This window comes from Dama dama, chromosome 22 (assembly GCF_033118175.1).
Source record: "Dama dama isolate Ldn47 chromosome 22, ASM3311817v1, whole genome shotgun sequence".
Classification (NCBI taxonomy): domain Eukaryota; kingdom Metazoa; phylum Chordata; class Mammalia; order Artiodactyla; family Cervidae; genus Dama; species Dama dama.
The window spans coordinates 24,847,859-24,992,037 of record NC_083702.1 but is presented as its reverse complement, the minus strand read 5'-3'; the positions used below and the strand labels follow the sequence as shown (position 1 = coordinate 24,992,037).

The window sequence follows — 144,179 nt, the reverse complement described above, 5'->3', positions numbered from 1 at the left end:
AAAATACATTCAAATGACCATCGTAACCATTTCCAAGTGTTTGGTTCCTCCATGGTAACTGTTTTCACTTTGTTGTACCACAGATATATAAAACACTTTGATCTTGCAAATTTGAAATTCTAGAGCAGTTAAACAACTCTCTATTTCTCCCTCCCCCAGCCACCAGCAACTAACAGAATTATACTCTCTGTTTCTATGAGTTTGGCTACTTCAAATGCTTCATATAAGTGTTTGTCATTTTGTAATGAGGTCCGTTGCCCTCCAGGGCTTCCTGGTAGCTCAGTCAGTAAAGAATCTGCCTACAATGCGGGAGACCCAAGGACAATCCCTGGTTCAGGAAGATCCCCTGGAGAAGGAAATAGCCACCCACTCTAGTATTCTCACCTGGGAAAACCCATGGACAAGGGAGCCTGGCAGGTGACAGTCCAAGCAGTCGCAAGAGTCGGACACCACTTGGCGACTAAACCACCACAGTGTTGCCCTCCAGCATCATACATGTTGTACCACACACCGTGGACCTGCTCTTTAAACATGGCTTCAGCGCCTCTCTCCCGAAAGTTTTAATAAGCCGACACCATGTATAAATCATGCAATTTCAAGTTAAGTGGGAAACATGAGGGTCTGTCTATCTGCTTTCTGTGTTTCTGTAACAGGGAAATAAATCATTCTTCTCATCAGAAATCACTCAGTGACAGGGAACCCACAAACTTTGAGGGTGCCTACCCCACTTTTTAATGAACCTCACCATTGAAATTTAACACTACTCTCTATACTGTCCTGGAGATGCATTTACTGAAACCCCAGGATTTGACAGGAATAAAGCAGCTACCCAATGCCAATTTAAAGCAAGGATTTTCCTCAAAATCTTATAACATCTTTCAAGTCACCTTTGCCTTTTTGGCAACTAGCCATTCTATTCATTATATCATTAAACTGGGGGTTACTGATTAATTATACCCTAGGAGATGACTGCAATAACAGTGTTTTGCAAATAGGATAAGCTTTCTGGTTTGGGGAAATGAAATGTGAGACAGGTATAAAAGGGGAAAGTTAGAATCTATCTACAAAGACCAGACAGAAACAAAAAGCAGTCTGCTATCTCAGCAGCTAATGGCTACCTCCTACACTATCAGATTTTACTATAATTAAGCTCTCCAGATCTAATTTAGCACAACTGCAACTTGCAACAGTATTTCAGAGGCAGACACCCAAAAACATTTCCCACACAGTTTTTATCTGTAGTTTGTTGCTGTGGCTGCTCCTGCTTAGTTGCTCAGTCAGGTTCAACTCTCTATGACCCCATGAACTATAGCCCACCAGGTCCTCTGTCCATAGGATTCTCCTGGCAAGAATACTGGAGTGGGTTGCCATTTCCTCCTCCAGGGGATCTTCCCAACCCAGGGATCAAACCTGTGTCTCTTGCAGATGGCAGGCAGATTCTTTAACACTGGCAGCACCTGGGAAACCTCATTTGTAGTTTGGGCAACAGAAAGTTTGAAAATGAGAAAAGGTGAAGTCCAACTCCTTACATAAATAGAAAGTAAGGACAATCCAGTTCTTGTGCTTAAACCTACACTTCTAAATTCTACCACACATATGTTCCAGAAAGAACTGGGTTAATCTTACCTAACATGGTTCTTCCTTTTGGCCAGGTACAATAGTCTAGATTCCCGAGGGCAAACATGTTTTAGTAATTTTTACTAGAGTTAAACAAATAAGCACTGAATCTTTCTTTTAAACTAGAGCTGATCTTCCACATAATATTTTAGGAAGTTCCAAAAGGTTTTGATGTCTTAAGTTTTCAGTCTGGTGTTTGCACTTGCTTCCCTGTTGTTCCCTGTTGCCCACTAGCCAATTCTCATCTTAAAAAATCAGCTCTCCATATAAAATATGAGGAAAAAATCCATGATTACTCTGAATACAGTTCAGTCAGTTCAGTTCAGTCACTCAGTCATGTCTGCCTCTGCAACCCCATGAACTGCAACATGCCAAGTTTTCCTGTCCATTACCAACCCCCAGAGCTTGCTCAAACTCATGTCTATTGAGTCGGTGATGCCATCCAACCATCTCATCCTCTGTCCTCCCCTTCTCCTTCTGCTTTCAATCTTTCCCAGCATCAGAATCTTTTCCAATGAGTCAGTTCTTTGAATCAGGTGGCTAAAGTATTGGAGCTTCAGCATCAGTCCTTCCAATGAATATTCAGGACTGATTTCCTTTAGGATAGACTGGTTGGTTCTCCTTGCTGTCCAAGGGACTCTCAAGAGTCTTCTCCAACACAACAATTCAAAAGCATCAATTCTTCGGCACTCAACTTTCTTTAGAGTCCAACTCTCACATTCATACATGACTACTGGAAAAACCATAGCTTTGACTAGACAGACTTTTGTGGGCAAAATAATGTCTTTGCTTTTTAATATGCTGTCTAGGTTGGTCATACCTTTTCTTCCAAGGAGCAAGTGTCTTTTGATTTCATGGCTGCAGTCACCATCTGCACTGATTTTGGAGCCCAAGAGAATAAAGTCTGTCACTGTTTCCATTGTTTCTCCATCTATTCGCCATGGAGTGATGGGACCAGATGCCATGATCTTCATTTTTTTAATGTTGAGTTTTAAGCCAGCTTTTTCACTTTCCTCTTTCACTTTCATCAAGAGTCTCTTTAGTTCCACTGTGTATGGTGTCATCTGTGTACCTGAGGTTACTGATATTTCTCCTGGCAATCTTGATTCCAGCTTGTGCTTCATCCAGCCCAGCATTTCACATGATGTACTCTGCATATAAGTTAAATAAGCAGGGTGACAATATACAGCTTTGATGTACTCCTTTCCCAATTTGGAACCAGTCTGTTGTTTCATGTCCAGTTCTAACTGTTGCTTCCTGACCTATATACAGATTTCTCAAGAGGCAGGTCAGGTGTTCTGGTATCCCCATCTCTTGAAGAATTTTCCACAGTTTGTTGTGATCCACACAGTCAAAGGCTTTGGTGTAATCAATAAAGAAGGAGTAGATGTTTTTCTGGAACTCTCTTGCTTTTTTGGTAATCCAACGGATGTTGGCAGTTTGATCTCTGGTTCCTTTGCCTTTTCTAAATCCAGTTTGAACACCTGGAAGTTCATGGTTCATGTACTATTGAAGCATGGCTTGGAGAATTTTGAGCATTACTTTGCTAGTGTGTGAGATGAGAGCAATTGTGCAGTAGTTTGAGCATTCTTTGGCATTGCCTTTCTTTGGGATTGGAATGAAAACTGCCTTTTTCCAGTCCTGTGGCCACTGCTGAGTCTTCCAAATTTGCTGGCATATTGCATGCAGCACTTTCACAGCATCATCTTTTAGGACTTGAAATAGTTCAATTGAAGTTCCATCACCTCCACTAGCTTTGTTCATAATGATGCTTCCTAAGGCGACTTGACTTCGCATTCCAGAATGTCTGGCTCTAGGTGAGTGATCATACCATCGTGTTTATCCGGGTCATGAAGATCTTTTTTGTATATTTCTGTGTTTTCTTGCCCTCTTCTTAATATCTTCTGCTTCTGTCCCGTCTATTTTGTGGTGAGAAGATAGTGTTTCACCGTGTTGTTTATTGACCCTACTAAGCGGGGCAGAGAAGGAGACATTTATTACACTACTGTTTCTCACGGGAAAGAACATCTGGTTTCATGGCGCATGGCTGCAAGGTGTTTCCCAGGTTTCAGTGGTCCTGGTAGATAAAAGAAAATTAGCAAGGTCAGAAGAGAGAAGAGATTTATCATGCAATAGAAATGATAACTGTATACAGTTAGCTAAAATTTTTTTAAGTTTTTGCCAGGAAAGTATCTTCTTTCTACTACAGAACACAAGCAATATGAACAGTATCATGGGCTTATTACTCATGTTTACCAAGGTTTTCCCTTTGACAAGATGCTTAAGTATACATTGAGACTAATAGAAATTCCTTTATATGGGAGATATTAGCAGTTAAATTTTACTATGCTATATACTCAGATATATACATTCTTTTTTAAACTAAAAAAAAAGAGTTGGCCATACCACACAGCATACAGGATCTCAGCTCCCTGACCAGCGATCAAATCTGCACCCCCTGCAGTAATAAAGCAGAGCCTTAACCACTGGATGGCCAGGGATGTCCCAGATATACACACTCTTAAATGCCCCTTATAACTGTTCCAGATGCCCAAGAATCCAGGGCTAGGTTATGAAGTATGACCTGGGTTTTCACCAAACTACATGATTCTGCTCTAGGATGAACCTGACTCACTCCAGCCCCAGGCCCTCTACGGATCTGAGAAATATCCTCTCAGCCTTCTGACTTATATGTGAGGCACAGCTGTACAAAAACAGTAATTCTTGGCACTTTCATAGAGAACATAGTTACAAAACATGTTCTCATGAATTACCTTAACACAACAATCTGAGATAACCAGGTCTGGAAACACTGCTACAATTTATAGATCAGGAAACCAAGGATAAACCCATAGTCTAAAGACCAAGAGGTGAGCAGAGTGGAGACCAGATCCTTGGTTTTTGACTATTCACTGTGGTTTTCCTTCTGGAAAGAACCCACCTGCCAATGCAGGAGATGTTAGAGACGTGATTTCAATCCTGAGTAGGGAAGATCCCCGGGAAGAGGGCATGGCTACCCATTCCAATATTCTTACCTGGAGAATCCCATGGACAGAGGAGCCTGGCGGGCTAAGGTCCATAGGTCACAAAGAGTTGGACACGACTGAAGTGGCTTAGCATGGAAACACACATGTGTAAGTCATAGAGTGAAAGCAACATTGTTCTTAATACTTCTCTTTCTATTCAGTTGTCTTGTGCCCTTATCTCTGTCTTCCCCTCATCAGTCTTCTATTAGTGGTTCTGGAAGTTACCTCTGCCCCATAAGAGCCAGTGTGTATTTATCCTTCGTAGCCACATCCTGAGGCTTCCTGAGCTAATGATTTCCCTGAGCTCCAGAAACCTCTCACTTTTCTCAGTGCCCTGCTAGACTCTTAGGACTGATTCATAAGTAACTCATGGGAGATAGAGGTTTGACGCAGTGCTTCTCAATCACTGCAGGGTGATTGAGTTGGTGATTTTATCTCCACAGTGTCCTTTGGCGATGTCTAGGGACATTTTGTGCTACCAGCATCTACTGGGTAGAGACCAACTGTTGTTGTTATTCATTTGCTAAGTCATGTCTTACTCTCTGGGACCCCATGGACTGCAGCACACCAGTTTCCTCTGCACACACTATCTGGAGTTTGCTCAGATTCATGCCCATTGAGTCAATGATATGAACTAACCTTCTCATTCTCTGCTGGCCCCTCTTCTTCTGCCTTCAGTCTTTCCCAGCATCAAGATTACTTAGCCCCAACTGTCAATAGCATCCCAGATGTAAAGATTGAAAACCTTTGACTTAGAGCTATAATCTACCCTGAAATATTTATTACAACCATTTCCCCCAAAGAATGACCAGCATCAGGACTTTCTGTCACCATGGAAATTGGAGAAAGTAATAGGATTCAATGGAGTGGGGAGTGGAGAGTGGCAAGAGGGAGTGATGTTTTCAATGAAGTCACTGAAGTAATAGCCTAGTTGGACTGTGTGACCCGGTCATTCTTGACACCATAAAACCATGTTAGCTTTACAGGACTGCTTCCTGGTGACATAGCAGACTTGCCAAGTGAGAAAAACAGAGAAGTGAATGTGACCATGAGGTTCTCCATCTCAGACACACTCAAGGTTTGTTGTGTGAGCTCCACAATGGATCTTCTGCTTCCAGGGGTGAGTTCTGGGCAAAATGAGTCCCAGGCAACTACAGGAAGTGATTATGCCTTCAGAATTAAAAGACAAAAAATAGTATCCCATGGTGAGGAGCACAGTGCAGATGTGACATCCTGAATGTGAAATCCATAGTCTGCCTTTGCTCAATCTATTGGAGCTGGAGGTCATCTAATTCCATTCCATCTAGAGAATGAAATATTTATACAAATTCATTCTGAGACCTGTGTCACCTAAATTTCTAAGCAGCAGAGCAAAATTCCATTTCATCTCAAGGACGAAACAACAATTTGCTCTGAGCTGCAAGCTTCCTTTCTTCCCTCTCTGGCATTGTCAATTCTGTTCTTAGTTCTTCCTGTCTACCCTCACGTGGTACCAGCTCAAAGGACAAAGATGTCCTTTCACACCATTGTCCCTCCATTTTTGCATTCATGACATGTATCACAGTATCTTAAATGCATTATCACTGTCAGTGGAAACTTGTTGTATGAAGCAGGGAGCTCAAATCAGCTGCTCTGGGACAACCTAGAGGGGTGGGACGTGGGAGGTTCAAGAGGGAGGGGACATACACATACCTATGGCTAATTCATGTTGATGTATGACAGAAACCAACACAATATTGTGAGCAATGATCTTCCCACTAAAAATAAATAAATTTAAATAAATAAATAATAAACATGCTATCATTACTTAAGTCTAACATTTTTTCCAAAAAACATTTTTTGTTCAAAAACAAATGAATGTTCAAAAAACATTCAAAAACATTTCCCTTAAACTTCTTTCTTTCCAATTCCAGTTCGCCCAATCCAGTGTAGTTTCTCCCTTCCCACGTAGCTTAAATCCAGGGCCCAATCTTTGTTATCTGCCCTCTGGACCCTTGTTTCACATTTGACACTTTTCCACGCTCTCTACTTGACATTTTTCCAGTTTCAACTGCAGAGGCATTTGGTTTTTAATCTTCCCTCTCTTACTGCAGCTTTCTGTTACCAGAACATGACATGTGCACACATCAGTTCTTTTCCCTTTGTACAATAGGATTGAAATTGTATGGGTATGTAAGTTCTACTTGTCACTGCTCATGGAAAACAGCATTTATTTTGAGCTTTCATCTCATCTAACAGCATTTATTTTGAGCTTTCATCTCATCTAACTACAACCCACCTGTCATAGTCTGATTCATCTACTGAGATAAGTGGGCTTGAGCTCTCCTAACATTTTTCTTTTCCACGATCAGTTTTGAGCAAAATCAACAAAATTAGCAAAATTAACACCTGTGGGGGGTGTGTGAGTGACTGTATGTGTGTGAGAGAGAGAGAGCAAAGGAGACCATCATAAAAAAGAGAGAGAGAAGGATATTATTTTCAGATATTTAAAGGTCATAGAATGGGGCTTCCCTGGTGACTCAAACTATAAAGAATCTGCCTGCAATGCAGGAGACCCAGGTTGGACCCCTGGGTTGGGAAGATCCCTTGGGGATGGGAAAAGCAACCCACTCCAGTATTCTTGCCTGGAGAATTCCATGGACAGAGGAGCCTGGGGTCTTACAGTCCAGGGGGTCACAAAGAGTAGGACACAACTGATCAACTATCACTTTCACTTTCACACAAAGGGCACAGAAATTATTTCTCTTAAATAAGTTTCTACCTGTGTCCCTGGCTGCTATAGTACATCCAACATAACACAATGACCCTTTGCTCTTCCATGTCAAGGTTCCAAGCTTAAGGCTCATGCTAAGAAGAGGGATTTAGGACTGCATTAGTTCCCATTCACTATTGGAGTCTCTCCCAATGCTTGACTGTTTTTTATCCTTTGGCAAAGACAAGTTTTTGCTTTGTTTAGAAAGTTCTTTGCTGTTGGCAGTAGCACATATTTCAAAAAAAGATAGAATGAAGGAAGTGGAGAGAACTATGTGACAACATTTTTCTTGATTTTTTCCCCTCAAAGTGGAATGATAGGGGTCATTTAGGATAAGAAAAATAAGGTGTCCACTGACCTTTGCAAAGTAAACCCTGAATCTATTTTCCTTGCTGTTGTTTAGTAGCTCATTCGTGTCTGAGTCTTTGCAGCCCCATGGTCTGCCGCACGCCAGGCTTCCCTGTCCTTCACCATTTCCTGGAAGTTGCTCAAACTCAGGTCCATTGAGTCGGTGATGCCATCCAATCATCTCATCTTCTGTCATCCCCTTCTCCTCCTGCCCTCAATCTTTCCCAGCATCAGGGCCTATTTTACCATCCCACAAAATCTAGTTTCTCTAACAAGTCAGTGTCCGGTCAGTATTATCACCAGTTGGTTTTTGTTCTGAAAGTCTAATTTTAAAATAGTCAATTAAGAACTTCTTGTGAAAGCATACATTTTACCTTTATAAAAAAAATACTGTGTAGAAGGTTAAACGGATCCACCCAGTGGAAGCATACACAAAGACTTTACAGCTTTCAATGTGCTGCTCCCTTGTGAGCACTTTCTAGAAAGACATCTCTGCCTGAATGTTTTATTCCACGAGCCAGAGGAGGAGCCACAGACTGTGGGGCCAGGTTGGTGCTGGTGGTATTACTGATACAGGGGGCAGATCAGGAGAGGCAGGAAGGCCACCAAAGAGCCTGAGACAGAAATACAGAGACCAAAACTGCTGTGGAATGACTCCTGAAGTTTCTCTGATGCATTAAAAGACTGTGTGGACTAAGCCAGCCAGGTTTAAGCAAGTTCCAGTGATTAGCCAGCACTCTATTTTGGAAACCAGGGACTAATGTGAGGGGTCGAGAGGCGGTGAGCAAGAAGCTGATCTATCAGGTGGTGGTAAAAAACCAAACTAACCAATCTAAAATTCACAGGTAGTCAGAATCCTGAAAGATGCTATCTGAAAGAAATGGCCAGCTCTTCAGAAATTGTCCAACTTCCACACATTACCTTCTTTGCACAGCAAAATTGTTGTGGGCAAGGGAGGGTCACAGAGTGGAATTTTTGCCACATTGTGAAGAGCGGGTCTGGGCCTGGGAGTTCACAGGTCCAACACAGCTACTCTGCTGGAGGTAAGACATAGGTGAGCTGAACACAGCTTACATAGAATGAGGAGTTTGGAGGTCTGACCCCGCCAATAAATACTGAATCTTTTGTTTCAGCATTCTAAGATGGCCTACTCTTCCCTTCTTGGGTATGGAATATAGGATTAACTTCTTCAAAATTGTGAAAAGATGAAATGCATTTTAGATGCCAATCCTATCTCTTTGGGGTAGCTTTATTATTATTGTATTATTATTGATTATCATTACTACCACTAGTGTAGGAAACCTACTAGCCATTATTTATTAATATTTACTGTGTCTTTCTTTAATCCTGAAAATAACCAAACCTGGATGTAAATTTAATTTCCCAGAGATTGCTGCCAAGAGAGTTTCTCATGATTTAGCACACGGCAGTACTAAAACACAAACTGTTAGTCCAACACTAAAAATTCAAGTCTTTCCACCATACTCAAGTGGCTATCTCTTCTTTTTAACAATCATTTCTTTTCAAGACATTCAAAATTCTATTTGCTCTTCAGAAAAGTAATGAGCAAAGCTGATGAATTAATCTGAACAAAGTAACCCTCCCTCTTCTCCTGAGTCATAAGGACATTTGTCACCACGACTTTTTGAGATGGTGTCGGACTAAAGGAGATCATTGGATATTTCCAATCAGACATAAAAGGAGACTAAAATTATGACAAAACAGTACAGTAAGCCCCCGACATACAAATGAGTTCTACTCCATTCCAAGAGTGCTTTCGTAAGTCAAATTTTTTTGTAGGTCTGAAGAAGTTAGCCTGGGTACCATATGTAATACTCCAATCAGTTATATAGTACTGCACTATAATAGGTTTTTGGGCTTCCCATGTGGTGCTAGTGGTAAAGAATCCGCCTGCCAATGTGGGAGACAGAAGAGAGGTGTGTTTGATCCCAGGGTTAGGAAGATACACTAGAGAAGGAAGTGGCAACCCACTCCAGTATTCTTGCCGGGAGAATCCCATGGACAGAGGAACCTGGCAGGCTACAGTCCATCGGGTCTCAAAGAGTTGAACATGACTGAAGTGACTGAGCAGGCATGCTCGCATAGTTGGTTTACAATATATTCATTTCAGGTACACAACATAGAGATTCAAAATTTTTTGTAGATTATATTTTATTTAAAGTTATTAAAAATAACTATACTTCTTTGTACTGTACAATTTATCCTTGTTGCTCATTCATTCTATACATGGTAATTTGTGTATTTTAATCCCATACCTCTATTTCACTCCCACCCACTCGCCTGGTAATCACTAGTTTGTTCTCTGTCTCTGTAAGTCCATTTCTGTGTTGTTATACTCATTAAGTGATAACATAAAATATTTGTTTTTGTCTGACATTTCACTGAGCATAAAAATCGCTTAGAGGATATTTTTAAAATCACTGTATTTCTTTTAAGTTGTGCCTTAGATATTTTATGTAAATAAAACCAGTTTTCCCAATAAAAACATTATCTAACAAACTTTGATTCCAATATGCTGAACCAAAACATACATTTTTAGATAAACGAGAGATTTTTTTTAAAAATAAATAAACTTCAAAAACTAATATTCATATGAAGGCCTTCCTAAAGTCAACAGTAAATGTACGTTTATATTAGTTCTAGCCAGAAAACTCTTTCAAGATGGTATTTGTACAAACAGTTCTTTGCTTAAGGTTTCATAAAATCCTTAGTGAATACTTTTGGGGGCTCTTTAGAAAAACAAAGTTTGAGTTAAAGTTAATTGCTTTCTCAGAATAAGCAAGCAGGAGTTTCAGATGGAGCATGGAAATCCTTTCTAGCCCCATTCATTATTAAGGAGAAAACAAAAAGACTTCATACTTTAATAAAAGGAGCCTTGTGCAAAGAATCAGGGGGCTCCAACTGAATTATAGCTCAGACTCTGATAATGATTTAGTGTAAGAATTAAAGGCAAATATTTCATCTCTTGCTGTCTCGAGTTTCAGCTTTGCTGTGTAACATTTGACGAGTTCTGTGATAAGGCTCAAACTCAGTTTCCTCATCTATTAAGTTAAGCCAGCTTCTTGTAGGGTTGCTATGAGGATTAAATGAGTTAAGGTGTGTAAAGCATTGAGAACAAAGCCTGGCACAGAACAGCTAATGTTAGTGATTGCAATCACATGTCTTCTCTCCCCTTTGAAATTTTTTTTAAAAAATAACTGAAATTTTTAAAAAAAATAGCTATCTCATTATCTTTTTTTTTTTTTTTTTCCTGTTTTTTGGCCGTACTATATGGCATGTGGGAACTTAGATCCCTAGCCAGGAATTGAACCTGCACCCGCTGCAATGGAAGCATGGTGTCAAGCACTGGACCGCCAGGAAAGTCCCTCCCCTTTGAAATTTTAAACTTCCTGAGTACAGGGATCATATCTTGCTCCATCTTAATACTTTCAAAATACCTACAATGTATCTTGTATATAGTAGCTGCTCGATAATTATTTACTGACCTGAATTTAAACATCAAGGACAATGGCCACGTACTATGTAGGTTATTGGTGTTGCATTCATCTAATTTTTTTTCAAGATGCAGCTATCTGGGAAAATTAGAGAACTCTTTGGGGAAAACATCTGTGAACAAAGTATTCCCAAGAGAAAGTTTCTATCAGGTTGGAAAAGTACTTTAAAAATTCTTCCCTCAGTGAGGGCAAGAGACTTTTGGTCTCTCTGGGTGCCAAAGTCTGTTCTCTTAGTGGAGCCTGGAATATACCCACTGTCTGGAAAAACCAAGCTCCTCTCTTTATCCCCTTCTCTTCTTTCTACTTTCCCCATCCCAGGCCCATGAATCACCCCAGCTTCTTCTCACTCTGCTGGAGGCCTCCTCCTCCCAGGAGAACTAATTGTAAATTCTTTATTACTTTAGCTTTATTGCTTTTAGCTCTGGAAAGAGCATGCTTTAGGTGGTAATTATATTTCATTTATAAATATTATCTCAAAGAGAATAGCTTAATAGCTTTCTGGTAATGCTATCTGTAATTTTGTAGCTGCTAAATTTATGTGTCAACTAGAAACTTGAAGTAAACAGAGTTTATAAATTTATTCCTGTAGAATGATGTAAGATCTTGTTTGACTCTTAATACAGCTCAGATAAGAAAAACAGAGCCCATCAGCTAAGCCAGCAGTGAAATTAAAAATGCAAAGAACATCCTGAGCAGTCTTCAAGAATCGGGGTGAATTAACAGTTAAACTCAGCATGTGAATGTCAGTTGTTCTGTGAAGTCAGGTTACAGGTTACTTGGCCTTCAAAGGTTTATGTGTTTTTTCACAAGTTAGGTTCAAGTTAGCTTTTCCCATTAAAAAAAAAAAAAAAAAAAAGATTCTGATAGAAAATGCCTTTAACCTTCACAGCAAGGAATTTCATGGAATTGTGAAAAAGAATCTAAGTCACAGGTACCATTACTGACCCCTGTGGAAGGACAGCAGATGGAAATCCTGCTCAGTAAGAAGTTACTGTCCTCTCTGATGTCTTAGCTGTAATGACAGGGTCAGGATGAGGATAGGATGGTGATTGGATCCCATTTTTGTCCGGAGGGACTCCTAAGGAAAACTACATGCCATGGCCTTCCCAACACTAAGGAGGATTAATGTTAGCAAACATCTGCATACTTTGGTGAGGTTCACTTTCTCTTGAGAGGTAGCCTTATGGAATGATAAACTGCATAAGCTCTAAGAACAAAGCTTAACAGATTTATAATCAAAATACTATTTGAATTGGATAAGCTGTGTTGGTTTTTTCCATTTGTAAAATGGGAGTAGTTGCAAAGACTAAATGAGTCAATACAACTGAAGGGCCTCAGTTCAGTTCAGTTCAGTAGCTCAGTCGTGTCCGACTCTTTGCAACCCCATGGACTACAGCACGTCAGGCCTCCCTGTCCATCACCAACTCCCAGAGTTTACTCAAACTCATGTCCGTTGAGGTGGTGATGCCATCCAACCATATCATCCTCTGTCCTCCCCTTCTCCTCCTGCCTTCAATCTTTCCCAGCATCAGGATCTTTTCAAATGAGTCAGTTTTTCACATCAGGTGGTCAAAGTATTGGCATTTCAGCTTCAACATCAGTCCTTCCAATGCATATTCAGGACTGATTTCCTTTAGGATGGTCTGGTTGGATCTCCTTGCAGTCCAAGGGACTCTCAAGAGTCTTCTCCAACACCACAGCTCAAAAGCATCAATTCTTTGGTGCTCAGCTTTCTTTATGGTCCAACTCTCACATCCATACATGACCACTGGAAAAACCATAGCCTTGACTAGATGGACCTTTGTTGACAAAGTAATGTCTCTGCTTTTTAATATGCTGTCTAGGCTGGTCATAACTTTTCTTCCAAGGAGTAAACGTCTTTTAATTTCATGGCTGAAGTCACCATCTGCAGTGATTTTGGAGCCCAAAAATATAAAGTCTGTCACTGCTTCCTCTGTTTCCCCATCTATTTGCCATGAAGTGATGGAACCAGATGCCATCATCTTAGCTTTCTGAATGTTGAGCTTTAAGCCAACTTTTTCACTCTTCTCTTTCACTTTCATCAAGAGGCTTTTTAGTTCTTCTCTTTCTGCCATAAAGGTGGTGTCATCTGCATATCTGAGGTTATTGATATTTCCCCTGGCAATCTTGATCTCAGCTTATGCTTCATCAAGCCCAGCATTTCTTATGGTGTACTCTGCATATAAGTTAAATAAGCAGGGTGACAGTATACAGCCTTGACATACTCCTTTCCCAATTTGGAACCAGTCTGTTGTTCCAGTCCAGTTCTAACTGTTGTTTCCTGACCTGCATACTGGTTTCTCAAGAGGCAGGTCAGGTGGCCTGGTATTTCCATCTCTTGAAGAATTTTCCACAGTTTGTGGTGATCTACACAGTCAAAGGCTTTGGCATAGTCAATAAAGAAGAAGTAGATGTTTTTCTGGAACTCTCTTGCTTTTTTGGTAATCCAACAGATGTTGGCAGTTTGACCTCTGGTTCCTCTGCCTTTTCTAAAGCCAGCTTGAACATCTGGAAGTTCATGGTTCATGTACTATTGAAGCATGGCTTGGAGAATTTTGAGCATTACTTTGCTAGCATGTGAGATGAGGGCAATTGTGTGGTAGTTTAAACATTCTTTGTCATTGCCCTTCTTTGGGTTTGGAATGAAGACTGATCTTTTCCAGCCCTGTGGCCATTGCTGAGTTTCCCTAATTTGCTGGCATACTGAGTGCAGCACTTTTACAGCAACATCTTTTAGGATTTGAAATAGCTCAACTGAAATTCCATTATCTCCACTAGCTTTGTAAATAGTGATGCTTCCTAAGGCCCACTTGACTTCACATTCCAGGATGTCTGGCTCTAGGTGAGTGATCACACCATCGTGATTATCTGTGTCATGAAGATCTTTTTTGTACAGTTCTTCTGTGTATTCTTGCCACCTCTTCTTAATATCTTCTGCCTTTGTTAGGTCCACACCATTTCTGTCCTTTATTTTGTCCATCTTTGCAAGAAATGTTCCCTTGGTATCTCTACTTTTCTTAAAGAGATCTCTAGTCTTTCCCATTCTATTGTTTTCCTCTATTTCTTTGCATTGATCACTGAGGAAGGCTTTCTTATCTCTCCTTGCTATTCTTTGGAACTCTGCATTCAAATGGGTATATCTTTTCTTTTCTCCTTTGCCTTTCACTTCTCTTCTTTTCTCAGCTATTTGTAAGGCCTCCTCAGACAACCATTTTGCCTTTTTGCATTTTTTTTTCCCCTTGAGGCTGGTTTTGATCCCTCCCTCCTGTACAATGTCACAAACCTCCGTTCATAGTTCATCAGGCACTCTGTCTATCAGATCTAGTCCCTTGAATCTATTTCTCACTCCCACTGTATAATCGTAAGGGATTTGATTTAGGTCATACCTGAATGGTCTAGTGATTTTCCCTACTTTCTTCAATTTCAGTCTTAATTTGGCAATAAGGAATTCATGATCTGAGCCAAAGTCAGCTCCCAGTCTTGTTTTTGCTGACTGTATAGAGCTTCTCCATCTTTGGCTGCAAAGAATATCATCAATCTGATTTTGGTATTGACCATCTGGTGATGTCTGTGTGTAGAGTCTTCTCTTGCATTGTTGGAAGAGGGTGTTTGCTATGACCAATGCATTCTCTTGGGAAAACTCTATTAACCTTTGCCCTGCTTCTTTCTGTACCCCAAGGCCAAATTTGCTGTTACTCCAGGTGTTTCTTGACTTCCTACTTTTGCATTCCAGTCCCCTATAATGAAAAGGACATCTTTTCTGAAGTTCTAGTGTTAGTTCACTAGATCTAGTGTTAGTTCTAGAAGGTCTTGTAGGTCTTCATAGAACCATTCAACTTCAGCTTCTTCAGCATTACTGGTCGGGACATAGACTTGGATTACCATGATATTGAATGGTTTGCCTTAGAAACAAACAGAGGTTACTCTGTCATTTTTGAGATTGCATCCAAGTACTGCATTTCGGACTCTTTTGTTGACTGTGATGGCTACTCCATTTCTTCTAAGGGATTCTTGCCCACAGTAGTAGATATAATGGTCATCTGAGTTAAATTCACCCATTCCAGTCCATTTTAGTTCACTGATTCCTAAAATGTCAATGTTCACTCTTGCCATCTCGTGTTTGATTGCTTCCAACTTGCCTTGCTTCATGGACCTAACATTCCAGCTTCCTATGCAATATTGCTCTTTACAGCATCGGACCTTGCTTCTATCACCAGGCACATCCACAGCTGGGTGTTGTTTTTGCTCTGGCTCCATCTCTTCATTCTTTCTGGAGTTATTTCTCCACTGATCTCCAGTAGCATATTGGGCACCTACCGACCTGGGGAGCTCTTTCAGTGTCTTATCTTTTTGCCTTTTCATACCATTCATGGGTTTCTCAAGGCAAGAATACTGAAGTGGTTTGCCATTCCCTTCTCCAGTGGACTGCATTTTGTCAGAACTCTCCACCATGACCCGTCCATCTTGGGTGGCCCCACACGTCATGGCTCATAGTTTCATTGAGTTAGACACCAAAGGGCCTAGCACATAATAAAAGATCAATGAGTGTTTGCTATTATCATATTAGTATTATTATTATTTAGTTATTTTTATTTAGAATAACTTCTTAGGATTATTTCATTGTCAATAGTTCTATTATTTATAGTTGTTATTTAGTTCTCTCTTAGCTCTTGCCACCTTTATTTCAGCTCAGATACTGCCAAGCTGCTGACACCATCTTGACTGTCCTGAAAGTCTCTCATTTTTTTTTTTTAATTAAAAGACCAAGCAAGAACAAAAACAGTTAAATCTGAAAGGAGAGGTAATGCAGAACACAGCCTTCCAAAGTGACTTTTTACTACTGCTAAGGGAACGGAGGTCCCTAGGGAGCCTTTGTCACCCCCAGGGAGAGGGAAAGGGAGGCTCTATTTCAGGAAATACAAGGAATTTAGGCAGTTTTCCCCTCCTCTGAGCTGTGGCTTCTGTTTTCATCTACTGGGATTTCTTTTTCTTTTTTTTTAATATTTGTTTGGCTGTATTGGGTCTTAGTTGTCCAGAGGCATGTGGAATCTTAGTTCCCTGACCAGGGATTGAACTCACATACCCTGCCTTGGAAGGTGAATTCTTAAACACTGGACCAGCAGGGAAGTCCTTTTACTTGGATATCTATTCTCTCAAGACTGGTTACAGAGTGGATCACAATTCTCCCCTAACTTTCTTCCTTTGTGTTGTCTCCCCAAACAACACTTTTTGTTCCAATAATTCTATTACTATAGAGCAAAAAATAAGAAAAAAAAAAAAGGATACTTAAATATTTAAAAAATTTTAAAAAAGAATTTCTCAAAAAATAAAATTGGGAAGCTGCAGAGCTCTCAAGGTTCTTAGAAAACTTTAGGATTTTGACCCTGAATGCCTTTCTGGCATGGAACACAGACCCCAGTGTCCTCCCATTTTTCTGTCACTCTTAAAATGTGGAGCTTAACAAAGTAGAATTCATTACTAAATTTTCTCCATATCCTTTACTTTTTAAAGACTGTATAAAATAAGCATAAATATATCGTTAAGGTGAATGATGGATGGCATCATGGACTCAATGGACATGAACTTGGGCAAACTCCGGGAGATGGTGAGGAACTGGGAGGCCTGGCATGCTGCAGCCCATGAGGTCACAAAGAGTTGGACACAACTGAGTGACTGCACAACAAACAACAACAACAAGGTGAATGAATTAGGCTCTCCTCAAATGAGTGCTGTGTATTTCAGATGAATTCCAGACATACAGCTCTCATCTGGGGCCACATTAGTGTTCCTGCACTTCTGTACGTGAAAGGTCACTGAGTGAAGTCCATTCATTTCACCTAATTCTCATTCTTAATCCAGTGGTTCTCAAATTGTAGTCTGTATCGCGGTCATCTGGAGGGCTTGAAAAAGCACAGACTACTGGTCTCCACTATCAGAGTTCCACATTCAGTAGGTCTGGGAAAAGCCCCGAGAATTTGCATTTCCAGCCAGAGTCCAGATAATGCTAACTCTGCTGGGAGCACTCTGAGAACCATTGACCTATGCTCTTCCTATCCTGGCCGTTCCTTTTTGCTCAAAAAGAAAGAGCTTTTCTGCAAAATGAAGCCAGAGTGAGAAGCACAAAATCAAGAGAAAGGAAGCAGGCACAGAGACAGAAACAGAAATAAAATTGTTCAGCTCTGGGACCCACCAGGGTCTAAAGGCAACGTCAATACTCTGCTTCCTAGTTACAGGTTAAAAGTTATCAATATCCTTTTCGCTAAGCTATTGTGAATTGGGTTTATGCCACTTGCAGCAAGAGAAGCACAGCCAGTATAATCTCAGTAAAATGTACAGTTATTACCATGTCCACTCGAGGGCATTTCTCTCTGCTCCTGTAAGTAATCAGAGAAGTTATTTCTCTGCATAGTTTATCAGATTCGTCACCAACAAATATCTGTTACCAGTGTGACAACCACACATGTTTAATGATGAAGATCTGACAGTAGTCGAAGCAGTTGGAAAGTCCCCCAAGGCAGATCAAGCACTGAAGGCAAAGTTGAGCATATGTTTGGTGAGCCTGGAATCTTTCTTCCATTTATTCAATGAATATTTGTTAAATCCCAGCTACATGTTCTTCATTAGGCCAAGTGCTGGAAGGAAACAGTGAAAAAAGCCCTTCTTGTCAAGTTGGGGTGACAGAAGTAAGCAGTCCTTTACAATAGAGTTCTGATCTAACTCTAGATTAAAATGTGGAGCTTAACAAAGTAGAATTCATCAACACAGTACCATTGGCTCTGGAGTGAACAAAGGCACCAGGAGACCAGGGATGTGTTCCGTGAACCATTGCTTTCAGACAAGTTCTGGGTGATGGTGAGAGCACAGTGGATGTCAGACAGATGGATTTTTGTGTTTGGGGGACAAGGTTATGGCTTTGAATAGACTTAGGTTGGAGGCATGGCTCCGTTGTCCTCTCATCTAGCAATTACAGAAAGTCCCTTACATGTGAATAAGTGTCCATTCTGAGAGTGCATTCACAAGTCTCATTTGTCTGTAACTCCTACAAAGTTAGCCTAGGTACCCAACTAACACAATTGGCTATATAACCCTGTACTGGTATAGGTTTATAACACTATTCACACAAATAATACACAAACAAACACAAAAAAAATAAAGAAAACATTTTTAATCTTACAGTCCAGTACCTTGAAAAATACAGTAGCACCAGCTACATCGGACTTCCCAGGTGGCATAGTGGTAAATAATGCACCAATGCAGGAGACACAGGAGACAGGGGTTCAATCACTAGGTCAGAAAGATCTCCTGAAGAAGGAAATAGCAACCTGCTGCAGTGTTTTTGCCTGGGAAATCCTATGGACAGAGGAGCCTGGCAGGCTACAGTCTACAGGATCGCAAAAGAGTTGGACACAGCTTAGGGACTAAAAAGCAACAACCAGCTACATCACTGCTGTTTTCATGCTTGCTTCTGGATGTCCTGGGCTTCAAATAAAGATACTGTACTACTGTATTCTATGCCCTGTACAGTAAAGCATACAAGCACACAACCACTTTAGAGGATGAACACATACGACAGTGTACACCAGACACGTGAACTCCTAATAACTGACATGATTGGATAGATAAATGCACCTTCACATCTTTGAAAGTTTGCAACTTGAAGGTTTCTATTTAGGGCACATAATGTAACTGGAAAGTCTCAGTTTCTCTTATTTATAAACCAAGCTATTTTTACTTATTTTAGGCTAATATTGCAGTAAACCCTGCATACCAGGACTAAATATATGGGCTTTCCAGGTGGCACCAGTGGTAAATAACCTGCCTGCCAATGCAGGAAACATAAGAAACTCGGGTTCGATCCCTGGGTTGGGAAGATCTGCTGGAGGAGGGCATGGAAACCCACTCCAGTATTCTCGCCTAGAGAATCCCCATGGACAGAGGAACCTGGGTGGCTACAGTCCACAGGGTCACACAGAGTCAGTCATGACTGAAGTGGCTTAGCATGCATGCATCAAACATATAATAAATGTTCTATCAATGTTTACTAAGCAAAATACCCCCAAATTACATAATTTTAGAAAAACAGTATAGGAAGCCCTCATCTTCCAATGGAAAGCTGATTATGAAGGAAATGTGAAATCTGAAGTTCCAAAGACCGATATGACACTAAAATTAAATAGAAGAGAAATTTTGAGTGATCAATAGCTTCTAATGGGCAGTAGTGTTAGGTCCATAGGAAAAATGTTGTATTCAATCCACATCCTTTCCCTAATGTGATGAACACACAGAAAATTTTACAAAAATAACTAGTGGCTCCAGTTTAGCTGGATTGACATTTTACATTAACTTTCTCTCTACCATAAGCCATTGTTTCAACTGTCAGTGGCTCATGATAAGCAGCCCAACTGACAACATGTACCTGATAAAAGAACACCTAAGATTTGTTCCTTTCCAGGAAGAGCCTTAATACAGACACATCAACTCAAGGCCAGCTCATTGAGTTGGGTGGGCTGCCGCATACTTTCTTTGAGGATGTTTTGGTGTCCCAGACATATTCCATGGGTGTCTGAAATGGTCCGTCTCAAAGAGCTTTTCTGATGAGCTGCAGGTGCAGATTTTGTAGGAGAAACTAAAACCGAGAGAAGATGTTTCAGGGACTGATGCTTCTTTTAAAGTTTCAGTGACAAATCACCTATTTGCAGCTTACTCCAGATTCCTAGTGGCTACTGCTTATAGATGGCATCTGAAACATAACACAATCTCTGGTTCTGCTCAGTCAGCTTTACCCACTTCCGTCACCTGCTGGCCGTGGAGGTATTTGAGCTTTTCAGACTCCGTATTCTACTGAACTGCTCAGAAGAGATATTAACAATATTTAATAACCAGTAAGGCATGGGCAATAAGGTCAAATTCTAAAGGTCTTAGGCATTGTTAGGTATTAACCTCTTGGTTTCTGATTGTGAGAAGAGGCTAGGGTGTGGGGGTGCAGGGAAAACTTAGGGGACTCAGGGTGGTAGTTACTTGCCTATGTTGTGAAAATATCAATATCTGAACAACCCACATGGTCATATTGATTGAATGTTAGATCTAGGTGAGCACTTTAGGCAAAGGAGTTATGAAACTTCTTCACAAGTTTAAAGTGACTATTGAGACAAAAGAAGATATAGAAGTGAGAGAAAAGTTGGAGTGAAGAAAGAAGATATGGGATCTTCAGTTGCATAAATCTAGAGACTAAAGGAAGAGGGTGTGTGTGTGTATACCAGAAAACCTAACTAAGAAAAGCCTGTAGAGAGAAGTGAAACAGGAGGAAAGGGGGTAGGGCACAACTTTTAAGAGAATGAAACAAGCATAGGACATGCATGACAAAAACTGATTAGTATCAAATAGGTCCAAGATGACAGGCGAGCCATCTTCCATTAGACCTTGAGCCTCAGTATATGCTCATTGTAACACATCAGCAAGCGAAATCACACACCCACAGGCTCCATGACAGACAGTTCCAAGGCCGACTATAAAGGTCAAAAAATAGGCAGTGACCCAGTTCCTGGAACTCTCCACCCCTTCCCCAAAATAGCTGGGATACTCCTCCTCCTCATTAGCCTATGAAATTCAGTTCAGTTCAGTCTCTCAGTTGTGTTGACTCTTTGTGACCCCGTGGACAGCAGCACAACCAGGACTCCCTGTCCATCGCCAACTCCTGGAGTTTACTCAAACTCATGTCCATTGAGTCGGTGATGCCATCCAACCATCTCAACCTTCTCATCCCATGGGTACGAAATTACCCACTCTTATAAAGCCTGACAATCCCATACCCTGGTAAGGGCTGCTCTCACCTTCTGAGATGACCCACATTCTGTCTGTGGAGTGTGTTTCTCTATAAATAAGTCCACTTCTTACCTGTCATTTTGTCTCTCACTGAATTCTTTCTGTGATGAAACATCAAGAACCTGAGCTTCATTAAATTCTGAGATCAGGTATGTGATCTCAGTTATAAGACTATGGGTTTACATCCCAAAGTGAGTTACATGGTTTCAAGAGAATATTGTTTCTGAGGCCCTGAACTTTGAGCTCTATCAGATGCCAGGAAACAACTAAGAGACTCCTGTCTTAAAATGGATAAGAAAAGCAATGATTCCCTGGGCCTGCAGGCCTCATAATGGAAAAACTTGGGCAACAAGACCTCTATTAGATCCTTTATTCCACTTATCTTTCCCCTTCCACTGAACTGAGAGTTTCTTTGGACTTTGTATTTCCCATACATAAGACAGCGCCTGGCACATGGTATGTTTCTGCCCATACCCTTCCAACTTCAAGCTAATTTAGGTGTTCTCCTTTTGCTCCAATTTATCAATCTCTGCTGGAAGGGCCCTGAGGGAACAGACTGTGCCATTTACTTATCATTGTGATAGGACTTGGCTCAGAGTAAGGCTTAATATAAATATTTGTTGAACAGATAAGTAGATGAATATCAATCCATAAACTGTCTTGGCAAATCCTTGTAGGGAAAATCCGTAAGCTTAGGCATCTATTTGTTTAAAATATGCTGCTGATTTATGGGAAAATGGGTCAGACGTTAGTGACTGTACCCAAAAGCTATTCCCAACTCCTTTATCCTAGTGGTCTCTTTGTATAGCAGCTGAAAAGCTTCATGGTCCACTTTGCTTAGAGGTAACCATGTAATATAGCTCTGATCCATAAACAGAAGTCTGCTGGGGTGAGGATAGTTGTAAGTGTTTTATTCTCTGGCTATTTTTGGATCTTTTCCATATTTTCTTCATCCTATCTTAAACATAGATGTGATGGCTGGTACTGAAGCAGCCATCTTGAAGCCATGAAAGAAAAGACATGAAAATCCAGTCCAGAACATCTTTGAGCAACTGAACTATCGCTAGCACCTACATATATTCACTCTACTTTTTTATGATTAAAAGAAGTGAATGTTAAAAAATAAACAAAAGTCCTATTAATTGCAACTGGAAACAATACTAATTAATAAATTACAAATGTTAAAGTTATACAATTCTGGAATACAGTCTCTGGTGGGGACACTGTGGGACTACGGAATGTAAATGTATTTAGATCGAGGGAGTTGAAAGAGTGGGAAATAAGTTAGAAGCCAAGGTGTGTTTCCTGAATTTTCCCTACAGTCTTTAGACAATTTCCTTCCTACACACACTAAAAATGAACCTACCTTGCTGAAAAATGAAAAAAAAAAATAGACTTAGAAATTTATTACTCCATTTTTCTGAAATGAGATACTCAAGCCTCTAGTTAAGCTCATTTTTACGTTGAGAATGTTCCTAAACTTCTAGGTTCAATTTCTCTCCCTTTCCCATTTCCCCAGTGGCCTTTGCACCTGTTTTATTGACTAAGAATAAGAAGTTTAGCCCTGCCCCAAAGTGTAGTCCTTTCACATTTTCACAATAAGACTCTTATAAGAAATGCTTTATTACCCTACTGTGTGTTAGTCACTCAGTCATGTCCAACTCTTTGTGATCACATGGACTGTAGCTCATCAGGCTCCTCTGTACATGGAATTCTCCAGGCAAGAATACTGGGGTGGGTAGCCATTCCCTTCTCCAGAGAATCTTCCCAACCCAGGGACTGAACCCTGATCTCCACATTGTAGGCAGATGCTTTACCATCTGAGCCACCAGGGAAGTACCCTACTACAGTGTTATAAAACCAATTACAGTATTTAAAAGATTAATCATATTGCTACCATTAATATATAGCATTGAAAAAGATTAGTGAATATTGATTAATTCAACTCTGCCTGTCCTTGCCATTCATTTCCAGCAGCTTGAAAGCTTCTGGATTAAAAATGAAATAGGCCAACAACTTATTGAACAATCTTTAGAAGGAGACTTAGAGATTCTATCACCTGATTTTACAAGTGAAGAAACTGAGTGACCTAAAATGGGTGTCATCTTTATGTATATTTTCATGCTTTCATCAGCTGTGTTTGTTTATGTAATCTAATCAGGACAATTTCAAGGTGAGAACCATTTGAAAATGGCTCATTTGGTAAAGAGTGAGCCTGCAATGCAGGAGACCTGGGTTTGATCCCTGTGTCAGGAAGATCTCCTGGAGAAGGGAACAGCAGCCAACTCCAGTATTCTTGTCTGGAGAATCCCATGGACAGAGGAGCTTAGCATGCTACATACCATGGGGTCTCAAAGAGTTGGACATGACTGAAAGACCAACACTTTCAGCTTCACTTTCAACGAGGGACAAAGATTGCTTTCTCACATCCTTTTTCTTGCTTTATTCATCCAGTGCCTGACATAGTACTTTGCACATAGAAGATGCTCAATTAATGTTTACTAACTGAGGACATGATTCCACACATTTGATTAGGTTTTGTCTCATTCATCAGACAATAAAAGACTGGCCTCAATCTAGTCCTCATGGGCCTCAACGGGCCTCTGAATGTACCTTGATCATTCTCACCCACCAATCTTCTCTCTAACTGTGGTCCCCTCTTCAGCCAGCTCAGGTTCTAGCTCCCCTAAGGAGTCGTCCATGCAATCTCCAAGCCTCATGGTTCTCACCCTGCTAAAAGAGCGCAAAGGGCAATCAGTCTGTTTCATACAATTTAGTATTTCATGATGTAATGTCTTTTACTGATTTCTCTTTTTCTTGAATAATTGTGTCCCTGCTATCATCTAAACTCCCAGAAGGCAGGAATAATATGCTATGTTTTCTGTGTGCCAAAGGGCACATCTTGTCCCAGAGTACATGAAGGTCCTCCGTCTGGAAGAGACAGAAGCTGCCTTCAAGTTCCTTTGTAGATATGAAACAACTTCCATATCATGAAAACAGCATCCTAAAAACACAAATGAGAGGCAGAATATTTTATTGAGAATCAGAAAGCCATACTAGCACTAATAAAATACAACAATTTAACATCAAAAGGATTCTAACAAATTGTTCAAGTCGCTAGACTGGGTAAGTGTATTTATATACTGTACCTCCCAGAACACACTGAAATAGTTCCAAAACACACACACTCACGCAAAATCCAGAAAACAGCAGGGATAGGGGACAAAAATAACCAGTAGATGAGAGGTTTCAATAAACTCCTGGAATACAGAAAACAGATGGGAGTATATTGATGGACCACACTAAAGGAAGTCAAAGCCTGGAATGTTCCATAAGGGGGCCAATATGGGGATGGGGGTGCCATGATCTGCCAACTAGAATCTCAGTGGGGCTCTGGACTCAGGAGGAAAGATTGGTCTGAGTCCTAGAAAAAGACGGATTTATTGAACATATAAACAGAGAAGAGGTATGACAGTTCATTTCTCCTCTCTACACCTCCTTCATCTGGGGAGCTGAGGCTTCTAGCTGGCACCCACAGTAAAGTTTTCTCACTCTCACTTTTGAAGGAACCCCACCTGACAGCCATCACCCCTTCATTTCATTTTATAGCTAAGCCTGCCATTCCACAAGCTCCCATTTGTGTAAACAACTCCATCTCAGAATTTCCACTCCATGGAGCAGCCTATCAGGAAAGCAATTGAAAATCAATTTAGCAGAGGAGATGCCTGTACCAGATGCCATCTCTCATTCTTAAATATGAAGATAACCAAAGATAGCCAGACATGAGGGCACCAAAAAGAGAAGAAAAGAAGAGAAAAACAAAAATGAGATCACAAGGAAAAAGTGAGAATTCAAGATATTCAAAAAGACTTCATATCCATGAATCCATGCAAAGAAAAAGGAGCAAGTAAAGGACAGTAAAGAGGTTAAAAATAGAATTGCCAACAAACCCAATAAATAGTAGAAAAATAAAAAAGAGAAAAGTCAAAAAATGGAAGCAAAATGATAAAGAGAAAGAAATATAATACAAGAGAAAAAAGAGAACCCATCTATTGATTTAGAATTCCAGAGAAAGGAGGACAGAGGATATTATCAAAGACAGTTTAAAAGAAAAGAATCCTCAAACTTGGAAAGACAGAACTTTTCAACAGAGAAGGATTCCCTGAAAGCTGAGAGTGATGTGTGAAAAATCTTTGTCATTTTTAGATCACCAAGGATAAAAGATAATCATAAACATTTCTAGAAAGGAAACCACAAGTGTGATCTGAAAAACGAGGGTGTCTGGGATGACACCGTAATGCTATGGGGTTGGAAGATAACGAGTCCAGAGTGGTCCAGTAAGACAGAGGCTCTGGTAGGGACTGAATTTAGGGAAGAATAGATGGGGCAAGTAGTCAATGGTATAAGATAATATTTCAGCTTTTATAGCAAGGAGTCTCTAAACAGTGATTAAATAAAGACATAAGCCTATTACTTAAAGTTGTGGTAACTATAAGAAGATAAAAAATAGAAGCATACGCATAGAAAGAGTTGCCTCTAAGAAGCGGAGAACTGAAAGCATATAATGAGTACTTTGCTGTTGGAATAAGTTCTTTAGCTTTACAAAACATGTTTTTATACTGGTTTTATAACACTAAGATTGTGATAAAATAATATATTAAGAACCATCCCTCAGCCTCACTCCCATTCTTGAATCTCATCCTATCTTTCAGTTCTGTTCAGTCTCTCAGTCGTGTCTGACTCTGTGACCCCATGAACCGCAGCACGCCAGGCCTCCCTGTCCATCACCAACTCCTGGAGTCCACCCAAACCCATGTCCATTGAGTCAGTGATGCCATCCAACCATCTCATCCTCTGTCACTCCTTTCTCCTCCTGCCCTCAATCTTTCCCAGCATCAGGATCTTTTCAAATGAGTCAGCTCTTCTCATCAGGTGGCCAAACTATTGGAGTTTCAGCTTCAACTCCAATTGAACACCCAGTTGAACACCCAGGACCGATCTTCTTTAGGATGGACTGGTTGGGTCTCCTTGCAGTCCAAGGAACTCTCAAGAGTCTTCTCCAACACCACAGTTCAAAAGCATCAGCTTTCTTTATAGTCCAACTCTCACATCCATACATGACTACTGGAAAAACCATAGCCTTGACTAGACGGACCTTAGTTGGCAAAGTAATGTCTCTGCTTTTTAATATGCTGTCTAGGTTGGTCATAACTTTCCTTCCAAGGAGTAAGAGTCTTCTAATTTCATGACTGCAATCACCATCTGCAGTAATTTTGGAGCCCCCAAAAATAAAGTCAGCTACTGTTTCCACTGTTTCCCCATCTATTTGCCGTGAAGTGATGGGACTGGATGCCATAATCTTAGTTTTCTGAATGTTGAGCTTTAAGCCAACTTTTTCACTCTCCTCTTTCACTTTTATCAAGAGGCTCTTTAGTTCTTCTTCACTTTCTGCGATAAGGGTGGTGTCATATGCATATCTGAGATTATTGACATTTCTCCTGGCAATCTTGATTCCAGCCTGTGCTTCATCCAGCCCAGCATTTCTCATGATTTCACTGCATATATGTTAAATGAGCAAGGTGACAATATACAGCCTTGGCGTACTCCTTTTCCTATTTGGAACCAGTCTGTTGTTCCATGTCCAGTTTTTTAATCTCACCCCAAATCTGACATCTGTCCAACCTGGAACTTACACAGTCTTCATTACTGAGCTGGGAGTGCATAGTTGATGTATTAAAATTGCCCATCAGATTGGCCAAATGAAAATGTCACGAGGTCATTTCATCCTCTGGGCCTCGAGTTTTTCTTCTGCAACATGAGGGCCTTCAGTGAATAATCAAGTCTCTTCCAACAGTTTTCACATGCCTTAAGAATGAATATGTACATTTGTTTACATATTTGTTTTTTGTCAGCACTAGATTGCAAATCTAAACATCCACAAGATGGCAGTCTAAGTCCAGTTCTATGAAGATTCGGCCTTTGTTTTGCTTTATAGCTCTCTTAGTCTTGCTGGTAGGAACTACACACCATAAAGAACTAAGAGAAATATTTTGAGGAAAATTCACTGTAGCCATCAACACCACCCACAGACCAGGCTTACTTCTCCCAACTTTCAAGTATTTATAATGCTCTCCAACAGCTTGTGAATTGCATTGTTGTGCTTTCTAGGTGGTTCCATGGTAAAGAATCCACCTGTCGATCCTGAAGACGCAGGTTCAATCGCTGGATTGGAAAGATCCCCTGGAGAAGGAAATGGTAACCCACTCCCGTATTCTTATCTGGAGAATCCCATGGACAAAGGGGCCTGGCTGTCTACAGTCCATGGGGTCACAAAGAGTCAGACTCAACTGAACAACACTCACACACACAAACACACACACAAGTTGTAGCAGCTTGAGTGTAAACCTGGTTTCAAAATAATAATCAGAGGGAATTCCCTGGCGGTCCAGGGGTTAGGACTCAGCACTTTCACTGCTGAGGGAGCAGGCTCAGTCCTCGGTCAGGGAATTAAGATCCTGCGAGCCATGCAGCATGGCCAAAAACAATCACAAAACCAAATTCTCTGGTTTGGACATCACCATCACTGAAGGAAGCTGAGTCTTCTGCCCATTCCCCCAAGCCACTCAGCTATTTCTGAGATGCTGGACACGTGCTTTATCAGCCAAACCTATGACACCTTCACTTCTGCATCAGCCTCAGGTCTCTAAGGAAGCATCTTTCCCTGCTTCACTGGCTTCTGATGGTACACATCTCCTGGCTGTCACAGCACAACTCCTGTCTCTGCCTTTATTGTCACATGGCCATCTTCCCTCTGTTTGTCTGTGTCTGTGTCCAAATTCTCTTTCTCTTTTTTCCTTTTCTATTGCTATTTATTTACTTATTTGTCAAAGTACAGTTGATTTACAATATGACATTATTTTCAAATGTATAGCATGTTGATTCATATATATATATATATTCTTTTTGAATTTTTTACCCTTGTAAGTTATTATAAAATATTGAATATATAGTAATATATTAATTACTAAATATATATTAATATAATATGTGTATTATATTAATATATGAAGAGTTGACTTATTGGAAAAGACCCTGATGCTGGGAGGGATTGGGGGCAGGAGGAGAAGGGGATGACAGAGGATGAGATGGTTCAATGGTATCACTGACTCGATGGACATGGGTTTGAGTGGACTTTGGGACTGGTGATGGACAGGGAGGCCTGGCTTGCTGTGATTCGTGGAGTCGCAAAGAGTCGGACACGACTGAATGACTGAGCTGAACTGAACTGAATTGAATATAATATATTGTGTGTGGGTGCTAAGTCACTTCAGTTATGTCCGACTCTGTGCAGCTCTATGGACTGTAGCCCGCCAGGCTCCTCTGTCCATGGGATTCTCCAGGCAAGAATACTGGGGTGGATTGCTATGCCCTCCTCCAGGGGATATTCCTAATCCAAGGACGGAACCCACATCTCTTATGTCTCCTGCATTGATTGGCAGGTGGGTTCTTTACCATTAGTGCCACCTGGGAGCCCAATATAATATCTTAATATATGTTAATTAATTATTATATAGTCAATATTTTGTAATAACATAAAAGTAAAAATTGAAATGCATTAATATATAATGTTAATTGATATACTAACATATGATAATAGTCAATATTTTCTAATACTAAGGATAAAATTTTTGATACACATGAATATATAATGTATATAACATAAATATAACACATAATGAAATATTAATATATTATATAGTCAATATTTTATAATAACTCATAGGGGGAAAGATTCAAAAAGAATATATATATACACATACATATTTATGTGCTATAAAGTTCCTTCTTGATTATCTATTTTACATATAGTAGTAGTATCTGTTAATCTCAACCACCTAACTTATCCCTCCCCTTCCCCTTTCTCCCTTGATAACCATAAATTTGTTTTCTATGTCTGCAAGTCTCTTTCTGTTTTGTAAGTAAGTTCATTTGTATCTTTTTTTAGAGTTCACATATAAGCAAGATCATATGATATTTGTCTTTGTCTGGCTTACTTCGCTTAGTATAATAATCTGTAGGTCCCCATGTTGCCGCAAATTGCATTATTTCATTCTTTTTTATGGCTGAGTAATATTCAAAAAATGAGAAGATCTAAGAGACATTTCTCCAAAGAAAATATACAGATGGCCAACAGGCACAGGAAAAGATGCCCAAATCGCTAATTTTTGTGAAGTCGCTCAGTCGTGTCCAGCTCTTTGCATCCCCATGGACGGAAGCCCACCAGGCTCCTCCATCCATGGAACTTTCCAGACAAGAAAAACTATAATGAAGTATCACCTTACACTGGTCAGAATGGCCGTCATGAGAAAGTCTACAAATAATATTAATAAATACTGAGGGGAGGTGGAGAAAAAGGAAACCTCCTACAATGTTGGTGGAAATGTAAATTGGTACAGCCACTATGGAGAACAGTGTGGAGGTTCCTTTAAAAAGTAAAAATAGAGTTAACAGATGATTCCTGTAATGCCACTCCTGGGCGTATATCCAGAGAAAACTATAATTCAAAAAGATGCATGCACCCCGATGTTTGTTGCAGGACAATAGCCAAAACATGGAAGCAACCTAAATATCCATCGACAGAAAAATGGGTAAAGAAGATGTGGTACATAAATACAATGGACTATCACTCAGTCATAAATTCCCCTTTCCTTAAAGATAACAGTCACATTGGATATGGACCTAGGGCACTGAGTGGAAACAAGACTTACTCTGAATTTGTGTTCACTCGTATACTCTTTCAATGTTTATGTTATGGGTAGACAAATATGTACATGATAAACATGAATAGGACTTCCCTGGTGTCTCAGACAGTAAAGCGTCTGCCTATAATGCGGGAGACCTGGGATCAATCCCTGGGTCAGGAATATCTCCTGGAGAAGGAAATGGCAACCCACTCCAGTATTCTTGCCTAGAAAATCCCATGGAGGGAGGAGCCTGATAGGCTACAAGTCCGTGGGGTCGCAAAGAGTTGGACACAACTGAGCGACTTCACTTCACTGCACTTTAAATATGAATAGCCAAGTAGCATAACAGTTCAAACTGGTCAATAGAAAGGAACAAATTCAGAATCAGTCCCATGGATTCAAAAGTCTGTTAGATAAGGTCTTCACAGTGTTCATGAAGTGCTCATTCATGACAGCAGGTGGCAGCACTACATATGATTTAGTTTAGGGGACTCTGGAGATGTGTGAAAATAGTTAACCATTCAATGCAAAAGGCCGGAAAACAGGCTCAGTGCCTTAGGACTTCTGGCCATAAAGAGAAACGGTTTGTTCCTGTTTGACATATGCCTAGATTTATTATTTGATTTTTAGCATTTTATACTTGGCAATTATTTAATGCAATATCCTTGCTTTAATTCTCACACACTGAGCCCAAAAGAAGACAAGTGAATTCCTGATCACTTAGTAGGCTCTGAGCACCACAGCCAGGCAGAGCCCAGGCCTCCTGGCTGTTTTGCCCCAAGTAGATGGCATGACTGATGTGGAGAATCTTCCCCATGATTCTCACTTGTAAATTTCAGTTCTCAGCAGTCTGACTCTGCCATGGTGATGTTAGAAATCAAGCAGCTCGTTTCCAGTTGCAAAAAGCACAAGCAAGTTTACACAAACATGCTATTTTTGTGGCCCGTGTAACCCTTCCCCTCAAGTCTTCTATACAACATAAGCCCTCCTCTGTTTCTCTCTTTTAAATAATTCGGTGTTATATTTGCTTAGTTCTCATAATATTGGTTTTGATGTTGTTCAGTCTTGTGTGATTATTTTCCCTCTTGCACTGAATATTGGGCTTACTGATTATTCTTGTCCGTGTATCTTTTCCCTTCACTTCTCTAGTTATTGAGAAAATGCTCTCCTTTCCTCAGTTTACAGTGCTTCTTGATTTTTTTTTTCACAATCAAGGTCAACAGCACCATAGCAATTGTTTAATAGCAGCTGTGTCTATTTGCCTCAGGCGTGCATACCAGAGGAGCACTTATTTTCTGCTCTAACTGTGCTGCTCAGAACTCTGGAATGGGGGTTGGTGCCTACCTCACCAGCCCCGTCACCCCCAACTTCTACCCAAGGATACAAACAAACAGGAAAGAGGTGGAGGATCAGTGAGGTTCACTGCCACCACCTGTCTAGAAAAAGCTCTTTAAGTCCCTGGTCCACCTACTCCTGTCAGAGGAGGCAGACGAGGACGGGAGTGAAACAGGCTACAGAGGGAGAGTGGCCATGCCAGGCCACAGCAAGAGGTCAGCCCTGGGAATAATGGTGCCTCTTTGGCTCAAGCTTCTTAGAATTTGTCCAACACTTAGATTCTGAACTCTGACATGCTCTGCAACTGGAGAAGCACTTACCTGGGTTAGGTGTGGAGGAGGGAGGCATTATCTATTCTATTAGTCAACACAACAGTCTGAGTCAGAACTCACGCTATTAGGCTGTATTCTCACACATTAGGTGTGTTCCTAGGGGCACATAAGGGCTTCCCTGGTGGCCCAGACAGTAAAGAATCTGTCTGCAATGTGGGAGACACAGGTTTGATTCCCTGGGTTGGGAAGATCCTCTGAAGAAAGGAATGGCTCCCCACTCCAGTATTCTTGGAGAATTCTATGGACTGTGCCACCTGGCAGACTACGTACAGTCCATGGGGTCGCAAAGCGTCAGACACGACTGAGTGACTAACAGAGAGAACCACTTACATCAGTCACTGTGTGGCAACATGTTCAGCATTAGCAAATTCCTGATGTTTAAAATGTAGGCTTGGACCACATCAGGAAGCAAACTGGTACAAACATAAGAATCATTGGGGAGGGACATCTCTGGTGGTTCAGTGTTTAAGACTCTACACTCCCACTGCAGGAGGCATGGGCTTGATCACTGATCGGGGAATTAAGATCCTCCCTGGTGAAAAATACAAAATAAAATAAAGCTGTTTTTAAAAAGAATTATTGGGGACTTGTTAAAAATATAGATTCTAAGATATCGCCCTTAGAGATTCTTCAGAAAACCTGGAGTGGGGCTCAAATTTTGTGCATGTTAAAAAGAGATTCTCAACAGCTCTTATTTATCAACAAAACATAAAAGATTTTTTTTTTTTAATCCTCCAAACCCTAAAATTTGATGAGAATGTCTGCAATTGTTCTCTTTCATCTGTTGTGTTCTTCGTATTTGACACTGTGCTTCCTCCGCTTCCCAGGTTTACCTTTAGAATCACATTCGGAGGTTTCAAACATAATCCATGCTATTTTCCACTTCTAAGTAAACATCACTGGCTGACAAAGTGTCTGTTCTTCCATACTATTGCTATGCAGTATATTTCCAATTTGCCCCTTCACATCCACTTTCCACCCTTCTCCACCTGCTCTTTGGTGTTGAAAGTGGCCCCTACTGATCACATTGATAAGCTCCGTGGCTTCAAAGTTAGATTTATCCCATGGGAGGCATCAGGGCAAGGGTAGAGCATAGGAGAACAATGTTGGGTTATTAATTAGCCTCACCCCTTCCCTCCTGACTGTCCATGTGATCAGGTGGGTTGGCAGTATCTCACTACTGAAGACCACCTCCCTCTCACCAGGTGGGTGGTGGGTAGTGGTGCTTTCTTATGATCAGAGCTGACCTTAGGGTTCTTCCAGGTCTAGGTTGGTCATGTAGCCCCAAGTTACTCTACTACCTTTTGTAGATTCTCCTTAACACTTCCCAAATCTTTGCAAATAGCCCCTTTGTTAAAAATTTCCTCACTCTGTCTTAATATGGCATCTCCACTCCTGGGATTTTGATAGGGACAATAATTCAGCTTTATCTCTTTCATATGTGCTGCTTGTGCAATCAGGATTTTCTTGTTTCTTATTAAAATATTAGAAAAGATAGATTTAGAATTTAGGAATACAAAAAGTGAAACTTTAGAGTTTGAAAGAGCTTTATGTCTATCCCACACCATGTTTTGTAACAGGAACTAACGCAGTGTTGTAGGTAAAATATACTTCAAAGTCAAACAAACAAGCAAACAAACTCATAGGAAAAGAGATCGGACTTGTGGTTACCAAGGGGTGGGGTGTTGGGAGGAGAGGGCATTAGATGAAGACAGTCAAAAGATACAAACTCACCGTTACAAGATAAATTAGTACTATTGGTGTAACATGTGTGCATGTGTGCTCAGTCGCTTCCGTCATTTCTGACTCTTTGTGACCCCATGGACTGTAGTCTGCCAGGACCCTCTGTCCATGGGATTCTCCAGGAAAGAATACTGGAGTGGGTTGCCAAGCCTCGGGGGAGCTTCCCGACCTGGGGATAGAACCCAAGTCTCCTGCATCTCCTGCATTGCAAGTGGATTCTTTACACACAGAGTCAATCAGGAAGTCCAAAAATGGTTTAACAGGCCCCAGAAAGATGACAAATATAATTAATACTGCTATACGTTATATGTAAAAACTGTGGAGAGTAAATTCTAAAAGTTCTGTCATCACATGAAAAACATTTTTTTTCTATTTCTTTAATTTTGTATTTATAGAAGATGATGGATGTTCACTAAACTTATTGTGATAATTGTTTCATGACATACTTAAGTCAAATCATTATGCAGTACACCTGAAATTTATATAGTGCTGTATGTCAATTATATCTCAATAAAACTGGAAATACTAAATGAATTCTATCTATTCTAACTTACCATTAATTACTAGACTCCTACAGGAAATATTTGCGCCATCCTGTTTATTGCAACTTTGTAAAAAAATTTGCTGGCAATGATCATTTTCTCTGTCAGCCTAACTATTATGCATTCTCAACAGTTCTTCAGGATCTAGGATCTAGGGTGGTTTCTAGATCCTTTTCCATGGTGGCCATTGGCTGTGTTCCTCTGGGTGAATCCTGTTGTGTCAAAGTTATAGCTTCACATTTAGAAAACATTTGCAAAGTAAGCTGAATGTGGACAGGCTTCCAGCCGGAGAAGAGCACTGGCATCCCTAAGTGAAAGGCACACCCTTCTACTGGGAAGAGCAAGTGCAGACTAAAGGGTCTGGCTGCAAACAAAGCAACTCCTCAAAAACAGGCACACAAGTGGAGGCGGGAGTTCCTGAGGGTGGTAAGACATCCTTACCACTACTCACCTTGCATGTCATAGTTTCACGTTTAAATTTAGACCCTACTTTTTCTTCTATACTTTTTTATTTTGCATTAAGTGTACTCTGGCTTCCCTGGTGGCTCAGATGGTAAAGCGTCTGCCTGCAATGCGGGAGACCTGGGTTTGATCTCTGCGTTGGGAAGATCTGGAGAAGGAAATGGCAACCCACTCCAGTAACCTTGCCTGGAGAATCCCATGGACCGGGGAGCCTGGTAGGTTACAGTCCATGGGGTCGTAAAGAGTTGGACACAACTGAGCAACTTCACTTTCTTTCACTAAGTATACTAGGGAAGAACAAATGTGACTTCATATTGGCTCTGCTTCTTTTACTTCAACCTTTGTATTCTAGTGCCTTTGCTATAAGTTAACTACTAAATGGATGTTACCTATAACTTGAAGTATACATAGGGCTTCCCAGGCAGCTCAGTGGTAAAGAATCCACCTGCCAAAGCTGGACATGCAGGAGACTCGGGTTCAATCCTTAGATGGGGAAGATCGCCTGGAGAAGGAAGTGGCAACCCACTCCAGTATTCTTGCCTAGAAAATCCCATGGACAGAGGAGCCGGGTGGTCTGTAGTCCACAGGGTCACAAAGAATCAGACACACCAGAGCATGCACGAATGCAAAGTATACATGACAGCCCACCTCTGGGAACCCTGTCTCCCATGTCTGAACGTTGGGCTAAAATGCCTTTGTTTAAGCTCACTGGAAACATCCAACCAGGCCCACTTGTAAATGGCTGCAGGAAAGAAGAAATTAACAGTCCCCTTCGGATTATGGCCAAAATCAGAAAATACTTGAAAAAATTTATCACCTTTTTAAATTTTACCTCCTGCTGCCGCTGCTGCTAAGTCGCTTCAGTCGTGTCCGACTCTGTGTGACCCCATAGACGGCAGCCCACCAGGCTCCGCCATCCCTGGGATTCTCCAGGCAAGAACACTGGAGTGAGTTGCCATTTCCCTCTCCAATGCATCAAAGTGAAAAGTGAAAGTGAAGTCGTTCAGTCATGTCCGACTCTTCGAGACCACAAGGACTGCAGCCTACCAGGCTCCTCGGTCCATTGGATTTTCCAGGCAAGAGTACTGGAGTGGGTTGCCATTGCCTTCTCCGTTTCCTCCTGATACCTCCCCTACTTTGTTCTATAAAGTAAAGTAGCATCCAAACCTAGACAACACAGTTCTCTAGTCCACCATCTTCTAGGTCTGCTGGCTTTCCAGATGAAGTCACCATTCTTCCCCAAATGACTCATCTCTTGATTTATTGGTCTGTCATGCAGTAAGCAGTATGAGCTTGGTCTCAGCAACATAAAGAGGAGGCAAATGGAATTCTAGTTGGGCAAGCTAGACTTCAACAGTACTTGAACTGAGAACTTCCAGATGTTCAAGTTGGATTTAGAAAAGGCAGAGAAACCAGAGAACAAATTGCCAACATCCATTGGATGAAAAAGCAAGAGAATCCCAGAAAAACATCTACTTCTGCTTTATTGACTATGCTAAAGCCTTTGATTGTGTGGATCGCAACAAACTGTGGAAAATTCTCAAAGATGTGGAAATACCAGACCACCTTACCTGCCTCCTGAGAAATCTGTATGTAGGTCAAGAAGCAACAGTTAGAACCAGACATGAAACAATAGACTGATTCCAAATTGGGAAAGGAGTACATCAAGGCTGTATATTGTCATCCTGCTTATTTAACTTATATGCAGAGTACATCATGCAAAATGCCAGACTGGATGAAGCACAAGCTGGAATCAAAATTGCAGGAAGAAAAATCAATACCCTCAGATATACAGATGACAGCACCCTATGACAGAAAGTGAAGAGGAACTAAAGAGCCTCTTGATGAAAGTGAAAGAGGAGAGTGAAAAAGTTGGCTTAAAACTCAACATTCAAAAAAGGAAGATCATGGCATCTGGTCCATCACTTCATGGCAAATAGATGATGAAACAATGGAAAGAGTGACAGACTTTATTTTTGGGGGCTCCAAAATCACTGCAGACGATGACTGCACCCATGAAATTAAAGGACACTTGCTCCTTGGAAGAAAAGCTATGACCAACCTAGACAGCATATTAAAAAGCAGAGACATTACTTTGACAACAACGGTCTGTCTAATCAAAGCTATGGTTTTTCCAGTAGTCGTGTATGGATGTGATAGTTGGACCATAAAGAAAGCTGAGCACCAAAGAATTGCTGCTTTTGAACTGTGGTGTTGGAGAAGACTCTTGAGAGTCCCTTGGACTGCAAGGAGATCCAACCAGACCACCCAAAAGGAAATCAGTCCTGAATATTCGTTGGAAGGACTGATGCTGAAGCTGAAACTCCAATAAGTTGGCTATGTGATACGAACGGACTCATTGGAAAAGACCCTATGCTGGGAAAGATTGAAGGCGGGAGGAGAAGGGGACAACAGAGGATGAGATGGTTGGGTGGCATCACCACCTCGATGGACATGAGTTTGAGCAGGCTCCGGGAGCAGGTGATGGACAGGGAAGCCTGGTGTGCTGCAGTCCGTAGGGTCGCAAAGAGTTGGACGTGACTGAGCAGCTGAACTGAAATGATGTGGGCTTTAAATTCCTATGACCTGGAAATCCATTCTCCTTACCCAATCACAATCCAAACATGTCCTTCGGGCTTCCAGGTTTCTGGCCAGATGGTAACAATGTTGTTGCTGGACAACAGTGAGTGTAGAATCAACAGCAGAAGAAATGTTCTCCAGTGCTGAGCGCGTCTCATGCTCACTCTGTGTCCCAGGATTTATTGCTACTGTGAACTTTGATTGTCTAATTCAGGCAAACTGGAGGATCCCAAGCATGAGATCTTTACTCAAAATGATGACATGTCATTAGAACCCAAAACTCTTTTCCCTCTATCATCCTGCCTCTCTTTTCAGTTAATTTACTTCATTCTTTTACCACAAATTACAAAACTGACGTGAAGAAATGAATACTGCTAGTACCCTAAAGCATCCAGGTCAGATAGAAAGCCCTTGAATTGCACAACTGCCTTGAAAGTATTGGGGAAAGATAGCTGTGTGCACATTACATTTGACACAACTTCGGGGTGAAGCAAGCCATCATTTTATTTTTCAGATTCTGTAACCTAGCTTTTGCATCTATGTCTAAACTTTAAAGGATAAACAGCTTTTCAATCAATGGAACCAAGGCAATGAAAAGAATACTCATTGTCAGGGTCTTGAGTTTACATCTCCAGTTTGCCACCAGCTCAGAACTGTACAGTTTAAAGCTGCATCAGGTCTCAGGGATAACCTGGTGCAATAAAATTTAGAACCCAAGAGGTCATGACAAAGTCAAATGAGAACTTGCCTATTAATCCCACACTTTTTTGCATGCACAGTGCTTACTTCCTGTGTAACTGTGCCTTCTTTATTTAATTGGGTCTCAGAACAAGGCCACAGATATTTGCTTATAGCATTCAATACAACTTCATCTTGAGATTCGAGGTAAATATCTCCTTTATTAAAGAAAAGGGGAGAGGAGGGACATAAATGATATCTTAAAAACCTTCTACCAAGAGTACTGAGTGCCTAGCAAAAACAGATTTGAAGGACTTTAGAGAAATATGGATGACTTGTAACCAGCTGATAGGAAAAAGGGGTGATGTTGGAAAAGCCTCATTAAAAGTTGATTTCACCCACTATTCTGAGCTAAACTATGCTGCATGAAAGAGTCTGGCACTCAGACAACTCTTAGTAGTCACTTAAGGGAAGTGAGGGTGTGTGAAACCATTTCCCCCATCTGCATGTCAAAATTCTGGCAGATCAATAGGGCAGAAGTAATCAAAGTTACAGCAGATGCTAATGAGAGTGGCAGAACCTCCAGTGGTTCAGATGATCCCAAACTGAGCGAGCTCGTGCAACTCCAAGTGGCTGAATGCCTCCCAAGGACAGATCACAGTGATATCTGCAAGAAAGAGAGAGAAGAAGAACTGATAAGCCAATCTCACTCCCCAGAAGAGCCTCTTCTGCATAAAAGGACATCGTTCAGGCAAAGACACCTCGCCCTTGTCTCCCATCTGTTGCCCAGATGACGGGGAAGAACGGCCCTGGGAAGAACGGCCCTTCATCACAGGGAGGATCAGAACAATTGTTTCATTAATCCTCTTCGGGGCTCTGATTCCACCCAAACAGGCTCCCCCAGGATCTGTGTTAGTTTTATTTGGCATCCTTTCTGGGGAGATGCTCCAAGATTTCGGACTGGGACTATTCTGTGGGAGTGTAGTTCTCTGATCATTGGAAGTCTCACCAAAACGCTAAGGAGGGGACAGAGGTGGAATTCTAGTTAGGTCATGGGTTAAAGTGAGAAGTTGTTGTTGTTTAGTCGCTAAGCTGTGTCTGAAACTCTCTGTGACTCCATGGACTGTAGCCCTCCAGGCTCCCCTGCCCATAGGATTTCCCAGGCCAGAATACTGGAGTGGGTTGCTATTCCCTTCTCCAGTGGATCTTCCTGACCCAGGGATCGAACCTGTATCTTGGGGCGCTTTAAATTCACATGGTCTGGAAATCTAGTTTCCCTACTACCTACCAACCAGATAGGCTTCTCTAACTGCTCTCAAGCTCCTTTATATATTGTTAAAAGTTATAATATTGTTCCCAAATTACAGAGAAGCTGGCTGATACCCAGGGAGGTTAAATACCTAGAGAAAAAAAAAATCTCATGGTTGTAGAGACTGAACTAGAACCAGGTCGAAGACTTCAGAATTTCCCTCAGAATAAACCTCTTGTCACTATTCCAAAGAGTTTGGCAGAGTTAAGGATATGTTCCAGAGTCCAAAGTGAATTTTCTGGTCTTATATACACATGGTCAAAATAGAGAAGCATTTGATTTAGAAGAATAGCAGATGAGCTTTATCAAAGTGACTAGAAATTCTATTTGAGATCTGAGGAGTGGCACTGGACAATAAAAAGTAAATAATAGATATGCTTATGACTGATTCATGTGGATTTATGGCAGAAACCAACACAATATTATAAAGCAATTATCCTCCAATTAAAAATAAATTTAAAAAAGTAAATGTACTGAGAGTTGTTCAGAAAGGAAACTGATTGCTACGAATGCCATCATTTGTCAAAAGTGTATCGGATGAGATGAAAACTTGTGTCCACACACAAAACCTGCACAAAGAAGTTTATAGTAGCTTTATTCATAATTGCCAAAACCTGGAAGCAATCAAGATGCCTATCAACAGGATAAATAAACTGTGATACAACCATACAATAAAATATCTAGTGATAAAAAAGAAATGAGCTATCAAACCATGTCAAGATATGGAGGAAGTTTAGACAAATATTACTAAGTAAAAGAGCTCTTACTATACGATTCTAACTGGAAGACTATCTGGAAAAGGCAAAACTATGGAGCAGGAGGAGAACGGGGCGACAGAGGATGAGATGGTTGGATGGCATCACCAACTCAATGGACATGAATTTGAGCAAGCTCTGGGAGAGAGTAAAGGGCAGGGAAGCCTGGCGTGTAGCAGTCCATGGGGTCACAAACAGTTGGACACGACTCAGTGACTGAACAACTACAACGATAGAGACAGTAGAAAGGTTAGTGGTTGTCAGGAGTTTATGGGGAGAAAGGATTGAACAGATAGCGCACAGGAGATCTGGGGGCTAGTGATTCCATATGAACCTGTAATGGTGGATACCTAAGAACTGGACAACACAAAGAATGAACAAGCTATTTCAGCTAATAAAAATGTGTTAATATTGGTTCATGAAGTATAACAAATGTACCACACTAAATGCAGGAGGCTAATAATAGGTGGTACGACTAATGTACGGGGAAAGAAGGTGGCAGAGGGGATCTGTAGGAATCCCTTAAAAATTCTGCCTAATTTTTCTGTAAACCTAAAATTTCTTTAAAATTTAAAGTCTATTAATTTTTAAAAGAGAATATGAAGTAGTTTGCATGTATTATCCAACCAATAAAAATTTTAGCCAATTAAAACTTATTACTCCAGATACTTTAGTGTCTAGGGCCCTGTTCTGAGTGCCAGAGGATGTGTAAAAAAGAGGAAGCTTGTGAGGGAGTAGCTGGCCCGGTGGAGAGGAAAGGCTCTCCAGGCCCCACCCTTGTTTCCAATAGCTCACTCTGTAGCCTCGGATTATCATTTAATTCCTCTATGTTTCAGATTTCTCTCCTGAAAAATAAAGGAGTTGGGCTAGACTCATTCTGAGAATTGTTCTACTGTGAATGTCTGCAATTCACTATTGTATGCCCGAGAGAGAGAGAGAGAGAGAGAGTGTGTGTGTGTGTGTGTGTGTGTGAGTGTGTGTGTGTGTGTGTGTGTACACTCAGTTGTGTCTGACTCCTTTGTGACCCCATAGACTGTAGCCTGCCAGTCTCCCCTGTCCACGGGGTTCTCCAGGCAAGAATACTGGAGTGGATTGCCATTTCCTCCTCCAGGGGATCTTCCTGACCCAGGGATCAAACCCACGACCCATCCATCTCCTGCATTAGCAGGCAGATTCTTTACCACTGTGCCACCAAGGAAGCCCACACCTTCTAGAGTATATAACAAAACACAAGGATTCATTGAACTTTGGGACTAGCCTGATTTCTCTGAGTTTTTGCCTCTGAGCACACACATACTTATTTAGGAAGTTAAATTAAAACCTTACATTCCTAGGTCTTCAAAAAAATATCTGTTGCGTTATGTATTTCCAATGACGTTGAACTGCTCCTTGAGGCCAGAAGCAGGAAAAATGGTCAAAGTCCGGGGGTAAGATTCTCACTTAAATATTCAGATTGCTCACCTGTTCCTAGTCCCTCCATGCCTGGAATGTCATCTCCAAACCTATGGAAAAAACACAAGAGATGTTAGCTGATACCGGGGCCAAAAGATCCTGGAATGAGTCATGTGAAGAGTTTCCTGATTCAAGGGGAAAGAAGAGGCTTCAGTTTTCGTATTTGAGAAAATCCTTTTGTGTGCACTGAACTAGGGCAAAGGAAGTGTCACTCAAACAGGTTTTAAACACTGTGTCCCAAAAGAGAGAGTTTCCCTCTGTAAAAATGTAACCTAAGACAACTGAGAGCCGGGGGGGGGGGGGGGGGGGGGGGGGGGGGGAAGTCGGTGGGGCAACCGTGGTCAAGCTCTACTTTTTAAACTAAAAATTGGAATGAGAAAGCAATATGAAAAGTCATTAAAATGATTAATTTAGCCATTTGTTTAGTTTATCCAAAAGTACATATTAAGCATCTGCTTTGTTCCTGGAATTGTATTAGGTACTGAGAATTAAGGAAAAAACAGACACACAAATTTTCTCTCAGGGATCTCAGTCTCAGGGAACAGATGAAAGAAAGAGATGTACTATAAAATAGTGCAAGTTACAATAGCTGAATGTACAAAATGCAAACATGGAAGGAATGATAATGTTTGTCTAAGGGAGTCAGTAATGGTTTCCAAAAGAAATTAACATGAGTGTGTGTTGAAAAATAAATCAGATTTTGCCAGGGAGAAAAAGAGCAAAACAAAGAACTGAAGAGAGAAAATCTGAAGCCAGAAAAATAAACCGTGTGTTCTAGAAGCAGCCAGTGATTCTGTGTTCCAAATTAAAGCACAGTTTACATCAGCAAAGGAGAGTGGTCAAGAAGAGTCTGGAAGGTCAAGCCAAAGGTCACTGTGAAAGGGTCCATTTTCCATGTTAAATGTGGCTGTATATGTGGGAGCTGAGAGAGAAAGGATTCCAGGACTGAAAAAATATGATTCATATGAAAAAATATGATTGTGTTAGGAAACAGAGAGTGAGGTGGAAATTTTTATAAGTCTATTTGATATGGTAAGCATTAATCTCTCAGAAAAATAGGAAACCTTCTTTTTCATTTTGGTCTTACCCTTTCACACCTTTCTTAGGAGGCTTGCTCTTGAACTGACGAGACTGCCTCTGCTTGAACTTAGGGGGCCCTTTGCGTGGGGTGGTGGGACCCTGGTTTGAAGCCGGAGGAGCCAACGCAGCATTGTCGCTCATTCTGCTAATGTTTGGGTGGCTGATGGTTTTCTTTCAGGCTGTTTGAACAGTGAGAGAGAGAAAGAGAAAGATTCTTCAACGTATGATGACCATTGCTTATTATGATGACCTTTACAACAATCTTCGGGGGCAGGGGGATGGGGAGAAAAGCATCTTGATAAAGAAGCTCGGCATTTTGTATTGACAGCAAAAGGGAGAAGTTACCATTTTTTAAAGAAGTTACCATCTAAGAAAATGAGGTATATGTCAGTGGAGCAGAGTAGGATATAAGCCAAAAACTGATAAATCTAGGTAGATTTGTTGTTCCAATAAGTCTGCCAACAGCTTTCTGTGTGAATGTATAATAATTATGTCCTTTTCATTGACCACTAGTTCCACCATCTGTAAAGGGAGAGAAATGTGCTGAAGACTATCTAGACTTGGCAGCACTGAAATGTTCTGTAAGCTTTACATATTTTTCCACCTAACTATAAAGTAATCTGATTCTAAATGTTTATTGACCCATTCTTATGGCCCGTTTTATGGCCCGTATTTTATTTAATCCTCATGTGATCCAAAGACTTCTTTTCTAGTTATGGGAGGTGACAGTGTAGTTGTCTGGATAGGGGTAACTCTGAACCAGGTATACTGATACTACAAAAGCTTTCAATACATTCCCGGTACATACACACACACACACACACACACACACACACACACACGCACACACACACGCACACACACACACAGAAGACAATAAGAGGTGATTAAGTCGTAAGTTTGTGCTTTAACTCCCCTAAAAGATAAGAAATTCTTTAGCCACTTATTTCTCGGGAATCTTCAACTTTTTCTCCTATCCAAATCAAGAACTTATCCAATATGGTTTTCCCAGACTTACATTTTAGTTACAAAAAGATACATTGTCATTCTTTAAGTACAAATAAAAGAACATAACAAATCACTGTTATTACATGTTACAAAAACATGTGCTAACAAATTAATACGAAACGCTAAACTAAAAGATTTTTTTTCTTTTTCCTTTTCTATCACAAAAGTTGACAGTGCTTAATCTGGGAAGGGAGATTCTGAAAAAGCTCCAAAACCTTAAACTCCTACCTTGAACCAACCTCTTCCAAGACCTACTGCCTGTTTTCATAGAATTCCATATTTCATCCATTATAAATGTATGCTAGTATCCTTAACTTCAGTTCTCCCTGACAATGCTAGGCTCATGAAACCGTGTTTTCTCTCTCTCTCTCTCTGCTACAATAGTGAAAGTGAAAGTCACTCAGTCGTGTCCAACTACACAGTCCATGGAATTCTCCAGGCCAGAATACTGGAGTGGGTAGCCTTTCCCTTCTCCAGGGGAACTTCCCAACCCAGGGATTGAACCCAGGTCTCCTGCATTGCAGGCTGATTCTTTACCAGCTAAGCCACAAGGGAGCCCAATATACATCCCTCAAATCTTGCTCCGGGAGAGGAGTGGGAGCCTTTGGCCTTGTCCCCCCATCAGGGTGGGGGCCTCAGCAGAGACGGTCTGACTGCCCTCTTTGTGTCTGAACAGATGGAGGCTGTGCTGATCTCTTCACACTTTCATTTGGTGGCAGTTCCAGCAGGTGGGCCATGGCCTCCAAGCTTCGGCCTTTCTGGCTGGCTGCTCCCCATGCTCCCCGTCACCTCCATGCTCATCCCTGCAAGTGTGGGTGCTGAGGCCGCCCTGGGGAGACCCTCCTCCTGTTCTCCAGGTCAGAGACCCTCCTGCCTGCCCCAGGCCGTGTCTGGCACTTGCTGTGGGTCAGTGCATACCCCTGGCTCTCTTACGCCTGCTCCTTCTCTGTCTCATCTTGCAGGTTTTGGGGTTTGAGGTCGCATCCCTCAAATCTTACATTGTAAAAGTTATCAACTATTTCTTATGACTCTCAAAATCATGTTAAATTATTAATCAATCCTTGCCTCTAAGATGTTTTTCCTATTTTCTTTTCCTCAATCACTACTTTCATTCTCTCCTGCCAGTCCTCAACTTGTCTGATAGAAACACATTGATGACGCTATAAGCTAGAACCTAGAAGAGAGTGAAGCTGGCCACGTCCCTGGATCACCTGTGCATGCAGTAGATCTTGTCTTTTTTCTTTTTTTTAATATATATGTTTTTTGTTTTGGACCATTTTTTAAGTCTTTATGGAGTTTGTTACAATATTGCTTTTTTTTTTTTTTTTTTTTTTAAGTTTTGGCTTTTTGGCCATGAGGCAGGAAGGATTCTTAGCTCCCTGACCACGGATTAAGCCCACACCTCTGCATTGGAGGGTGATATCTTGACCACTGGACCGCCAGGGAAGTCCCCCGTGGATCTTGTCTTTATCCCTCACTGGAATATGCCCCATGAAGCTGTTTTTTTCAGTCTCTACTTATTCCGGTACCCTCAGAACCTACAAGAGTAGGTGGTACATAGTAGGTGTGCCATATATATTTGTCAAATGAGTGAATACATAAATGAAAAGACTGAACTAATGTCTTGAACCTTGGGTCTTGAGATCCAAACCCTGTGAATTTCTCCATCAAGCCACAGGGAAGGCATCAGCTGATCCTCACCTCATAAACCCCTCGGTGGTTTTTGGGAAATGTTCTGCCAGCTCCTCTGCCCACTGAATCCAGTTCTGTGCTGTGGGCTCTCTTCTGCCCTGGTAAACAGGCCAAGTCTGTGCCTCCCCCAAGTGTGTTTGGGACCATGGAAACGGCTGGAGGGCAGCCAAGGGCAGCATTACCCTCACCCTGTGCCACCAGTGACTGACACATCCCAACTCTGCCAAAGCCACAGAGGAAAATTGGAGAATTACTCTCAGATCAACCTTTCTGGACTTCCCGATTGTTTTTAAGCAATGAGAAAGTACAAACGTTTCTCCAATCTAGAGACCCTACTAAGTTTAGAACTGCCAGATTTAGCAAATCAAGATACAAGACATCCAGTTAAGTTTGAATTTCAGATAAACAACAAATGATTTTTTTTTTTTTTGGTATAAGTATATCCCAAGTATTTCATGGATTTCATGGTACATACTTAGAAACTGTTGTTGTTTATCTGAAATTCACATGTAACTGGGTATCTTCTATGATATCTGGCAACTGTAAGTGGAATCCTACTTTGTAAGACCCCAAATCTATAATGTGACTTGGTGGTAAAGAAGCCACCTGCCAATGCAGAGGACGCAGGTTCAATCCCTGGGTCAGAAAGATCCCCTGGAGAAGGAAATGGCCATCCACTCCAGTATTCCTTCCTGAGAAATCCCATGGACAGAGAAGCCTGGTGGACTATAGTCCATGGAGTCGCTTAAGAGTCAGACAGGACTTATTAACTAAACAACAGCAAAGATCACCTTCATCAGCCAAATCACCTTCTGGGGGCAAAACAGTGTAAAGAGTAGATGATTTCAGATCAAATAGAAACAATTTCAAATTCCTGCTCCACCAGACTGTTTAATATGAACTTGGATAAGCTGTATCACCTCTCTGGATCTCATTCTATCTATAAAATGAATCAATTTTTTTTTTCTTTTTAGGGTAATGGGGAAAATAAGCAGGAACAATGTACAGCTTTTGGTGAAAAGTACTCAAAATGAAATAACTCTGTAGTAGATCTTCTGACAGTCAAGGGAACCCTGAAAGCAAATTTCAAGATTTGTGAAAGCAAATTCACACCCATTCCCTTAGGACCATGGGTTGACAACTGCTTGACAAGTACCAGAGAGGTAATCGCTATCTTCACTTCCTGAGTAACCCTCTGCATCATTCAAATACTCCAACTATTCCCCATTTCTGGTCTCAAAATTCCCTCTGAAGAAGCCATCCTTGGATTTCTTTGATACCTCTAACAGTAACCCCAAAGAATTTGAAATTGACACTTGATTTCTATGTCCCCCTGACTATACTTCCCCTTTTCTCTGGCGAGTTTCTTTTGCAGGTTTATCTCATTCTGAAGTTACAACTCTAGGCCAGGACTGAGTTCATGTCCAATTCTAAGTGCAATGCATTCTGTAAAAGAATTCGCCTCAGAAAGTTATGTAACAGTTGCCTGGCTAATCCCTGCATCCTCATGGCACTCAAGATTTGCCCTATGAATAACTGTTTTTACATTTATTGTGCATTTCAGGTATAGTATTTCATTTCTGAGTGTATAGGACAGTCCACCAATCACTAGGGTGTTTCTGGCATAGACTTATCCCCCAATTTTCCCTGTAAAACCCTTGGGAGGAGTAGAACAAATATGACCCTGTCCTGCCTTGGAAGTCAGTCCTGTCAGCCCCAGGTATCACCGACGGCTGAACTTATCCTGACCATGTTTTCCTAGGGCCTCTATGGAGTTGAATAAACCTGAATCCAATATCAGACATGATTTTAGCTACAAGTGGACGTTTCACATTTTTGCCTCCAAAAGGGTCAAGTAATTCATTCCTTCGGGAGGCAGAATGTTTTCCTGTTTTTAAAACAATGTTAGCCCTTCCCCTTTTGAAGACTACAAAGTCTTCTCCTGAAGAAAGAAGTGGGTGCAGCAATGTAAGATTTCAAGGCATAGTTTTGCAGGGCACTGAGCTTGGCATTGCCTTAGTCCCAAGGCAGCAGAGCTCAGTTGTAGGAAGCAAGAGGGTGATGCTCCATAAATTCCAGCTAAATAAGGGCAGTTTCTGAAGATTCGTGAGTCAGGCTTTCAGATGCTATGATTATCATCCTAGACTTCTTCTCCCTCTTTCTTAGCAAAGATATGAGCAGATAACCAATTCTGTTGCTGATGGCCAAGGATGAGGAGAAGACAGGCAGAGGACCCGTCTCCTCCTCTGATGCCATTGGACCCACAGATGTCACCCAGGGTCCCGCTGAGGCAGAGAAAATCAAATAATTCAGAGTCAAAGAAGACCCAAACCAAAGCCATGAAAAAAACAAAAACAAAAATCCAGCAAGTACGTTGCTTCAACTAGGAACAAACAGACACTTTCACCTTGGAGGGAGATGGCTGGGTGCACCCTCCTTGCACTGCGGTCATTTCCTGGCTGACTCTGGGCTTCTTACCTTCATCCTCCCACTCCCCTGTCAGCCTCTTGATGGCTGGACCAAGTTTCCAAGCACATCCTAGGAGTAAAGGACTGTTTGCTCTGTGGTCATCGAGTGCCCCAGATCCCTCCTTTTCCAGAAAGCTGTTTGCTATGGAGCCGCCAAAAAGGGAGGGTCAGTTTGGGGTTAGTAATCAAGGTTTGCAGTGACCTTGTAATAATGAAATTTCACTTACTAGCTTGTCACAGAAGGAAGTTTTGATGTGTTTCCTCCACGTTTTCGCCCATTTCCATCCCCAACCCTGGTCCAGACCCACAGGTTCAGTGTGTTCTTTTCTTCTATTTCTTGGTTTTAGAGCCAGATTGAACCCCCAAACTCCCACAAAAGCCCTTTGATTATATCCTGATTAAACTCTCCAGAAGTTGAGAAATACTCACAGAGTTAAATGTTTCTCTTATAAGCTGTCCAGCTGCCTTCCTCACAGTAGATGAATAAAGGATCTTTGCATCCTGATTTATCTCTCTGTAATACCCTCATGCTACCTAATCACGTCATCATAGGCTTAAGAGCATCGGCCTAGGTGCAAAGAAGTTGGAAGAGTGTGGGGTGAGACTGGGGCAGGCTTTGCTGATAATCGGATGCTCTTACAAATGTCTTGGGCTCTCTCCTATCCACAAACAGGTATTGAATTCATAAACACACATAAAGTGTTGGGTGTTGGTTTCCAAGGGGGGATTTACAGATTATAATCCAATACCTTTTTTCCTTCTCCATTGCTATTTTTAGTTCTTACCCTCTATCCTTCCCTTTCTTTGACAAACACACACACTCATGCATACTGTTTCTCTCTCTCTTCTCTCTCTCTCTTTCTCACACACACACATACACACATTGTCATCATCATCATGATCATGTAATTCTTACACTGCAACCTGCTTCACTGAGAACACTCATCATGTGAGCAATGACATTGAGAAATACCAGCATCTCTCCCTAACTGATGTTATATGCATTTTTCTCTGAGAGAAGAAACCACAAATTAGGAAAAACCTAAGGTCCAGTGATATGTAACTGAGAAACAGCCCAAGCGATAGCTGGGAACTGGTGACTCTTATATTTGAGAATTGGTTACTGGATCTTTTACACCCAAAGGGTCCAGGCTATAATCCCATTCAGTGTAACACTTGACTTTAGTCTTCCAATTGCATCGAGCCACTAACATGAATTTGTACATCACTTTATACAGTTTTGAAAGGACCTTAATTCATATGTCAGTATCATTAAGCTTTTTTGCCAAATTTGTCATAGAGAAATTAAATGATTTATTCAAGACTGCATATATAAAAACTAAAAATATTGAGAATTGGACCATAAAGAAGGCTGAGAACCAAAAAATTGATGCTTTGAAACTGCGGTGCTGGAGAACACTCTTGAGAGTCTCTTGGACTGCAAGGAGATCAAACCAATCAATCCTAAAGGAAATCAACCCTGAATAGTCATTGGAAGGACAGCTGTTGAAGCTGAAGCTCCAATACTTTGGCCAAAGCCCCTGATGCTGGGAAAGATTGAAGGCAGGAGGAGAAGGGGACAACAGAAGATGAGATGGTTGAATGGCATCACCGACTCAATGGACATGAGTTTGTTCAAACCCTGGGAGATAGTGAAGGTCAGGGAAGCCTGGTGTGCTGCAGTCTGTCTCTTTGTGACCCATGGCCTGTAGCCCACCAGGTTCCTCTGTCCATGGAATTCTCCAGGCAAAAATACTGAAATGGGTTGCCATTTCCTTCTCCAGGAGATCTTCCCAACCAGGGATTGAACCCAGATCTCCAGCATTGCAGGCAGACTCTTTAACTACTGAGCATCAGTGAAGACCACGGGGTCACAAAGAGTCAGACATGACTAAACACCTGAACAACAGTGATGATCTATACTTGCAACTAATATGGTATCTCAAGTCAATTATATGTCAATAAAAAATAAAATATTTTTTAAAGGCTGCATATAAAGTTAGAAGGGGAGCCAGGAGTAAGACCCAACCCTGCAAGTATCTTGCATATTCAGCTACCTTTCTACTATATGAATACAAAGTGAACCTGGACCAAGATTCCTTGTTCTGGTCACTCTCACACATTGCTGGAAAATTGCAATGTGCTTCTCTAAATTGTCACTTGTAAGAAAAGTGTACTCTGTAAGATTATACAGAAAGAAGGTCAATTTATCCTTTCCAGGCAAGGAAAGAGTCTTAACACCCAAGCAGATTACATGGGCAGCTAACCAGCTTAAGGGTTCTTTTCAGTAAGCTTTCCCTTGGTAGCTACCAGAATTAGAGGAGTTTTGATGGCAGCAAACACCTCACAAAGGTGGCAGGGTATTTTGTCTCTGGATGGGTCCTTCCACTCCCTTCTATGTCTCCATCATCGTTGTTGTTCAGTCTCTCAATTGTGTCCAACTCTTTGGGACCCCATGGACTGCAGCACACTAGGCTTCCTTGTCCTTCCCTGTCTCCATTGTAAAATTACTCCCAGCTTTTTCTCCATCAGACCCGTGGATGTTTTGATACCTCTCTGCTGAACCCTCCCACCATCTCCATTTTCCTGGTGAAGGACAGAGGATTTCTCATCAGAAACAGTGGGGGCTGGAAGGAAGTGGCACATTTTTCACATCCCAAAAGAAAAAAACTGTCAGCTTTTGAATTCTATTATCAAATGAACTGATCCTTCAGGAATGAAGGGGAAATAAAGACATCCTCAGAAAAAGGAAGATTAGAAGAATCTGTCACCTAAATACCACATAAGAATAATAAAGAAAGTTCTTGAAACAGAAAAAAAAAAAAATGACAGAAGGAAATGTTGAACATCTAAAAAGAAACAGCAGTGAAAAAATTATGGGATTTGAGGTGGAGTGTGAAAGACAGGGAACTCAGTCACTCTCAAGAAGGTTATATGGAGAATGAAACATTGTTCAAGACACTGACATTCTAGATTTCCCTGGTGGTCCACTGGTTAAAACTCTGCACTTCTACTGAAGAAGGCATAGGTTCCATCCCTGGTCAGGGAAGTTCCCCATGCTGCATGGTACAATCAAAAAAAAATTTTTTTTAATTAAAAAAAAAGACACTGACATTCTAAAGATCAGGTCAGCTTGTACTTTCAGAAAGTGCACCCATGTTTCCCTGCTCCAAGTGGATGTTCTTTCTGCCACTATCTCTACTACTTCTGCTACCACTGAGTCTTAGAGGATTGGAATAGACTGGCCGGTCAGTCAACATGCTCTGCCTTTGCTGAACAGAGTTCTCCTACCATGTCACTTCATTGGTCATTGCCTTGCCTAGTGTGGCATACTTTTGGTCCGTTATCTGCCTCTGATCTTACCAATCAGGTAATAGGGTCACACAGCCTTGTTTAAAGCTGTTTCATCTTGTTTAAGATGATCAATGGTCAAGTAATTTCCTGGAAGAAGTTTGAGTGTGCCTTGATTTCATAGGCAAAAGAAACAAAGGCAGAGACTTCCGTGGTGCTCCAGTAATTAAGACAACCTGCTCCAAGTGAAAGAGACGTTGGTTCAATCCCTGGTCAGGGAACTAAGATTCTACATGCAACATGGTGTAGCCAAGAAATAAAGGAAGAAAGCCTGTGCAAAAACACTAAAAATTTTAAAGAAAGAGAGAGAGAAGTGAAACAAAGCCAGTAGGAAACTTGTTGAGTGACAAGAAAAAGAGAGAACTTATGGATAGATGAAGTGACATAGATGTAATGACATTATTTAATAGATAAATATTAAGCACATTTTGCCAAGTGAAAAAATCAAAGTCAAAGGCTCTATGCTGTCTGATTTTATTTATGATATTCTTGGAAGGGTAAAGCTATAGCATGGGCAAACAAATCAGTGATTCCCAGGAGTTGAGAGGAGGAGCTGACTATAAAGGGAAATGAAAGGAATTTTTGAAAAGTAATGAAATGATATTAGAGGTAGATACACAACTCTATGCACTTGTCAAAACCTATAGAATTGTACACTACATAAAGTGAGTTTTCCTAATGCCAGTTTAAACCTAAATATCATAAAATACTTATTTAAAAAAAAAAACCTTTGCTCCATAGTTCTCTAATCCTTGGTTCTTTATCTTTTCCAGTAGATGGGGAAGTGTTATTAATTATATACAGGAAAGAAGTTAAAGGGCAGGTACTAAGTCATTAGAATGTGATTAAAATTTTAGCTATCCTATAAGCTGCTTACACGAATGCTAATCTCTAATCTTTCTTTAGTGTTTCTTAAAATACCAGTGAGTCAGAAGACACACATCAAAGTCACATCTCTTCCACATTTTGAACTTCTAGACTGAACTTCCCCCTCTATTAACGCACAGTGGACTCTAGAGAGAAACATTCTAAATGTGAAGCAGAAATGTACAAGGCTGGCCCCTCCTTCCCTTAACACTTTACCATGCTTAGGGATTCTCCAGAACAACACTCTTTTTTTTTTTCACTTTTTATTTTGTATTGAGGTATAGTCAATTAACAAACAATGTTGTGATAGTTTCAGATGAACAGTGAAGGGACTCAGCCATACATATACATGTGTCCATTCTCCTCCAAACTCCCCTCCCATCCAGGCTGTCACATAACACAGAGCAGAGTTCCCTGTGCTATACTGTAGGTCCTTGTTGGTTATCCATTTCAAACACAGCAGTGTGTACATGTCCCTCCCAAACTCCCTAACTGTCCCTTCCCTGCATCCTTCCCCCTGGCAACCCTAAGTTCATTCTCTGAGTTTATGAGTCTCTTAAGTTCATTTGCATCATTCTTTTTATATCCCACACGTAATGGATGTCATACAATATTTCTCTGTCTGACTTACTTCACTGAGTATGACACTCTCTAGGTCCATCCATGCAAAACAACACTCTCACTCTTGAAAAAATAGCCTCATTAAAAATACAATATTCTCTTTCAGAAAATAGAAGAGTACACTTCTCAACTCATTTTTATGAGACCAGTTTTACCCTCATGGATTTTTAAAATGATTTTTATGTAAGATTCAGGGGGAAGAATTACAGTTTAACATCTGTATACACTACAAAGTGATCACCACCACAAGTCAAGTTACCATAAATCACCAAGTAGTTGACCCCTTCACCCATACCCTCATGAAACATTCTGACACCAAAATCAGACAAAAACAGTAAAAAGGAAAAATACAGGCCATTATATCCTGTGACTTCAGATGTAAAAACCTTTAAAATATTACCTTATCTAATACAGTAATATATAAAAATGCTAATACATCAAGACCTAGTGGAGTTTATTCTATATATTTCAAGATTTGCTCAATATCCAAAACTCAGTCAACATAAGGCTCTACACCAACAAACTAAAGAAGAAAAATTGTATGATCATATTAACTGATGCAGAAAGCATTTCACAAAATCCAGCATCTATTAATGATAGAAACCCTCAACAAACTAGAAATAGAAAGAAACTAATAAAAAGCATCTACAGAAACATCACATTTGATTGTGAAAGCCCGAATGCTTTCTCTCTAAGATAAGGAACAAGTCAAGAATGTCTGCTCTCAACACTCTTACCAACATGGAACTGAAAGCTCTGGCAAGTGCAATCAGGCATAAAATAACAGAAACCACTAAGATTGGAGACAAAGATTAAAAAAAAAAAAGACAAAAAAAAAACAAAAAGCCTGTTTCTAGTCACAGATGACAAGATTAGAAAATCCTAAGGAATCTATATTTTAAAATCTCCTAAAGCTTATAAGTGAGTTCAGCAGAGGAATATCTCATCCATTTTCATGGTTTAAGCCAGCATTTCTCAAACTTTACAATTTACCTCAGAGTTGTTTTGTTTTGTTTTAAAAAAAACAAACAAACAAACTAAAAAAACCTGCTTCCTGGCACCAACCCTAGAGATTCTGATACAGGAGGCCTGAAATCAGGCCTAAGGATTCCCATTTCTAACAAATTCCTGGCAACTGATCTGTTGATCCTCAAACCACACTTTGGATAACCTGGTTTAAGTTACTGTCTATAACTTGATGATGGAGAAGGAAATGGCAACCCACTCCAGTACTATTGCCTGGAAAATCCCATGGATGGAGGAGCCTGGTGGGCTACAGTCCATGGGGTCCCAAAGAGTCGGACACGACTGAGCGACTTCACTTCACTTTATAACTTGATGAAGTGTAAATCATCAACTTAGGGTTGAAATTCAGTTTTCTGTATCTCACTTACAGTCTGAAATCACTTCCTAGAAATGTCCCAGTGTCTTTCAAACTTGATACTCAACATCTTCAAACTCAAGTCTTTATCTCCCCCAACACCTCTGTTCCTTCCTCTGTGTTCTCTATCTCAACTTGTTTTCCTACTGAAGCAAAGTTATATGGCTCAAATAGCGTGGAGTTAAAATTCCCCTCCAGGTCCCCCCCACCATTCTATGCAAAACAAAGAACTCTCTCCCTTATTACGCCCAGCTCCCAGCCAGTCCAGCCTCTGGCCTATCCCCAGAATTCCTTGCCCCAGCAGTTTCAGAGATAACTACTCCGAACAACCTTGGAGAAGGACAGGCCCCCTTAAGATAGTGGATTTCCACATATATGCCTATATATACCTACTCTTTCCTTGGGTTAGTGCAGCAGCTCATTAATCTGACTGCTGCCCTTTCTCACATCATTAAAGCTGATCTGTTCCTGTAAAGTGCCGGTCTGGTTCTTTTTCCGAACCTCGCCTTCTCTAACTCCCTTACCCTACACATACCAAGGACCCATTCATTCTAGCAAGAAACCCATAAGTCATCTGTGATTCCTCACTGCTCTTCACCCTCATCCTTCACATCTCATTAGCCAACAAGCCAGGCCAATTTCACTTATATATTTCTCAAATCTTCCTCTGTCTCTATTATGAGCACTCTAGTTCAGGCCTGAACTGTCCCCAAACGGTTTTTGTTTCCATCAAATTCATCCACACAGCTACCAGAGTAAACTGCAGAGGAAAACATATTCTTTCTTTACTTTCAATGGCTCTGAGCCATGGACAGGATCAAAACAAAGCTCCTTGTCTACACAGCATAAGTCATCTACTGGGAGCTGTACCTGCGCCCACCTCCAGGCATGCTTCTTCTCCTCGTGTGATGCACGTTTTGAGGTCCAGCCACCTTGAGCTGCTTTCTTGTAATCCCCTGAACATATCATATTATTTAAGGATGCTGCATCTTTGCTCATGCGTCCTCTTTTCTCCTAAGGCTTCCCAAGTAGCTCTAGTGGTAAGGAACCTGCCTGCCAACGCAAGAGACACGGGTTCGATCTCAGAGTAGGGGAGATCCCCTGGAGGAGGGCATGGCAACCCACTTCAGTACTCTTGCCTGGAGAATCCCATGGACAAAGCAGCCTGGCAGGCTACAGTCCAGAGGGTCTCAAAGAGTCAGACTCGACTAAAGCGACTTGGCACATATACGTGACCCTTTCCTCAAATGCCTTTTCTTCCCATTCCAACCCTCCCCGTGTCAACTACCTACTATCCTTTGAGACTGAGAGCTATAGTCACTTCCTCCAGGAAGCCTTCTCTGATATGGTTACTTAGTGCTCTCATAACACCCCAAGTACATTACTTTTCCTAAACTAACAGAAGAGTTTTCCATTTGTTTATTTCTGTTTTCCCCCATTACGTCTTTGGCAACTAGGACTAGTTGCACAGATGTAGGACTGTGTCTTGTTTATCTCTGTATCTGGGCACAAGTCCTGGCCTGGTGTAGACTGGGAATGAGCAAGGGTTTGTTGAATTAAGAAATGAGTTTTTAGGCCAAGGCTATGAAACCCTGAATAGTGTAGTCTAAAATGTCATATATATAAAAGACAGGAAGAAAAAGGAAGGTTGGTCTCAGTGACCACTCTCATGCTCATCCTTCCCCGAGGCAATATTCTTATCCCAGAAAAGAGATGGAATTAGGCAACTCTAATTTATTTTATTTAATTTCTAAATTTATTTATTTATTTATTTATCTGGCTGTGTCGGGTCTCAGCTGAGGCATGCAAACTCTTTGTTACAGCATGCAAGATCTAGATCCCGGACCAGGGATCAAATGAGGCCCCTGCGTTGAGAGAGGGAAATCTTAGCCACTGGGCCACCAGGGAGGTCCCAATTCTATCTAATTTAGATATACTTCTACTGGTGGTGGTCACTAAGTCATATCTGACTCTTGTGACCCCATGGACTGTAGCCCACCAGGCTCCTCTGTCCATGGGATTTCAAAGGCAAAAATACTGGAGTAGGTAGTCATACCCTCCTCCAGGGGATCTTCCAGACCCAGGGATAGAACCCGCATCTCTTGTGTCTCCTGGATAGGCAGGTGGGTTCTGAAAAATGAACTACAACAGAAGAAAGTGAGAAACGGTCATTTCAGGTAGAACCCAGCCCTGACAGTGATGCTGAAAGTCATTTTAGAAGAATATGAAATTGTCCTCCAACTTACTGAAAGTCCACCAATGTATCATCAAGAAGAGATTCTAGGAGCTTAGCTGGTGGTCCAGTGGTTGGGATTCCTCACTTTCATTGCAGGGGGCACAGGTTATATCCCTGGTCGGAGAACTGGGATCCTGCATGCTGTGCAGTGTGGCCAAAATAAATAAATAAATAAAACCTTTTTAAAAAAGAAAGAAAAGAGGCTCTTCATTAGCAACTCAATCCATTTGAGGTCATGGACTTCCTTGAAAATTTGATGAAAGTTAGGAATGTTCTCCCCTCCCCTCCCCCAACTCCAGTAAATGCACAGAAACACTGCATATATACATATTGATATCATGGACACTTTTAGGGGTTTCCACATCTTCTAATGTCTGTGCCTAAAGCAGCGTATTAGAAATAATTTTGATGACACATTGGGCTTAGTAGGAAAAAACACCCTATTTGACTAACGATGTCTTTCCTAATAATATAAGAAATAGGTAGTGGCACCCACTGAATCTACCATTCCGGATTCTTCAAGTCCTTCTTGTTCGAAAAAATGTATTCTACCTATGTGGTTATTGTTTTTATTGAGGTATAGTTGATTTACAGTGTTGTGTTAGTTCTAATTGAATGGATTCTTCTTCAGATTCTTTTCTATTACAGGTATGACAAGATAATGCTTTCCTGGTGGCTCAGATGGTAAAGAATCCACTTGCAAAGCCGAAGACCTGGGTTCAATCCCTGGGTTGGGAAGATCCCCTGGAGGAGGGCATGGCAACCCACTCCAGTATTCTTGCCTGGAGAATCCCATGGGCAGAGGAGCCTGGCGGGCTACAGTCCATCCTGTCGCAAAGAGTCAGACAGGACTGAGCAACACACACAGGGAGCACAACGCAAGATATTGAAATAGTTCCCTGTACTACCCAGTAGGATATTGTTGTATAGTAGTGTTATCTGTTAATCCCAAACTCCTTGCGATTCCCCCTTTGGTAACTATAAGCTTGTTTCCCATGTCTGGGAGTCTGTTTCTGTTTTGTAAATAAGTTCATTTGTATCATTTTTTTGGATTTCACATATAAGTGATATCATATAATGCTTGTCTTTGTCTGACTTACTTCACTTCAGTATGATGATCTCTAGGTCCATCCACATTGCTGCAAATGGCATTATTTCATTCTTTTCTTATATCTGAGTAATGTTCTATTGCGTGTGTGTGTGTGTATATATATATATATATATGTATATATATATATATATATATATAAAACATCTATGTATATATGTGTGTGTGTATATACATCACACCTTCTTTATCCATTCATCTATCAATGAACATTTAGGTTGCCTCCATGTCTTGGCTATTGTAAACAGTGCTGCTGTGAATATTGGGATATATGTACCTTTTCAAATTAAGGTTTTTGTCTTTTCTGGAAGTATGCTCAGCAGTGGGATAGCTGGATCATATGCTAACTCTTCCTGTTTTAAAACTAGACCTATTTTTAAATTGTCTTCTCCCAGAACACAAATTCCACAAGAGAACAGAGATTTTGAGATTATGCCTGTTGCCTGCAGCTGTATCTTGATACTTTGTATTTACCGACCATGAATCTAGATGCAATGTCTAGAACAGGACCTGGAGGAACTATGTGCTCAAAAAATATTCTTGAAAGAAGAAATATGTCCTCTCTTGAGAGTTCTGTGCTACAAAATTTACTGTCTACTGAGTAAATTAATATTTGCTTCTATTTATAATATGGTCAGCCTCTTTGTTTCAAAAGCTCTTTTGTATACATCATCCTGAAATTTATAGACTAAATCTGTTTTTTGTTTCCAGCACTTTTACTGTTTTTCTTTTCATATTTTTCTAGATTAATCTCTTTTCTCCCATCAAATGATCACCACTTCCTTGATTACTTTAGTTTCATTGACTAAAGATAAGATTTAGCTGGTGACATCAATATACAAAATGAAGTACACAAAATGCTTTACATTTCAATGACAACAAAATAAATGTCAGTTTCTCCAAATATATTTGCATAATTAGTCAGCTCTAAACATATTGGAACAAAGTAAATACTGAATGCATGTGTGCTAAGTCACTTCACTCATGTCTGACTCTTTGTGATGCTATGGACCATAACCCATCAGACTCCTCTATCCAAGGGACTCTCCAGGCATGTATACTGAAGTGGATTGCCATGCCCTCCTCCAGGGGATCTTCCCCACCCAGGGGTCGAACCCACATCTCTTACATCTCCTGTATTGGTAGGTAGGTTCTTTACTACTAGCACCACCTGGGAAGCCCCAAAATACTGAATATTTAAATATTAACAATAAAGCATTTATTATTGGCAGCAGTTGTGGAGATGTCTAATGAAAATGTGGTTTGGGTACTTTAAAAACTTCCCTCAAATGATTTAAATATGGCCTCTGTAACTTGTTCCCATTCAAATTACTTCAGGAGCCATTTCCTCAAATAAGGTACAAAGTCAGTTTTAGCACTTGTTAAATTATAACAAGTTCTGACTTAGAAGACTATGAATTAATGAAGTTTTATTTTGCTATCTGCAATCCTTAGGTTTAATCAAAACAGGGCTTTCACTTTTTTCATTTAAAAGAAAACTACAATACATAACATGTGATGATTTGTGCTGGCATACAAGCCACATCTTGAAACTCTGACCAACAAAACTCTAAAAATCAATTTGAGGACCAATGTTAAGATTTAGGGCTAAATACGTGTAGTTAAAATTCATAATTTCTTAGCACCCCTTAGCAGTATTCACTGCCAGCAAACTTTCAACATATCTGGCTGATAAGGGAGCTGGCAGAGACCCCAAAGGAACAGAAGTTAGTCATACAAAGTAAGGCCTATGCGAATTTTCTGCTACTGGTTTTAGACAACTTGCCTCTGAAGTGTATGCACTGAAATGGCTTGATTTTTAGACACAGCCACACAATTATTCACAGCACTCACAATGATAGGCTGAAGACCCTTGACTGAACACTCATGCTCACCTGGATGGTCACAGCTGCATGCTCACCTGGATGGTCATGTTCTAGCATGCACCATGAATTGTCAAGAGTGCTGCTCAGAGTTGGCTGATCAGGAGATACGCAGCGCAAAGGAACAGGATTTGAGACAGCCCAGGGTTTCCTCTTTGAGTAGGTTTAAAGCATTTTTTTTTTTTTCTCACAACTTCCTTCCTGTTCTAACTGCCAGTGCTCAGAAGTCAGGCTTGAGAGGCAGAGGCACCCAGGACGGAGACGTGGACCACTGACAGTAAGTTGAGATCCCTTCGGGGTGGGGAAGGCTGCAGGTGAGCGCAGACAAATGCAAGACATTTCTAAACCTGGCTACCAGCCTATACAAGTTATTTATTTTAAGAGGGGTTATTCCTCTTTAAAACAAACCATGATAAGAAAGTTATTAAGGAGGCTGCAGAGAAGGGGAAGTCCGGGCAGGGAATGGCAACAGTGACTCAGGGGAGGCTGGTCTAAGAGGGAGAGCGTGCACGCCCGCCCAGGAGACCCAGCCTTCATGTCCTGGAGAAGGATTCCAAGGGCACTCGCCAGCAGTGCCTGGCTGGTTTCCTACAAGGTCAAAGCCGGCATCTAGCCAAGCTCAGAAGCAAAAAGACTGTAGAACCAAGCTGATTCGAACCAAGCTGGTGCACGGTGAGTTGGTTGGTGCTGGGGTGGAGATGTGTGGTTTCCTGTTTTTAAGCAGACTTAAAGAGACGGGTTGAAAAGGAAAAAAAAAAAAATCGATTTGAAATTGTCAAACATGAAACTGTTCTCCACGGGAAGAATTTTCTGGGCACATAAAGGAAATACATAATGAAAACCTCCACTGGGGTCCAATGAGATTTAATAATCCAGGGGGGAGCATAGCAGAATGCATGGCTATTGATTCATCAGTCTACCGAGATGGCATTTCTACCACTAGCAAAACCCAGTGAGATGGGCAGAAAGATAACTGCTGCGGTTGCCAAGACCAGCTCTTTACATCTGAGAGGGCTAAAAGCAAACCCAGAAGACACCCAACAATTTATTGAGAGATGCATGCTTGGTTGCTCAATCGTATCTGACTCTTTGAGATCCCATGGACTGTAGCCTGCCAGGCTCCTCTGTCCATGGGGTTTTTCAGGTGAGAAGACTGGAATGGGTTGCCATTTATTCCTCCAGCGGATATTCCCAACCCAGATTGAACCCTGCGTCTCCTGTCTTCCTCATTGCATGTGGATTCTTTACCTGCTGAGCCATCAGGGAAGCCCCTTATTAAGAGATGCATTCTAGAAAAATCCAAGTAGGCTCAGCTAGGACACCCAGGCAGCGGACCTTCCAAATGTTGGGGTCTGGTTTTGGCAGTCATGAGAAGTGCTTTAGGTGTGACCTGAAATACTTCCTTCTCTTTTAAAGGATGTTCCAGGCAGCACATGTTACAAACATGGTCTTTACTTCAACTCTGTTTTTTTGTTTAGTTGCTGTCGTATCAGGCTCTTTTTGTGACCCCAGAGCACACTGGGCCCCTCTGTCCCTGGCATTTCTTGGGCAAGCATGCTGGAGTGGGTTAAACTCTGGACCTAGAGTAATTTGTGGTATAAGTCTGATAAACTCTGAGCTGGTCTTCTGTTCAAGGCAAGGGAAGGCAGATGCCCTTACTTGGAGGTCCCATGGTTGTATCTCCATGGAGAGACCAAGAAACACTGGATTCAGAGTTAGCATATTGGATGCTCAGGGCAGGAATGATCAAGTGAGGGAAGTCAAGAGGTCTGTGCTGGCACCCAGGAAATTCAGTCATAGGTAGTCACCATTTATCTTTGCCATTGCTTGATTTTATTACATTTATAAGAAAAGGCCCCTCCCAGGTCTGGATATGACACAAGCTCAGTAAGATCATTTTATTCTTTCCTGATATGTGTGCAATTGTGAAAGAAAAGTTCATTCACCGCCCAAACTACACAGATACAGCCCATAAAGAATAACCAGGTTATAGCTGAACAAAGGCTGACAACCTCCAGGCGCTGGACAATGATCCTTCCTTATTTGGGAGAGCATGAGCTTGTCCCTCAGGCAGTATGCTCTGAGCAATGAGCAGGTTCTGTTTTCAGTGGAAGCTTAGAATAGCTAAGTCAGTCTGATGAGAAGATGAGGGACTTGGCCAATGCATGCGAGCACAATAGATTCCAACTTCAGCAGGCCGATAGAGAGACACCCTGAGGAGTGGGGGTGGGGGTGGTCAAAATTAAGAAGATAAAGAGAACCAGCTTATGTGGAGGGCCTTCTGTGTGTCAGATCTGGTGTGAGAAACGTATAAAACTGAATCCCGTGAGGACACCGAGAGGACAAGAAGGCTCAGAAGTATGCAATGACTTGACTAAAGTCACACACTGATGCAAAAAACAATCAGTAACTACACTCCTCAGAAGGACATTTTAGGAAATGCCCCATGGCAGAAATGTTCTTTAAGCCCCCATTCTGAGTATCCTTGCTCTGGGTCAGTATTACTGTCACCCCAGATCTTGTGTTAGAGTCCATACTGGCACCCCCCACAGATGGGTCTAATGTTATTTTTGAAACTTCAATATTTATCCACTCAATAAAGATTTACTGAGTCCCTCCCTGCTGGTTTCCACACACTCTGGTTCCCACAACCAGATCTGGCAAAAATTCACTTGGGTTTTCTCAGAGGAGCTAATATTCACCATTTGTGCTTATAAAAATTGTCTTTGGGAAAGTGTCAGTTGCTCAGTTGTGTCTGACTCCTTGTAACCCCATGGACTGTAGTCTGCCAGGCTCCTCGGTCCATGGGAGTCTCCAGGCAAGAATATTAAAGTGGGTTGTCCTTACCTTCTCCAGGTGATCTTCCTAACCCAGAGGTGGAATCCTGGTGTCCTGTATTGCAGGTGGATTCTTTACCATCTGAGCCATAATTTTTCATGTTTGATTTAAAACCTCGTGAGTGGACTGAGTAATTGCAGTGTAGTCTTTTGCCCAACAATGGCTGCCTTTATGCAATTTTCTTTGCAGATTATTTAAAATGAGTATTCATGAGAGCACCTAGCACTGTGACTTTACATAGTAGACACTCAGAAAAGCTGAATGCATCTGCTGAGTTCTCTCTCCTTTTGCATATGAATCTGGGAGTCCATGGGGCATTGGTTCTAGAACCACCCGCATCCTCCTTGATACCAAAATCCATAGATGCTGCAAGTCCCGTGCTCTTGGTATCAAGAGATTACCAACCCTTCTATGAATGCCCAGGGAGGAATAATGTATTATATCTTGGGAAATAATTACTTCAAGGGAAACACTAAAGAATTCTGCTTCTAAGACTCGGTACCCCCTCTCTGGCTTGATCTTAATGTTTAACGCATGTGAGAGGACTCTGTCCTCTCAGGCACTGGGCTGGTTGCTGTCTTCTGGCTCTGCAGTTTCAGAAGCTCTTGGTGGGGTGGAGGTGGTAGACAGCAGCTCCTAAGTGGAAGCATCAGTTCCTCTGTGTCACTAGGAAATAGTGACACACCAGAAAGGAATTTAGAACCAAGACAGCGTGCCGTGTCCCGAGGGATAGACTTAGAATCCCCAGTGAAGCCAAATCACCAGGCAGAAGAGCAGACCCAAATCCTCCTCAACTGGCTCCAAAATGTCTGTGGTCCTTCAGAGACAGTCCAGCTCTCCATGACCTGCTGTAGACCAACGACCTCCAGTTTGGGGAAAGTGGGCATATCCTAGACATCAGGAAGTGAAGATGACGGGGTGACATAGAATGCTGACACTCACATAGGTACTTCTCTGCTGGAAACCCCCTACTTCTGACACTTCCCCATTTCTTTCTATCTCTCCCTCAACTCTACCACTTCTGCCTAATCCTCCTGGCCGGTGCATCAGGTTGTGTGATCAGGCAACTTCGGGGCTTGAGTTAAGTCTCCACTGTACTTTCCTCCAGAGCCAGAGGAAAATCTCTCTATTTGCTGTTCCTGTGTCTCCTATCATTTCCCATCGGTCCCAGACTGACCTCTGGCTTCACTTAGGAAAGGGAGCAATAAATAGAATCTAAAATTAAATTGCTCTTTAAAGAACTAGAATAGTGACGATTGCATTTTACAGGCTGATTCAGTTCCTAAACAATCCTGGCAGTTCCCAGAACCTCTTGTCTCTTCCATGCTCCTCAAAGAAACCAAATCTATTTTTAAGAAGGAAGGAGAGGACTTTGTCAACATGGCCGAGCTTAAAGAAGGCCTTGGTGCCTGGCAGTCAGGTACCTCGCTGAAGCTGAAACTAGCAAACAAGGAGTATCATGGAGAAGGGAGGAGAAGAAGGGAACAAAGGTCATTGAACATCTACTGTTGGCCACAAGAGTCCCAGAACTTTTCACGTCTTCTCCAACTCTTCAACCCCATCAAAAAAGATTATGATTCCCACTTTACTGGTAGAAAAACTCAGGCTCAGTGAGGCGAATAACACCCTTACTTTCTGGAACGTCAATCGTATATACACATTTTGAATCTCTAGTCTATCTGACTCAGTGCTCAAGTCCCAAGAGACACAACAAAGGGTCCTTGTTTTATGAATTAACCAGGTGGATGGTTTCATCTAAATTCAAGAGTTTTACCTTGTCTTTGCCTTTCACTTATTCGGAACTGCGTCATGAACCAGAAGAGTGTGCTCCATCCTGAGACTGGTAAATTCTCAGGTGTATGTCACTTCCAGTGTCTTGGAAATTTCACTGAATTTTTAAGCAAAAATACTGATTTATGTTGTTATACCCATGCCACGAATACCCACCCTAATTTAATTTGGCATTTTAATTGAGCCTGAGAGGATTAAGTTCCTGCCTCAGCCCATCTAATGCTTGACCCTGTTTCACTGAACAGTAAAAATGGGTGTGTAAGGGTTCGCTGTGAAAATTCACCTGTAGAGAAATCTGTGAAGCAGGAAATAAAGATAACTAGAGCGGCGAGCACATGAAAACAAAAAAGAAAATCATATGTGCTTTGGGGCCTTATTAAATACATAATTGCTAATTCCCCGTTTCACTTTTACTGTGTAAAAAACTGTAGTCAAACACAGCACGAAAACCAGCAACACAGCCCCGCTCTTTGTCGAACAGGGTGCAAGCCCCAGAGGGAGGTGAACACAGCCCAATCTAGAATGTTCTATGATGATGATCTGGGTTCTTCCCAGCCTCACATCCACTTCCTCTTTCCCTTTCTTGGTTTACAGCCTTGTTTAAATTAAGGAGAGCATTAGAGTCATTGAATTATGAAGGTGCCTCAGAGATCTTTCAATGCAACCGTTTCACTTTGCAGAGGCCAAAACTGGAGCAGAGGTTCAGCAACTTGCGCAAGGGGACATGGGGTAGAGTTGCACCGAAATTCTCTTTAGATGACACTTCCCTGACTTGCTAAAGCCTCCCGGCAGAGTTTTGCAAAGTAGCACTTACCTCTGTCTGTGCAGCAACCCCCATGGAGATTCTCAAGATAACCAATGAGCTCTGTAATTTCATTATTATTTCTTAATAAAGACAGCTGGAGTGACAGAGCTTAGAGCCTTCCGTCAGAAACCCCCCGGGCTCATATTCACGCTGTCACTTAGACATCGTGCTTTCTCGGGCAATTTATTTACTTCAAGTTTAGTTTCCTAATCTGTAGAAGGGAATGACGGTAACAGCCATCCTTAAGGCTGTGGTGAGGTCTAAGTGAGATAATCCTCGGGACAGGGTTTAGCCCTATGTTTGATAGCTGTTAGAGTTATTGTTATCAATAACAAAACCAGATGTTCTGCACAGACTTACAGAATGAATTTATGGTTGCGGGGGGCGGGTAGTGGGGGGAAGGAATAATTAGGGAGTTTCGGTTGGGCACGTACACACTGCTATACTTAAAATGGATAACCAACACACACCTAACTCTACAGCACAGGGAACGCTACTCAATGTTATGTGGCAGCCTGGATGGGACAGGAGTTTGGGGTGGAATGGATACATGTGTATGTGTGACAGTCCCTTCACTGGGACTGTCACCTGAAACTATCACAACATGGTTAATTGGCTATACTCCAACACACACACAAAAACTGTTCTTTAGATGATGCAATTGGAAAGCAATCTGGCATTTGCCTAAAATTCCTATTCTTCAGCAAGCACCCGTAAGATGGAAGGATAAAAAGAGAAAAATGAGGGAGTTTCCCAGTGGTCCAGTGGCTAGGACTCTGTGGTTTCGCTGCCGTGGCCAGGGTTTAAGCCCTGGTCAGGAAACTAAGATCCTGCAAGGCCCGTGGTGCAGCCAAAAAACAAGCAAACAAACAACAACAAAAACAAACAAAACACACACACACACAAAGTTTTAAACTATTTTTAAAAGGAGAAAAATGATACTTGTAGTTCACTATACATACACAGTTAGCTTGGGAAACTGTTGTCAAGATATATTTTTCACCAGCTGGGGCTTTGGGAGAATCTGAAATTTCCTGGCAATGAATTGTAAAATTGAAAATGCAGACTCTCTGGGGAATTCATATAAATAAACAATATGAAATAATAAAATAGAGGCAGATAGCCTTTTCTACAGGTGAAATAAGGTAACTGAATGACAACTGAGCTGACACCTGACTACAGGTAGCAACCTTAGAAAAAGAAGCACCTAGAGATGGTCTCCCCTAACCTCTCACCTCCCAAGATGAGGAAAGGAAGATCAGTGGTTGGAACATTTGCTCAAAGGGTCACAGCTAGTTAGTGGCAAAGCCAGAATGAAAACTCATGTGTGATGAGGCCCAGTTCATTGAGGGGATAATCATCCAAAATCAAGTAGATTGACCCAGAACTCTTCCCAAACCACTGCTCTTCTGCTGGACTATGGTCATGTTCCCTAAGATCCAGACGTTACCCAGTATCTCCTCCTGCTTCTGCAGGTCCAGTGTTTCAGGCTCACAGACATGATCCCTGGCTTGAGGCTGAGTTGTGTCGTTGGTCTGGCCAGGCTTCAGAGAGAAGCAAAAGGTAAAAAAGAAAGTGCAGTCGCTCAGTCGTGTCCTACTCTTTGCAACCCCATGGACTATAGCCTATAGTGCTCCTCCCTCCATGGGATTTTCCAGGCAAAAGTACTGGAGTGGGTTGCCATTTCCTTCTCCAGAGGATCTTCCCAACCCAGGGATTGAACCTGAGTCTCCCGCATTGTAGGCAGACACTTTACCATCTGAGCCACCAGGGAAGTCCATGCTTAACACTCAATGCTTTGCTTCACTGTTTACAAAAGTTATAGTTTCAAGGTCACGTTCTCAATCGCAGACTCCAGTAGAGTCTATGAAGGACTTCAGGGCTCCATGAATTCCTTGTGCTGTGTGCACAATTCCATGGGCTTTTCCTTTTATAAAGACTGTGACTCTTACTAGATTTTTAAAGAGACTTGCCATCTTCAGAAAGCTTAAGAAACACCAGTCAAACCAGCTGGGCCTTTTTGGCAAGGCTAGATTGCTCAGCCCCCAACTTTTTCCACTTTGGAGAATAACTTAAACATCAGTATGTGCTAAAGAACAGTGTCTTGTAAATGCTAGATGTTCATCAAATATTTGTGACCTTCATTTTGCTTTCAGAAGGGCTTTCCCTGAGAAGTGCTTTCCAGTCCTTTCTTTGTCATTTTATGACATTTTCACCTTTTTTTTTTCTTATTTCTAATCAGCTCTCCAGAGTGAGCTGATTTGGAGTCATCTGACTTCATATCTCTTTTTCTTATGCTATATAATTAGACCAAATTATTTTCATGTGGTCCCAAATTTCCTCCTTTTGACTGCCACAACTTCATATCGTAATCCCACATTATTCTCTGCTCTTCAATGTTTTTAAATAAATGTGTGGCTCATTTTCATAGAGCAGTTATTATATCTCTTTGCAGTGGATTAAGGAAATTTAGAAGTGACATGTCTCTGATTTACCAATTAAAAAATCAAGATCTAGATGACAGATAAATTCTGTTGCCAAGTACGACACTATTAAAAGTTAGAAAATACTGTCCTAGACCAGATCTTTCTCTTTCTCTGTCTCTGTTTCCCTCTCCTTTCAAAATTGAGATTTGAGAGTGCAGAATTATAATTCCCTGTGTGTGTGCTCAGTCACTCAATCATGTCTGACTCTTTACAACCCCATGGACTGTAGCCTGCCAGGCTCCTCTGTCCATGGAATTTTTCTAGGCAGGAATACTAGAGTGGGTTGTCATTTCCCTACAGATTACTAAAATCACCTTGAGCTAATTAGTGGCTGGATGTAATGTCATCTTTTCATAGTCAAACTTCAAGCACATGACTTGTGAGAACCAAGTAATACATTCCAGAAAGGCCTCTCTACAGTGCTGAGATGTCCTCATATGGTGATAGCTTTCCTGATACTCTGTCTGAAGTTTTTTTACGTGACCTCTACCCTGGGTATTTGGTCAGGCTCCTGGGTGTCACCAGAGGAGAACCTGTCCCATCTAATTAGTCTCATCTGTGTTGTTCTTTGTCTGTGGCTTAATGGTTGTCCTTAAACTACCCACAGCCTACAACCTCCACCCACTGCATCCTTCATCATTTTTCCAGCCAGTTCATTCACTTTTCCTGAGTGTTGTTTGGAATGGGACTTGAATTAGTCACTCTGTTTATTGTGCTGTTCTCTAGAGGCTCAGCTCTGAGTGGTGCTGGTTCTTCAGCAGAAGCAAGAGTTGCCATAGCAACAGGCCTACAAGCTTCCTTCCTGCACAGGAAGTGGACCCAAGCAATGCAATACTGTTTGCAGAGTTGATCAAGTCTCATAGTGTTCAGCTTGTTATTTTTCTGGAAGAGGAAAAATGAGCCAAGAGATATCATTTCTTTTCCTTTCCTTTTTTTTTCCCTGTTAAAATTGCTTTTGTTTGGCTTCACTTCCAAATTATTTTTCTTCCCATTGCCAATAACAGCAACATTAAAAGTCAAAACCACAACTGATTTTGGCCACAGATAGCTTCACTCTCCGGAACCTTATAGAACTTGGCAGAGTCACTCAAGATGAGATGTGATAGGTATTGTCTTAGAGTTCTACTACTTTGGAACAGTAAAGCCTTTACCCAAGGCAGGAAAGAGAGTTACCCTGGGAGCAGAATGAAAAGAAACCAGGAAATTATCTCCTTGTGTAAATATCTCCCTTGTTTCCCCCAAATAGCTCCATTTCTGCCTACCCCAGGCCTGAAATTCTTCCTAGAGATTCCTTCCTCTTTATTAGAATGGGGCATCTCATTGAGATCCATGAACTTGGGCAATTCTCTTAAGCTCTGGGTTTCGAGTTTCTCAGTGATAAAATGAGGGGAAGGAAATGGCTACCCACTCCAGTATTATGGCCTGAAGAATTCCATGGACAGAGGAGTCTGGTGGGCTACAGTCCATGGGGTCACAAAGAGTTGGACACGACTGAGTGACAAGCAAGTTTTTGGACTATATCACCTCCAAGGTTCATTTCAACTCTGAAAAGTTCAGACTATATACATGCCTCAAGAAAAATAATTTTAAAATTTATAATCAGTCATTAACACTTAAGTGTAAATAATTGTATTAGATCTCCCCTTGATGTTTTAACACAAAACAAGTAAATGTAGATTGATGAAGGGAGAAAATAGGGTATGTCCAGGTGAGATCTTAGAGCATAAGGTCACAGGAGATCTGGAGAAGGGAAGGAGGTACTAAAGGAGAGGTGGAGATGGATAGAAGGGTACTAAAGAGACAGTTGCAATTTATCTAGAAGAAGTTGGAGTCCTTTATTATTTTGTGTTATTTCAAAAGAACAGAAGCTCAGATATAGAATCTATTAACCCAATCAATGAGCACATATAAAATGACAAGTATTCAAATGTTTTGGGAGATTCAAGAAACTTCTTGGTGGTCCAGTGGCTAAGACTCTGTGCTCCCAATGCAGGGGCCCTGGGTTTGATCCCTGGTCAGGGAACTAGATCCCATATGATACAATGAAGACCCAGAGCAGCCAAAAAGTGAGAGAGAAACAAAACCCACTAGCTGGCCCCAGGGAATTATTAGCAACGTTGGGGGTAGGGGGAGGACACTCAGGCAGATATCACAGGGGCCTAAAACTTCTCATGAGTTGCCTTTGAGTTCTTGCAGGAGTTCAGGGAAAGATGCAATGAATGGGGAAAAACTAACTTGCTTTACCAAGTACTTGACACCATTATAACTGGGATTGTATTGATACATGCTGAGTGCTTTGACACCTGCAAGACTGGCTAGATTTGTAGGACTATGATCATTTCTATAACTCTCTGAACTGGGGCTGTTCGTTCATTGTTCAGGACAGCTTGTGCTATGTTGCTTCACTTGTTTTATAGAATTCACAAGTGAGTTACTTACGGTCAGTTTTATTCCATGAATAGGAGGGATTCATCACAATATGAAAACATTCAAACATGTCAAAGGAAAACCTAGAATGCATTATATTCTTATTTTGTGAAATAGAATGAGGCTGAATCAGAGGGAAATCTCCTGGAAAATCATTGACAATTACAGAAGTTTATTAGGGCAAAAATAACACTAAGAGTGGGCTTCCCTGGTGATTCAGTGGTAAAGAATCCATCTGCCAGTGCAGGAGATGTGGGTTCAATCCCTGGGCTGGGAAGATCCCCTGGAGAAGGAAATGGCAACCCACTCCGGAATTCTTGTCAGGGAAATCCCATGGACAGAGGAGCCTGGCAGGTTATAGTCCGTGGGATCACAAAGAGTTGTACAGGACTTAGTGACTAAAAAACAACAAGACTAAGAGCAGCCCCTCAAGCATAGCTCGTATCTACGGACTTTTGGCCAACAGATCATCACTGTCTCTCTTCCTCTCTCCCTCTAGATCAAAATGACTGAAAAGGCCCCAGAACCACACGTGGAGGAGGATGACGATGAGTTGGATGGCAAGCTCAACTACAAGCCCCCCCCACAGAAGTCCCTGAAGGAGCTGCAGGAGATGGACAAAGATGATGAAAGTCTAACTAAGTACAAGAAAACGCTCCTGGGGGACGGTCCTGTGGTAGCAGGTATGTGTATGTGAGGAGACAGAGTGGGACAGGTGGAGGGGCACAGAGAAGGCAGATATTTGAGCTACTCAGGAGCAGACGCACAGGAGAGGGTCTCAAGCTTCTAAGGTTAAGGGAGTGAGCTGCAATCTCCATGTGGCCAAACCAAGTTATAGATGGATAATCAAGTTTTCTTTGGAGGTAAGGCATACTTTGCCTTGAAATAGACAAATATAACACATAGGAAGGATTTAGAAGGAGTTTCAGACTATTACTCAGAATTGAATTCTCTCCATGGTCTCTCACATTCTCTCTTCTCTTTCTCCTTCCCATTCCTTACCTAACATCCATCATTTCCAATACACAATGGCAGAGTCAGACATGACCCAAAGATACGGACGCACCCTGCCCAACCAGCAGAGCACCTTACCCAACCCAGAGCACCTAGCCACTCGGGAAATGTTTGCTATTGATGAATAAGGTGGGCGTTCAGTTACCTGAAGCAGAAATAGCATCACAGGATGGTCCAAGGCCACTAAGACCAAGCCTGGTGAATCTGCCACTTCCATCTTTATTTCTCCTCTAGAGACAGAGATCCATTTTTCTTTTTCATCTTCTCTCTTTCCTACTTGAAATGTATACACACACACACACACACACACAGTATGTATATGCCTCTTCTCTGTGCTCACAATGCCTTTTAATTCCTGCAGACCCAACAGCCCCCAATGTCACGGTCACCCGCCTGACTCTCGTTTGTGAAAGTGCCCCAGGACCAATCACCATGGACCTCACTGGTAAGTGGTCACAGCTCTTCTGTTTAGTGGGGCCTCATGACATCATAAGGACAAGGGCATGGTTTTTGTCCCTTGTCCCAGCCAAGAAAAAAAAAACCTAGTAAAGTAAACAGCTTCCCAGGCAGCACAGTGGTCAAGAATCCACCTGCCAATGCAGGGGACGCAGGAGACTTGGGTTTGATCTTTGGGTTGGGAAGATCCCCTGGAGAAGGACATAGCAACCCACTCCAGTATTCTTGCCTGGGAAATCCCATGGACAGAGGAGCCTGGTAAGCTACAGTTTATGGGGTCGCAAAGAGTCAGACACAACTGAGCATGTGTGCACGCAGTAAGGTGAATTCTAGTAAGGTATGCTGGGACCAGCTCACAAGTCATTGTTTTCACAGTATTTACCATGCTTAATGAAAAGCCCAACCTCCATTTCTATTTAATTGAAAGGGGTCAAGCATAAGTACCTGATATGTCTACCTGTATTACATTTATTTTAGATTTTTATCTCCACATGGCATAGGAGAATTATTATTCACGGAAAAAGACCACTAATGAAAATATTAAGAAGCAAGTTGTAGGCTTCTGAAATGGTAATATTTTACCATTTCAGGGTCGGGAAGGTCCCCTGGAGAAGGAAATGGCAACCCACTCCAGTATTCTTGCCTGTGAAATCTCATGGACAGAGGAGCCTGGCAGGCTACAGTCCATGGAATCGCAGAGTCTGACATAACTGAGTGCACACACGCACACACAAACACACACACATACAATATAAAGATCAGAGAAAATATTGATCCTGTATCAGCTACAGAACTTACCTGAAGGCAAGAAGAAATCTAAGACCTCCTGATTAATGCTAGGAATTCCATTGTTAAATCTGCAGGATTTTTTTAGCTTAAAACTATGATTCTTTGAAATAAGCAACTTCCCTCACTAAAGATGTACAACTTAACATGTTATTTTCTTTCACTTTATTGTTGCCAAGGTCAAGTCCTTTCCTGAGACTTAGGTCTGGAGGAGATGAGGAGAAACTGGAAAGGGGGCTGATTTGGGGGAAAGTAGGCCACTGGGAGAAATAAGGAAAGGGCCGCCAAGCCAGGGGTTGGGGACATCAAAGGCAGGTCTTTAGTGAAAAAGAAAAAAATATATTACCAGATTCAGAAAACAGACTCATGAGACAGAACACAGCATGACAAGAGAACAGTATGCTTAGGAGCAAGGTAGTTCCCCTCTCATGAGACAGACACTCTTTACCTTATATGGGCTTTTTGTCAGAGGGAGGAAATCGGAGGCTGAAAAGACACACTTCCTGTTCAACCGAAATCATTAGAGCAGAGTCACACATTCAACTACCCCCACGTTCTAGCATCTCTTAGAAGGAATTCTCTCTCACACCGGGCCTCACACCTCTTCCTGTGAGAAATTGTGTAAGGTTAACAGGTATAACCGCCATTTTGCAAGATAAGGTCTGACCTAGTGCTAAGGAAACCTGCTCTGCAGAAGGGCCTGATGATCGATCCTGCAGGGAAAACTTGGTCTCTGTCCCTTTTCCCCAGCAACAAGAAAACCTTGGTTTTCCGTCACCAAAAAGAAGGCTACTGAGGTGAATCCTAGATGATGCCAGCTATATGCATGAAATTTTGCACAAAACTGTGCAAAACACACACAGTCACACCAAATGTCAAATTACACAGGATCACTTTGGGAAAGGAGCAAAGACCACCTCTCTAACCAAGGTACATGAATTAGGGGGCAGATGCCAGTTTTATGGAGCCTGAAGCCTTTAGAACTTAAGTGATAAGTTTTATTTTCCTTAAGAAAAAAAAGTATGAAATTGCAAATGCAAAAGCAAAATTAAGTACAAAAGTATATTTTTTAAATTTTTTTATTTTATATATTTTTTAGAATGATAAAAAGGAACCAAACAAGCACATTTTCTAAAGCTTAGAAAACACCACACACATTAACAAACCTACAAAAACAAATAGCTGGCATTCTTACATAATATTTTTCTCCTATATATTTGAGGACTGGGGGCAGAGTCTTTAAGCAAAAAGTCTTACGTATTCTTAAGATTGCAGTCAAACTTGGCGGGAAAGCTCTATCATGTTTCTTTCGCATCTGCTGTAAGATTTCAGGCATTCCAAATGTGTGTTTGTGCAGTGACTAATCTCAAACATTCTTTGACCTGAGGACCGTGGGGGCCATGTTGCTCTGAGGAGTTCAGAAAATGGCTCAGGAACTTCGACTTCATTCATCTTCTTGTGAATGTCCTTCCAATGAGAATTAACTCTTTTAAAATTCATTTCTACAGGGGATCTGGAAGCCCTTAAAAAAGAAAACTTTGTCCTAAAGGAAGGTGTTGAATATAGAGTAAAAATTAACTTCAAAGTAAGTATCTGGCCCTGCCTGTATATTTGTATAAAGTTTAAATTCTTTCTGTAATCAGAAGAAGAAAAAAAATCAAATTTCTTGCATTATCACATTGGCATACTTTTTGTTAATTTCTATTTCTCCCTAAATCTGGCTCTCGGTTTTAGTTCCCAAAGCTTCTTCCTCATGGGGTGGAAGACAATCAGGAAGGGTGGGCAGGTAGCGGCAGGGAATAACAAGGAATATTCACACTTTTCTTTTGTCCATCTCAACCATGTTTATATTAAACGGAAGATCTGTGGAGCAGTAGGAAAACAAAAGAGTCTTTCTTTTTTGAAGTCCTTATTACTACTCCACCACTATTTCTGTCTTTTTTTGGTCTTTTACCCACCAGACCACATCTTCTACTATGCCCAGGAGACCAGCTTAGAGGCTTCTAGAAGGATGTGGGTTTTTTTTTCCCTATATCTATGAGTCACATGCAGAAGTTAGAAGAATTAGAAAGTTCGGGTTTCATTTTATCACACTTTCTTCAATGAAGCTTTTTTCCTTCTGTCTACTTTTGATAGCTTTATGCTACAGGTTTTGCTGAGTGATTGTTCCAAACCTAAGCAGGAAGTATTCATGGCTATACTACCTCACTGCCAACAAAACAAAATGTATCACTGACAGACTGCTTTAATTGTTCTATCCAAAACAAAAACTGGAGCCCTGGTTATTGTCCAGGAGAAACAATACACTTTCATTCTTACATGGGTAAACAATTAGCAAAGCCACCCAGCTAATGGTGCCATGCTCACTTTAATTTGCTTGTATAAACATGACCATGGTATAAAATTAACAGACCGGTTCAGCCCTAAGTAGAATGAATCATGGAAAAATAAAGTGCTTGACCTGTCTATATTTTCATTCCGCTTTAGCAAATTTTCTCTGAAAGGCTTGGGAAAGTGGCAAGATTCCAGACAACATCTGAGAATGACAGCCATCCAAACTATATGCCAGAGGCAAATGGATTTCACCCATTATTTTCATCCAAGGGGGTTGTTTTCCTGTGACTCATCTCATCTCTAGACTCCAATCACAGTTACGTTACAAGCAAAATCATCTTCTAGGTCCAACTTTCCATCACGACTTTTCTCCCTGTTTGTTTTTCATATGCTAGGTGGATCATTTCTGAGATTAGAATTTTCAGATATTTACATAATAATTAGTTTCCATTAATGCCTTTGTAACGTAAAAACAAGAAAGATCTTATGGCCAGTCTTCAGGGAGAAGGAGCTCAAGACCCTTCTCTGGGCCATGGAGGAAGGAGAAATGTAATATAGAGTATTGAGACAGTGTTCTAATTAACCATCCCCTCACCCACACCAGAAATCATGGTGTTCGACAATTGGAACCAGCTTCGGTAACACTGAGTCTCGTGACTTCCTCTCTTTAATCTCTGCCTCATTGCCAGGCTAAACGATGGTAGTAACTTATTCTGAACTAAATCTTCAGTCCTTTCATCCTCAGAGAAGCATCAGCTAGGTCAGATCAGCATGAAAGATGAGGAAAAACGGAAGACTCTCTTTAATCTGAATCACTTGGCTCCTTCCCACCTACAGGTGAACAAGGATATTGTGTCAGGACTGAAGTATGTTCAACACACCTATCGGACGGGGGTAAAAGGTAAAGTATGCACATTTTCCACTGTCCCAAACTCTGCTTCTCAGGGACACGTAAACTTCAGGTTATTAGCAATGTTTAGTCCTAGACTCATTTAAGAATCTGATGAGAGCTGTGGACATTCACCCTTGGAGAGGCACACATATATTTCCATGTTAAAGGAACCCTAGTTAAGACTGGGTCAGCCACCAACCTTCAGCATTCTGCTTCTGAAATCCGATTTTATTACTTATAAATGGGAAGAATAAGAATTCGATCCCTGGGTCAGGAAGATTCTCCAGAGGAGGGCATGGCAACGGACTCCAATATTCTTGCCTGGAGAACTCCATGGTCAGAGGAGCCTGGAGGGCTACAGTCCATAGGGTCGCAAAGAGTCGGACACAACTGAAGCAACATGGCATGCAAGTGAACACAACCAAGTTTGAATTCAAGTACGTAAATGTACTCTTGAAATTTTTTTTAAAAAGCAATAGTTGGACTATAAAGAAAGCTGAGCGCAGAAGAATTGATGCTTTTGAACTGTGGTGTTGGAGAAGACTCTTGAGAGTCCTTTGGACTGCAAGGAGATCCAACCAGTCCATCCTAAAGGAGATCAGTCCTGGGTGTTCATTGGAAGGACTGATGCTGAAGCTGAAACTCCAATACTTTGGCCACCTGATGGGAAGAGCTGACTCACTGGAAAAGACCCTGATGGTGGGAAAGATTGAGGGCAGGAGGAGAAGGAGACGACAGAGGATAAGATGGTTGGATGGCATCACCGACTCCATGGACATGGGTTTGGGTGAACTCCAGTTGTTGGTGATGGACAGGGAGGCCTGTGGTTCTGTGGTTCATGGGGTCGCAAAGAGTCGGACATGACTGAGCGACTGAATTGAACTGAATCCACAAGTGAAAAACCTGAGTGTCAGAGAAATCCAAGAGAGGCAAGACCTACCCAAATGGGAGGTGCCAGTAGCATGTGATGGATGTGATAGGCTGTTGGCAGGGGGGAGGGGTGGGCTGCGGGGCTCAATTTCCTAACCAAAGAATAGAAGGAAAAAAAAAAAAAAAAAAAAAAAACCTCTTTCTAGAATGGAGAAAAGCAGCTCAGACAGTAAAGCGTCTACCTATAGTGCAGAAGACCCGGGTTCGATCCCTGTGTCGGGAAGATCCTCTGGAGAAGGAAATGGCAAGCCACTCCAGTACTCTTGCCTGGAAAATCCCATGGACGGAGGAGCCTGGTAGGCTACAGGCCATGGGGTTGCAAAGAGTCGGACACGATTGAGCGACTTCACTTTCACTTTGTAACTGAAACAAATAATATCACATTCTTTAATCTACAGTTTTCTTGACAAGCTGCACCTAAACGGTACATGTTCAGTTGTGTTCTGTTAATAGGAGCAGAGAAAAATGAAAGGTGGAAGGCTGATGAAAGCACTTCTAACGTTTCGTTAACCTGATGGTGTGGAACAGCGTCCCCTAGAGGTGTGAAGCAGTAATGCATAGGTCAGTTCCACCAAATCCATCAATGAAAGCTAAGGAAGACAGTGATCAATTAGCACGAAGTAAAGAACCACTTAATGACTCAAATCCCGCAGAAGATTGTTAACCTGAAAGATCGTCCTTGCTCTTCCAATACCTAGTCTCACGAAAAAATAGTTAAATTTCCTATTTTCCTTTGGGTGTAAAGATTCTAATGTGTCACTTGGGCAAAAGGTCGTCAAGGATGTCTGCAGCTAGTCCTCCAAACGTATCCAAATTAACAGTCAATTTAAACGTCACCTGCCTGCCCACCTACCTTTACTTAAACTTTCTAATCCTTATTAATTTTAATATATAGCCCAGTTGCTCACCTTTTAATAACTCTGGTTGGCTACTTTTACTATCTGTTTCAGTTCACTGATACTTTTTTTTTTTAACCAAATTATTGGTCTTCCCATTTCATCTAATTACTACATTCATGATTTCATTCATTCTGATGACCAGCTTTACCTTATCTCTTGCAACTATCCACAGAATGATAGTTTGTAGATAGAAGATCCTCAAGCTGTATTGTATAGAAAAGAAACAGAATCCCCAAAACGTAGATAGTTGCAGAGCTGAGATCAAAACCCAGGTCTCAATTAGTTTCAGGATTTTTTACTGAGATATACCTGGCATATAACATTGTGTTAGTTTTAGGCATACAGCATAGTGACCTGTACGTGTACATATTGTAAAATAATTACAGTAATTAGTCTAATTAACTCCCATCACCACTCACAATTTCAATTTTTTTTCTTGTGATGAGAACTTTTAAGATCAACTCTGCAACTTTCAAACACACAATGTAGTATTGTTAACTATGGTCACCACGCTGTACTTTAGGGCTTCCCTGGGTCAGTTGGTAAAGAATCTGCCTGCAATACAGGACACCCAGGTTTGATTCCTGGGTTGAGTAGATCCCTGGACTTACTTATTTTGTAACTGGAAGTGTGTACTTTTGGAGTACCTGGAATTTTTTTTTAATGATATAATATGCTACATCTCCTTAGAGTCTTGATCCCCATTGATTTAGGGCACTGATTCCTCAGCTTTCCTGAATCTCAGCGTCAGCTGTGATATGTTTTAAAGACTGATTCTTGGGACTCACAACAGTACTAACCATAGATTGACTAAATTGACAGGGGATCAAATGGATTGACAGGGGATCAAAGTATACTGCACTATGAAGAGATTCCATTTAAAAAATGTTTTTTAAGGAAAAAAAAAAAAAAAAAGAGTTGCTCCAGGTAAATCTGATATTTAGCCAGGCTTGGAAACCATTGCTCTTGGCTTTGATCACAGTGAACTCTGCTCCAAATTGTCACGTGCAGGGTCTCCATCTAATAGGCTCTCATCCTAATGAACTTTTCTTTCTTCCCAGTGGATAAAGCAACGTTCATGGTGGGCAGCTACGGGCCTCGGCCAGAGGAATATGAGTTTCTGACTCCAGTTGAGGAGGCCCCCAAGGGCATGCTGGCCCGAGGCACTTACCACAACAAGTCCTTCTTCACCGACGACGACAAGCATGACCACCTCACCTGGGAGTGGAACCTGTCCATTAAGAAGGACTGGACAGAATGAGCGCCTCTGCCCTTTGCTCTGCCTATCTTTGCCACCCAGAAGAGCCCTTAGTCCCTCCTCCCTGGTCACAGTTGGGCCCCTTCCCCAGCACCCTCCACCATCTCTTAGCACTGCACCCTCTTCCACACGGTGTCTCCCAGTGATACCCGAACAAGATGCTTAAAATCCGGGCCTTCATCCTGCCCTCCTGATCATGGCCAAGATCTCCCAAGTTCTCTGTCCCATAGACGATCATTTAATATTCCTTCTTTTATTCCCATTTGAGCAACTGGAGATCAGAAGATGGGCAAACTAGCACAGTCCTTCTGCCTCAGGTCCTTGTCTCTCCCTCCCACCCCTGGATTCTCCTGTGGTTACTGCTGGTTCAGTGAAGGTCCCTCATCACGTTCCCTGCCAACTGGGGTTTTCCTTTTCTGGGAGACACTGTAAACAGCACAAGAGAACAAGAATAAAGCGGTTATAAGAGCTGACTGAGACCCTCCTTTCTCTGCATTCTCCCTTCAAGCAAATATGGTAACTGGATGGTTCCCATTCATGCGTTTCCTCAGAAGAGGTGGGCAGAGCTCAGTACAGGAGGTTTTACATCATTGGGAGCAGTTTCACCCCCCTGTTTCAGTGCAAATGCTAGAAAAATCTCAATTTATTTATTTATTTTTTAATAAGCATGTTCTTTTTTTTTTTTTTAATTTGCTTTGCTGTGACTTCCCTGGTGACTCACATGTCACCATCTTTACAAAATCTGCCTGCAATGCAGGAGACCCGGGTTCAATCCCTGGGTCAGGAAGATCCCCTGGCAACCCACTCCAGTATTCTTCCCTGGAGAATTCCATGGAGAAGAGCCTGGCAGACTACAATCCAGGGAATCTCAAAGAGTCAGACATGAGTTTCACTTGCTGTGGTGGATATTAGTTGCGGCATGTAGGATCTAGTTACCTGACCAGAGATCGAACAAGGGTCAAATGGAAGCAAGGAGTCTTTTTTTTAATTAATTACATTTTTTTTTCTATCTTTGGCCCCACTGAGTCTTGCTACACACAGGCTCTCTCTAGTTGTGGTGAACAGGGGCTACTCTTCATTGTGGTGCTCGGGCTTTCCATTGGAGTTGCTTCTCTTGTTTCAGAACAGTCTCTAGAGCACAGACTTGGTAGTTGCAGCTCCTGGGCTCTAGAGCACAGACTCAATAGTTGTGGCTCATGAGCTCAGCTGCTCCAAGGCATGTGGGATCTTTCTGGACCAGGGATGGAATCTGTGTTTCCTGAATCTTCAGGCAGATTCCCATCCACTGCACCAGCAGGGAAGTCCCTCAGTGTATTTTATTATCATATAGTGCATGCATGCTGAGTTGCTTCAGTCATGCCCAACTCTTTGCAAACCCATGGATAGAAGCTTCTACTAAGCTTGAGACTTACATATCCCTTGCCTATGGGAATGCCTTGGATTTCCACAGGCACTTGGGCCACATCAGGCATTCTTTCTCTCCTGCTTAAGCTCTTCAGTGGCTTCCCATCACCTGCAAAATACAGTTGAAACTCCTACGCTTAGTATACAAGGTCCCCTGGGATCTGGCCTCAGAATGCCTTTCTGCCCAGATTTATTATTCCATTTTCTGGTAATGCTCAATTACTAATATTTCTCTGGTTAATAATTTGCACACCACATTTGCATCTCAGTGCTTTGGCTCTTTACGTGAAACTCCCTTTCCACATTCATTGCCTGGAAAAGTTTGATTTACCCAGGACTCTGCTTAGGCACACTTCCCAGGTGGTACAGTGGTAAAACTGCCTGCCAGTGCAGGAGATGCAGGTTCGATCCGTGTGTGGGGAAGATCCAAGGAGAAGGCCATGGAGCCGATTCCAGTATTCTTCCCTGGAGTCAGACATGACTGAGTGTGCACACACACACTGCTTGGGCGCCCCCCTGCAGGAAGAAAGCTTTCACCAGACACCATCATTGTCCAAAATGTCCTTAGTTCATCTTCTCCTAGCACCCTATGAGTTTCCCAATTTTTTAATCACTTTCCATTTTACATTTAAATGATCTATTTAACTGCTCATCTTTCATATTAACGATCTAAGCTGGGAGAGGTGATCAGATCACCATGATTGCTACGTCCATAGTGTCTAAGTCAACCACCTGGCATAGAATGTTTTGTTTTATTTAAAGGAAATAGCCTGACTTTCTTCTGACTGGTTTTGTTCTGAGGCCCTGTTACCGAATCCTGTCTCTTATCTCAAAAGTTGAAGGTCCCCGTGCCCCAGAGTCAGCTGCAGTGTTCCCAGAGCACAAATTACGCCACAATCCATTAACTGCAGAGTGGGCTGCCCTATGTCAGCGGCTCCAAACACCAAGACCAGGGCGTGGAACAGGAGCAAGAAAGTGGGAGCCATGCCCTCCAGATGCCTGATTCTGTTATTTCTCTTCACATACAAACCATCCCCGGAAGTTGCTGCAGAAATTCAGGAATCATCAGGTAAGAGAAAGGAGCACTTGAGTGACCAGGGGGTGAAAGAGTTATTGGAAGAAGGGAAGGGAATATTGGTAGAACTCTGGGTATTTGTCCCCCAAACCTAGGAACTTTTCAGGAGATGCTGGATAAAAATCTGCCTCGCCTAGCAGAGAAGAGGGGAGTCTGGCATCCTTAAGAAATAGGCTAAAAAAGAAAAAAAGAAAGAAATAGGCTATCATGGACTTCCCTGGTGGGCCCATGACTTAAGTCTCTGTGCTCCCAATGCAGGGGGTCCCAGGTTCGATCCCTGGTCAGGGAGCTAGATCCCACATGCCTCAACTAAAGATTCTTCGTGCTACAACTAAGACTTGGCAAAGCCAAATAAATAAATAAATATTATTTTAAAATAGGTTATTATGAGAGAAGTCCCCCCCACACACAAGTTAGTAAAGAAATAAAGCCTTGGAATGACATCTGCACTCCCAAATCCCTTTGGCCTTAGTATGAAGAGGAAAAATAGAGATGCCCTTGTGATTTAGAGTTGCTTTTTCTCCACTCAGTACCTGCAAGCTCTCTGTCTCTCTCTCTCTCTCTCTTCCTCCCACCCCTACCCTCGTCTCTGTCTAGATGGTCCCGGCGTCCAGGAACCTGTGCGGCTCACAGATGTCCAAGCTGCCATGGAATTCATTGCTGCTGCTGAGGTGGCTGTCATAGGCTTCTTCCAGGTTTGTTCAGATATTGCCACCTGCCCTTCTCCCAAAGAACCAGAAATATGCTACCTTAAGGGAGCCACGCTAGTCACTTGCCGGCCAGATGATACTGCCTTGGAAGTCAAAGAGCAGAGTCTGATTTTAGCTTGTCAATCAAGATCTCACAATTTCTAGACGTTCCCAGTCTCTGAATCACATCTTTCTCATAGTCGTTTCAAGAGTTCTGAGGCTGCTGTCTGGGTCTCCCCATCTGTACATGCTTTGAAGCTTCAGTCAGTGTTTGAATTTCCAAGGCAAGGCCCAGAGTAAACCAACTTGTATCAAGCAGGCAACACATTTGTGAATAGCTGCCTCCAGTCTAGAGCCTCTTAGCAAGTAAGGAGTCCCGCACTCTTCTTTTGCTTCCCAGGTGGCTCCGTGGTAAAGAATTCACCTGTCAATGCAGGAAACACAGATTCAATCCCTGGGTCAGGAAGATCCCCTGGAGTAGGAAATGGCAACCCACCCCAGTATTCTTGCCTGGGAAATCCCACGGACAGAGGAGTCTGGTGAGTTACAGTCCATGGGGTCACAAAGAGTTGGACACAACTGTGCAACAGAGCATGCATACACACTCTTCTTCTTCTTTTTTTTTTTTTTTTTTCATTTGTTTGCTCTGAAATATTGAATAAAGATGACATTTTGCATATTGAAGGTCTTAGCCTCCATCTTCCAGATTAGCTGCCTGGCTAAAAAAATCAACCATAAAGGAGAAGGCATTATTCCAGCATTTTTCTTTTTCTCTGGAGGTAAATCTGCTGATTTCACAGCTAATTAATCCCCTACTTTCTCCTCTCAGACCTTCTTGCCTGTTTCTATTCATTAATTCCAAATCACCATCATCTTGTCTTTTCTGTGTACACAGCTGGAAATAAAATTGATGATCTATAAGTAGGGGAGGAAGACAGGAGTGGAGTGGGGGAGTGGGTGTGAGGCGTGGGGGCAAATTTTTCAGTGATGGGCGATCTGACCTGTAGACAAAAACAGCAGCCTACACTCAGGCCTGAGTGGCAAGGAAGTGAAATTGGAAGAGGGTGCGATAACTCAAATGGGCACCAGGTGTCGCTGTTTGCTCCTAGAGCAATTCCATTCTAAAGAGTGGCTTAAAAAAAAAAAAAAAGACGAAGCCTTGAAGAACAATTGTTCATAACCTGAAATGAACTCCACACGCCCTTTTGGATGAGCACAGTGCCAGCTCCCTCTGCTTGACCCCAGCTGCAAGGCTAACCATGATCTTTTCTCTGAGCACATCTCCTCTTGCCAGAGAAATGTCAAGGACAAACATGTTCACGGCTGTTTATTGCTCAGAGATTCTGGGGATGAGGGTCCCATGAGCACAGGGAAATAAGAAGGGCTGGAATCAGCATTCAGAACAGGCTTCCCTACTCTGTCCTGCAGGCCTTGGTTCTAGAGCATGAGCAACGCCTGAACAGTATCTTCATGGCTTACACACAGCGGAAAGAGCACTGCTCCCCAACGTCCTACACAGCCTTGTTAACACATCTTCTAAGCTTCCACTTTAATTTCTCTTCTTTTTATTTTCTCTTTTTTGGTCCTTTTGACAGCACCTATTTCTGATTTTTACGTTTCTTCTTTCCTCCACAAATTATTCCCCAAATATTTGCCTCCTTTGGTTTATCGATGACTGTGGATATTCAGGTCTTTATGATTTTGAGCCCCTTCTCAGCTATTAACAAACTACAAGTTAGTCTTTCAGTCATGTCTGACTCTTTGCGACCCCATGGATGGTAGCCCACCAGGCTCCTGTGTCCATGGAACTCTCCAGGCAAGAAAACTAGAGTGGGTAGCCATCCCCTTCTCCAGGAGATCTTCCTGACCCGGGGATCAAACCTGGGTCTCCTGCATTACAGGCAGATTCTTTACCAGCTGAGCCACCAAGGAAGCCCAGCAAACTACAAGTTCTGCGGTAAAGCCAGATAGGTGTTCTAGACTTAGCCACTGTGTCATAGTTACCTATTAACCCAGCCAGCCTGGAAAATTCAACCACGTCCCTGAGAAGCCAGCCTACATTTTTAGAGGTCAATGTTGTCTCACTGGACACTTTGATTTGATATGTGTGAGCATATTTCTACTCCCTAGTCTCTTTCACTCTTTCCTCCAGAAACAACCTGTGGGTTTTTTTCTTTCTTTTTGTTTTCCCTTCTTGTCTTTAGGATTTAGAAGTACCGGCAGTGTCCCTAATCCACGGTGTGGTGCAAAATTTCCAAGACGTGTCTTTTGGGATCAGCACTGCCTCCGAGGTTCTGGCTCACTACAACATCACTGGGAACACCATTTCCCTCTTCCGTCTGGTAAGTCAGGTGGGCAACTCCAGCCAGGCTTCTAGTTTTTCCTTGGGTTGTGAATGCACAGACTTCTGAGACCAGAATGGAGTCTAGATCTTGAATCACAACGGTGATACCAGCATCAGGGACCATATGAGGAGGATGGCTCAACTCAAGCTTCCTAAACAGATGCTGTCATGAAATGGGAAGAAGCCTGGACTGAGGGTCAGGACATGAGATTTACAGCACTGCTTTCTCACTGAACAGCCATGTGACCTGGGCAGGTCACAAAACACTTTCTTGACTTCGATTCTTTTATCTATAAAATAAAAGAGGAGTGGGAGGGAGGTTAGGGAGGGAGGGGATATATGTATACATATAGTTGATTCATGTTTTACAGCAGAAATTAATACAACATTGTAAAGCAATTATACTCTAATTAAAATAAATTTTAAAAAGAAAAAATACAAAGAAAAAAACTACTACATACAGCTCCATAATTTGGACATGGAATAGCTTAATTAGCCATTTTCCTATTTATAGATAATTCGGTGTGTGTATTAGTCCCTCAGTCGTGTCGGACTCTTTGCAACCCCGTGGACCATAGCCCACTAGGTTCCTCTGTCCATGGAACTCTCTAGGCAAGAATACTGGAGCAGGTTGCCATTCCCTTCTCCAGGGGATCTTCCCAACCTAGGGATTGAACTTGGGTCTTCTGCATTGCAGGAAGATTCTTTACCCTCTGAGCCACCAGGGAAGCTCTCTACAGATAATTAGATAATCTCAAATATTTTATGTTACTGCAGTGCTATAATAAATGCTTTTATGGGGCTTCCCCGGTGGCTCAGACAATAAAGAATCTACCTGCAATGTGGGAGACCTGGATTTGATCCCTGGGTCAGAGATCTTTATATTTTTATATTTCCACATATATATACTTTTTAATATTTTCATATCTTTGAGAGTTCACTTACATTTATCAAATGTGTGTTAACAACTACTGGGTTCCCTATGCAAGGTAATGATCATAAAAACACATTGAGTATATTCTCCCCTCTCATAGCTCTTAAAATATGGTAGAGATTGTAGACATAACATACAAGTATCTATAATACAAACAGCATCACTGTGGGTAAAATACTGTGTGTGTGTGTATTAGTTCCTCAGTCATGTTTGACCATTTGAGACCTCCAGGCCCCTATTTGAGCCCTCCAGGCTCCTCTGCCCATGGAATTCTTCAGGCAGGAATACTGGAGTGGATAGCCATTTCCTTCTCCAGGTGCAACATTACAAGAGTCTAACTGGTCAAAGCAGGATAGGCACTACATGAGCTGGCCAGAACATCAGCTTTGTAACCCATGATCCAAGTCCTGGCTGAATGGCCTTAAGAGTTATTCCACATTCTGGACCTTCTGTATTGCCTGCAAATATTAAATCCAGAGATATGCAGAATATAGCATGCCGTTTTCCTCCTTTGAGCCATCTCCCAAACCCCTACACTTTCCCTGTCCCTTTTACAATGAAGAAAGGGTAGGTTAAGAAGATTTCAGTGAGTATTGGAACATAGTTCCTTTGTTCCCTTCTTAAGGATGTTCTCAGTACTGACATCAACACAGTTTCTAACGTTAATGCTATTATCAACACAGTGTTAATGCTAATATATTCTAATAAAAAGAATAAAAAATGGGATTAAAAAAAAAAGCAGAGTAGAAATTCTGACCAAAATAGGTTATGAAGGAGACAACTGAACTGAGATTTAAAGAACAGATAAAATTTGGACAACATAGAGGAGAATTCATGGCCAAAATGGGGGGAAAAATTAAACTTGGGAAAGAGTGATCAAGCCAACTTGACTGAATCTCAGAGAACATGTTTTGGGCAGATGAATAAAAGAGCAGTTTGATTGGAACCATATTGTGGAGAAATTTGAATACCAGCTTAATGAGTTTGCACTTAAGTTGACTGGCGCTGGGCAGCCCCTCAAGCCTTTAGATCAGGGGAATAACATGAACAATAATGTGTTTGTGCAAGATTATTCTGGCAGTAATGAGTCGGATGGATGGTTCGGCAAAAAAGACAGGAATAGAGAGAACTTTTATCAGGCTGACAAGATAGATCATGTACTAAGGATCTGTAGCAAAGAAGTAGCAGCAGAAAGTGAAGAAAAGGCATAATATTCTCTCTTTCCTTGACCTGGGAGCCTGATTCTCTGGGTCCACCTCTTCTTTTAGTCTCCTTGGGTTCTTCTCTTTCTCTGTCCACACTACTGCAAGGATCAGATATCAAATTATGGAGAGGAGGAGGGCTTGAAAGTCACAGTATCTAAGGAATAGTGAGGGTATAACAGAAGTGGGTATTTCTGATGTTTTATTTGGTTGTTACGTTTATGTTGGTGGTGGAACGTCAAAGTGAAGATGACCAGGGTCCACTGGAAATGAAAAACTGAGCAAACATTAAAGTTTCAAAATTTCTGGTCTGAGTGTTCTTCCCTCTACTCTTTATCCTCTCTATCTCTTACATTCTTCATCCAAATCGCTTTAAAATGTATTTTGTATTCAGTGTCTTTGGCTTTCTTTAAGCTCTTACTTAATACATTATCTAATTTGCATATCACTCCATTAAAATTGCCTTCACCCAGGTCTCCATGGCTTCCATATCTCCAAACCCAACCAACATTGTTTAGATCTTATTTTACTGACCATTTCTGCCATATTTGACATTGCTAACCACTCTTTTTTTCTCTTTAATAGTCTCTCTTTCCCTGACCTAGGAACCTGCTTCTCTGGGTCCACCTCTTCTTTTGGTCTCCTTGAGTTCTTCTCTTTCTCTATCCACACTACTGCCTGACCCAATGCTCTTCCCAATCTAAGTTATAGACTCCGTGGAGGCAGAGACTGTCTTATTCACTATTTCAACCACTGAGCATTTAACAGGGTCTGTCAGGACTTCCTTGGTAGTTCAGTGGTTAATAATCTGCACTTCCACTGCAGGGGCATGGGTTTGATCCCTGATCAGAGAACTAAGGTTCTGCATGGGATGATCTGTGGCCAAAAATAAATTAAAAATAAATTTAAGTAAGCATCTTTAAAAAAACAAGATAAAAAATAAAAGTGCCTGCTATGTAGCAGGTACTCATAAGTATTTGCTGAATAAATGAATATGTGAATGAACCTTTTTTTTTTAATTTATGAAAAAGGCTTTATTTATTTAGAGCAGTTTCAAGTTGAGAGCAGAATTGAGAGTAAAATGCAAAGATTCACCTTATATCTCCTGCCCCACACATCCATGGCCTCCCCCATCAGCAACATCTCCACCAAAGTGGTACATTTGTCACAGCCGATGAAGCTACATTGAAATGTCATAACCACCCAAACTCTATAATTCACATCATAGTTCACTCTTGGTGTTCTACAATGTATGGTTTTGGACAATGAGTAATGGCATAAATCTATCATTATGGTATCCCAGGATTTTCACTGCCCTTAAATTCCTTTGTGCTCTGCCTGTGAATGAATCAACTAATGAATGAATGAATGAATGAGTAATTCTTCAGTAATAGGATCTTTTCTTATGTTTGATGGTTATGTGTTTGTTGAGGATGTGGAATGTTTTATCTCTAGCCTGGACGTCTCTCATGATTCAGATGCTTGCTGGATAGAACTATTTGAATATCCTCATAAATACTGCAGTCCTGGAGTTTGAGCAAGCTCCGGGAGTTGGTGATGGACAGGGAAGCCTGGTGTGCTGCAATCCATGGGGTTGCAAAGAGTCAGACATGACTGAGCGACTGAGCTAAACTGACTGCTGTCTTCACTTAGTCAAGACAGAGTTTGTCACCTTCCCTTTCTGTGTCACATTCTTCCCATGAAAACACTATTTTAGTGAATGGCTATGTTCATTCACTCTCTAATCTTTGCCAATCATACCTTCCACCCTGTATTTGGAGCCTATGTTCTCCTTCACTCTTCTTTTTACTGTTACACCAGTTTATTCAGGCACCAGCAAAATAGTTGTGGAGACACATAAAATACAAGTGATACTTCTGAAGGAAGACAGTAATCAAAAATAATGAGTTCATAAATGTAAGTGAAAGGGTTAGTTGCTCAATTATGTCCGACTCTTTGGGACCCCATGAATTGTAGCCCGCCAGCCTCCTCTGTTGATGGAATTCTCCAGGCAAAATGACTGGAGTGAGTATCCATTCTCTTCACCAGGGGATCTTCGTGATCCAGGGATTGAACCCAGGCCTTCTTCACTGCAGGCAGATTCTTTACTATGTAAGCTATGAGGGAGGTCCCTAAACAGCAATGAAAACTCAGTGTTGCCACTGGTGAGGTCTGATTTAGCCAGTCCCACAGCCATGGCCATTACACGTTGTTTTATTATCCAGTTAATGCTTCCATCTTTATTAAATAGTTTGAAGTATTTTCTGTGTCTGTAGCTGCCTGAATCTTACTGTTGCTCCTGTGTTATTATTATTGATTCAATTAATGTACTGATGGTGTTATACACACACACACAAAATTGACTTTTCCTCTGCCCTTTGTTTTGTTCCTTGCTTAGACTCTTAGCACCTTTTTAGCATAAACATTTCCCATACCTTCTTAATAGGTTTCCCTTCACTATTTCTTATTCAGTTTCTAGATTGGTATGACAATGATGGAATTAAAATGGACATTTGACCATGACACCTCTTTCTTAAAAACTCTTCAATATTCCCCCATATTACAAGAACAAAATCAAGACATTTAAATGTGTAGTTTTTATGACCAGGCCACTACCTGCTTCTCCATTCCCTTTTCTAGCACATTCCCACCCTGGTCTCTACCCTTTCAATACCCAACTATACACAGTATGAGGACATGCTTCCATCATGTCACATGGGCTATTTCTCTGCCTAGAATGCCAGCCCCCTTCAGGGCCCCTTTCTCTTAGGCTCACCCAACCAACTCCTCCTCATATTCCAGTGAAACAGTTCCAGCAGTTTATTCTTCAGAAAGGCTCCCTGGAATCTTCAAATTGTCCTAACCACTCCTCTGAAGCTTCCCAGGTGGCACAGTGGTAAAGAATCTGCCTGCCAATGCAGGAGATGCAGGAGACTCAAGTTTGATCCTTGGGTCAGGACCCCCTGGAGCAGGAAGAGGCAACCCAGTCCAGTATTCTTGCCTGGAAAATCCCGTGGACAGAGGAGCCTGGCAGTCTACAATCCATGGGGTCTCAAAGAGTCAGACACGACTGAGCACTGACAGAGTTTCCTCTAAAATCCCACGTAACTGACCACTTTAGAGGGCATGTCATGTATTTCTGTGTCTGTTTCACCTTTTACCCCACTAGACCATGAGCTTATTCAAGGCAGGAACCATGACTTATTCATCTTTGTGTCCCAAAGGTCTACAGTAGGTCTCTGGTAACTCGAAGACACTTGGAAAGTGTTTGAGGAATTTACTCACTCCCAAAACTCTGTCTGAAGATGCCTGAGTCCCTTCAGCAGTTCTTCCCCCACCTGGACAGAAGCTGCTGGTTTGCACTGTAAAATAGGATTAAATCAAATCCTTCTGTGAAGAGTTTTGGTGAGAAAGATATAGACTATATATAAAATAGATCAATAATAAGGTCTTAGTGTATTTCACAGGGAGCTTATATGCTATAATAAACCATAATGGAAAAGAATATGAAAATATACATATGTTATATATATAAAATATATAATTGAATCACTTTGCTGTATACCAGAAACTAACATAACATTGTAAGTCAACTATACTTCAGTTAAAAAAATGTTTTTTTAAAGAAAGATATAAAAGTTTACACTAATGCATTTCCCGGTACTGTACCATTGAACTATTTGTAGCAACCTATCAATACAAAAATTTCCAATTAGCTACAGATCCACAAGTACTTTTTTTCCAGTTTTTTGTTTATAGCCTTATGAAAGCCTGATTTAAAAGTCCTAGTTCCACAAAGATACACATTTGGGAAGAAAAACAAGTGCTTATTGCTTCCAGTGTCTGCAGGTTTTACGACCTCTAACGAACGCTTTAACTTTGTTTATGATTTATTCTCTACAAAGCCCTGTTGATGGCTTCTCAGAGTTGCTCGCTCTTCTTTAGAATCTGCTGGCTGTTTCCCACCAGTGACAGACCTACTCCGAATGAACTCTTGGAACCTCTGTGGACAAGATTATTTATGTGCCATACCAAAAACAAGAACCCTGCTCCATTGGCAAGTCTGTGGTGACAGCTTTTAGATAAACATTTTTTTCTCAGTTTCAGTTCAGTTCAGTTCAGTCACTCAGTCGTGTCCGACTCTTTGCGACCCCATGAACCGCAGCATGCCAGGCCTCCCTGTCCATTACCAACTCCCGGAGTCCACCCAAACCCATGTCCATTGAGTCAGTGAAGCCGCCCAACCATCTCATCCTCCATTGTCCCCTTCTCCTCCTGCCCTCAATCCCTCCCAGCATCAGGTCTTTTCCAATGAGTCAGCTCTTCGCATCAGGTAGCCAAAGTATTGGAGTTTCAGCTTCAATATCAGTCCTTCCAATGAACACCCAGGACTGATCTCCTTTAGGATGGACTGGTTGGCTCTCCTTGCAGTCCAAGGGACTCTCAAGAATCCTCCAACACCACAGTTCAAAAGCATCAATTCTTCTGCACTCAGCTTTCTTCACCGTCCAACTCTCACATCCATACATGACCACTGGAAAAACCATAGCCTTGACTAGACAGACCATTGTTGGCAAAGTAATGTCTCTGCTTTTTAATATGCTGTGTAGATTGGTCATAACTTTCCTTCCAAGGAGTAAGCATCTTTTAATTTCATGGCTGCAGTCACCAGCTGCAGTGATTTTGGAGCCCTACACTTTTGAAAATTCAGTCCAAATTTTACTAGGATTATTATTCAGGCTTTTGGGATAATTTTTTTAAAAAAAGAAAAAGAACATCAACCAAGACTGTTCTCTCTTTTTAAAGTGTTTTCTTAAACTGAGGTATATTTAAAAGTTTGGCATTGAACAAACTGAGGCTTTCAATATACTCAAAAAATACCACACAATGTGACCGTGCCCTTCAGAAGAGGACCCCAATGTTTAGAAATGATAATCAATGCCTGTGTCCTATAGGGGTGGTCTGGGAGTGAACAGACATACACAATGGACATGGTCTTCACTGATTCCTGCCTGTTGGTATCTGTGACTCTATGTATTACTCTGTGTAATACTCTATGTGACCCATTAGGAGGCCCTTTTATGTCTACAGTTAAGACTTCTTGACACTGGGAAATGTGAATCAATTGCAGATCTTCTGATACTTTCTTTCATTTGAGATCTAGAATTTCATCTGTTTGTTTTAGTGCCTAATTTATGATAGGCACTAGAATCTGATGAAATTATTATTATCATCCCTGTGTGCACTTAGTCACTCAGTCGTGTCTGACTCTTTGCGACCCCATAGACTGAAACCCACCAGGATCTTCTATCCATGGGATTTTCCAGGCAAGAATACTGGAGTGGGTTGCCATGCCCTTCTCCAGGAGATCTTCCCAACCCAGGGATCAAACTCAGGTCTCCTGCATTGCAGGTGGATTCTTTACCAGCTGAGCCACCAGGGAAGCCCAAGAATGCTGGAGTGGGTGGGTAGACTATCCCTTCTCCAGCGGATCTTCCCGACCCAGGAATCGAACTGGGTTCTCCAGCATTGCAGGCGGATTCTTTACCAACTGAACTAAAAGGAAAGCCCATACCCAGCATGGCCGACTCCAAAGCTACCTTTTCTACCTTATTATAGTGACTTTCTACAGTATTTAATTCTGAAAAAAGCCTGTTTTTACTCATATATTTTACCTACTCTAATGCTCCTCATTAAATAAAACTAAATTAAATAAAGCTAAAAAAAACAAAAAACATTTTTCCTAGGCCATTTCTCTCTCCCTAGCACTATTTAATCAAACCCCTGGCTTATTTCTCAAGATTTAACCTAGGCATGACATATTTTGGGTTTTCCCAGGTGATGCAGTAGTGAAGAATTCACCTGCCAATGCAGGAGGTGCAAGAGACGTGGGTTGGATCCCTGAGTCAGAAAGATCCCCTGGAGTAGGAAATGGCAACCTACTCCAGTATTCTTGCCTGGGAAATTCCATGGACAAATAAGCCTTTGGGATCCATGGGATCCCAAACAGTCAGACATGACTGAATGACTGAGCGTGCACGCGCGTGCACACACACACACACACACACACACACACATACATGATGTATTTTGGCAAAGAAATTTCAGAATTATCCCATACAGCAAATTTCCACTGTGAGAACATGTTTAGAAATAAGCTGAAATAATAAGTGGAAATATGAGTTGACAGTTATACGGGAGAGATAAGAAGGCAGCATTTGCTATATTTATGGAATGCTTCAGTCTGCAAAAATAGCTCAGGCCAACTATATAAATGTGATTGAGAAAAAATTAAAATGGAGCAATAGTAAGTTGTATATGACAACCTGTCTGCGTGAGGACACAGCTTGTCCTAGCACTAGTGCGAGGTCCCTCCCCACTCTCCCATCCAAGCACTAACCAGGGCCGACCCTGCTTAGCTTCTGAGATCAGACGAAATCCAGTGCATTCAGGGTGGTATGGCCATAACAGCCCCCCACTCTCAATAGGACTCTTACTATTACCCTAACAGAGATGTAATCCTGTGTTGAATAAACCATGAACCTGTCCTAAAATGGAATCTCAGATATTATTTGAATGTGTACCTCATTTTGAATATTCTCCATCACTTCTATTTGAAGAAGTCTAACTTTGACCCAATGGGATAGTAATAGAAATACGGTAGGGGCATCCTTTCATGCCTTTCACAATTTTTCCTGGAAACCTTTTATAAGAAATGCACCTAGCCAAGCAGAGAATCAGAGCAGAGTGCGTAAAAATAAACTGATAACAAAGGCAATAAATAAGATATGCCAAATCTTAAAATATTTTTCTAAAGTGTATATATATATCTATTTTTTAATTTATTTATTTTTGGCTGCACTGGGTCTTCACTGCTGTGCACGGGCTTTCTCTAGTCGTGGTGAGCAGGGACTACTCTCTAGTTGCGGTGTGTGGGCTTCTCATTGTTGTGGCTTCTCTTGTTGCGGATCATGGGCTTTAGGGCACATGGGCTCAGTAGTTTCAGCTCACAGGTCCTGGAGTTCAGGCTCAGTAGTTGTGGACACAGGCTCTGTTGCTCTGCAGCATGTGGGATCTTCCTGGACCAGAACTAGAACCCATGTCTCCTGCATTGGCAGGCAGATTCCCAACCATTAGACCACCAGAGAAATCCTAAAGTATGTATTTACCAAGTATATGGTAACCAAGCAGCTTATAAAAACAAACCCGAGAGGAGAGGGCATGTACTGAACAAATGATTTCTCCATGGTGGCCAAGATATTTAACATTGTAACTGGTGCAAACTAAAACAACTTTAATGTTTTACAAAAAGCTGGGTTGTTAATTACAGGAATCTATTGGAATTAATTCAAAAGAGTATTGCTGAAATACTAACAAACAGAAAAGGAATGATGAAATCCACTGGTATGATACAGTGTCTGAATCATATAATAATCCACATCTGATACTCTCGGGGAACCTCAAAATTACATTGTAAGGTGACAACCCTTCTGGTTTACTATTTCTGTTTTTCTTCTGGTGCCTCTTTTCTTGAGGAGAAAAATAATATGATTTTTCAAAGAAAATTCTTTCAAAAAACTGGAAAAATATATTAAAAAATATTTTCTCCCACTCTGGGATCCAGGGTCGGATTTTTCTTTCCAGGGCATTATGCAAATAAATTCCCTTTACAGAAGGGAGGTTTCCTGTTTAAATGTTTCCAGGAACCCTACACATGAGCGCTCCGGAGTTTGTTGGTTTAAGAAATAGAGAAATAATCAGGTATGCTTCATTTAAAGAGCCATGACCAGCTGGAGAGGCTTCAGGAGGGTGGCTTTTATGAAAGATCTTTGCTTCTTAGAGAATGTTATCACCACTTCACAAGCTCTGCCTCCCCTATACTGCATTCCTCAAGTCAGGAGCCACCTGGAGTAGCTGGCATTTCCTGTTCATCCTGTTCTGGGAAATGCGAGGGTTTGCCTGGAAAAGAGAGCAGCGAGGGAGGAGCTCCTGGCTCAGAGCACAGTTCTATCCGCTGCGGTGTAGACACCAGGCCTCCAAGTTTCTAGAAAAATAATCAGAAAGCATTTAGACGTATTAAACATAAAAAGGACCCTGGTTGTGATTACAGTAATGATTCTGATGGTTGTGCAAAACCTTAGGAAGGAAACGTACAAGCCATTGCTAGGTCGCTTCAGTTGTTTCTGACTCTGTAACCCCATGGACTGTAGCCCACCAGGCTCCTCTGTCCATGGAACTCTCCAGGCACGAAGACTGGAGTGGATTGCCATTTCCTCCTCCATGGGATCTTCCCAACCTGGGGATAGAACTCGTATCTCCTGCCTCTCTTGCATTTGCAGGCAGATTCTTTACCACTAGCACCACCTGGGCATTATGGAGCTTTAAAAATCCTTTGTGCTCACTCTCTTTCTCCTGGAGGAGAAGGATGAGAGAAGGGTGGGCGAGGCCCCACCTAGGATGACTTTTTCTCCTGCTTTCATAGTTCTCTCCCAGGCTTTCTCTCAAATACTGTGAATTTTAAAACAATTAAATATGCAAAGGGAAGTCACATTTTAAAATATCCTGTGGTTTCAATGAATGTTTTTTTCAAGATTCTTTTTGTAAAGACAAACATTTTCTGTATCTCGGCACTTATGTATTTCATAAGTTTGAGTTGTGAAAAAAAAACAATCATAAGGTGATTAAGTTGCCAGTTGAGTGAATGTCAGCACTTCTGGATCTCAGTACTTTGGTGTAGTCAAAGCATTTTAAACAAAACAAAACAAAAACACACACTAGTTATAAATGAAAAGGTTGATGACTACATTGAAATTAACTTCTATTCACAAGCAGTCACCATTAAAATAGAAGTCCCCAGTGAGAAAAGATATGTAATATAGAACCATAAAGGGCTCATATCCAGAATATATAAAACACCTTCAAATCAACAAGGAAAGGATCAACTCAATAGAAAAATAGGCAAGTGACTTGAACAGACACTTCAAAAAAGATGATATATAACTAGTTAATTGGGGAACTGGAGGTTAAACTGCAATGAAATACTACCACATATTCATCAAAATGAATAAAATTAGAAAGGCAGATAATACCAAGTGCTGGCCAGGGTGTGAAGCACTGGGATCTTTCAAACAGTACAGATGCAAGTGTACATTATTCTTCATTTTAGAAAATAGCTTGGCCTTATCTCCCAAATAAACATCAAAGTGCATGTCAAAAATATACATATCCTATAATCAAAAATTTCAATCCTAAATACATGCTCAATAGATACAGAGGCATGAGTTCCAAGAGAAATGAACAAGAGAGTTCATTGCAGCATTATTTTAATAACCAGAAACTGGAAACAACCTAAATATCCATCAGTAGTAAAATAAGGTTTTGCATATTTGCACAATGGGATACTATTACAGCAAGGAAAATGAACATATTACAGCTACATGCAATAACATGGATAACTCTTAAAAACAAATTAATTGAGATACACAAACAAAAAAAACATAATCTGTTTCCACTTACATAATTTTTTTTTATGCATCCCCACTGCATGTGGGATCTTAGTTCCCCAGCCAGGAACCAAACCCACACCACCTGCATTAGAAGCATGGAATCTTAACCACTGGACCACCAAGGAAGTCCCTACATAATATTTTTTAAAAGATGAAACTGAACTGTAACAGTGAGATGCATTTTTAAGCAATAAAGCTATAAAGAATGAAAATAGTCATTGTAAAAGTCAGGATAATGGTGAACGTTGGCAGAAAGATAACGGATTATAAAATGGACATGAACTTGAGCAAACTCTGGGAGATCATGGAGGACAGGAAAGCCTGGTGTGCTGCAGTCCATGGGGTTGCAAGGAGTCATACACAACTTAGCTACTAAACAACAACAGAAGGATCAGAGAGGGCTTCAGACATTCTGGCAATATTCTATGTCTTTCCCTTAGTGGTGGTTCCACAGTTGTTTACTCTGTGACAATTTTCTGAGCTTTATATTTTCCATTTTGTGCTTTTCTCTGCATGTGTGTTTCATTTCACATTAGAAATGTACATAAATAAAACATAAATCTGATCCTGTAAGTGGCTCCCCTTGCCCTCAGGTTAGAATTGAATTGCTTATCTTGACCTCAAGGTTCTTTGGGAATTTGCCCTGCCTACCCCATTGCCCTGATCTTAAAGAATCTGCCTGCAATGCAAAAGACCTGGGTTTGATCCCTGGGTCAGGAAGATTCCCTGGAGAAGGAAATGACAACCCACTCCAGTATCCTTGCCTGGGAAATCACAAGGATAGAGGAGTCTGGCCAGCTGCAGTCACTTTCCACCCCACTGCCCATGTCTCTTTCCCACTACACTTAACATCCACTGCTATAGTCCAGCTAACCTAACTGCAGCTTCTGGAACAGAACATCTGTCCTTTTTGCCTTTTACAAACACTGTTCTTTATTTAAAACTCCCACCCCATCCTCATTCATCTGACCAAGTCTTAGCCATTCATTAGGAGCTATCTCTTCCTGGAAGCGTTTCTCCTCTTCCTGAGGTGACATACGGGTCTGTGATGATACTTGTCACGTTCTGTGGGATATTCCTGTTTACTTCTCTGTGACCCACAGGACAGTGCATTCCTCGAGAGCCAGGAACACGGACCTTTCTGTCTTTGGAGCTTGAATTAGTGGCTGACTTGGGTTTAGTAGTTCAGAAACATTCATTGATGACAAAACAGTGACAATTTTATCCTTTTTGTGTGACCCAGGTGGATAACAAACAACTGGATATGAAGGGCGAAGACATGGAAAGCATGGATGCCACCAAGTTAAGCCGTTTCATTGAGAGCAACAACCTCCACTTGGTGACGGAGTACAACGCTATAGTAAGCAGCCCCTGTCTCTAGACCCTTCAGGCCCTGTGTCAGGGAGGGTAATTGCCTTCAAAGGAGAAATCCTTTCCTCCAAGCATTCTGATCTTTTAATTAATAATAACAGTTGTTATTGTTGTTTAGTCACTAAGTCGTGTCAGACTCTTTTGGGACCCCATGGACTGTAGCTCACCAGGAGCCTCTGTCTACGGGATTTCCCAAGCAAGAGTACTGGACTGGGTTGCCATTTCCTTTTCCAGGGGATCTTCCCAACCCAGAGATCAAACCCAGGCCTCCTGCATTACAGGCAGATTCTTTACCAACTGAGCCACAAGGGAAGCCCAAGAATACTGGAGTGGGTAGCCTATCCCTTCTCCAGTGGATCTTCCCGACCTAGGAATCGAACCAGGGTCTCCTGCATTGCAGGTGGATTCTTTACCAACGGGAGCTACCAAGGCAGCCCATGATAACAGTAACCACCATTAAATCAATTTGTAATTGTTTATATTTCTATCCCTACTACAACCCTTAAGACTGATAAACTTGTTCCTACCCAACAAAGAAAGAAAAGTGAGATGACATGTTACATGACTAGTAAGAGAGTCAGAATGCAAAGTTAGGGTGACTAATCAAAAACTTCTGAGTTTGGTTGCAAGAGAGTTCAGTGGAGCAACTCTGATGTGACCAGCATTCTAGACCATGCTTCTCAAACAAGATGGCAAGCTTGCCACAATTGCAAAAATGCTGAAGGTCAATTTTTTCCCTAAATCACTGGAGACCAATATTTTTGTAAAATGCAAATGAACTGTTTAAAAACACTGATCACATATTTGGATGTCACAGCAATGTAAAATTTCTAAAAAGTTTTTACACACCTATTCCCATTTTCTGTGTCTACCTCCTTGCAGACTCATGACCAGCAGTTCTCAGTCGGGTACAATTAGCACTTGCGTAGACCCTCCTAGAGTCTCAGGTTTCTTTCTGGGTGTCTTTCTTGGTTGTTGCATGCTGTCGACAACCTGGGTGAAGGTGTTGGTCCACCTGTCCTGATAATCTTCTGGCCTTCTAACACTTACAGCTTATAGAATTACCTTATATGTCCTACCTTTTACCTTCCCAAACTTACATCATTAAGTGATGGAGTGTTGATTTCCAGTGATCTACCTCGGCTCCAAAATGCTGCACATTCTCTCATAACAGTACTTTATATGCATGTCATGCTTTTCAGAACTAACAAAACCCTTTTATGTCACTTTTTCATATAATCCTCACAGATTTTTTTGAGGTAGAAGAGAGGAGATTATTATGTCCATTTTATAGAGGAGGACTCTTAAGTTCCAAACAACATTCAATATTACACAGTAAGTAGAAAAGACGTCACTGAAGGCAGAAAATTTGATCATGCATGAAGTCATACTGTCTATATCCATTTTACAGGAGAGGAAATGGGAGTTCAGAAAAGTGAAGTAACTTCCTCAAGCCCTACAACTTGTCATTTGAAGTTCAGTGACAGCCCTGTCCACTTGTCCCAACTTTTTTCATGACTGACCTGTCTGACTGAGTCCTGTGGTTTTTCCATTCCCCTACATAGCCTACAACAGAAAACACCCCTCTTCCTGTTGACTAAATTCCTGTCCGCCTCTCACACCATGTTAGTCTCCATGGAATGGTGATCCCATTTCCACTTCTGCTAGGATTGCAAACGTATGCATCCCGGGGCATTGGCAGCAATAATTTAAAAGGCATTGAAAAGTGCCTAGACCATCATCATTCTGGTCATTGTCTATAAGGCTGCCAGGAGTGCATTGGGGACCAGAAAAGATGATCTTCCAGTCCCTGGTTTATGACCCAGGGTCCTGAAATTCCACAGGTGAATGAGGGCAGAGGCAAAGACTAGCCTTCCTAAGTTCTGATGATTGGGCCATCTCTTACTTATAGAACAATGACACATTTTGTTAAGTTCTACATTAGAGGCGACACCAACTCCTATCAAGAAGAAATTAGGAAAGAATTTCTCTAAAGAAGCAAGTTTTATCGTGACTTTCTTATTTCCCAAAAGTAGTGTTTTTCTCTTTTTGAGACCTGCCCACACTACTATGGTTATTTCTCATCTGTTTCTGGTGCAGAGGTTTGTACCAGTAGCAACTGGGCAGAAATTCCCAGTCCTGTGGTTGACCTCCTGTGCACTGTTAATGCATACACTCAACACTTGGCTTCAAGATGAAAATTGGACTGTGTCTATTAGGATTAAACTCATCATTTCTGCAATGTTCAATCTCTTCCTCTATCCTTTCACTATATCGTTTGACTCTTTAGCTTTGGTTTCTTGACTCTTCCCAAGATTTATCCTCTATCTCTGTTCTAGGAGGGTAGACTGCATGCTATAAATTTAAATAACAAAACAAGAGACAATTATTTAAATTTCCAATCTTCCAAATTTAAAATTGAAGACCTGGTTTTAAACTCCAGGGAGAAAGTTTTTGGAAAGAACTTAATGGATCCTCCTTGCCTACATGTTGGCCAGTAGAGCTGAAAATTCTCTTCAGGGTAGTATGTAGCTTCTGGAAGAATCCTGTTTAGTGACTCCCGTTCCCATCATCCTGGGACTTTGCCCAAATGTTCATTAACCTACAGCTCACTCTCTCTCTCTCTCTCTCTCTGTGTACATGCTAGTTTAACAGCAATACTCTCTGTCTTTAGAAGGGAGAGGTAAGAAGAAATGGGATTTTGTTTAAAATAGAGACAGTTGCAGCGCTGTTTCTGAACAGGGAAATGAAGGGGGCTAGAGTCATAGTTTTACAGTCTCCCTTCTCTCCTCCGCTCTACCACCCACAGCCTCAGGGGAAATCACCATCTCTAATCCACACAAAAGGGCCAAACTTCCCATCTCCTGAAGCAGTTATCTCACGGCTGACCTGAGATGGACTAACTCAACCCTGCTTAGGGCTGAGTTGATTTTGTTGAGGTTTTGCCATCAGCTGTGTAGGAGTCTCATGGTTAAGGGTACAGACTCTCAAGTCACACTGCCTGCTGAGAATTCCAGCTCATCACTTATGTGACTTGAGGCGATCTTGCACCTCAATGTCTTTATTTATAAAACTGGGACTTTGAAGATTAAATTAGTTATTATACGTAAAGACCTGAAAATACTACCCAGCACATCAAAAGCACTCAAAAGTGCACAGTACTATCACGGGTTCAGAATCCCATTTTAAGTGCATCTGGCTTCTCTTGGTTTTTTGTTTGTTTTGCTTTGTTTTTTGCTGTGCGGCCAGCAGGATCTTTGTTCCCTAATCAGGGAATTAACCCACACTTCTGGCAGTGAAAGCTTGGAGTCCTAACCACTGGACCACCACATTTCAAAAGGGGTTGAAAAAAGTGACTAAAATATTCCATGGTGTATTTGTTGTCTAATGATGCATAACAGTTTACTCCAAAATGTAACAACTTAGAACAGAAAAAAATTGATTATCTCATACAGTTTCTGTGGGTCAAGTCTGAGAGTGACTAGGGATGGGGGCCTCTGATCCCGGGGGGCTCATGTGAGGTTGCAGCCATTGGTCAGGGAGGCAATCATCTGAAGGTTTGATGGGGGCTGGAGGATTTCTTCCAAGATGATTCAGTCACCTGATTGGCAAGTCAGTGCTGGTTGTTAGCAGGAGGACTTAGTTCCTTCGTAGGAACTATGTGATTCTCTTCCCAGGGCTGGTTGAGTGGACAGTATAAGAGAGTAAGTGATACAGGAGAGAACAAAGTAGATGCTACTATGTCTTCTATGACCCAACCCTTGGAGGGTTGGACCCAACCCAACCATCACTACTGCAGTATCCCTTTGGCTGCTCAGCTCCGCCCTGTTCAGTGTGGGGATGAGGGATCTACTAAGTTGCGTGAAAATTAGGAGAATGAAATTGATCCAGAGCCATCTTGTAGGAGTTGCCATTGGTGTGATGGGTGGTCAGGTATCATTTATGGTCCAGTGTACCTAGTCATTGAGTTGCCACTAATATTTTTTCCCCTTCCTTTTCTCTTTCATTCTGCTTTAATACATTTCAATTTGCCAGACTGCAATTGGCCTATTCAATAGTATGATTCCGATTCATCTTCTACTGATTATGAACAAGGCCTCCTCAGAGTTTGAAGAAAACTTGCACAGATTTCAGGAGGCAGCTAAGCTCTTCCAGGGGAGGGTAAGTCTGGACTGGGAGATTCCCTTTTGAATACTCAGCTGTAGGACACCAGAAAAAGAGAGATGGGGCTAGGGAAGTGAGAGAAATGAGGAAAATAATTATGGTTAAGGGGTAACGAAGTGAGAACTGGAGTATAATAAATCCCATTAAATCCCATTACTCTGCCTTAAAACTTAAGATGTATTTTAAACTGTTAATGATGTATTTAATCATATCTTCCATTAGCAGTAAGTCTATTTCTTTTTTATTCATTGATGGTTGGACAAAAAAAAAAATTAGAGATCCAAAGAAACTGAACATAAAAATCACCTGTTAGTCTTGATAGCTTCATGTATCTGTGCTGTGCCAAGTAGCTTCAGTCCTGGCAGGCTCCTCGTCCATGGGATTTTCCAGCCAAGAATACTGGAGTGGGTTGCCATGCCTTCCTCCAGGGGATCTTCCTGACCCAGGGATCAAACCCATGTCTCCTGAATTGCTGGCAGATTCTTTACCACTGAGCCACCAGGGAAGCCCCGTGATTTATTTACTCCTTACTATAAACTCTGAAGTTTTAGACCCAGGGCTTATTTCTCACATAAAACACATATCTTGTACCTAGTGTCTACTGGATAAGCAATAAATATTTCTTTCTTTCCCTTCCCCACTTTGTGCAGTTCTGCTTATGTCACTGAAATAGTAAAACTTCAACTACTTCAAGTCTACTGCATTGAACTAGAGACACCAATGATGAGGGTTGTTTGGTTAAAAAAAAAAAATCTTTCTGGTGGTTGTTTCCCTAACACTGGAAGTTTTCAGTGTTACTAAATGTAGATAACTCTCTAACTAGACTGTTATCAAGGAGATTTCCTCTTCGAGCAGAAGGTTTGATTTAATAATATAAAATAGTTAACAATTATTTACCATCTGAGCCACCAGGGAAGCCCTATCAAGCACTTACTATATAAGCTAAAAACTGTACTAGAAATATTATCTATTCTCTTATTCAGTCTCCCCCCAACAAAACCCAATAAGAACACTGAATCTCAGAGAGGCTGATTAATGTACCAAAAGTCAGACAGCTAGAAAGTACTAGAGGCAACATTTAAAAAGAATTCTCCATGTTTAGCCATTAGACCATACTTTCTCCCTTAGCTAATCATTAAACTGTCTTCCAGTTCTATGTTCTTAAAATTAAATAGACCTGATCTAAAGGAAAAAAACCTAAAACAATGCAAAGTAAAAGAAGAAATTCATTTTAATTCAATGACTATTTAAATTGTGGCACAGACCCTAAGTTCAAGCAGTGTAAACAGCAACAATCACCAAGTGTCTCTTCCTTCCAAGGAGGACCTCAGACAGATCTTTCTCTTTCAAATTTCCCAAACTGCAGATTCTTTTTATTCTGGTGGACAGCGGAGTGAAGCAAAATGAAAAGGCGATATCATTTTTCAAACTAAAGATGTCTGAACTGCCTGCTTTAGCAATTTACCAGACTCTGGATGATAAGTGGGATACACTGCCTATAACAGAAGTCCTAGTAGAGCAAGTGCAAAATTTTTGTGATGGATTCCTGAAAGGGAAGGGACTGGTAAGTATGAAACTGCAGGTAAAGCAAGTTGAGGTTTTTTTCCCTCTCAGTTCAGTTCAGTTCCGTTGCTCAGTCACGTCTGACTCTTTGCATCCCCACGGACTGCAGAATGCCAGGCTTCCCTGTCCAACACCAACTCCCGGAGCTTGCTCAAACTCATGTCCATCGAATCGGATCCATTTTCCCTCTCAGTCCCTTTAATTTTCTGTTAAATAAAAATTCTTTGACCTCTGCTGGATTTGATTAAGAGTAAAAGAGTAGGAGGATATGGTGGTCAGGGTCAAGACGCTTTTTAGGAGGTAATCATGGGAGTGAGTGAAAGTGGCTCAGTCGTGTCAGACTCTTTGTGACCCTAGGGACTACAGTCCACGGGATTCTCCAGGCCACAGTATTGGAATGGGTAGCCTATCCCTTCTCTAGGGGATCTTCCCAACCAGGGATTGAATCCAGGTCTCCCGCATTGCAGGTGGATTCTTTACCAGCTGAACCACAAGGGAAGCCCAAGAATACTGGAGTGGGTACCCTATCCCTTCTCCAGGGGATCTTCCCCACCCAGGAATTGAACCAGGGTCTCCTGCATTGCAGGTGGTTTCTTTACCAACTGAGCTATCAGGGAAGCCCGCAGTCATGGGAACCAAACCAAAACAGAACTCCAAAAGCACTTTGGGGAAGGTCTTGCATATTCAAAGGAGCTGAATTTTGGATTTTACCATTCTGTGTACAATATCGATGGGAAATAAGTCAAATTCATATGAGGGGTTCATGAGATAACAGTGGAAGATGGATTTAGGGTTTTCAGGAGGGATTAAATAGCTCAATTTGTTAATCTCAGAGTTCAAAAACAAGATTGGGCTCCAGATATGAATATCCATGCCATGATGTTTTTCAGAGAGAAAATCATGAATCAGAAGAGAAGACATCAAAGGTGGAACTCTGATTGCTTCCCTGTTTATTCTGCATACAATCAAGTAACTACTTTATGCTGAATGAAAAGGGGTCAGTAAAAAGACTCAAATCTCAGAGACACTAAATAACAGACTCACCAAGCTTCACACACACACACACACACACACACACACACACACACACACACACACAAAACTCCAGTTTCTTCCTTAAATCTCAATTACTCTACTTGCCCTTTCTCTTAAATTTTCTATACTCTCTACTACCCATCTGATTTTTCTCTTCTGCATTCATACTGAGTGGACCCATACACTAGATGGAGGCTTTAAGAGAAACACTGCACTCTTGCTGTGAAGTGGGTGGTGGGGGGAACTGGGACAGGGAGAATTCCTAGAGGGAAACTGTTCTGATGGGTCATTTAATATTGAATTCATACTGCATGAGGCTTACATCCAAAATCTTGTAGGGTTGCCTAAGGGTTGAAACCCTACTCTTCATAAGCCCTTGTCCTTCTCTGACTCAGAACCAAGGACACAAACATGGTTTTAAACACCTTTCTGGAATTGTCTTCATGCCAGAAGTCAAACAATATTTCCGAGTCTCTGAACTCAGCAGAAACAGACCGTGTACAACTCTATGCTTGTTTCACGTTCTTAACTCCCCATATGAATCAACAACCGCATGATAAATAAAAAGCCCTATCTCATAAGAAAAGACTGGCATCTCTTTGCAGACCTAACCTCTTGTAAATACCCCACTGCCCAGCTCAGCAGAGTGGACCTCCCTCTTCAGTGCCTACTGTTTAGGGTCAGGCCATGAGCCACCTCTGTGTCATTGTTCCCCATGCGTGTGATGGGAGCTGGTGGAGATCATCCTGCATGACCACTGGGATAAACATGGTAGTGGAGCTGGGGAGTGAATTAGGTAAGAAGTTGGGGAACAGGGGGGAAGAGAAGTGGGGCGCTTGGTCCTTAGGGGCAAGCTGGGGCGACTGAGTGTGGATTATTGCAGATGAGGTGTGCGATCCAGCCCGTGTGGGACAGAAGGAGAGTTTGGCTGAGTGTCTCTGGCCCACAGGCTGTTACTGTCAACACACAAATGCTGCATTGTTCCCAGAAGGCCTTTTGGCTCCGAAGGAAAGTGCCTAAGTGCTGAAGAGCTGAAAAACCACAGTGTATACCTAAGGGCTGGTCCAAGTGGGGAATAGACACTGAAAGACTTAGTTGTTCCTTTCTGGGGGGAAAACTCCATGGCCTGTGAGCTGGGAGTTGGCTGCTGGCTGGGAGTCCATGAAAGCAGCTGTGGAGGGCACGCCCCTCAGCAACATGAGACCAGCGGATTCCAAGGAGGCAGACCCATCCATCCACAGGGCTGCTGAAAACCACCCAAACAGTCTTTTGCTTGAGGCTGAAAAATATTCCTGGGATAGGCACATCCCAGAAGCTGCCCTTTGATCCTCCGAACCAGAACTCTTGACATTTACCATCAGGAAATTCTTCCTGATATCCTGCTGAGGTCTACTAACCACACAAGCTCTTTCTTTTAACTTATACTGCATGGAAATTCCTAATGGCTGCCAATCACCATCTCTAAATAGTACCTTTAACTCCTTACTGATTGCTCTTAAATCTTCTTAACCTGTCTTCTTTCTTCCATACTCGTCATAATCCAAACTTTTCACCTTTTTAAAAAATTTCCAAGTCATTTGATTGACTTTATTATTTTCCCTTTTCCTCTTTTGTCAACATTCCCTCTCTTTTGCTTAAAAGAATGGGATTCCAAACCCTTGTAGGTATTTGGTAAATGCTAACACTGGACCAACAGACTGGTTCCAAATAGGAAAAGGAGTACGTCAAGGCTGTGTATTGTCACCCCGCTTATTTAACTTATATGCAGAGTACATCATGAGAAACACTGGGCTGGAAGAAGCACAAGCTGGAATCAAGATTGCCGGGAGAAATATCAATAACCTCAGATATGCAGATGACACCATCCTTATGGCAGAAAGTGAAGAGGAACTAAAGAGGCTCTGGATGAAAGTGGAAGAGGAGAGTTAAAAAGTTGGCTTAAAGCTCAACATTCAGAAAACTAAGATCATGGCATCTGGTCCCATCACTTCATGGGAAATAGATGGGGAAACAGTGGAAGCAGTGTCAGACTTTATTTTTTTGGGCTCCAAAATCACAGCAGATGGTGATTGCAGCCATGAAATTAAAAGACACTTACTCCTTGGAAGGATAGTTATGACCAACCTAGATAGCATATTAAAAAGCAGAGACATTACTTTGCCAACAAAGGTCCGTCTAGTCAAGGCTATGGTTTTTCCAGTGGTCATGTATGGGTGTGAGAGCTGGACTGTGAAGAAAGCTGAGCGCCAAAAAATTGATGCTTTTGAACTGTGGTGTTGGAGAAGACTCTTGAGAGTCCCTTGGACTGCAAGCAGATCCAACCAGTCCATCCTAAAGGAGATCAGTCCTGTGTGTTCATTGGAAGGACTGATGCTGAGGTTGAAACTCCAATACTTTGGCCACCTGATGCGAAGAGTTGACTCATTTGAAAAGACCCTGATGCTGGGAGGGATTGGGGGCAGGAGGAGAAGGGGACAACAGAGGATGAGATGGTTGGATGGCATCACCGACTCAATGGACATGGGTTTGGGTGGACCCCAGGAGTTGGTGATGGACAGGGAGGCCTGGTGTGCTGCGATTCATGGGGTGGCAAAGAGTCGGACATGACTGAGCGACTGAACTGAACTGAACTGAACACATAAATTCCCATGAGCTATATTCTGTTCAATATTTGGTTCATTTTTCAATTATTTTACTTGAAGTCTTCCCGCCAATAACTATGGTCAGCATTGACTACACAGATCTTAACTTCTTTACAGGGTATTTTTCTCTTGATGACCTTCAATAGCAATTTCATTATACTTTGTATTTTGTACTTTTCTTTTTATCTTATGGTATTTAATTAGTCCTTTTAGGTTTATATTTCTCCAAAACTGAAAGATATTCTTGTCTGTCTCCTTCACGGCCAATCTTGTTCTTTGTATGTTAAAGTGTTAGTTGCTCAGTTGCAACTAACTGACTCTTTGCGACCACATAGACTGTAGCCTGCGAGACTCCTCTGTCCATGGAACTCTCTAGGCAAGAATACTGGAATGGGTAGCCATTCCCTTCTCCAGGGCATCTTGCCAACCCAGGGACTGAAACTGGGTATCCTGCTTTGCAGGTAGATTCTTTACCGTCTGAGCCACCAGGGACTTATGAGCAAAGAATGGAACTTCTCTAGAAAGAAGAAATTTCTAAAGGTCCTCGTTCATTCACTAAAGATCAGACTTAGTACTAGAAACTTCTGTCATCTCTAGATCCTCTCTTTGTGTAATTATCTTCTTAAGATCTATATTCCTTTCCCAAAGGCTATATTATTGTTGAAATATTTAAATATTAATATGTCACCGCTATTTTTCACTGTGGAACCATTCATTAGTCCTAGTTGGCAAGACTGCCTTATTTTTTTCCTTAAATTATGAAGGAAGTGGTGATGTTATACAATACTTTGTAAAAGCTATTGGATGGTTTGGAAGACTATGACAGACGGAAGGAGTGGGAGCAGCATGAGTCAGAGGAGTGCCAGGAAAGTTTGTATTTGAGACTCACCTCTCTGTGTCTGTGACTCTGTGACCTTGGAAAAACCACTTTCTATCTTAGAACTTCCATTCATCATGGATAATACAATAATAATTCACAGGATCTTTTTTTTTTTTTCCGAGATCTCAAAGTGACAACATATATTAAATAAGGTTTGTCATTACTTTTTTGGAAAACTTTTTCTGATGTGGACCATTTGTGTAAAGTCTTTATTGAATTTGTTACAACATTGCTTCTGTTTTATATTCTGGTGTTTTGGCCCCAAGGCATGTAGGATCCTCCCAACCAGGGATCGAACCTGTACCTGCTGTACTAGAAGGTGAAGTCTTAACCCCTGGACTACCAGGAAAGTCTCAGTCATTACTTTCATTTTTAAATTTAATTCTACCCTGCCTTGTCTGGACAACAATCATTTCTCTAATCGTCTGAACATATAGCAAAGGAGAGGTTTCCTTCAGGGTCTTAAAAGAATTAGCATGGGGGGCGGGGCCTCACACCTGAGATTGGAGAAATAGTTGAAACTTTAAAAGTTGTTTTGGTTTTATCAAACATGGAGGTACTGGGAGCTGAATCCAGGGCCTCATTCCTGCTATGCAGGTGCTCTACCACTGATCTCCACCCTGTCCTCCCTTGAAAGAACTATAACTTGTAAAATGTAAGCTTTATTATCACCCAGGTAGGGTGAAGCCAGCAGATCAGGAGATGATCGCCACTGAAAAGAGAGCTTGTTACTCACAGTTCCCAAGAGGAGGGAACAGCTCTGTCACCAAGAACCACATGGGGAAGCACCAGGACTGGTCAAGAGACAGAAGGAGCAAGGGGGAAATATGGGCAAGGGCCTTCACTGTGGCTTTTGTGGGAAGGAACAGTCAAGGCAGGGTAAGCAGGAGGATGGACTGATAAAAACAATTTCAGCAGACTCTGGGCTATAGAAACTGTCCTTAGTTGCCTTGAACCTGGCCCTGGTGTTATTAGAGCAAATGAACTGTGTCCCAGAATTCGATTGAGAGTCTTGTGAGAGCTCAGTAAAGGAAGTGGTTGGGGTATAAAGAATGGACATGTTGGTTTGCATATGAAAGAAACTATCAGGTGAATTGTTTATTATCTCTAGGACTGGCTAGCTCTGGGAGGAGCAGTCTCTCCAGGGGCAGCAAATTCCCAGATGTCAAATCATCAGAAACATTCATTGTTTATCTGCAATCTTCCACCACTCACCTGTCATGAGATTTCTCTGTCAACTCACCTGGTTTGGTCATGCTACAAAGGAAGGTATGCTGTCTTTATCAGGCCCTTATGAATACACATATACCTTGGGTGTGTGGGGATAAGACAGGTGCTAAGTGGCCTATTATGAGAGAGCACTTCACTTATTCATATGTCCACTCATTTATTTAAATACTAATCAACTACAAGTAAGTCAGGCAGAAATGCCTCCTAAGAGAGAAAGTTGGCCTTGACTGATGAACAACAGAACAGGGAAGTTTCAACTGTAGTGACAACAGGCAGCATCAGACTGATTCTGGGTCATGGACAGAGAAAAGTAGAGCAGGGAAAACTGGATAAAAGGGGATGGAGAGCTATGGGGAGAGATGGATAAGAGGCTGGCAGTAGGCTGGGGAAGCCCACAGAATCAGGGGAAGAGAAAAGACAAAGTGACTGGAGTATCCCACAAAAGGGAAGAGGCTCACCACAGACAAACTATTTCACAGCGGAGTTTGGAACCAGCTCTATGTGGTTCAGACGGTAAGGAATCTGCCTGCAATGCAGGAGACCTGGGTTCCATCCCTGGGTCAGGAAGGTCCCTTGGAGAAGGAAATGGCAACCCATTCTAGTATTCATGCCTGGAAAATCCCATGGACAGAGGAGCCTGGAGGGCTACAGCCCACGGGGTCACAAAGAGTCAGACACTATACACAACTGAGCGACTAACAACATTCGCTATGTATTTCACCTTCCTGAAAGGATCTGGTTTCCTAAGCAAGGAAAATAAACAGGAAGTGGGATGGTATCTGACGCATGCCCCTAATTACAGCACTTTTACATCCAGAGACATAAGAATAGAAAAAGAAGAACATTTAAAACTTCTTCATTTTGAACCTTTGGAGAAAATATACTTGAGAAATCAAAGAAACAAATGAATTTTAAAATCATAACTCTGTAAACAGGCATGAGATTCACCTGCATTGAAATCATATCTAAAGTAGGTCAAGGTGTCATTTTTTTTTTTCTATTCCGCAACCAGAGGTCATTGTTCCTGTGAGTTTCATAGCAAAATCTCTGAGTGACTCTAGAGCAGAAGGTTACGGAGAGTGAAGGATGAGGAGGTTAAGCTGCATGTATGGTTTTTGAAAAGTTGTGTGGAATCCAGACTTTAATGTGTCATTGTCCAAACAGTTGCACTCAGTCTTAATAGCAGGATTCGATGTCTACATTAGACCCACTATTCTTAATATGGTAACATGGTTTTAGCCTAGGCTCAAGGAAGAAAAAAATAGATGAGATTTGATGTAATTCCAGCTCTAGTGAAGTAAGAATTTAAAAATTAACAAATATGTAGTGTTTCAGGTCCTATTTCCCAGAAAGAAGACTCTGAGACTGAATTTTCTTACAGGAAGATTATTGCAGGGGGCGGGGAGTGGTGGGCAGTGTTCTTAGGACCTATGAGGAAATGAAGAAAATCAGATAGGGCAGAAGGAAAAGCTGGGATGTGATATTGTCACACAACGTCTCAGATTATCCCATGGGGCTATTAAGTGCTGAAATGTCTTTGCAGGGTCATACCAAATTGGAGAATGGAGAAGGCGCCTTTATACCCTGACGCTGGTCATCTGATGCAAATCATGTTTCCCAGGCAGCTCAGTGGTAAAGAATCTGCCTGCCAAAGCAGGAGCCCCTGGAGACAACAGTTCGATCCCTGGGTCAGGAAGATCCCCTGAAGGAGGAAATGGCAACCCACTCCAGTATTCTTGCCTGGAAAATCCCATGAACATAAGATCCTGGTGGGCTATAATCCATGGAGTCTCAAAGAGTTGGACATGACTGAGCATGCACGCATGCACCTTGCTTGTTAAGTATCTTTTCCCTTTACGTGGGAAAAGATATTTAACAATATCAACAGTGCCTTACCTTCCTGTCTCCACTTCCTGTTCCTCATTCTTTCCTGTATATTCACTTTCTTGCTAATAATTGCCAACCCTGAGTTCCATCCTTTATTACTTTCCCACCAATGTATGGTCTCTGTCTCCACTTCCTCCTCCATCTTTACCTATCCTAGGATATTGTTCCAGGTGACTACGTTGGGGAGAGGTTGAGACAGGTTGAGTTATAATATGAACTCTGAGCACAAAGGGTCATGTTCAGGGAAAGAAATATCTGGAAGGAAGCAGGTACATGTTGAACAGTATATTGAAAGTCCTGGCCCTGTCCCGCACCATCCACTTTTATCACCATGACCATGAGACTCTTACTGGTCTCAATGGGCACTCCACTGCACTTGGGCAGATGTGCCACTGAATGAAAATGGGAAATAATTACTTGCATTGACTCATTCTGCTCACTCCACCTGCTCGTTTCCTTCACACCACTAATAATATGCCAGGGCTGGAGAGGGGAAGAGGCTAAGTCAGTCAACAAGCGGAAATGTGAGGTGTTTGTGGGCAGGCAGGTGGTTTTGTGGTAAGATATTTACACGATGGTGCAATGCAAGAATGGTAGCAGCCAATGATGGGATGTTGATTTGTAAGGCAACGGGCTAACGGGTCAGAGAACTATTGCAGAGTTGGGGCCAGCCAGTGTTTGGAAAAGAATGGTAGTCAGTGAGGTTAAGCCTGGATATAATTATGGATGCTAGACCAAGTGTTAAAATGGCAATTTACCAAAGGTGACAGTTTTAGAATTGCCATCAACTTATGACCCTCTCTTTCTCCTTCCACCGTCTCATTTTCCAATTTGCTAAATTACAGCATATTCAAGTTCATCAGGGCTTCTTCAGGGAGAAAGTCACCATTTTCTAATTGCATGATTTTAATTACATTTTAGCATCTTATTAGCACAAGCCATGTCTGAAAGGTCACAAAACACAATTTTCACATAGTTTTCAAAATATCTGGTTTTAAACACAATGTTCTCAACTTCCAAGAAGAGAAAGAAATTTTACGAATAAACTTTAAAAGGACTTTGTTGCTATATAAGTAAGGAATGAATGAGGAAGGCTGTGATAACCATCAAGCAGGATCTTAAAAGGGATGTATTTGGAACAAACCATATAATAGATACAACTCTTAGTCACCAAAAACAGAATAGAATCCAAACCACAGCAAAGGCTTTTTCATTCGGGAAGCCAATGGTAATTTCTCATGCATCTCTACAAATTCTTGACCATGTTTCAGTTTATCCTTAAAAAAAGATACTCAATAATCCATCAAGATAAAAGATTTTGTTTTTTTCCTGTGAGGGATTGACCCCTTAGGATCTGAGCAAAGTGGTCACAGTTGTATGAAAAGGAAGAAAAGCCAAGGGAATAGGAAATACCTTAAGGAAAAATCACCTCTCCAGGCAACCGTCCCTCCCATCAGAGTTACTCCGCTGTTCAGCACTTAAAAGATGGTCATGGGGGACTTTCTGGTGGTCCAGTGGTTAAAATTCCGCCTTGCAATGCACAGTACATGGGCTCAATCCCTCATCAGGGAACTAAGAACCCACTTGCCCTGGAGCAACTGAGCCCGTGCGCTGTGTCTACTAAGCTCACTTGCCACAACTAGAGAGTCTGTGAGATACAACAAAAGATCCTGCATAACACAATGAAGATTTCACATGCTGCAACTGAGACCCAATGCAGCCAAATGAACAAACAAACAAAACATTTTTTAACAGACTGTCATGGGTTTTGTTTATTTAAGACATCTAACCTCTAATAATCTGTCATAATAATATGATTGTCCACTAGAAGTGTTGGGCCTGGATTGTCCACAAAGAGGTATGTGAAAGGATCTGTCTCTTTAGGCTAGACATGGAGAGTTAAAATTTAAAATAATGGAGTCCATAAAAGAAGTGACTTTTAAGAATCCAAACTCCCTTCAAAATTAGCCCAACATATTGAAGAAACAGAAGCATCTCTTGTGAAAATAAACCTAGGAGCACACATACCTTCCAATCTTCCTTTATTAGACAACTTCTCAAATTCATATTAATAAGAGGGCACAGTAGAGGAGGGACATGAAGTGAGAGAGGGGACATTTGGGTTTGAATCTGGACTTGCCCATTAAATTCATCATGTCATCTTGGGAATATCATAGGTCTCGTTTTCCCAACATATAAAATAGGGTTGTCATAACTTTCTAACTCCTCACATTTATATAGTCAGGATTAAATGAGTTGAGGAATGTTAAGCATTCTGAGATGTAAAAATACACATTGACTTTGGCCTGGACTCAGAAACTCCAGTAACTAGCCCTGCACACACACACACACACACACACACACACACACACACACACACACACACACACACCCTTGTCCAGATGTACTATAAAAGGCAGTCTTGAATGGCTAAGAAGAAGGGGCAAAACAGGAGAATCCTCAAACATGGAGTCTATCAATTCATAAAGAGTTAACTCAGAATGTATGATCAGTTGTGTTCAAGCCAAATTATTCCTACATTGATTTCTCAACACAGAGAGCAAAAACTGAAACTCCCCCTTTGTAGGTGCTATGCTGTGCTTAGTCATATCCGACTCTTTTGAGACCCCATGGACTATAGCCTGCCAGCCCCCTCTGTCCATGGAGATTCTCCAGGCAAGAATACTGGACTGGGTTGCCATGCCCTCCTCCAGGAAAATCATCCCAACCCAAGGATCAAACCCAGGTCTCCCGCATGGCAGGCAGATTCTTTACCATCTGAGCCACGAGGAAAGCCACCCCCTCGCTCCCTGACCCTTTGTAGGTACTGTCTGATAATTCAGTGAAACATGATTTGATCCAGCGCTTACTTCTCTGAGAGATATCTTACTTCTCTGAGACCTAGTTCCCACCACACAAAATAGGTGATGGGAAACGTGACTGTAAAGGTTCCTTGAACTAACACTGTTAGTTTTGAAAACTGAAGGACAAAGAGTGCAAACGGACGGATAGTTCCTGTCCTGGGCACCAGGCCAGACATATCGCCTCCTTATTGTCTCCTCAGAATGAAAATAACTTTGGTTCAGTTCAGGCCAGCACAGCCTTAATCTACCACTGTTGTAAATCAATTATTTGACTCAACTCAAAAGCAGCTGATTCTATTCCTGTCTGACCCTCCATGCCAAAACTCAGCCCCCAGTTTGTTTGGCTTTAATACATTTATTCTGTTGTTGTGAACATTGTGTAAAATGGAAAAAACAAGTCTAGACGGATTTGAGCTCAGGAAGGGAGGGCAGGGTCTCTTTATTAAAAATAAACATCCTCCTCCTTGCTTCCTTTCCACTCCTTTCTCACAAATCTGCTCCCCCAAAGCCCTCAGAATCCAGGGCTCCAACATGTGCTTATTACCTCAGATCTGTGTAGAGCATCTCAGTGAAAAATAGAGCCAAGAATACGAGAAATTCCTAAAGGCAACTGGCAGTAATCAAATTGGCCCTGACAAAACATGAATTACCTAAACCCTCGCAGGAATCTTTATCTTCCTTTTATGAAAGTTGACACATTCATCCCAATGAATGAGACACATTTTTGTCTGAAAATTGCCTTCCATGTTTTTTGGGCTCTCACCGCCATTCTAGTGTTAACCAGGGATGGTGGTCTTTATCACTTCCTGTCCCAACATGATATTCAAACCTATAACTAAACCCAGGACTGAGTTTATTTTTGGCCCTCTCCTTTCCACTTTTAAGGGACTTTTTCCCTTTTAGGTCTGCCTTTTTTTTTTTCCTCCTCAGGAGATTTTATGAAGATCTATTAAAATATAAGGATTTATAGGATATTGCAGCACTATTTACAACAGCCAGGACATGGAAGCAACCTAAATGTCCATTGACAGAGGAATGGATAAAAAAGATGTGGTACATTATACAATGGAATATTACTCAGCTATAAAAAGGGAACAAAATAGTGCCATTTACAGTGACATAGGTGAGCCTAGAGAGGGTCATACAGAATGAAGTCAGAAAGAGAAAGACAAATATCTTACAATATCACTTATATGTGAAATCTAGAAAAATGATACAGATGGACTTATTTGCAAAGCAGAAATATAGTCATAGAAGTAGAAAAAAAATTTAAGGTTGCCAAGGGAAGCAGGGGTGAGATAAATTAGGAGACTGGTATTGATATATATATAGACTACTGACACTATGTATAAAATAGACAACTAATGAGAACCTACTGTTTAGCACAGGGACTTCTACTCAGTGCTCTGTGGTGACCTAAATGGGAAAGAAATCTGAAAAAGAGGAAATATGTGCATAACTGATTCACTTGGCTGTGCAGCTGAAACTAACACAACATTATAAAACAATTATGTGCTTAGTCACTCAGTCATGTCCAACTCTTTGTGACCCCGTGGTCTGTAGCCCACCAGGTTCCTCTGTCCATGGGGATTCTCCAGGCAAGAATAATGGAGTGGGTTGCTATACCCTTCTCCAAGGGATCTTCCCAGCCCAGGGAAGATCTTCCCGCATTGCTGGAGGACTCTTTACCACTGAGTCACCAGGGAAGCAACTATACTACAATAAAAATTAATAAAAAATACATAGGGGTTAAAATAAATAAAGAAATAAAAATACATAGGGGTTTACAATTAGTGAAAGACACAAGTTACCCACAGAAGGAACTAACACTACTTTTTATTTCTAGTTCAAAAAACATGTGGAAGCAAGTATAGCATAGCCTTTAGCACACAGACTCTAGGGGCAGACAGCCTGATTCTACTACTTATCAGTTGTGTAATAAAAGTATGGACTCTCAAAACATTACTGGTTTCTCTGTGCCTCAGTTTCTACCATGTAAAATGGGAATCATAACAGACCTAACTTCCTCAGGTCAGTTCAGATCAGTTGCCCAGTCATGTCCGACTCTTTGTGACCCCATGGACTGCAGCACGCCAGGCTTCCCTGTCCATCACCAACTCCTGGAGATTACTCAAACTCATGTCCATTGAGTTGGTGATGCCATCCAACCAGCTCATCCTCTGTCATTCCCTTCTCCTCCCACCTTCAATCTTTCCCAGCATCAGGGTCTTTCCCAATAAGTCAGTTCTTCACATCAGATGGCCAAAGCATTGGAGCTTCAGCTTCCGCATCAGTCCTTCTAATGAATATTTAAGACTGATTTCCTTTAGGATGGACTGGTTGGATCTCCTTGCTGTCCAAGGAACTCTCAAGAGTCTTCTCCAACACCACAGTTCAAAAGCATCAATTCTTTGGTGCTAACTTCCTAGGTGAAGATTAAATGAAATAGCACAAGTAAACGACTTGGCACAGAGCAAGTATCTGTTATCCTACTTGAGAAATATTCAAAAATGTGCAGATGTCACACACTTCACAAGCTTTCTTTGTTTTTCTTTTGCCTGGCTTATATTAAGGTATTAACTGCTCATTTTACCTGGAAATGCCCACCCCCACCTTTCTTTGTTGGCAGCCCCTCATCAATCATCAAGGGCCCCACTCAAATGCGTATCTCTGGAGCTTTCCTTGGGTCTTGTTCCTCTTATTGCCATTATTAATTAATTATATATTATGTTTTTAAATTATATATGTTATATATGTTATATAAATTATATATTTATATATGTTTTAAATTATATATATATATATATACATATATATATATATACATCTTTACAAAGCATATAGCACACACTGAGAGCACAACACATAGTTTTGATCTCTGGGAAACATCTCCAAACCTGTTTTCAATAGTTTCTTTCCACCATCACATCTATGATGCTCTGATAATGTATGAGCACATGACCATGACCATCGAAAGACTCAGAGCTATCTGGGCATATAGAAGGTTCTTGAACACAGGGCTGGAGCAGAATGAGTAGAGCCGTAAACCTCAGGACCAGATCTGAACAAATCAAGAGACTCCACAGAGTTTATCTATTTGGTTTTAAAAATTAGCTTGTCTGCCTCCAAGAATACATTTGCTGGAATTATTGGTTTTCTCCTCTAAGAAACTGTATGTATATTTCCCTCCCCCTTGGAAAGCCATAGAAATTAGCAACCTCTGCTGAACAAATTAACTTTTTGAAATTTAGCTCATTATCTAAAGAGCTTTTGCAAAATTTTTAGATTAGACCAGGCATTTACTGATGGAAAATTGTACCAGCGAGGTGGTAAGAAGGATCGATATGCAAGAAAATTAATTTTTTTAAATAAATGAGTGTGTTCATGAGCAAGTAAAAGGACAAAGAGTAGAAAAGTCATAAAAGAAGAAAGACAAAAACCAAAAGAGAAGAAATGGAAGCTTTTCTCATTTGAAACAAGAAGGCACAAAATGAGAATCTTTCTCTTTTTCTCTTTCTATCTCTCTCATTGGCTCCTGTTTAGACTGACTCTGGAGATGGTCAAAGAAACTATAGGAGATGGGGAACATAAATTATGTAATCAACAATTCAAAGCAATCAAGTCAACAAGTGTTCTAGGGCAGCTGAGCATAGAGAAGAGAGATCAAACCTGAATTCTGATCTCAACCCCAGCATCTACTGGTTCAATCTTTGAGCAAGTTAAACTTTCTAAGGTCTTCCCTGGTGGCTCAGGTGGTAAAGAATCCGCCTGCAATGCAGGAGACCTGGGTTCGATCCCTGGGTCACAAAGATTCCCCTGGAGGAGGGTATGGCAACCCACTCCAGTATTCTTTCCTGGAGAATTCCAAGGACAGAGTAGTCTGGTGGGCTACAGTCCATGGGGTAGCAAAGAGTTGGACATGACTGAGTGACTAAGCACAATCTTTCTAAACCCAAAATGGGAATTATATCCATATCTGGAATGGTTTTCATGAAAATTAAAAATAATAAAGGTGACATATCTGGACTATATTTGGGACTTCATGAATAATAGATATCATTATTATTCAAAAGTATATAAAACAATATAAGTAAAACATGACTCCTAACCTGCAAGAAGTATTACATGCTGTCTGCTAAGTTGCTTCAGTCGTGTCAGACTCCATGTGATCCCGTAAACTGTAGCCCACCAGGCTCCTCTGTCCATGGGATTCTCCAGGCAAGTATACTGGAGTGGGTTGTCACACCTTCTTCCAGAGGATATTCCCAACCCAGGGATCGAAACCATGTCTCATACATTAGCAGCAATTTCTTTACCACTAGTGTCTCACATGCTAGTAAAGTAATGCTCAAAATTCTCCAAGCCAGGCTTCAGAAATACATGAACCATGAACTTCCAGATGTTCAAGCTGGTTTTAGAAAAGGCAGAGGAACCAGAAGTCAAATTGCCAACATCCACTGGATCATCAAAAAAGCAAGAGAGTTCCAGAAAAAACATCTATTTCTGTTTTAATGACTATGCCAAAGTCTTTGACTGTATGGATCACAATAAACTGTGGAAAATTCTAAAAGAGATGGGAATACCAGACCACCTGACCTGTCTCTTGAGAAACCTGTATGCAGGTCAGGAAGCAACAGATAGAACTGGACATAGAACAACAGACTGTTTCCAAATAGGAAAAGGAGTATGTCAAGGCTGTATATTGTCACCCTGCTTACTTAACTTATATGCAGAGTACATCATGAGAAACACTGGGCTGGAAGAAGCACAAGCTGGAATCAAGATTGCTGGGAAACATATCAATAACCTCAGATATGCAGATGACACCACCTTATGGCAGATGACCTTATGGCAGAAAGTGAAGAAGAACTAAAGAGCCTCTTGATGAAAGTGGAAGAGGAGAGTGAAAAAGTTGGCTTAAAGCGCAACATTCAGAAAACTAAGATCATGGCATCTGGTCCCATCACTTCATGGCAAATAGATCGGGCAACAGTGGAAATAGTGGTTGACTTTATTTTGGGGAGCTCCAAAGTCACTGCAGATAGTGATTGCCGCCATGAAATTAAAAGACGCCTACTCCTTGGAAGAAAAGTTATGACCCACCTAGACAGCATATTAAAAAGCAGAGATATTACTTTGCCAACAAAAGTCTGTTCAGTCAAGGCTGTGGTTTTTCCAGTAGTCATGCATGGATGTGAGAGTTGGACTATAAAGAAAGCTAAGCGCCCAAGAATTGATGCTTTTGAACTGTGGTGTTGGAGAAGACTCTTGAGAGTCCCTTGGACTACAAGGAGCACCAATCAGTCCATCCTAAAGTAGATCAGTCCTGGGTGTTCATTGGAAGGACTGATGTTGAAGCCGAAACTCCAATACTTTGGCCACCTGATGCGAAGAGTTGACTCATTTGAAAAGACCCTGATGCTGGGAAAGATGGAGGGCAGGAGGAGAAGGGGACAACAGAGGATGAGATGGTTGGATTGCATCACTGACTTAATGGACATGAGTTTGGGTAAACTCTGAAAGTTGGTGATGGACAGGGAGGCCTGATGTGCTGCAGTTCATGGAATCGCAAAGAGTCGGACATGACTAAGCGACTGAACTGAAATGAGTGCCACCTAGGAAAGTCTCAAGAAGTATATGATATGATACATTAAATTTAATGTGCTAAAACATCCTCAGTAATTATTCCCTGAAAATAGAAATTTTTTCAAAAGCAAAAGAAGAGAGGAGTTTCCCTGGTGATCCAGTGGTAAGAATCCACCTGGCAATGCAGGGAAGACAAGTTTGATCGTTTGCCCAGGGAAGATCCCATGTGCCACAGAGCAACTAAGCAATGCACCCCAACCACTGAGCCCACGCCACTTGAGTCCTCTGCTTTGCGACAAGAGAAGCCACCACAAGGAGAAGCCCATATACCACACCTAGAGAGTAGCTCCCATTCACCTCAAAAAGAGAAAGCCTACACAGAGCAACAAAGACCCAACAAAGCCAAAAATAAAGAAATAAATATATAAATAAATGAAATTTTAATGGTAAAAAAAGAAAAGAGAAAAATTTGCTGAAAGTTCTGGAGAAAAGAGGACAAAATACTTTAAGACACACCAAAGATGGCAAAATTTACTTCCTAAAACAAACACGCTACAGTGACTTGGCATTTTTATTGGCATTTTTATTAGGAAATAGATTTTCCCACACTAGGTCTCAGGCCTATTAAATATTATATCAACATTTACACAAGATATAGGACTTGAATTGATGTGCAGAAAATAGAAAGGATTTAAGTAAGCAAACGGAAAGGGAAACATTCCAAAAGAAAGGAGGCATGTACCACAAAAGGACTCAGATGTCTGAGATGATCCTGAGCTTTTAAATGCCCCCATTGCCCAACCCCGATAAAAGAAACTCCTGACACCCATGTTTTATTTTTTATTTTATTAATTATTTATTAATTTTCAAAGGTCTTCACAACTACGTTCAGATCTTCTTCCATATTCTTGTATCCTAGCATTTGGCTAGGAAACCTATCACTGATCTCTTGATTTCTTGCCACATTTCCTGTCTACAGCCCCAAACTCTACCCTAGGCCCCAGTGTATAATATATTGTCCCTCTGGCTTTACCCTTAGCTTGCTTTCCTTGAACTTGAACTTGCCTCTTAAATAGTACCTTTTTCTGGTCCTTCCAGATAGCTAACTATTCAGCCTGATCCCATGGGGCTACTAAAGCTAGGGTTCATGCCAAGTCCTTGGTCCCTAGAGAGGGAATGGGAAAGGACATGGAAAATACAAGGCCTTTGTAAATTAATTTGACTGAGGCAGTATTTGGGAAGGTGAGTGGTTAAAAACATTGGCAAAATTACTGAGTTCTTTCCACATTGCCTGTCTTATAACACACTTTGTGTTTGTCAAATTATATTGGTTGCGAAGGCCCACAGCCCACCAAAGGCTAAGTGGCAGCCTGAAACTTTGGGTCTGAGGTTAAGCTAGGTCACTGAAATATGGTATCCAATGTCAGCCTCTCCAGATTTGGAAGGGCTTTCTCTTGTCTTCTCAAATACATAAAAGTATTTATGGCCATCGTTATGGTTCTTACAACAAACTCAATTATAAGCCATCATTATAAAGTGATTTAGTAACACTTTTCGTGTGACTTGGTCAAGCAGCAAATATGTATTGATCGCCTACTCTGAGCAAATCATTCCAGTGGACTTAAGTGGTTTAAATTCACTATATATAACTCGATTTTGTTGAGATTTTGCAATATATTGTTTGATTTTGTTATTACTACTATTATTATTTGGTTTATTATAGTTACTGGTGAAAGAGTTGAAAAACAGTAAGCAAAAGGAAACGACAGTCACTTACTCCTAAGGACTCATTCATCCCCTTCATCATCCCTGAGTACAAAGCCATCTATTCTGTGGAGGAAGACAGGTGGGAAACCATTTAGGAAAAGGTGTATTTTCACTTATTTTAAAAAATAAATGTAGCCACTTTATTTGCGTGAGCTGATGACTCTCAAATTTGTATTTCCACTTCAAATGAAACCCTGAACCCCAACCATCTACTCTACATTTTTAACTAGATATCATGAAAGCATTTCAACTCACTATATATATCCATTTTCATTTCTCCCACAAGCTATGAACTACTCTCAATTAGCACCAACTTGTGCAAACCAGAAACAGGGGTCGCCATCTCTGACAACACACCTTTATCTCTACATTCATTGGTTCAATGTTACATTTTAAATAAGTTTCTTATCCCTCTTCCTTTGTTCCATTTCAACATTTTCTTGGTTTAAGCTCCCATCACTCTGTACACGACCTACTACATTGACCCCCAAACTGACCTCTTTCTAATCTATTCTCTTCACTGCAGCCAGACTCATTTTTTAAAACACAATTTAATTATATCATTCTTTTCTTTCTTAAAGTTTTTCAATGGCTTTCAAATACCTTTAAGGTTCAAAGAAGTTATGGGACTTCCCTGGTGGTCCAGTGGCAAAGACTCCATGCTCCCAATGAAGGGAATCTGCATTCAATCCCTGGTCAGAGAACTAGATCCCACATGCTGCAACTAAAGATATGCATGTTGCAACTAAGACCCAGTGCAGCCAAATAAATAAATAAATTTTTTAAAGTTTTTTTAAAAAAATATTTTTAAAAGTTTGACCTTTGGCATTTTCTGCCAAAGGTCCTGCCTTTGGCAGGCATGTTCCTGCCTAATTCCCCAGCCTTGTCTTGTGTGTTTTGGTTTTTTTGAGGTATAATTGACAAAAATTGTATCTATTTAGGTTGTACACTGTGATTTTTTAAGGTATAGCAATGTGTGAAACAATTACTATAGTCAAGTTAATTAACTAATTTATCACCTCACATAGCTACCTTGTACATATGTGTGTGTGTGTGTGTGTGTATGGTATGTGTGTAGGTGATGGTGAATACACTTAAGATCTTGTGTTTTTAAAAAACACAATGCCTAATTCCACTTTACAACTTATATAGTTATCATTCCTTGAGCCTATAAGACTCTTTCTCTTCCTGTTCTTATTACCTCCTTTATACATTTAATTCATGCATGCATGCTAAGTCGCTTCAGTCAAGTCCAAGTCTTTTTGACTGTATGGACCATAGTCTGCCAGGTTTCTCTATCCACGGGATTCTCCAGGCAAGAATACCAGAGTGGGTTGCCCTTCCCTTCTCCAGGGGACCTTCCTGACCCAGGGACTGAACCCACATCTCCTGCACCTGCAGGTAGGTTCTTTACTATCTGAGCCACCAGGAAAGCCATAGTCTGTACGTTAATTGGTGAGTTTGGCCCATTTACATTAACTAGAATTACCACTTATTAAGACTAAACTATAGTACAATGCTTTTTATATAAGTGATGGAAGATTTATCATGGTACTTACAATTATTTGTTTATATATCATTCTAGCCATCTATAGACTATAATTTTCTTGAGACAGATATGAATTCCAATTAATACAGTATCTAGAATAAAGTAAGTAGTTTAAAAGTGATTGTAGAAAAATTAGCAAATGAGTGGATTATCATTATTGTGCTTAGAAATTGCCTTGTCAGTAATATGTTGGCTTGTTTTTATAATTTTTATTCAGCAAATAATTTTTAAGTGTTTATCATTTGCCAGACAATGATTTATGTGCTACATTAAAACACAGATATTATGAATATTAGAATATATGATCTTCATTCATTAAATACCTATAATCTAATATAAAAATGATATACAATCCAATACCAATGATATATACACTCACATATAAACATGAACACAGAGAACTACTTGAAGTCAGGTGAAATCCAAGGCATCCAAGCCTATGATATCTTTTTGGACAACTCCAAGTGTCGCTCTCTCCATAAGAACTTTATAAAGATAAACTGTATTCTCTTTATCAAGATAATATTTTAGACTCTTGTATTTATATGCATGTGTGAATTTTTATTGTAGACTTTCTTGGTTGTTTGCATACCTTTTATTTACTGATCCTCTTTGAAGAGTACTAAGAATTGCCTCTTTTGTATATATATTCTATTTTTTTAATCAATTTTGGTGTATGCCAGTAGTGAACATTTTTTCCTTAAAGTATCACTTAAGTCCTAGATAGTTTAAATAATATGCTATATGCCAGGGCCTGTATACATTTATTCAGATAAACTCTGAAATGTTTCAGTATCTTTTCCTTTCTTGGTCTTTTTTTCTTTTCTTTCAGAACACTTAAAATGCCTGAGGGGTCTTTAACTGTCTTTGTTTGAATAATTAATTCTAATCTTACACCATATGGAAGTTATCCCTACAAGCCAGCCGTGCCAAATCTATTCATGGCAGCCCATATGCTTGTTTTCTTTTTGTGCAACAGAAAGACACATTGGCAAGAGGAGGAGTGAGTTGGTTGTTTTATTTATCTTTGAGCACACACAGGAAAAACCTTAGCCAACCAGAGGGCCTGTGCCTGGCCCTTGAAGGGGTGAGTCTAGGTACAAACCATAATATGAAGACCAAATGTTCAGCTGAGAAATCCAAGCTCAAGTTGCCACACTAGCCAAGGTCAAAATTGACCTCCACATTTTAACTTTTGCACCATTGTCCACTTGATTTATTTACAGCTCCAAAATACTAAGTATTTAAGCCCATCTTTTCTGGAGAGTCCCCAGTATAGAGAACAGCCAGTATCTGTATTTGAGTTCTTTCTCATTCTCCAGACTTTTCGGCTTCAAAACATGTACCCCCACAAATCCTCTAGCTCTGGCTGCTGACCTTGTGAGAAGGTTCATATGTCATCGTTATCTGAAGATGGAAAGAAAGGACTGAAATTCATTCCAAGAAATACAGCACAACTTCTGGGAAAAGGAAAATGGAACAAAATTTTCTTCCCTTCAGCTATTCAGCAAATGTTCAGTGAATGCAAAAAAAAAAAAAATTTGCATGTAGAGAGCAAGCTTCGAGAGACTTTTGAATAGCCTTGCAGTCTCTTTTTCAAGAATTAACTTTATTTATATTATAGATAAGACATTCATATTTTTCCTTTTGGAAAAAGCTGTGCTTTTTTTAAAGATAGTTGGTGTAGATGAAAGTCTTGCTTGGGTGAACCAAAAAAATGAAGAGAAAAGAAAGAAGTGAAATACGATTTAATAAATAAAAGCTAACTTAATGAAAAACATGATTTGGCCATCTTTCATATATTCTTGTTTTTGTTCCATTGAAATTCTTTTATCTATTATCTGCAATGTTGGCTGCTATACATGGAGTCAGTTTCTTTACATGATCTCAACTGATATATACAGGTTTGATCAATGTGTAAAAATCTAAATGTAAAGAAAAATACATAAGGGAAAAATTGACATCCCACACATGGTAAAGGGAGCATTTTCCTGTTTTGTTCTTCCAGAAGCATTCTTGCTATTCAAGGGATTTTCTTTGAAGAGAGAGGATGCTTTTTTTCATGTATTTACACCATAACTTAATTTTACAATGTTATCATCTGGAAGTTTTTCAGGAATATTTCTATTTCATAAAGCAGATAATTAGCTAATTTAATAGTTGGGTTGCCATATGAGTCAAATGTAGAAAAAATATGAGTGAAATAGTTTTTTTCCCTTTTTTGAGCATACATATTTAGTTTTTCAAAGTATAGTAATTTTCTGTTTTCACGGAATTAAATTCGTGTTTCAACCAATGGACAGGAATATTCTGTGTGTGTTACGAGATGGCTGGAGGGGATTGTTAAGGGTAACTTCACTGAGTTCTTATGATTTCAGACACTGCACAAGGTTAGCAGATAAGACAATGTATATGGGACTAGGGCTACAAAGACAAATAGAATACAAGTCCCGAGTTTCCTTTGAGGAGCTTAAAATTCAATGTAGGATTCACTCATGTAAACAGTTCCAATATTTTGCAATGAAATCGGGTGTGATTTATGAAAGGGTGTCCTAGGGTTACTATGAGGACACACCAAAGGCATTTAACTCAATATGTGAATTCAACAAAGGAATTTAATCCAGTCTTTCTAGAGATGAAGGTTTCCTAGATAATCAGTTGGAGTCTGGTGGATAAATGTGTCTGGGTTGGTGGATGAGTAGGAGACCGGTGACTGTACTATCAATATTTGGGGAGCAGGTTTATGACAAATACAGAGAACAGAAAACCTATAATTTGAAAAAGGAAGAAGGTAAAGAAATGCACTGGTAAAGAAATAAAACAAGAGTTCAGGGTTTTGTAAGGCATGAACCACTCGTCTCCTTGCATGGCGTTTCTCTGTTCCAAAAAGAAAGAAAACAGAATGCTAAGGGAGTGTTTGAAGGAAGGAGAAATAACCCAGTTCGGAAGCTCACTTATGTAATACATCAAGAAGCAAGTGGTATTTGAGATTAGGCCTTAAAATGTGCCCAGGGTGGCTATAGACAGAGACAAGAATGCAGGAAAAAAAAAAAAAAAAGATGATGCAATGAGCAAAAGATGTGATGGCAAACACTGTGGACCATTTTTGAACAAGTTACTCAGTTTCACTGAAGGATTGGTCACATGCAGGTGAAAAAGTGAAAGAAAAGAATTGGAACAGACAACTGGGAATATAAGGAAGAAAACTAATATTTAATGAGCAGCTACTGTATTACGGACACTGGGTATTCTACAAGGATTATCTGATTAAATCTTTGCAATTTATGTAACAATTATCATCCCTCACATGCTACAGTGAGGAAATGACTTATCCAGGATCACACAGCAAGAGTGAAAATAAGATTTACTTTCATGGAACATTTACTATATGCCAGCACTGTGCCTTAATCATCATTACAACTCTATAAGGGGCTTCCCAGGGGGCTCAGTAGTAAAGAATCTGCCTGCAAATGCAGGAGAGGCAGGAGATACGAGTTTGATCCCCAGGTCAGGAAGATCCCATGGAGAAGGAAATGGCAACCCACTCCAGTATTCTTGCCTGAAGAATTCCATGGAAAGAGGAGCCTGGTGGGCTACAATCCATGGGATCACAGAAGAATCCGACACGACTGAGCGACTGAGGACACACCGCCACACCCAACTATTCTCCATCAGCGTCCCCATTCTTTTAGAAAAAGAAAATGAGAATTAAACAAAGAGCAGATCACTCAGTTGAGAGAACAGAATTCAAATTCAGTCTTACTGACTCCAAACACATGCTCTTTTCCACTGTCTATCTACTAGGTCACCAGACCTAGATAAGAAGGATATTGGCTCAATTCAAACACCAGACAGTTGTTGGAGATTTGAAAGATGAATAATATCCTCTGGCTAGGAACTTCCCTGGTGGTCCAGTGGCTAAGACTACACACTTCCATTGCAGAGGGCACAGGTTTGAACCCTGGTATGGGAACTAAGATCCTGCATGCTGCAAAGCACAGCCAAACAAAAATGAAGAAAGAAAGAAAAAAAAATATATATATATATATACACACACATATATATTTTCAGTGGCCAACCTCAAAAACCTCACAGTCTGATGGGAGTGCAAGACAAACAAGAGTTCACGCTGGACTCTCCTCCTTACACATCCTACACCACAGCCCATATCTATTTCACCTGCCCTTCTGTCGCTCTCTCAAAGCAAAACAAAACCAAAATTTACATTACATCTTGTTCCCTTCAGTTTCTCTCTTCCTTTTGATCCCGTCCTTACTCCCACTCATTTATCTCCTACCAAAAGCCAGAGAAAGCATGCAAGTGAAAAATCCTCTCATTCTCAACAGAATAAAAATGTCTTTTAAAATTTCAGAGTGGATGGAAATGAAATAATCTAAGATTACAAGAAAGACAGGAAACAGGGAAAATGATAAATTGGAAGAATCAGAGTTGAGGATGATGACTCCAAGATTGAGACAAACACTGGCTATAGGACCATTTAAGAGAAGAGCAACAGGCAGGCTGAATTAAATTTCCACAGGTCATACCAACCCACACTTCACAACAGTATTTTCCATCACAGCTCCATCAGGGAGCAGTCAGATGTGAAAACAATCTCTTATTTCACAGCCTGTCCACTTTTTAGCTTGATCAGCAAATACACGCTCTGCATTATGCTCTCTCTACTATTAACCTGGAAATTTTTCCTTCCTGTCCTCTTTCAACTTTTTCTGAATCTCATCCTATTTCCAGGGTTTGCAGTGACTAGATGATGAGACAAAGGAGAGGAATTGCAGAGTTTTAGATCTCTGCCATGAGATTTTTCTCTACTGACCAAACCCTGGCTAAAAAGATTGCTTTTTTTTTTTTTTTCCTGGTCCCAAGGATTTCGAAGCATATCAAAGTCCAGCTTGAATGAATGAAATTATCTGACAACATTGGGAAATGAGAGGGCTGACTGAGAAGCAGTGATTTGGATGAAATTTTTGCAAAGCATCTTGCTAGTGGTTTTCAAGCCCAGGGTGGACACCCAAATACCCATCAGCCCTGGAAGAAACACTTGCAAAACAGCACTAAGAACATAGTGTTCCTTCAAACCCTGGATTATAAAATTATTTCTCTATCTTGTTTACCTATTCCAAGGATGAAATAATTTAGAGCACACAATCACAGCAGTTTATTCCAACTCATGTTTAGAAAGAGAATTAAATGTTTTGTTCAAAAGTCACACAGGCATTTTGCAGCAGTGTTGGAACTAAACTGAGCCCTTCCAGCATCCAATTTGGTTTCCACTGGATGAAACCTTGCTGATTCAATTGCTCCCATTTTTCACCTTCTCTCCTCTGTTTTAATCTATTCCTTGACTATTGGGGGAAAACCAAAATACATGTCCCAACCAAACCAAAACTATGGTTTAACACTAAACCAACAGAGTTAAGCCAATCTTTTTTGAAATAACATTGTGTGTGAGTTTGTGTATACTCGATGGCATCACATCCAATCATTAGTGGAGAAAACTCTGCCTGCGCTGTCTTATTTAATCCAATCAACAGTCTCATTAGTCAGTTTTATATCCCCTAACTGTGTCACTGAGAAATATGAGGCTCAGGAACTAAGATGACTTGTCAAATGTCACACAATAACTTTCCATCATCTAGGTACCACTTTCTCTTTATCCAGTCATCTGTTGATGGACACTTAAGCCATTTCCAAAAATAATATCCCCCAACCAGTAGGATTATTTACCTATTACAGGACCCTTCTTCAGAACCCAGTCTAGCTTATATGAAGATTGTTTCTCTGAGGAAGTAGCAAAGATACAGAAGGAATACCAAGGTGAAATAAAGCCAAGGGATCGTCACTTCTTCCAGGGATTGAACTCGCAGTCTCCTGCATTGGCAGATGGATTCTCTACTACTGAACCACCAGGGAAGCCCACTCGATTTACTACCTAAAGTTAAAATCACCTTAAGAATTAGCTAACTTTCCACTTAAATGAAGTACTTCTGGATTGTACTCAAGGTCCATCCAGATATCTACCTCTGACGAGGGAGTTCAAAGAACATATTTTCATTTCTTCAGGTCAACTTTAAAAGTGGCTAGCTATTTTTAACTTCTCTTATTACTAATGATACCATTATTATGCGTACTTAAATTTCTTTTGAATCATTCACTATTGTTTAAAGCTATTGTTTTATCTTCCCTAAAACTACTTTTTGTAATTTAAAACTGTACTCTCAAGCTCTCGTGTGTTGTGATTTGGTGAACAAAGGTATCATCCTTTCCCTTCACGATTTTACAAATGTTTAAAACCATACTGCTCTGCTTTCACCTTGGGTTTCCCAGGTGGAGCAGTGATAAAGAAAACCACCTGCCAACCTCAGAGATGCAGGTTCAATCCCTAGTTCAGGAAGATCCCCTGGAGAAGAAAACAGCAACCCACTCCAGTATTCTTGCCTGGAAAACTCCATGGGCAGAGGAGCTTTGTGTCTGCCGTCCACGGGGTCTCCAAGAGTTGAACATAACTGCGTACTGCTTTCATCTTACCCATAGAGACACCATTCCATCCTTCTCATATCACGTTTTACCAGTCCCATCTCCAAACCTCCTGTTTCTGCCAGCCACCAATACCTTCTTCAGTTCCTGCAAGTTACTTGGCTCTATTTCTTGCTGTTGTAAATTTCCTGAATATAGGAAGAACTATTTTTATGTTGGTGAGTTGGAATAATGAAAGGAGAACACAGGATGTGGCCAAGGGTGGGATGGGAGGAGAATAGATCTAATGGGGCCCCTTCCCTTCCAGCTAAGGTCATGGTGCCATGAGAAAAAGTTCCCCAGACTTTAACTTCACACCTTTCCCACAGGAAGCAGCCAGAGTCTGATGAGTAAGCAGCCAGCCTTCCCCAACTTCATCTCTAGCCAGGATTCGAGACACAGAACCTGTTCTCTGTTTTGCTTTGAGTTGAAGGAGCATCTTGTAAATTGAGTCTAGATTTCCAGCTTTGCTTGGGGTCTAAGTAACTGTAGAAATTGGCTTTGTAGACACCGTGGAGCCTGTATTCTTATACCAAATAGGTTGCTTCCCCAAACCTTTCAGCTTGCTTCAGGAATCACCAAGTCTCTATGAACACTCATGTTTGCTGACTGTCATCTGGTTTGGTATAAGTAACTGTAGAAATTGACTTTGTAGACACTGTGGAGCCTGTATTCTTATACCAAACCAGATGACTTGGTGATTCCTGAAGCAAGCTGAAAGGTTTGGGGAAGCCACTTTTTGAGTTGGAGCTTGTTTGGACAGGCAATTTAGCATGCAGAGTGCTGGATAGAGAAATGAGGGACTTGGGTTCCAATACCGAACGCATCCCTTTTCTCTGATTTTATGTCATTAAACTATCTGAGATGAAATGGCATTATGAAAATCCTTGACTTTTATTGTCAAAATTTAAAGGACATTGAATAAATTATTATATTAAATATGTATATCTTTGTTTAATTTTATCTTTAGCTTTGAAACTGGGACTTCAATGTTCCCTGCAGACACAATCACATAATTATTTAAGTAGGAATCAGAACATTAGGGAATAATGTGTGATTGTATCAGTGATTAAAATCATATTCTTTTAAGTCAAACAACCCTGTGTTTGAATCTCTTCTTTGCCACTTAATTGTTGTATGGCCTTGGTTTAAATATGCAACTTCTTGAGCTTAATTTTCTCATACATAGTATGTAAAAAATTAAGTTTGGTGTGTAGGATTATTATGAGAAGTAAAAATTACAATGACTAAAAAGTGATTATCACAGTGCTTAGTATATAGTGCAGACTTGATGTATGATATATTACTTTGATAGTTGTATTTTTTATATCTGCTATAGCATTTTTTAAAATGAAGATTTTAATAGAAAAGAAAAGGGTAGAGGAAATGATCTATATAGTAAGAAGAGAGAAATTACAGCCATTCCTAGCCAGGAGTTCAGTTTATCCAGCTTTCTTCACCTTTCCCCAGAATTTTGTGCCCAGGTTTCCAAGATGCTCCTCCCATGCTTGAGTTTGACAAAGATTGAGTTTCCCTTAGTTCAGCTACAAGACAAATTAAGAAAAAGACTGGGGAATGATTCACAGAAAGCTATGTGGATTCGTAAATACGAGATGAAGAATCCATTCAAGGAGCTTCCCTTAACGTAATAGAACAAAGAGGTCGGCATTGTCTCATAAAACTGGTTAGATGTTTTTCAATTCATTGCCTTTTGGCGTCCTAGAAAGTGACTCCTGTTTTTATTTTCAGGGCTGTTGCTTCCTCCTCTTCTCTTCTTTGCCTTTTCCCCTTTACTGGCAAGAGTGAGGTTTTAGTGCTGCCAGTAAAATAATAATATGAACTCATAAAACCCACATTGTGTAAATAAAGCTGAATTTCATGGGACAGAAAAAAAAAAAAAACAACCTGATGGGAGCCAGGAAAGTTCCTAAAAAAGACAAAATGCCTAGCAGTCTGAAATAAAGGTAGCAGTCTCTACCCTAGAGAAAGGGTAAGAAAGAAGAGAAAGAGGAAGATGTAGAATTGGTGGGGAAAAACATTCACTTTATCTGTTGTTGTTGTTCAGTTGCTAAGTCGTGTCCGACTCTCTGTGACCCTGTGGATTGCACACACCAGGGTTCCCTGTCCTTCACTATCTCCCAGAGTTTGCTCAGATTCATGTCCATTGAGTCAGTGATGCTATCTAACCAACTCATTCTCTGCCACCCTCTTCTCCTTTTGCCTTCGATCTTTCCCAACATCAGGGTCTTTTCCAATGAGTCAACTCTTTGCATCAGGTGGCCAAAGTATTGAAGCTTTAGCATCAGTCCTTATTACTGTACCATTATTTCACAGAAATAATACAAAAAAGTGATAACTCTTTTGGCATATGTTCTGGCACATATTTTTCTAAGAAACTTCTCCCCTAGTAATTCCTGGCAGCTCTGCCAGCCTTCCCCCGAGTCAAATTCTCTCCTTGAATTCTGAGCTTGTCCAGTGTTTTTCACCAGGCTCTGCAAACCAAGGCACTCCTGAGTCATAAAAAGTCAGTCCATAAAAAAGTCAGTCCAATGAGAAAGCATATCACTTGGTCTTCTGTAGTGCCAGTCAGCTACCTAAACAAATGTCCATATAAGAAGAACCACTGATTAAATTTGTGATCTAAAAACACACTTCATTCATGAGAGCAGAGTTCATATCTGCATTTTTTTCATCACTGTATTTCCAGCTTAGAGTTGACACATGGTAAATAAATGCTCAATAAATTTGTGAGACGGATTGATGGATGGATGACTAAAACCTTAAGGCTACTTCTGGTTCTGAAAGGTGTGGCCATCCTTGTCTTTTCCTCCTGAGACAGGTAGAATAGGAGATCTTGTATTTCTGTGGCCTGGATTATACCACACTGCCAATCTCACATGAGAAAATTCCTGAACAATCTAAATAAAAACTGGGAATCCTATCACTGCCTCTCTCAGAACTTGGGTGTCACTTCTGGGAGTGTCTGCAAATATTCTCTTCACTGAAAAACATTTCTCTCGAGTAGTTAGGGGGAAATAACTATATAAATGTTTTTCACTGGATTTCAAAATTCCAATAAGTTAAAACTTCAGATAGTCTAGTCTTTACAAGACATCCAAATTTTAAAAATGCAAACTAGCAGCTAACATTAATTAAAAACATTTAAATATTTTTGGCAGTTCGCAATCCTTTACAATCTTAAACAATACTATTCATAACCAAAGCCATTCTGATTTGTCTGTTTTCATGTCTTATTTTCAACATGTCTCACATCCTACAGCTGTCTCAAAGCTTTACTCTCTATAACTCAGTCTCTTCCTTAAACTCCCCCATCCAGCAAATCAAGCCTACAAAGCTCTTCCTTGTTTCTCCCCCTCCACTTTTTTCCTACCTCCATTTTTTCTCTCTCTCATAAGTCAGTCTTGGCCTTTTCCAATACAAAAGCTCCATTGAGTTAGTCCAAATCCTCTTTATTAGGATACATGACTGGAGTTGACACGTACAGAATTGTGTTTGAGACAATTTAGATCGCCAATTGGCACTAGAGAAGACCAAGATACGGGAAGAAAGAAATAGAAGGGCTCTGAATTCTCACACATGCACGCATGCTAATCATTTACGAATCCTACGTAAACGGAATTGAGCATAGGAGAACTCAGGCATAGATGGAAACAGTGAAAGGAAAGATGAGAGACTTGTGAGAGACAGTTTCCAAAAGGAAGTGTCAGCCTTACAAAAGCCAAAACAAGTTTGGTGCTACTCTCAGAGGAAAACCTGCAATCTTTCAGCATCATTTGTGTACGTTCTATTGAGAGTGAACACCTTGGTTCTGGTTAAAACAGCTAATGCTATTGACAGTTGTGCCAGGAAGAGTTAGGATCAACTGCAAACTAATATGGGCCGTAAAATGTAATGTGTTTCCCTAACTTCCTGTTTTTCCTGAGAAGAAAACAATAAATCCTTTATTTAAAAATATTTTTTAAAAAGGACAATAAAGAGAGATTTGTAAACATTGAGGAAACCCAGTGGAGACTGTGTTTAAAATGACTTGTGAAAAAAAGGTGAAGCTTAAATTGGGCTTCCCTCGTGGTTCAGAGGTTAAAGCGTCTGCCTGCAATGCGGGAGACCTGGGTTTGATCCCTGGATCGGGAAGATCCCCTGGAGAAGGGAACGGCAACCCACTCCAGTATTCTTGCCTGGAGAATCCCATGGACAGAGGAGCCTGGTGGGCTACAGTCCACAGGGTCGCCAAGAGTCAGACACAACTGAGCGACTTCATTTCACTTTAAATTAGAAGGAGAAATGTAAGATTTTCAAGTTTGGATTTAGAGAATGGAAAAGTAAATAATTGTGAGGTCAGAAAGCTGACGAAGCATGGCTGCCCTCTGTATTTGGGAGTAGAGGGGATTGCTAGAATCGACCGGAAAAAGGTGGAGCTAGTATACATCACAAAGTACATGTTTGTAGCTGGAGATGAGAGAATCTGTAAAATTGAAAGTGTTAGTCCCTCAGTCATGTCTGACTTTTTGTGACCCCATGGACAGTAGCCCACCAGGCTCCTCTGTCCTTGGGATTCTCCAGACACTGGAGTACGTAGCCATTTCCTTCTCCAGGAGATCTTCCTGACCCAGGGATCAAACCCAGGATTCCTGCATTGTAGGCAGATTCTTTACCATCTGAGCGACCAGGGAAGTACACCCCAATAAGACAAAAACAATGAGGCAAGAGGCTCTGCCTAGCTGTTCATCATTACTCCTAGAAATTAATATTCATTGAAAAGTATACCCACCCACCCCATTGCAGTCCCTTTTGGTCTTCCAGCCCAAGTTAGAGGTTCTGCAACTTTAGCTCTTCTACAATCTGCTGTTCTGTGACAAAAGTCTTATTTTTCTGTTGAGAAGACTCTTGCGTACCCAGGCAACAGAGACACATCTGATAGAAAAGGTTTTCTGATTGTCCAAGAAGATAAAAAAAATAAAGAAGCTCTGTCTACAAGACAACCAAAGACACCAAACTGCAATCCTTCTATAAGAAATAGAGCTGCTGGTTCTGATGGAGGTGTGTGTTTCTGAAAATGTCTTGGAGGATACAGGACAGCTCAAGAGCAAAGTGAATAGTAAGGAGGTTCTTACCTCCTTAGGGACTGACTTGTGTGTCTCTAGGTCCCCACATCACCTAGCAGGGTACCTTGCATCTCATCTGCCACTCACTAAGAGCCTATTGCATTAGTTCATTATCAAGACAATCCCTTCAGACAAGGTGAGGTGGGTATCCTAGGTGCACTTTAGATGAGTGATAGCCAGCCTGAGAAAGCATCAGTGTGCAGGTCTGGACTCAAGTCACAAAACTGGATGAGCAAGTTGCTGTGAAGCCAGTGGAGGAAACAGAAGCCGGGGGATCCTTGGCCATCCCTGTCCTGCTGAGCACTTGGAAAAACTGCAAAAGGGATATATCACCAGGCGAACACCCAAGTGGTTCAGATGAACAGTTCAGCCCTACTAGGAAAATAATTCTAAATTAGAACCAGCACAGAAAGTGAAGTCCTTTCTCCCCCAGAACCTCTCATCCATCCATCAGGGGAGTGAAGAGAACACTATGGCTCTGTGTATGGACCAAACCTGAAAGACCCAAAGGCAAGGCCAGGGAGGGCAGGCCAGAGAAGGAATTAGAAAGGCAAACACGTGTTTGTGGCAACTCCCTTCTCTGTGGACCTGTGCCCAGTTCTGACCCAAACATAGGGCAGCCACAACTTGTGTACCAGGGCAGCATCCTGCCATACAAGTCAGGTCCAGGAGTGAGAGAAAACTGCCCACCCGGAGTAGATACTATCTGGAAGGAATGAGTATTTGGGAAAAGTCCCAGTGCTCATTGAATGCCAACCAGTCTCCACCTTCTCCGGCCCCCTCCCACTGGTTCCACCCCTTTCAGCTGCTCTGATTCTTATAAAAACCCCACAGCCTTTCACCAACAGCCTGTAGTTGTCCCTCCCCACTGCTGCTGCAGGAGACGGTGTGAGAGACCCGGAGACACCATGAAGAGTCTGCTCCTTCTCTCCATCCTGGCTGCCTTGGCCATGGCAGCTCTGTGTTATGGTGAGAACCTTCTCCTGCTGTCTCTCTGCTTTGGTTTTTTTCTTTCCTGCCTCTGACTTCAGTTTTCATGGATTTTTTCCTCTCCCTCCTTCTCTTCTTTTCCTTTTGCTCTTATAATCTTACAAGACCATGAATTTGACATTTCCCAAGTCCTTTGAGCACTGATCTGCTCCATCAAGTCTTTTTTTTCTTTCCATTGTATTTTTTACCTCTTCAATATCCAGACTCTTATATTTAACTTAATAGACAAGTTCTTTCTATGGTAAGTCGCTCTATACCTGGAAACTTTGCTATTTCGGGAGGGGCGGGGGGAAGAAAGATATCAACTCTCCAGCCCCTAAGCTCTCATTTAAACAAATAAGGATGTTTATTTTGACTTTGGTTACAATTGGTTAAGGGTATTGGTTGAATCACTCACCTTTAAGAAAACCAATTTTCACTCGACGTGATATGTATGGCCTTCTCTAGGAGCAGGACAATCTCACAAAGTTAACGACATTTTTTTTTTTAGTGAATGAATTTAAAAATAAAGTTTTACATTTAAAGAATCTCAGAGGAAAATGGCTTTCTTAGATCCTATTGTTAAAAGACCAATTTTGCCTGGTTCTCTGTGTTGTTAAATATATGTGTGTCTGTGTGAAGCTAATGAAAAGAAATCTCAGGCAACATGATTTAGGTCGTTCAGTCTTATGGTTCAATTATGTGGATATTCTAGGTTTCCTTGAGCCTCAATTATATTAACAGCTATCTGTAGTTTGCTCCTTAGTCTTGAAATTATTTGCCAGTTCTCTGTATCAGAGTATTTGGTTTTTCACCTTCTTTTTAACTTTTCAAGCACACTCATATGCTTACAACTATGAGTTTATTATTGCCAAATTTACCTGCTTTGCCTAGGAGAATGGGAGAAAGAAGAAATGTTTTCCTTCAGCGTCGTCTCAGTTCTTTCTCTGACCTGGCATCATGCCCAGTGTGAGATCTCAGCTGAAGCCAGTGGTTTCTGTGGCTGTCAGTTTAACACAGGTTCTTAAGAGGCTTTCAGAACCTCTTAGGAACCTGTCGTGGAGAAGTCCGGCCAAGCCATCTGCCCAGCCTGCCTGGAGAGACTTGCCTGTCTCCTCAACCCTATGTCCCTTCCTTGATCCTGTTCTTATTTCAGGTCCCAAGTTAAATCAAGCAAGGCTCCCTGGAGACTTACATGCAGCACTTAAATTGTCTCCTTTCACCAGCCTAAAGACTTCATATCTCTTAGAAAATTTTAGCTTAAACCAGGGCCGCTGGCTCCTTAAACACCAGAAAACTAAAGAGTAGACATATCCCAGCAAGAACAGAGCTAGAGAAATAGCTCATAAATCCTAAATGCCTGAAATTTGTAATAACCACACTGCTAAATATACCCCTCCCATCTTTTTGACTCTTCCCTTCCCTTCCTTCCCTATATTTAAACTCCTGTGGTCTGTGAAAAGTAACAATAAAATGAATCTTTTTTTTTTATTCCAGAATCTCATGAAAGCCTGGAATCCTATGAAATCAGTAAGTAAATATTTGAATTCCTTATTGAAATCTCAGGTATTGAAGAATCTCTCCTAATTCTTAAATAGACAAAATGGTAATACCTATAACAGAGAGGAAAAAGAGGGTATCTTTTGGAAAAGTAAAGTAAATTTTAAAAGTCAATGACTATAAAAAAAAATCACCAGATGAGCAATTTTTAAATTTGTAAGATGGCAAGTATGCTTTCGACATACTTAGGAACCATAAAATCTCATTTGGAAATTTTAAGTTGGCACCACAACAACCACACAGATGGAAAATGAGGAGTAGTGACAAATGACAAAGTACAGGCTTGGAGGCCAAGTCAGCTGGGAGACCACAGACATCAGCTGATGATCTGGACACTATTGAATATCAACTTATAAAGACTGAGTAGAGAAATAAATATCATGCTCATCTTTAATTTGTTTATTATTTTATGATGTTGAAACTGTTCATTTACTGAAAATCTAAAATTACGTTTTACGAGTCCTCAGGACAAAGAGGATTTCTCCTCACAGGAATAAAAAACACACTCAAGTAGAAATACCAAAATCGAGAAAGGCAAAATGATGACCCAAAGCAAAATAAACAAGCAAGGTCTATTGTTGCCTGTGTGCCAAGTGTCTAGTAACCCACATGTAGGTTGTTAATTTCTTTGGATCAGGCAGTTTATGAAATTTGCTTTATCTCCCCCTTTACTCTTCATAGTTACATGAAATGCATAAATGAATGAGTGAGCTTTCAAAGATATATGCATCAGAGAATACTCATGGAAATATTTTCAATGACTGATTGCCTAAAATTGCACCTATTTTCTGTTTTAAGATCCCTTCATTAACAGGAGAAACGCTAACACCTTTATATCACCACAACTGAGATGGAGAGCGAAAGCCCAAGAGAGGTAGGTGATGACACGTGATGGGGGTGATCATTATTCCCAGATCTGAATGGAGGGAGAAATGGGTTTTTTTTCCATCGTATATATTATTTCTAAGTATGTTCCAAAATCAAAGAATTTAAAAACAATGTACAAAAACAACTGATTTTTTAGAAGACTATTTTGTGAACGGCCCAGAAAGGAGAGGGAGGGAGGAGGTAAAGGAGGAAAGACAGAAAATTCATATTTTTATTGAAAAAGAAAATTCCCCCTCTTTTACCTTTCCTCCTTGTTCTGTAAATATCTCTTCATCTTGGGGGAACCCCAAGACTCAGACTATAAAGAATCCACCTGCAGTGAAGGAGACCTGGGTTCGATTCCTGAGTCAGGAAGATCCCCTGGAGAAGGGAATGGCTACCCACTCCAGTATTCTTGCCTGGAGAATTCCATGCCAGAGGAACCTGGCTGGCTATAGTCCATGGGGTCACAGAGACACACCTGAGCCACTAACACTATGGGATCTCTCCACGATATTTTCGTATTCTTTTTTTCTTACTTCTCCACTTTCTTTATGCCTCTCAATTTGGGCTTCTTCTTCTTTTTTTTTTTTTTTTTCTCACTTTCTAGAATCCGAGAACTCAACAAGCCTCAATACGAGCTCAACCGGGAAGCTTGTGATGACTTCAAACTTTGCGAACGCTATGCCATGATGTATGGATACAATGCTGCCTATGACCGTTATTTCCGGCAGCGCCGAGGGGCCAAATGAGACTGGACAAAAGTCTCTTTCTTTCCAGAGCCTGGTGCCTGGTTTTATATTCCCTTGCAGTAGCATTACTGAACTATATAGAAACATACGAATCGCTTAATTGTTCCTTAAATGTTCTTGTCTGGCTGCATCCCTCTTTCCTGCCCATAGGTTGAAAAGTAATGAAACTGAAGCGAAGTGAAAGTCAAGGGGGAGTTAGGATGTGTGATTCTTCCATAATAAACTTCTGGTTGGATACTTACATTTTGAGTCTGATTTCTTCTGGGAAAATACTGAGATATTTCAATCATGGCCCACCTCGCCCAGAACAGGAGATTCTGTTAATCGTGTTCTAATGCTGATTAAGTGCACAGGAAAAAATTAACTTAGAAGACACTTGCCCAGCTGTAGTTTGTCTAGACTCTCTCTACCTCAGGATCAGTGAATGGCTGCTACCTATTATGTGTTTTCCAGGATTTTCAAACATCATAGATGATCGACCATATGATTTTCCTGCTCCCAAAATTTAAATGGCTCCTAAATTCCTTCTGTGTGGATTCTAGATTCTGTACCCTGGCTCATCACCCTCACCTGAATATTATCATATCCTAAGAGGCTACAGTTTTGACTCTTTCTGGAACCAAGAAAATATGTGTGCTTTCAAAATCACTCAACATTTTTAGAGGATTTGAGCCTGGATTTTGGAGCCATACAAAATACTAGAGCTCCCTTTAATCTGATTTGCCAAAGAGGAGGCTGCAGAGTCTCCTGCTTGGTAATTAGGGACAAAATCCAGGATTTCTCAATTCCAATTCAGACCTTGTTCTTCTCTGCCCTGAGGACTGGTTCGTGTCCATCTCTGCATCCATTCCTTCCAATAGGCCCACTGCCTTCATCTCTTTAGTGCAGTATCTTTCTAAGCCTTCAAAACCCAGCTTAAGATTCAAGCACTTTATGAAATCTATAATGGTTAAATCCACTCAGCTCCCATCACGCTACTCAAGCCAGCATCCAGCCCCTCAAGATTCATGTAAAGTCACTTTGCTGTAGAGCACTTATTGGCACAACATTGTAAATCAACTATATTTCATGTTGAGAATGTATGTATGTAAAGATTCAAGTACAATGATATTGTTCAATTAATGTTTTGATTAAATTTCTTTTTATGTATATTTGTCTAACATTATGGTAAATTCTTGGAGGGTAGGCACTATAACTGCAATTTCTTTTCTCTCTATAACCTTGGTGCTATGTTCTGGCTGTAAAGGGTAATTCAACGAAAGCAGAAAAAACAGACTGACAGTCACGGGGAATGATCAGCCAATTCTGAAACTGATTCATCACAATAATGTGTTGTATAATTTCAACTATCATTGTATTAATATACAATGGTGGGGGTTTTACAATTTTCTAACCTTTTTTGCAAGCTCTAATTCAGTAGATCTTAGAACAATGCAGAAAATAAGTAATATTAGATGGTAAAATAGAAACTCAAAGAGTTAACTTTCTGAAGGTACTGTAGCAAATGCATGTTGGTGTGGTCGGGTCTGTTTTTCTTGTTCTGGGGTATATTGAATTCTTGAAATGCATTGGATTTAGAAAATTTTCAGTCATTATTTCTTCAAATATTTTCACTCCTTCACGCCTCCTTTGGAGATTGCAGTGACATGCACATTAATCACTGGCAGTTTTTCCATAGCTCCATCATATTATTTTCATTTTTATAAGTTGTTTTTTCTCTACTGTTTCATTTTTTATTATTTCTTTTAATGTATCTATAAGTTTACCAACTTTATCTTCAGCAATGTATAATTTACTGTTAATCCTATTGAATGTATTTTTCATCTCAGTCATTATAGTTTTCACCTCTAGAAGTTTGGTATAGGTGTTTTAATATTCTCCATGTCTCAACTTTTTTTAACATATTGGATACAGTTATGGTGACTATTTGCTTCCCTGATGGCTCAGTGGTAAAGAATCCACCGGCCAATGCAGGAGACGAGGGTTCAATCCCTGGGTTGGGAAGATCTGGAGAAGGAAATGGCAGCCCGCTCCAGTGTTCTTGCCTGGAGAATCCCGTGGACAGAGGAGCCTCATGGGCTACAGTCCACAGGGTCACAAAGAGTCAGACACAACTGAAGCGACTTAGCATGCACACACTAACTTCCAAGTCTTAAAGTTCCAGGAACCAGATCTATGACCATCATTCAGATAATAAATTGGGGGCCCAGGGTCCTTAAGTGCCAGACCTCGTATATATTATACAACACTAAATTCATAGTTTTTGAGCTGGCAAGGAGCTCAGCAATAACCTAATTCAACTCCTTCCTTTTAACTGAGTAATTTGAGAGCTAAGAGACTAAATGACTATTCCAAGGACAGGTAATTCTATCCTCTTAAGAAATTTGCTTGTATTGACCTCATAAAAATCTAAGCCCTTAAGTCAATTTTTAAAGGGTTATAAACAAATGGTCCATATATTTGTATCAATCTCCAATTGGGTAAAGTCACACTTCCCCATCTGATAAAGTTATTTTTAATGTAGTTTCCACCTCAGTCAGAGTTCATCTATCTATATTCTCACTTCCATTTCTTTTTTGGTATATTCTGGTTTTTCCAGAGCTAAGACAGATAAAGTGATAGCTCACAGGTCTTACTATTTCTCTTTCATGATCTTGGTAAGTCCTTTCATGGGAAAATCCTGGGAACCAAACCATGGGAAAATCCTGGGAACCAAAGAGTGTTTAAACACAGACAAGATATTCTGCTCCCATCCCATAAAAGCAATTTAGCATTTTAGCACAGCATTTGAGAATTACAAAAACTATGGAACTGGGTCTCCCAGTTCCACCACTTGGAACAGTGAAATTCTCTGTTAATTCATTTTGCTGTACCTCAGTTTCCTTATGTCAAATAAGGTGATTTTAGTTCCCACCTTAGAGTTGTAAATATTAAATAAACGAATATATGTAAAATGCCTGAAATACTGCCCAGCATAGAGTAAGTGCTAATAAGTGTTAAGTATTTCTTCTGTTATTTTTTATAGTACTATTGCTATTATGATAAAGCACCATACTCTGGATCTTAAGAAATGACAAGACAATTTCTCTTTGGAGAGTCTCATTTATATCTCGAAGGCAGTCTTATAACAAAAGACTATTGGTAGCACCGGCCAGCTTGTACCCATGCCATTCTTCCTCTCTTCTACCTACGCTGACAAAGCGTGCGGTTTCAGAAGTACAGGACAGGATTTAAGGAAAACGTACGATCTTAGCTTTCATGTTCTACTAGACTTGTGATTCTTATAGCCACACTTTTGTATCATAATAAAATATCCACAATAGAATGGAGTTAAACTTAAATAGTCACATAGTAGTAGTATGTTCAAGCACTTTTTTCATTCATCAGTTCAGTTCAGTTCAGTCACTCAGTCGTGTCCAACTCCTTGCAATCCCTCGGACTGCAGCACACCAGGCCTCCCTGTCCATCACCAACTTCTGGAGTTTACCCAAATTCATGTCCATTGAGTCGGTGATGCCATCCAACCATCTCATCCTCTGTCCTCCCCTTCTCCTCCCACCTTCAATCTTTTCCATCATCAGGGTCTTTTCAAATGAGTCAGCTCTTCGCATCATTGGCCAAAATACTGGAGTTTCAGCTCAACATCAGTCTTTCCAATGAATATTCAGAACTGATTTCCTTTAGGATAGACTGGTTGGATCTCTGTGCAGTCCAAGGGACTCTCAAGAGTCTTCTCCAACACCACAGCTCAAAAGCATCAATTCTTCAACACTCAGTTTTCTTTATAGTCCAACTCTCACATCCATACTAACTACTGGAAAAACCATAGCCCTGACTAGACAGACCTTTGTTGGCAAAGTAATGTCTCTGCTTTTTAATCTGCTGTCTAGGTTGGTCATAACTTTTCTTCCAAGGAGTAAGCATCTTTTAATTTTCATTCATACGTCTACCTTTTCCATAATAGAAATCTTCAAGTAATACTGTTGTTCTACTCTGAATTTTTGAGCACCATGATTATCCATCATTAGTAGACTTTCCTTCAACTTCTGCATCTTACTACTTCTGGCCTAGTTCTTTGTCACATTGTAACAGATCAGGAGGAGCTCAGCCCCTAGGAGGTAGCCATTGCTGGGCCTTATTACTCTGCTCGCTGTTACTAGGCAACAGGTCTTGCTCCGCCATTGTTCAGGTGCCTCAGTGGGACCTTCCCACAAGCAACTCGCTGTCAGTGAGTGGCCATTAGCTATCCTGCTCAACTTTTGGTCAGTATTGCAGTGAGGCCTGCCCACTGGTAATGGTCAATGAGGAACAACTGGGAAAGTGACTCAGTCAAGGGTCAGTGGTGTGGTGGTCATCAGGTGGAAAGTAAGTTAAGAGGCAGATTCAGGCCTTCTGCTGGAGGCCGTCCAGCTCACCCAGCCTTGGGCCAGTGGGTGAGCCAGGGGGCCCGGGGAACAGACTGGAGACTATATCCTGGGGGCTCCAGAGCCCTGACTAAGGCCATCCACTAGCCTTGGCCCAGGCCGTGAGGAGTGGTGAACCTCTCCCCCATCCCTGTCTCTGTGACCTCCTAGCAGTGGCCATCTGTTTGGTCACAGTTTGTGAGACCTGGTCTCCCCATTTTGGCAGCTTGAGGAGACTGAGGGACATTTGGGTTGGATGCCTGGCTCCCTCAAGGATAACAGCTGGGCAGGATGTGGGAACCTGGCCCTGAAGGAGCTGCCAACTCAGCTCTGCCTCCTCTTAACCAGGACTGGGACCTTGGAGTGTGAGAATTGTGCCTTGGGGCTTTACCCTTTCTGGTCAGGACAGAGAATAACATCATCTGGTAGAAATTTACAGGAACATCATTACTTGACCATGACCAGACCTCAAGAAAAAAGGATCTGACACCGAGAAGTCTGCAACAACTAACCATGACCATCCCTCACCTTTGCCTTTAAAGGGACTTGCTGAAAGCTTTCAGTAACTTTGGGGATCTCAGGGCATGAGCCACCCATCTCCTTGTATGAATCTGAAATAAACCTCTCTGTTCCAAACTCTAATGTTTAGTATTGATGGGCCTCACTGTGCGTCAGACACACGGACTCGTGATTTCAGTAACGCTATTACAGATTCTTCACTGTCTGAGCCACCAGGGAAGCCCTTACAGAACTCTAATGAGAATAAATTCTTTTTTGTTGTTGTTGTTTTTTAATTTATTTATTACTTGTTTTTGGCAGTGCTGGGTTGTCATTGGATTGCAGCACGTGGTCTTTCTCTACTTGTGGAGAGCGGGGGCTACTCTTTGCTGTGGTTCATGGGCTTGCTCAGGCTCAGTAGTTGTGGCCCACAGGCTTAGTTACTCTATGGCATGTGGGATCTCCCTAGACCAGGGATCAAACCATGCCCCCTGCATTGGCAGGTGGATTCTTTATCACTGGGGCGCCAAGGAAGTTCAAATGAGAGTGAATTTTACCTCAAGTTCATTTTGATTTGAAACTCTGAAACATTGCCTAGATTGCCTCTGAGTTTTCATGTGTGAAGAAGGGTCCGATTTCATCCTTGTGGCTCAGTGGCAAAGAATCCACCTGCCAATGCAGGAGACATGGGTTCCATCCATGATTCAGGAAGATCCTCTAGGCCATGGAGCGATTAAGCACCTGTGCCTCAGCCACAACTATTGAGCCTGTACTCTGGAGCCCAGAAGCCACAAGTACAAGAGCCCCTGGTCCACAGCAAGAGGAGGCACCACGATGAGAAGCCTGAGCATCACAACCACTCTCTGCAACTAGAGAAAAGCCTGTGCAGCACCCAAGACCCAGCACAGCCCGAAATAAAAAATACATGAAGTCAGGAAAATCCCCTGGAGAAGGAAATGGCAACCCACTCCAGTATTCTTGCCTGGGAAATCCCATGGACAGAGGAGCCTGGTGGGCTACAGTCCAGGGGGTCACAAAGAGTCAGACATGACTTAGCAACTAAATAACCATCACCATAAAAAAGAAAAAAGAACCTGTGTGTCCTGCATTGGCAGGTGGATTCTTACCCATGGCACCACCAGGGTAGGCCCACTTCTTTCTTATCTCCCCTTCTCCTGCTACTTCAATGTTAAAGAGTCGGACTGTGTCATGGCTCAGTTGGTCAGTTTATGAATATATGTACACACACACACACACACACACACACATATGAAGCAGAGGTAGGATATGGAAAGCTTTTGGTGGGATCTAAATTCATCCTAGGATTGAAACTGACCCCAATTTTTCTGAATTTAAAATGTAGCTCCCCACCACCCATCAGACTGCATTGTGAGACTACATTGAGATTCATCTGTTAATTTCTTTAGAGAAATAAACCAGGTGACCTGTTGGGGGTTTTTTCCATCTCTCATTTCTGTGAATTCAGGCATTGAAAGCTAACCAACAAACATGAAAGCCTGAAACATAAGTCATCTGGGGTTGTTAAAACATGAGGTTAAGCTTTGAAAATACTGTTCAAGAAACGCGCCCTTTTCTCTGTTTAATAGAGGAGATTTTTATGGTGTTTGCCTAGAAACACTCTGATTCCTTTCCTTTGGATAAAGCAATATACAAAATTTGTCCCTACCCATTTCATCTAAGGATAATGACCACTCCTTTTGACAACAAACCTGTAATAAAGTAGGAAAATTAACTGCATACATTTGGATGCATGTGTTTAAACATCCTAAGAGAGAATTTTCCTTCTTACAAAGAGTCTTGGAAATGTTTCTAAAGGATAATAATTCTGTTTTATAAAAGTACTCAAAGAAAATCAAAAGTGCTCAATCATATCAGTGAGTTAGTCCTCAAACTTGAGAGTGCACCAAAGAAGATATTTAGAACTGAGAAAAGGGGAGATAAATTTTTCACTAAACTGACAAGTACAATTCTATAAAATAGCCACAGTATTTTATAGCCACAGGAAAAGGTGACTAAAACTAGAAAGTTTAGTTGAAGCATATGAACAAATAGCACCCATCTCTTTGAAAACAAAAATGGAATTGGGAATTCAAATTAAAAATAGAGCAAATTTATA

The 144,179-nt window shown here is 41.2% G+C and overlaps 4 protein-coding genes across 10 annotated transcripts; 3 read left to right on the top strand and 1 right to left on the bottom strand.

Annotated features, from left to right (window-relative positions):
• Positions 1-37,712: 37,712 nt before the first annotated feature.
• PDE6H (phosphodiesterase 6H) lies at positions 37,713-58,884 on the bottom strand. 5 transcript variants are annotated; one of them, XM_061125065.1, is made up of 5 exons: positions 58,741-58,869; positions 55,748-55,878; positions 42,121-42,292; positions 41,043-41,083; positions 37,713-38,184 (listed from the first exon to the last, which is right to left on the bottom strand). In XM_061125065.1, exons 3-5 carry the CDS (start codon positions 42,252-42,254, stop codon positions 38,108-38,110), a joined length of 252 nt encoding a protein of 83 aa, XP_060981048.1. In that variant the 5' UTR covers positions 42,255-42,292; positions 55,748-55,878; positions 58,741-58,869; the 3' UTR covers positions 37,713-38,107. The 5 variants fall into 5 exon arrangements, with proteins under 5 accessions (XP_060981048.1, XP_060981052.1, XP_060981051.1 ...); XM_061125069.1 differs by having other exon boundaries at positions 58,767-58,860; XM_061125068.1 differs by having other exon boundaries at positions 55,748-55,915; positions 58,741-58,856.
• On the top strand, positions 58,859-78,117 carry ARHGDIB (Rho GDP dissociation inhibitor beta). 2 transcript variants are annotated; one of them, XM_061125063.1, is made up of 6 exons: positions 58,859-59,005; positions 69,575-69,758; positions 70,451-70,534; positions 72,840-72,916; positions 74,503-74,566; positions 77,448-78,117. In XM_061125063.1, exons 2-6 carry the CDS (start codon positions 69,581-69,583, stop codon positions 77,645-77,647), a joined length of 603 nt encoding a protein of 200 aa, XP_060981046.1. In that variant the 5' UTR covers positions 58,859-59,005; positions 69,575-69,580; the 3' UTR covers positions 77,648-78,117. The 2 variants fall into 2 exon arrangements, with proteins under 2 accessions (XP_060981046.1, XP_060981047.1); XM_061125064.1 differs by lacking the exon at positions 58,859-59,005 and adding an exon at positions 59,246-59,400.
• A 1,833-nt stretch (positions 78,118-79,950) lies between these two features.
• On the top strand, positions 79,951-103,507 carry ERP27 (endoplasmic reticulum protein 27). Of its 2 annotated transcripts, XM_061124124.1 has the most exons (7): positions 79,951-80,117; positions 80,721-80,818; positions 83,017-83,154; positions 96,042-96,158; positions 100,205-100,330; positions 101,700-101,897; positions 102,787-103,507. In XM_061124124.1, exons 1-7 carry the CDS (start codon positions 79,973-79,975, stop codon positions 102,832-102,834), a joined length of 870 nt encoding a protein of 289 aa, XP_060980107.1. In that variant the 5' UTR covers positions 79,951-79,972; the 3' UTR covers positions 102,835-103,507. The 2 variants fall into 2 exon arrangements, with proteins under 2 accessions (XP_060980107.1, XP_060980108.1); XM_061124125.1 differs by lacking the exon at positions 100,205-100,330.
• A 30,303-nt stretch (positions 103,508-133,810) lies between these two features.
• On the top strand, positions 133,811-137,382 carry MGP (matrix Gla protein). The gene is made up of 4 exons (XM_061125062.1): positions 133,811-133,962; positions 135,460-135,492; positions 136,321-136,396; positions 137,000-137,382. The coding sequence occupies exons 1-4, from the start codon at positions 133,902-133,904 to the stop codon at positions 137,139-137,141; spliced, it is 312 nt and encodes a 103-aa protein (XP_060981045.1). The 5' UTR covers positions 133,811-133,901; the 3' UTR covers positions 137,142-137,382.
• Positions 137,383-144,179: the final 6,797 nt, after the last annotated feature.

Coding starts and splice junctions, on each gene's coding strand:
- PDE6H (XM_061125070.1), bottom strand. CDS start 42,254: ATGAGCGACAATGCTGCGTTGGCTCCTCCGGCTTCAAACCAGGGTCCC. Junction 41,084..42,120: donor CCTAAGAAAGGTGTGAAAGG/GTAAGACCAAAA, acceptor TTTTTTCCATAG/GTTTGGAGATGACATTCCAG. Junction 38,185..41,042: donor CATGGAGGGACTAGGAACAG/GTGAGCAATCTG, acceptor TCTTTCTTGCAG/ATATCACTGTGATCTGTCCT.
- ARHGDIB (XM_061125063.1), top strand. CDS start 69,581: ATGACTGAAAAGGCCCCAGAACCACACGTGGAGGAGGATGACGATGAG. Junction 70,535..72,839: donor AATCACCATGGACCTCACTG/GTAAGTGGTCAC, acceptor TCATTTCTACAG/GGGATCTGGAAGCCCTTAAA. Junction 72,917..74,502: donor GAGTAAAAATTAACTTCAAA/GTAAGTATCTGG, acceptor TCCCACCTACAG/GTGAACAAGGATATTGTGTC.
- MGP (XM_061125062.1), top strand. CDS start 133,902: ATGAAGAGTCTGCTCCTTCTCTCCATCCTGGCTGCCTTGGCCATGGCA. Junction 133,963..135,459: donor CATGGCAGCTCTGTGTTATG/GTGAGAACCTTC, acceptor TTTTTATTCCAG/AATCTCATGAAAGCCTGGAA. Junction 136,397..136,999: donor AGAGCGAAAGCCCAAGAGAG/GTAGGTGATGAC, acceptor CTCACTTTCTAG/AATCCGAGAACTCAACAAGC.
- ERP27 (XM_061124124.1), top strand. CDS start 79,973: ATGTCAGCGGCTCCAAACACCAAGACCAGGGCGTGGAACAGGAGCAAG. Junction 80,819..83,016: donor CTGTCATAGGCTTCTTCCAG/GTTTGTTCAGAT, acceptor TCTTGTCTTTAG/GATTTAGAAGTACCGGCAGT. Junction 100,331..101,699: donor CTAAGCTCTTCCAGGGGAGG/GTAAGTCTGGAC, acceptor CCCAAACTGCAG/ATTCTTTTTATTCTGGTGGA.